Source organism: Pelophylax lessonae (genome assembly GCF_965119305.1).
Source record: "Pelophylax lessonae genome assembly, chromosome: 10".
NCBI lineage: Eukaryota > Metazoa > Chordata > Amphibia > Anura > Ranidae > Pelophylax > Pelophylax lessonae.
Genome location: NC_138777.1, coordinates 81,735,640 through 81,862,384, shown reverse-complemented (window position 1 = coordinate 81,862,384; position 126,745 = coordinate 81,735,640). Strand labels below are relative to the sequence as shown.

The following is a 126,745-nucleotide window of genomic DNA, read 5'->3' as shown; positions in this document are numbered from 1 at the left end:
AATATGTGCTATTGGGGGGCCACTGGTCCTATCACAACCAGTTGTTCAAAAAATTGGCCAGTGAGTTTGGCACTGGTGTGTATCAGGACTTCACTCAGCAAAAGAGGCAATATTGTTGCAGGACACAAAAAAACTTATGAAAGTATACTCAGAAAACACCCCACTTCAATATGTGGTATTGGGGGGCCACTGGTTTATCACACCAGTTGTTCAAAAAATTGGCCAGTGAGTTTGGCATTGTGTGTATCAGACTTCACTCAGCCAAAAGAGGCAATATTGTTGCAAGACACAAATACACTTATGAATGTATACTCAGAAAACACCCCACTTCAATATGTGGTATTGGGGGGCCACTGGTTTATCACACCAGTTGTTCAAAAAATTGGCCAGTGAGTTTGGCATTGTGTGTATCAGACTTCACTCAGCAAAAGAGGCAATATTGTTGCAAGACACAAATACACTTATGAAAGTATACTCAGAAAACACCCCACTTCAATATGTGGTATTGGGGGGCCACTGGTTTATCACACCAGTTGTTCAAAAAATTGGCCAGTGAGTTTGGCATTGTGTGTATCAGACTTCACTCAGCAAAAGAGGCAATATTGTTGCAAGACACAAATACACTTATGAAAGTATACTCAGAAAACACCCCACTTCAATATGTGGTATTGGGGGGCCACTGGTTTATCACACCAGTTGTTCAAAAAATTGGCCAGTGAGTTTGGCACTGTGTGTATCAGACTTCACTCAGCAAAAGAGGCAATATTGTTGCAGGACACAAATACACTTGTAAAAGTATACTCAGATAGGCTCCAAAAATTAGCTCACATGGTTTAAACTGACAGCAAAGAACGTAGTATATGATTGCTAGAGGTACAGTAGGCGTTCACTGTATACACAAGTTGGTGGCGGGCTGTTTAGGCCACAAACATGAGCTCACATGGGTTGAACTGATAGTAAAGAACATAGTATATGATGGCTAGAGGTACAGTAGGCGTTCACAGTATACACAAGTTGGTGGCGGGCTGTTTAGGCCGCAAACATGAGCTCACATGGGTTGACCTGACAGTAAAGAACGTAGTATATGATGGCTAGAGGTACAGTAGGCGTTCACAGTATACACAAGTTGGTGGCAGGCTGTTTAGGCCGCAAACATGAGCTCACATGGGTTGAACTGACAGCAAATAACGTAGTATATGATTGCTAGAGGTACAGTAGGCGTTCACTGTATACACAAGTTGGTGGTGGGCTGTTTAGGCCGCAAACATGAGCTCACATGGGTTGAACTGACAGTAAAGAACGTAGTATATGATGGCTAGAGGTACAGTAGGCGTTCACAGTATACACAAGTTGGTGGCGGGCTGTTTAGGCCGCAAACATGAGCTCATATGGGTTGAACTGACACCTTTTTTTACGCTCCAACATTTGAGCCACAGAAGCCTACCTTTTTCCAGAAAAATGTGACGACGGCATAATGGAAGGTGGAGTGTTGGACAACTGTGAGGAGACAGGAGAAGGAGAAGGGGGGGGGGGGAGAAGGAGAAGAGGTTGGTTGGTGAGAGCATGGAGTGTGGCTTTGTGGGTTCTGACAGTTTTGCTCCCACTGGGCTTGGTGATGGGATTTCAGGTGCCTTCTTAAGGCAGTTGTCCCTAGGTGAGTGTTGGGCTTACCGCGACTTATGCGTTGACTGCAAAGGCTGCAAAAGGCAACACTGGTGTCAGCAACGGACACATTAATAAAAGCCCACACTGAGGAGCCATGTGCCGGCGTCCTGGGAGTGCCAGATGTGACTGTACATGGTTGATGGCTCGCTCCTGATACATTTGCAGTCTGCTTTCTACCTCTTCTGCAATGCAAGTTCTGCATGCCTCCTCCCTATCTGCCGGTCCGTCAGTCCACCAGTTCTACAAATAATTTGCCAGTAACTGTTGTCACTGTGTGTAGCAGAGTGAACACAGCAAAAGAGGCCAAATGTTTGCAGGACTAAAATACAATCTTAGAAAAGTATACTGTTAAATAACACCTCAATTCAATATGTGGCATTGGGGGGGGGGGGGGCACAGGTTTATTACACCAGTTCTATAAATAATTGGCTAGTAACTGTTGTCACTGTGTGTAGCACTGTTTACATAGCGAGAGGCCACATTTTTGCAGGACTAAAATACACTCTTAGAAGTGTATACTGTTAAATAACACCCCACTTTATTATGTGGCATTGGGGGGGGAGCATTGATGTAGCACACCAGTTCAAAAAATTGGCCAGTGAGTTAGGCGCTGTGTGTACCAGACTTCACTCAGCAAACTAGGCAATATTGTTGCATGACACAAATACACTTGAAAAAGCTTACTCGGAGAACACCCCACTTCAATATGTGGCATTGGGGGGAGCATTGGTCTATCACACCAGTTCAAAAAATTGGCCAGTGAGTTTGGGGCTGTGTGTACCAGACTTCACTCAGCAAACTAGGCAATATTCTTGCATGACACAAATACACTTGAAAAAGTTTACTCAGATAACACACCCCACTTCAATATGTGGCATTGGGGGGGGGGGGGGCAATTGGTCTATCACACCAGTTATAATACATTATAAGTGCTTTTGTCACTGTGTGTAGTGTTGCTGCAGAAACGCTCGGACTCACCACCACACCTGTCACAATGCTGCACAGTGCACAATAATAGTACTAATCCACTATAATATGCTTTATACAAAGTATATTATACTGTGGATTACCCCCCCCCCCCCTTTTTAGTGCACTGCACAGCTATACCAAAAAATTTGCAGCCCTTTACATGACTTTTGTGAACATTAACAGAGCAATTTGTGTGTGACTGCAGCCGATCGATAACTGCCCCTACAGCAACCACAGGATACCTGCCCCTATAGTAAAGAGACTGTATTAGACCCTAAAACGACATTGGATCATTTTAAATGACTTTTGTGGACATTGACAAAGCGATTTGTGTGTGACTGCAGCCGATATCTAACTGTCCCTACAGCAACCACAGGAAACCTGGCCCCTATAGTAAAGAGACTTTAATAGACCCTAAAACGACATTGGAGAATTTTAAATGACTTTTGTGGACATTGACGAAGCGATTTGTGTGTGACTGCAGCTGATCTCTAACTGCCCCTACAGCAACCACAGGATACCTCTCCCCTATAGTAAAGAGACTGTAATAGACCCTAAAACGACATTGGAGCATTTTAAATGACTTTTGTGGACATTGAAAAAGCGATTTGTGTGTGACTGCAGCTGATCTCTAACTGCCCCTACAGAAACCACAGGATACCTGGCCCCTATAGTAAAGAGACTGTAATAGACCCTAAAACGACATTGGAGCATTTTAAATGATTTTTGTGGACATTGACAAAGCGTTTTGTGTGTGACTGCAGCCGATCTCTAACTGCCCCTACAGCAACCACAGGATACCTGCCCCTAAGCTCTAAAAATACTAGACCTATACCAAAATACCAGCCCTCAAAAGGACTTTTGTGGACATTGACAGAGCGATTTGTGACTGCAGCCGATCTCTAACTGCCCCTAAAGCAACCACTGGATACCTGTCCCTAACCTGAAAAGAGACTGTAGAAGGCCTATACCGAAATACCAGCCCTGAAAAGGGCTTTTGTGGATCTTCACAGGACTATATGTGTCTAGCAAACTCTCCCTAATGAGCACAGCAGACCTCTCCCTACACTGGCAGAAAGCGGAATGTGAAATGGCAGCCAGATCGGGTCTATTTATAGGGTAGGGGGACTGTCCATGTGCTGGAATGTTTCAATTGGCTGTCCGATTCCACCTGACAGCTGTGTCATGGGTCAAAGTTCTTCCTTATGAAAAAGAAAATGGCGGCGTGGACATATTCGCGAACATTGGCAAAAGTACGACTTTTTGAGAATTTGCAAACAAGCAAAATTCGCTGCGAACCGCAAGGCCATCTCTACTCAAAAGTTTGGGTCTCCATTGACTTCAATGGGGTTCGGGATCGGGACAAAGTTCGGGTTAAGTCTGGGTCATGAACCCCGACTTTTTTTTCAAGCTCGGTCGAACCTGCTGAACCCGAACATCCAGGTGTTCGCTCAACTCTAATTAACAGTATATTTTTATACTAAGTATGGACACCAGATTTGGGCACTCAGAGCACAGATTTGGTCACCAAAATTCACAAATGCAGTATTGAACTGCTATACTGTATATTGGAAATAATTATTTAAACGCCGGATGCACAGCTGTTTTTCGGCCTAAAACGCAGCTTTTTTTAATAAAACCCCAAAATGCAGTTTTTTACTTCTGTAAATTTAAATTAGATATTTATACAGTGTATGTAAAACTGCTTTGTAAAGCGTGAATATTGCTTTTTTCCAACAAAAACGATTAATGCAATATTTCTCAGCTGTAATGTGAAATCGGTATTTAAGCGGTGTATTTCAAGATGCTCTGTGGATCAGGATTACCCCTTTTGGTCAAAAAACATACACTTATGCTGTATTTCACAGCAGCAATGTAAAATAGGTGGTTGGAATGGGTATTTCAGACTGTTTGGTGGACCTTGAATAAAGTTTTTTTTTCTATAAAAAACAAAGAAGCACTATTTCCCTGCAGAAAATATGTCCTTGGACGGTGTATGCAGAACTGTTTTGTGGACAAGAAATACGGTTTTTCCCCCAAAATGACACAGATTCTCTATTTCACTGCAGAAATGTCAAATATATATTTTGGCGGTGTAAAATAGGCTTGGTGGATCAGGATGACCACTTTTTTTTAACTAAAATACACTGATGCACTCTTTGATAGCTGAAATGGAATATACGGTTTAGTGCATTGTATACACAAGTGCTCTGTGGCACCACAGATCCCAGGCTAGACAAATGGACTATGTCACCCCTTAAACATACAAAAGGCAATATAGGGGACTTGAGTAGCCAGAAAAAAAAAAATGTTTTCCACTGAGCTACAAAATAGGATTAGGCTGATGTCCCTGGCTGGCTGGCACACATGCAGTACACTGCAGTGGCTAATATGGCCACCGAGCACCACATCAGCAACATCCTCTCCCTAAGTTCAAATCAGTGATGTCCGGCAATACGTGACTCCAGCTTATAAAGAGGCAGGGTCACATGCTGCACTCAGCCAATCACAGCCATGCCATTAGTAGACCTGGCTGTGATGGCCTCTTAGGGCAAAAAGTATAACGCTTGCTGATTGGCTGCTGTGCAGCCCTTCAGAAAGCGGAAAGAAATTGCCGAACAACGGACCCGAACCCAAATGTTTTTGAAAATGTTCGGGTTCATGTCTGTGTCCCTAACACCCCAAAATTCAGTACAAACCCAAACTATACAGTTCCGGCTCGCTCAACTCTAGTCACCACCAACTACTCTGGCTCTTAAGACCCCTAATAGGGTGTCACCTGAAATTGCAGTGACTAGGGTAGCTAACACGAATACCTCTAACCATACGAGGAGGGATATCACCCCTGTTCGTATGATGAACCGCCCAAATCCCAGCCCTTATGCACAGCCCCGTGTGGATGAATGGACGGGTCTGCCCTTTAGGGGCTTTCATAGGGGTCAATGGAGACCTCAGGGAGGAAGTAGAGGTGCAACATGGGGGATGAGACCGAACCCCCCCAGGGGTACCTACACGAGACTATTACCAACCATTGGAAGATAGAGGAGACGAAGAGGAGTATTACTATCATCAAACACCCTGGAATCAGTCATTTTTAGGGAGGGGTCATCATCGACCGTATGCCCACACACAACAAGGGAACCGGGTGCCACCCAGAGAAGATCAAAGACCCGAAGGGGAGTCAGGGCTGGAAGACGCATCCAATACAAAAAAACGAAGGAGAGAATACTCAATGAGGAGATCTTCAACATTAGCAAAGTTCAACTAACCAAAAATGAATTGCATGTTCTTAACCAAGCCCTGAAATGTGCTTCGGAATGGGTCATGAACAAGTTCAATGTTTACATTGACACACATAAATTCATCAGGAAGTTGAACTTGAAGAAGTACTTCCTTAATAATCCCATCACTTCTATTAGTAATATTGGTGGAAGTGGTATGATCAACAGTGGTGGACTTCGCAATAAGTCTATTTTTAATCCACTGATTAGTAATATTCATTATGTGGAAGTCTTTAAGAATTTGGTGTTTATTGATCTACAATCGCTGAAACCTGATCATACTATCATGAACAGAAACAAACATATTCAGGAATGCTTGGAATCCTTGGAACAATGGAAGGAAATTATTATAAGGCCTGCAGATAAAGGTGGAGGTGTTGTGATCATGGATAGGGAATTATATCATAATCAACTGAAAGCCATGTTGGAGGATGATGCAACTTAGTGAAATTACCATGTGACCCTACAAACAATTTTGAAAAAGATCTGAAGACATTGATCAATTATGGGTATAAGAAACACGTTCTAATAAAGAGGGAGAAGAAGTACCTCATTCCTAGTGCTTGCCGGATACCCATTATATACACACTCCCTAAAGTGCATAAAAATTCCACTTGTCCTCCGGCCCGACCAACTGTCAATGGCATTGGCTCTGTCAGTGCCAGGTTAGGCAAATATTTGGATACTTTTTTTACAGCCAAGTGTTGTATGTACCAAGGCCTTTTGAAGGACACTAAGGACCTATTGTGTTCTTTGGATGATGTGTTGTTGGGAGACCACTCGTCTACCTTCCTAGTGACGGCGGACGTGTCGTCTCTCTATACCATCATCCAACATGATGATGCTCTATTGGCCCTAAATTGGGCATTGAGCAAAATAAAGGAGGTACCCTTCGATCAAAAGGTCTTTTTTCAAAAGGCCCTTGATTTCTGTCTAGTCCACAATTATTTTTGGTACCAGAACACCTTTATTTATTATTTATTACGAAAGTCTATTTCAAGCCCACAGACAGAAATAGTTACTTGTCTATTCAAAGTAGGCACCACCCCACATGGTAAAAAAACATTCCTCGTGGGCAGTTAATGCGAATAAGGCGTAACTGTACTCTTGAATTTGTGAATAAAGGATACAGAGAGGAAGTGTTGGATCAGGAAATCCAGAGAGTATTGGAGATTCCAAGGTCAAGATGCCTGGAGAACAACAGAAGAATTTATACCAATTCCTCAGGAAATACAAAGCAGTAGGGCTTTCTATCCGACTATTCAGAAGATTACAGAAGAATAGAAGCCATGTTTAAAAAGCATTGGCACATTCTGGGAATGGACAGGTCACTGGGCGCTGTACTACCCAGTGTACCGTCCTTCATTTATCGACAGGCCCCAAGTTTCGGGGATAGGGTAGTCAAAAAGATCCTCGACCCTTCTAATACATCATTCTTTCCAGGAAGGAGAGGATTTCACATGTGTGGAAGGTGCAGGGCTTGTGATGTTGCAAGGACAAATCTGAGAAAACGAGAACAGTTTGAGGTGCCCGCAATTAAGAACACATTTAAGATTAAACATCTTATAACATGTGATACGACCCATGTAGTTTATGCCCTGATGTGTCCCTGCAACCAGTTAAACACTGGATGGACTAAATGTACGTTAAAACAGAGGGTGAGGGAACACATCAGTAATATACTAAAGGGCAAAAAAGAACATAGTGTATCTGAACATTTCAAACGACATCACCAACTGGACCCTAGGGGTCTACACTTCTGGGGAATTGAGAGAGTGCCCCCTTCATGGAGAGGAGAAAATTAGATCAGGGAGCTATCTAAATGCGAGACAAAATGGATATTTTTTACTCAAGCTCTCGATCCAATGGGCCTCAATATCGAACTTGATCTAAACTGCTTCATTAGTGACTCATAGGAAGAGGCGAATGTATAATGGGGAGAGTAGCAGTTTTGATTATTGTCGTGCTGGTATTGATATGATTTGGGGGTTATGACTGTTAGGCTCTTTGAAAGATGGGTGGACTATCATGCCCACTTATATATATATATATTTTTTAGAAGTATTTTATTTCAATTTATTTTAATGTAATTTTATTACCATATATAATATTTTATTTTGGTATTACGCAGTTATGTATTTGAGATAATATGTGGGGAGGTATTACCTCCGTGTGTATATTAGTACTGTTATGGTTTATGGGGTATTACTATTGCCACATACATAGACCATAGTCAATGCATTAAGAGGCTATATGCATATGTTGCAGCGTGATTTTATAAACTTATGTTTGACATAGTTTGTTTTATATTCAATATTGGTACAATGGTGATATGGCATCACATATAAATATGAGGGATGTTATATAGACCCCCAGTTTAAGTCATTATGCCTGTGCAGTCATTTATAATCCTATGCCATGTGCAATATACACTCATGCTTGGGGGGGTTATTTGTATTGGCGTTGTAAAGAGTAACACCTCCAGTTCATCTGCCCTTATTGGGTTAATTGTCACAGGGCTATGGGATAGTTTCCCATTGTCAATCCATTACTGGCGGGTGTGTACTTGCTAGCTAATACAGTGAGGCAGTGGCTAAATGCTTTATAGTGTCAGCGGATTACGTTTTTGTGTTGGTGGCCCTTATGGGGTTAATGGTATAGTTGGAGAGCCGCACGGACAGGGAGACAGCTCTGTAATGCTGGCCGAATGAGTCTGATGCTGCAGTGTGCACTGCCTCCACTCGTGTGTGTAGGGCAGAGGGTGGTGTACTATATAATGAACTGCCGTGCTGTGTGGTAATGCCCCCAATGAAGAAGTCGGACATGACGAAACCGGTCGGGGTCGGCATTCACATTTTACTGCAATACAGAGTGGTGGGAGTCCCCGGAGGGAGTTTGGTTGTAGCATGAAGCTGACTGATTACTGAAGGGGGTCACTTCTGCTGTTTCTTATTACTACTGTGGCTATATTGTAATAAGAACCAAGTGAGTGCAATGTGTACTGTTTAATATAAAAAAATAGAGTTGAAACATTATCATGCTAGTGGAAGCTTTTTTTCCTTGTCTTCACATGCATGGTCAAGAGTGTACTTTGCTGAATAACATACTGGACGGGATAGAGTGGTTATGATATGCTGATGGTGCCTTATCCATGAGAGTGGGTAGACATATGGTTCTGGTGAGTCTTCATTTCATCCGTATTATCCCTGGCACACTGGTGGTGGAGAGTGATGTTGCATCCTCTATACTCACTATCTTTGCCCTCTTGGATGAGCGTATAAATTATTAAGAGCCAAGTTTTGATCTTATGGACTGTTTATGGACTATTGCAAATAGTGCTAACAAAAGTGGGCAGGCACTTTGTAGCCATACTGCATGCATCATAAGATTATTATTGCTTTTGGGAGCATTATAATAGCTGGTGGGGTTTACCACCATTCCTGCGCTACTGAATTTGTTTTGTTTATTCTGTAATTGTGGTTCAGAGTGTAACAATTATATTTTCATTACTGATCATACATATATATATATATATATATATATATATATATATATATATATATATATATATATATATATACATACACAGTTAAACTGCAGGCAAGGGCACTGGGGGGCAAACTAAGGTCAATTTATTTTATTTAGTAATGTAATCCAATAGGATTACAATATATCAGTATGTTTTACTTTTTGAATTTGCCGCCAGTTCAACCCCCTTGCGACGCGACGCTCGCAGGAAACGGAAGCAGGGGGAACACAGCATCAGGCGGAAGATCCGGCCGCCGTACACTGCCGGAATACATTGCGGGATCCTGGGGACAAGTTAAGTAACTCTTCCAGGATCCAACGACTTCTCCCTGGCGGTACCCCGAGTGTGGCTCGGGGTTACCACTAATGGCACTCAAATTCCACCCCGAGCCACACTCGGAAATACCGCAGGGAGGTTAAGAGAGGTATATTCTCCAGAGAGAAAGATATAGTTTTGTCTGTACAAATCATTAGTAATACCTCATCTGGAATATGCAGTTCAGTTTTGGGAGGAACTGCATTAATTTTCTCTTGAGAAGAGGAGATTAAAGTGATTCTAAAGTCTTGTTTTTTTTGTTTTTAATAACAAACATGTTAGAGCCGGTTCACATACAGGCGACCCGACTTGCCAGGGCGACCTGTGAAGTTGCGGTGCACAGCGCGCACCGTGACCTCGGAGAGACATGCACGGACTTCATATCATTGAAGTCAATGCAGGTCGCCCCAAAGTAGTACAGGACCATTTTTCTAAGTCGGAGCGACTTGTGTCGCTCCTATTAGAACGGGTCCTGTGCTAATCTATGGCAGGCGACCCACGGCGACTTGTCAGGTGACCAAGTCGCCCCAGTGTGAACCGGCTCTTATATTTACCTCCTCGGTGCAGTGATTTTGCATAGAGCAGCCCTGATCCTCTTCTTCTCGGGTCCCTTTTCACTGCTCCTGGTTCCTCCCTTCTTTCGAGTGCCCTCACAGCAAGCAATTTTCTATGGGGGAACCCGAGCTGAGCTACAACTCTGCGTGTCCATTCAGACATGGAGCTACCGTTTCGCATCCCCCTCTCTCTCCTGATTGGCTAGCTGACTTTGGCAGCAGTGGGAGCCAACCAGGAGGGAGAGTCCCAGAGGGATGAGGGCTTTAAGCACAGGATAGAGATGGGGCTCAGGAAAGTATTAGGGAGTGCTGGGGCGGCTGCTACACACAGAAGGCTTTTTATCTTAATGTGTAGAATGCATTAAGATAAAAAAAATAAAAAAAATAAACTTCTGCCTTTTCAGCTCCTTTAAGGGGGGATATGATCAACATTTTAAATACATAGGTGGTCCGTATCATGAACTTGGTCATGAGTTATTCACTTTAAGGTCATCACAGAGGTCAAGGGGGCACTCTTTACGTCTAGAGGAAAAGAGATTTGATCTCCAAATAGGAATGGTTTCTTCACAGTAAGAGCTGTGGAAATGTGGAATGGACTTCCTCAAGAGCTGGTTCTGGCCAGCTCAGTAGATTTCTTTAAAAAAAGGACTAGATTCTTTCCTAAATGTACATAATATAACTGGATACTAACATTTATTGGTAAAGTTGATCCAGGGAATATCCGGCTGCCTCTTGGGGGATCAGGATGGATTTTTTTTCCCCTGCTGAAGCAAATTGGATCATGCTTTGCTGGGTTTTTTTTTTTTGCCTTCCTCTGGATCAACTGTGGGTATAGGATTGTGTATATGAAATTGTATTTTTTTTATTCTTTTTCCCTTTTACAGGTTGAATTAGATGGTCTTTTTAGCAACCTGACTAACTCTGTAACTATGTAACCTCCATTTGCCCTTGTGGTGCCTTAATCTTTTTTGGTTGGTGGCCCTGCCTGGCTCGAAGGAGTTGGACAGGTGGCCCTGCCTGGCTCGAAGGAGTTGGACAGGGAATGGTAGTTTTTCTTTGCTACCAATACAGGTACAACTGCCCCCCATGTGGTCTGGGGGTCCTTTGAACTACACGCCCGTGCACACTAGACCAACCTTGACTTGAGTTCGCCTGTTGTTATTACTCTACAGACACCTGTTGGGAGTTGTTATAACTGACCATTAGCTAATTACTGTAGTGTTTTTTAAATTTTACTGTGACCTGCATTCTTCCACTGTCACATGTTCTGCTACAAAGATTATGAACGTTTTACAACATATTGAGTTCCCACGTCTATCAGTGGAAAAGGCACATCTCCTGGATGTAGCACCCACTACTGTTGAGAAAGCTGCTGATGCTGCTATAGCACAGTTTGTACATGCAAAGGCCCCAGCCACCATGCATCAACAGCCTGCCACTCAAATTTTACACACATTATAGAGAAGTAATGACTCCTGACTAAGATCTTTTCAACTGTATATATAACTCCACAGTATTACCCAACTCTGTGCGCAAAGCTCTAATCCTGCTCATTTTGAAGCCTGGCAAAAACCTGGTATTACCAGAGTCATATGGGTCAATCTCCCTATTACAGACGGATATTCAAAACCTAGCTAAAATTTTGGTAATAAGCCTCAATGAGGTTATCTAATCTTTAATTTATCCCATTCAAAAAGGCATTATGTAAAAACACTGTGTTCAATACTATTGTTGGGTGAGCAGTTCGGACCGAGGATAAGTTTGGCCCGAACATCACCCGTTTGCCGAACACCTAAATTTGCGGGGCGCTCATGGAGATGCTTGTCCGCCCAGTGCCCCACAATGCACTTTTTACTGCACAGTTCATTCTAAGCCCAGATTGGGGAAAGTTTTGCCTAATCAGGGCACAATGAATAGCTGGTTGTTAAGGAAGCTGGCCACTGCATCCTTAACAATGGATGAGTCTTCAGCTGTCAACGGGCTTTTCCGCTGACAGCTAAATGAAAAAAAAAAAAAAACCAATGCAGGTACGGCAATGCAGGTACGGGTGTTGTGATTGACAATGATTCTAAATCCGGGGACATTATTTTTTATTTTTAATAAAGGAATGGCCAAAAACTGTGTATGTGTTATTATTTCTTTTTGACAATTTTTTTGGTGAATGGGTATGTAGCCTAGTATGGTTCAGTAGCCCCCCCCCCCCTTTCCAGGCCTGCTAGGCTGCATGCTCGGATAAGTGTCTGGTATAACATTCTGGGGGGGCGAGCCCCATGCCGTTTTTTTTTAATTTTGGTGTGGGAACCCCTTAAAAATCCATATCAGACACAAAAGGCCTAATAAAAATTGGGGTGGGACCCAATTTTTTTTTTTTACATTTTCTGTCAGTTTCTTTATATATTTCAGCTTTGCTGCAACAGGTTTTATATACTGTACAGATGCGCCACTTCACAGGCAGACTTCCTAGGGCTAGGCACTATATTTAAAAAATGTTTTCATTTTTATTGTTTTACTTTAAGCATAATTTTAATCACTGCTCCTTTAAAAATAATCTTTTTTTTTTTTTTTTCCAAAGCTCCAACACAACATTCTACTCCGGGATATGGTGATTGCTTGGAGCGAGTCTAGGAAACGTTTAAAACTCCCCCTTTCCATATCTAAGTATCTGCCTATAAAGGACAATCCCGCCTTTATTCCTGGACTGCACTCGGACTATTTTAATACATGGCAACGGATGGGCCTGACAAATTTTTCGGACCTATGTGATCCTGTCACGGGCAAGCCATGAACGATACAGGATATCCTGGACACCTATAGTCTGCCAGCTATGCATACTTTCCCAATCTTGCAATGCCAAAGTTTTCTCCGCACATCCTGTGCCGCCTCCACTAACGGATTTCTTGACCCCTTATTGGACCCTTTACTGAACTCAGGGACATACAGCATCTCCACCATTTACAAACCTTTTCAAAGACTCTCCTCATCACATCATGCTAGTTCCTTGGCTGCCAACTGGGCCAGAGACTTTCCTCTTGAGGACATTGTCACAAAGTTGTTTCAGGGGTATAACCGGTCACTTCGCTTGACTCCCAATGAGACTTGAAGGGAAACGCGACTGAAAATTCTTCATAGGGCCTATATCCCCTTCAACTCCAACAAGGACGACCCATCTACGATCCTTTGCCCCCACTGTAAAACTTACAGGCCGAACCTTCATCATAGGTTTTGGTCTTGCTCCTTCATCTCTACATTCTGGGACCAAGTGCTATTACTCATTGAACGGATCACGCTCTTACAACTACCAAAAGATCCCCTCTTACTTATCTTTGGATACTGGGACAAACAGCTACAGTTATGGACTAGCCGCCCCCCACCGCACCCACGCAATTGGATCCTCACTTGCCTACTGATAGCTCACAGAGTTATACTTGCTAACTGGATTTCGACAATGGGCCCATCCGTATTACAAGTTCATCGTGATCTCTTAAGCCTCATGACCAAGGACTGGCTCAACACGGACTTCCACCTTCAATCCTCCGTGGACTGTTTCTCACGCACATGGCAGGATTTTATGGACTCGCTACCTAAGGATGTGAACTCTACCCTGTCAGCAAAAACTTTCCTACACTCTGCCCCTGGGTAGGGCTAAGTTGTTGTAGGTTTGGCATCGTCACCCACTTTTATCCCCGCCCCCTTCCCTTCCTTTTATCCTTGTTTTACACCCATTTTTCTCTCTTTTTAATCCCCCTTTGGCTATAGAGCCATCACGTGACAAAGATCCATCCAACTTGGGTTCTAGTATGTTTGAATGTCTGATCTTATGTAATGTACCATGCTGCTATAGCCACCCGGTCAGTCACGAGCCTTTATTCTTGCTCGGCATCTGACCCCGTAAAATGTAAAATGTGTTGTTCATCTGTACACCTGCATTTTCTATGTACCTTACATTTGTTTCAATAAAGTTTCTTTAAAAAAAAAAAAAAATCTTTTTTTTAAAAAAAGGTTTTGCATTGATCACGTCCCCCAGGGCAGTACCCGGGCTCCCATACCCTTTTTATGGCCAAAAAATTGCATACAAGCCTTCAAAATAGAGACTTTTGATTTTTCAAGTTCCAGTCTCAGAGGCTTTAATAGGGTTTGTGACTCGGTCTGAACTTTTTCCATGTTTGGTACTTCTGGTGCGAAACGAACCAGGGGGGGGGGGGGGGGGTATTTTGGTCCTTCAATATTTAATACTAGATGTTTATTTATTAATTTACAGGCCTCCCATGATCACATTGGTACAAGGGTAGTTGTGACTTTAGATGCAGCCAAAGCTTTAAATTCAGTGGAGTGGTGCTATCTATGCAGTACTTGGAATGTTTTATTTTTTGTCCTAAATACATAAAATGGCTCCAAATACTGTATCAAGCCTCAGTGGCCTAAGTTTTGGTGAATAGCTAGATCACTAAGTCTTTTCTTCTTTTTAAAGGAACGCATGAGAGCTCTCCCTTATCACCCCTTCTCTATGCCTTAGCTTCAGAGCTCCTTGCAATCTCCATTAGATCCAATTTCAGTACATGGGGGTTGCGTGTAGGACCATTTGTAAAGACTATTAGCCTGTATTCAGATATGTTTATTAATTTGGAAGATTCTTGACCCTCTCTTATCTGCTCCACATACTATCAAGTAATTTGGAAAATACTGAGTTTCCACCTACCTCTTATGAGAGTTCTTGAACATGCATGTCACCAGATCCCCTTTCAGACTACATATCATTAAACATTGAACCCCTATTCACCTTACTAAAAGCCAAAATTCAAACATGGGCCAGAACTCATTTAGGAGTGATGGGTAGAATCTATTTGATTAAAGTGACTGTCCAGTTTTTTTTTCCTATAAAAATAACAAACATGCTATACTTACCTGCTCTGTTGCAGTCAATTTGCACAGAGCAGCTCAGATTCTCCTCTTCTGTGATCCTGGCCCCTCCCTCATAGTAGTTGAGGTTGAATAAAGACAATAGCCCTTCCAGTACAACCTGTGTAGGTGTGGGTGGATATATTCATTTCCCATACCCCTGAATGTTTTTATCTTTGGGATGTACGTCCAAGTGTCTTTTAAACGTAGCCATACTCCCCGCAGTTACCACCATTTGTGGTAGAGAGTTCCACAATCTTATAGCCCTTACTGTAAAAAAACCCCTGCATAGCCTTAGGTTAAATAGCTTCTCCTCTAATCGCATTGTATGGCCTTGTGTCCTCTTACATTCCTTGCGACTGAATAGTTTTTTTTCTATGCTGTGATCACCGTTGAGGTATTTGTAAATCGTTATCATGTCCCCTCTCAGGCGTTTCTTTTCCAGGGAGAATAAATCAAGCGCTTGTAAGTGCTCTTCATAATTAAGGTCTTCCAATCCCCTAATTAATTTAGTTGCCCTTCTCTGGACTCTCTCCAGCTCCAACACATCCCTTCTGAGGACTGGGGACCAGAACTGGACAGAGTACTCCAGATGTGGTTGGACCAGAGTTTTATAAACTGGTAGGATTATAGATTTATCTCTGGAATATATCCCCTTCCTTATGCATGCTAATATTCTGCCAGATTTGGCAGCTGCAGCTTGAAATTGCATGCTATTGCTTAGTTTATCTTCTACTAAGACTCCCAGATCTTTCTCAATTTTTGATTCCCCCAGAGGTTTCCCCCCTAAAGCATATTTTGCGTTTATGTTTTTAGTCCCCAAGTGCAATACCTTACACTTCTCCACATTAAACCTCATTTGGCATGTAGTTGCCCACCATTATTGTTATTGCCCACTGTTATTTTGTTCAGGTCATTCTGTAAGATTTCTACATCATGATGTGAAGTTATTGCCCTGCCTAATTTTGTGTCATCTGCAAAAACTGACATTGAGCTAATGATCCTATCCTCCATGCTATTTATGAATAAATTTAACAAAATTGGTCCCAGGACTGAGCCTTTGGGGACCCCACTTACCACCCCAGACCAGTCTGAGTATGCATTATTTATTACCACCCTTTGGACACTCCCCTTTAACCAGTTTTCTATCCAAAAGCAAACATTGTGGTCTATGCCTGCAGACCTTATTTTGTAAATTAAGCGTTTGAGGGGAACTGTATCAAATGCCTTAGCAAAATCCAGATACACCACATCCACAGGTCTCCCCCTTTCTAGCTCACCTCCTTGTAGAATGTTAACAGTTTGGTTTGACAAGAACACCCTTTTGTAAACCCATGCTGATTACTGCTGATGATGTTGTTGTCTTTAGCAAATTCTTCTGTTCAGTGCTTCCACAGCAAGCAGCTTTCTATGGGGGCACCTGAGCAGAGTCACAGCTCCCTGTGTGCATTCCGACATGGAGCCTGCCTCGGCCCTGCCCTCTCTCTTCCCTGATTGGCTAGCTGACTTTGATTGACAGCAGCGGGAGCCAATGGTGCTGCTGCTGTGACTCAGCCATTTAGGAAGGAGAATCTTAGACGACTGAGACACTCGTGGACATCGCTGGACAGAGAGGGTTCTCAGGTAATTGTTTAGGAGCTGAGGGGGGCTGCTGCACACAGAAGGCTTTTTATCCTAATGCATAGAATGCATTAGGATAAAAAAAACCTCTGAATTTACAACCCCTTAAAGATAATCTAATTACCCATGATTCTGTATATTCTCTGGCATTCTCCAATATATACAGTATACCCCTTAAATTCTTTAAGACTGTGAACACCATACTTTATTCCTTTGTCTGGGGCAATAGCAGACATAAACTACCCTGGTGCACACTTTAGAAATCTTGACAACTTTAAAACATGCTGCACTTTACCCTATATTATCTTGCAGCTCAATTGTCCCATTTCTATCATGTAGATAAATCCAATCATCTCTGTTATCTATTGGTGATCTGTAGATTATCTATGTCTACCACACCACACCCTCTATGTGAGATGCTAAGAGGGGTATGGGGATCCTTCACAGCTTATAACCGAACTAGTCTTCTTTATCACCACAAACAGGTGTGGTTATGATGAAATTGAAAATACTCCATAGTCCACAATTTCCTCCCTTCTGGGAAACTAAACATTAACCTGAACTTTTACCAATACTGGATTCAGATTTGTAGGCTTCTAAGGGCATATGCTATGTCCACCATGTGACTGACACCAGAGATATTAAGACATTTGAGGTAAAGGAAGCATTTACACTTAAGAATTGAATGCTATTTTGCTACCTAAGTTGTACGGTCCCAATACTTACACCCATTCCCATAATAGACGTTACAAGTGGCAGTGACCCCAAAAAACTGAATTCAACGTTTTACTTCTTGTTATTTAGCCCCTTAGCCTCCATATTTGCCTACTTACCCAAAATCTCCTAGGAAATACACATAGATGGTCTAGATGATGAGTAATGGGGAAAAATTCTGGATAAATGCAAACTGGTGTCCACTAAGGTCGCACACCAACTCACACAAGTATATCTGCACGGGGCATAATTAACGCCAATACGTATGTCAAATGTTTTCCCCTTTGCACGGCCCTCTATGCCTGATGCGCTTAGTTGACCTAGGTACATTTAATAACCTTTTGTAGGCTTGTCCTAAGAATCAAGGGTTTTGGACGCAAAAGAAAAAACAATATTTGAGTCTGATTTCAGCAGCAGTCAGTTTTATTACATGTTGAAAAAGCAACATTGAAATCTATGCATATTTTTCACAATCCCAATAAATGATTTGTCTATGATTTAAATGCAATCTAATGTATTTATCATTCTGTTTTATCACATTAAATGTATAACTTTTAAAGTTACAGCTTCTCCAAAGCTCTATATGTAACATAAAATTGACACGATACATCTGGAATATCAAAGGATGGTTTAGAAACATTAAAATGTGGCTGAAACTAAAAGTTCATTGCATACGTGTATGCACCTTTAAACATTTTACATACATTTAAAAATCTTCCACCACATGCCTGCCACTAGTGACAGCGAACAGATTGCCTAAAGGCCCGTACACATGATACCAAAATCGGAAGTAAAATTTTGTCTGACGAACGATCTGCCGATTTTCAGATTGTTAGTATGGTGCTTTTGACAGCCAATTACGAATTTTCGGACGACAAAAACTGGATGCGCACGCTATAAAATTTTTATCATACGTCAACACTATGTCCGATTTTCTTTAATTAGTACAGTTTTCGTCCAAATAAAAAATCGTAGGAGCAAGACTAGGCATGCTCAGAAAGGAAAGAACACATACAAAACAATTCAACACATGACATCACTTCTGAAGTTGAATTCTGTTGTACGGGAATTTTCGTATGAAAGTAACCTCTTCACTTTCGACATGACACTGACATGCAACAAAAAACAGACAACAGATCGTTCGATAATCTGATCTTGTGTATGAGGATCAAGGATTTTAAAAGGGCAGTTGAAAAATGGGATCCTGAAAAAAGCAGTTACATATCTATGTTTCCTATCTAGGTTTCCAGAACATCGGCTGTTGCTTGTGTTCATGCTTTTTTTTACCTAAAATTGCAAGCTTGTTGTAAATGTAGCTTAATTTCAAAAGAAATTGGGCACAACCATAGCACAAATGACTATAACTACTAACTATAACTATCTAGTCTACATATAGACTTAAGGCTGATAAGAAATCAAATCTGAATGAGTATTAAATCGTTTGGGGAACATGGTTTCATGTTCTGTGCTAGCACAATTTTACATGTTTATTTACTGTAGTTTGTTTTGATTTAGTCAAAAATCTGAAACTATTTATATTTTACTATGTATGTAATCAAAATGCACAACATTTTAATGCTCACCTATTCACAGATCACTAACTATACCAATTTATGGAAGTGAGGCAATGGTAAGAATCACAATAATTTCAGGATCACATGGAGATAATGTTACATAAAAAGTAGTCAAACAGCTTTGGAGAAAGGAGTATCTGCAACCATGTGAAGGAGTTTGCTGAAGTATGCATTACAATGAAGGCACACATCGTAGACTATGTTTGAATAATGCAGTATAGAAAAACAGCCCAAACTTTAAAATCAACCTAAGACCTTTCAAGAAGGTAGTTTACAGAATAGAAATTTATAAAAAGCAACAAACAGCATGAGTTTTGTATTTATTTACATTTCCAGTGTGCATTTTTTTCTTTAGTAAACATCTCAAAACTACTGGCACTGCAGAGAGTTGCAGCCACATTGTTCAATGTATTCATATTGGTAGTTAACTGTTTTTCCAGAAGGACACTTTAGCATCACATATCTCATATATGACTTCTGTACACCACAACACACACACGTCTTGAATTTGCTTGACTCGGGTACCATGGTAACTCTGCAAAGAAAGAAGTTTCTCAATAAAAATATAGTTTCAGATACATGGCAACCACCAAAAAAAAAAAAAAAGGTCAATGATACTTAAGATTACATTAAGTTTGCACTATTGCATGTCGGGAACATCTGAAAAATTGCGTGTTTTCCTAACACCCACAGAAGCATGCTACAGTGTTAATAGCACCTCCACACATCTGCTAATGTGTACAACAAAATGCATGGTGCCACAGCGCCATGTGTTTCAGTGCAGTGCAATTTTGGAAAAGTCAGGGGTTTCTTTTCCACATTTCTCATGCATAGGGCAACTCATTGAAATTATTAGACTGTCCTCCCAAGTGTGAACCAAACCTTGTAAGGACAGGATGTTTGTATAACACCTACTAAATAAAGACTGCACTTAACTACAATTTCTGACAGCCCATTTCTTAACCACTTGCCGTCCGCCCTATAGCAGTTTTGCAGCTACAGGGTGGCAGTGTTGCGCAGGATTAGGTATTTATTTGTGATCCTGCACTTCGGGGTATCGGAAGCGAGTGCGTGATGCCAGCGGCTCGCTTCCGTTGTGATTCTACACAGTGGGAGCTGAGTAGCGGGTCTCGCGGACCCGATGTCCCCCCGGGCACCTGCTGATCGTTTGGTATACTGGCAGAAGAGCGATTGTAAACAAGGCAGATTGCCGTTCTGTCAGTGGGGAAGGCATTGATCTTGTGTTCCTGCAAAGCATGAGCATGGATCAATGCCTTCCCCCAGTAAAAGCACCCCCCACACTGTTAGAAAACACTGGCTAGGCACACAGTAAACCCTATGATCGCCCCTGGTGTTTAACCCCTTCTCAGCCAGTATCATTCGTACAGTGAGAGTGCAAGTTTTTAGCACCGATCACTGTATTAGTGTCACTGGTTTCCAAAAAGTGTCAAAAAGTTCAGTTAGTGTCCTAACTGTCCACCACAATATCGCAGGCCCACGATAAGTCACTGATCGCCGCCAATACTGGTAAAAAATATCCCATAGTTTGTAGGCGCTATCATTTTTGCGCTAACCAATCAATATACTCTTATTGGGCTATTTTTTTTTTTTTTACCAAAAATATGTAGCAGAATATAGCATATAGGTTTATAGCAGAAAGTAAAATAATATTGATTTTTTTTTTTTTTTTCAAAAATGTCTGTCTTTTTTTGTTTATAGCACAAAAAATAAAAACCGCAGTGGTGATCAAATACCACCAAAAGAATGCACTATTTGTGGGGAAAAAAAGGACATTGATTTTTTTGGATATAGCATCACATAACTGTGCCAATTGTCAGTTAAAGTAACACAGTGCTGTATCACAAAAAATGGCCTTGTCATGAAGAGAGCAAATCTTCCGGAGGGCAAGTGGTTAAATACCACTACTTCACTGCTCTTTTGACTGCTGCAATCATTTACACACTCCCGGTGTATGCGTACCTGCTCACCTCTCCACTCACTATGGTTTCTCCTAACGGCTCATATATTATTACAGAATGTAGAAGCTATGGGGGAGCAGGTAGTCAATCTATCCAATTGGTTGCATACTTGCAGAAGATGGAGAACAGTGAAGCAGCGGCTTTTCAAGAAACAGGCAGCAGAAAAGATAAATATATGCAGTCTTCTTCTAGCAGTTATGTTGTGCATATAAATCAACCTGTGCTATCAGGGTCACTTTTAGACCAACTCCAGGCTCCACCTCCCTCTAGAGTTACCCCCTTTACCTTTGGTGGCCCCACCGCAGTGTTTTATGGTTTATTATTTTTATACTCCCCTTTTTGTGGAGTTTTCAAGCAGGTCAAGTGACTCTCAAGGTACTCTTCCAATCTTCTTCATCAGTGGGCAGTCCTCTATGATAGCCCACCCTCTGCATCATGACACTAGAAGTCTGTACTCTGTAGTGGTGTATTAAAGCCCCCTGAGGAGGAGGGTGCATAAGACCCTGCACTCACAACATGTCCTCCCATCCAAGTTGAATGACACTGGAAATTATTAAACTTGGAAGATTGAGGGCACACTGTAACAGTGAAAATGAATTGTGGACTAGAGAGGAAGTGAGTATTGCATGCAGAGCTGTTTTTTTTTTTTTTTTAGCACTAGATGGTGTACCCTTTCTGGCCAGTGCTGGGCTATAAACTTGAAATCCAGGCAAACAGTTAAATACACAGATAAAATACACATTGTTATTTTGTTCAGTCAGTATGTGATTCATACACCTTCACCAATTAGCACAACCAGGATAATGAAACCACTTTCTCTTATTACAGTTAAGGAATACATTGGTGTCACCCGGTGGAGTTCCTAGCATATCTGACACCTGGGACAGATCACGTTTTACCAACCCCCATGCATAAATATAACCATTAGCAATAATTATGAAAGTAAGCATCATGTATGCTAAGGGTGGGAGTTGGCCAGTGGAGGGAGGACAGAAGCAGAAACTTCATGCAGAGAGAGTGAACTTAACATATGAACAAAAACTGCAATTGCCCAGAGGACTTTAAATGAGGCTACTTGTAAATGACATAGTACAATTGTATACCACATAGTTTAAATATTTTATTGAACAAACATATAAATGGTAGACATATTCAGTGAAAGCATATTGGACTGATCAACAATATCAAATACATATAAAAAATAAATATATAGATAGCAGCATGGGCAAACATTATAAGCACATGCAAGCATGTACAAGAAACATGATAAAATATAGCACCCTTTGTACTCTACGCCTTTTGCAAAATATGAATCGCTTCCTCAGGAGTAGGTTTGTATTATGTATCTATAAGGTAAAATAGTATTGTAAATGGTATGTGTATACATATGTGGGGTATACAAACTGAATAAAGGACAGAGCAATCGTCAGAGCTCCATACTTACTGATTCAGTCTCAACATGAAAGCACTGGAAAGGGTTGTCTGCTGGAAAGTCTGACCCAGGAGCCGTGGGGGGGGGGGGGGGCACCAGTGGACACAGGGGTCACATAGATAGCAGGACTGATGGTGACAGGATGTGTTCCATACACTTAAGGCCCGTACACTTGATACAAAAATCGGAAGGTAAATTTCATCTGACGAACGATCTACCGATTTTCGGATTGTTATTATAGTGCTTTCCACAGCCGATTACGAATTTTCGGATGACAAAAACTGGATGTGCAGGCTATAAAATGTTATCATACATCAACACAACGTCCGATTTTCGTTTAATTAGTACAGTTTTCGTCCGAAAAAAATCGTAAGAGCAAGACTACGCATGTTCAGAAACAAAAAAAAACATGCAAAACAATTCAACACATGACATCACTTCTGAAGTTGAATTCTATCATATGGGAATTTTCGTATGAAAGTAACCTCTTCACTTTCGAAATAAGACTAGCATGCAACAAAAAATGGACGACAGATCGTTCGATAATCTGATCGTGTGTACGAAGCTTAAGATTGAGGTTGAAAAAACCCAAAATGCCAGTAAATGTATTTTTCATGTTGAGATGATTACTCCGTCGTTTTTTTCAGTTTGGATACACCATGTGTGTATACACATACCATTTACAATACTTTTTTAGCTTATAGACACATAATACAAACCTACTCCTGAAGAAAGCGATTCATATATTGCGAAACGCGTCGAGTACAAAGGATGCTATATTTTATCATGTTTCTTGTACATGCTTGTATGTGCTTATAATGCGTGCCCATGCTGCTACTTATATATATATATACTATACTTAAATATATATATATATATATTTTTTATATGTATTTGATATCATTGATCAGTCCAATATGCTTTCACTGAATATGTATACCATTCATATGTTTGTTCAATAAAATATTTGAACTATGTACAATTGTACTATGTAATTTACGAGTGTGTAGCCTCATTTAAAGTCCCCTGAGCAATTGCAGTTTTTGTTTGTATGAATTTTGGGATGGAGGCACACTACTCTGATGGGAGATCCAGATCACACTCTCTTTTTATATATGAACTTAACATATAAATCTGCTTGATGAGAACCAGTTCAGTTACAAACATTTAAAAATAGTTGGTAGAGCTACACCTTGATCGAACTGAGAAGAAAAATGCAGCGCCAACCGCTGGGCATGGCTTATAAAGTGAGTGACACTTCCCAACATACGACTTGTAGTGTGCCAATTTTTTCACTTTGCTAAGGAACCTTACAGTATACTAAAAAGAAAGTGGTAAAAAAAATAAGCCCCAACATTGGTTTCAGTGACCAGAATAATAATCCCCAGTATTGGTGTACGTGAGAGGGGAAGAGTGGAGAAGTGCATGGTACCGGGAAGGGGGAATTTTTTCTCCTGGACGTGGTGCCAGAATTAGAAACATGTACAGTGATACTCATCCACTGCCTTCATTATTATGGAGCCATTCCATTGTGTCATCCACCATGCAGAAGTCCAAATTAAAATGTATTCTTATTATTTCACTTTTAAGGTCAAATATTACTTGAAATACACCATCACTATTTATTTCAGCTCTCCTAAACTATGGAAAATTCTCTATTCATCTTACTTTCTGAATTTGTCTTTTACAAAAACCATAGCATTTGCACCAAGCTTCTCTATATATTGACTAGACTACATTTCTCAGTTGTACAGTATATGTATAACTGAAAAACATTATTTTCTTCCTTAAAATGATTGTAAAGTATATATATATATATATATATATATATATATATATATATATATATATATATATACACACATACATATACACAGTATCTCACTAAAGTGAGTACACCCCCTCACATTTTTGTAAATATTTTATTATAACTTTTCATGTGACAACACTGAAGAAATTACCCTTTGCTACAATGTAATGTAGTGAGTGTACAGCTTGTATAATAGTGTAAATTTGCTGTCTCCTCAAAATAACTCAACACACAGCCATTTATGTCTAAACCGATGGCAACATAAGTGAGTACACCCCTAAGTAAAAATGTCCAAATTGGGCCCAGAGTGTCAATATTTTGTGTGGCCACCATTATTTTCCAGCACTGCCTTAACCCTCTTGGGCATGGAGTTCAACAGAGCTTCACAGGTTGCCACTAGAGTCCCCTTCCACTCCTCCATGATGACATCACGGAGCTGGTGGATGTTAGAGACCTTGCGCTCCTTCAACTTTAGTTTGAGGATGCCCCACAGAGGCTCAATAGGGTTTAGGTCTGGAGACATGCTTGGCCAGTCCATCACTTTTACCCTCAGCTTCTTTAGCAAGGCAATGGTTGTCTTAGAGGTGTGTTTGGGGTCGTTCTCATGTTGGAATACTGTCCTGCAGCCCAGTCTTCGAAGAGAGGGAATCATACTCTGCTTCAGTATGTCACAGTACATGTTGGCATTCATGGTTCCCTCAATGAACTGTAGCCCCACACCATGACACTCCCACCACCATGCTTGACTGTAGGCAAGACACACTTGTCTTTTTACTCCTCACTCGGTTTCCGTCACACACACTTGACACCATCTGAGCCAAATAACTTTATCTTGGTCTCATCAGACCACAGGGCACTGTTCCAGTAATCCATGTCCTTACTCTGCTTGTCTTTAGCAAACTGTTTGCAGGCTTTCTTGTGCATCATCTTTAGAAGAGGCTTCCTTCTGCCATGACAGCCATGCAGACCAATTTGATGCAGTGCGCGGTGTATAGTCTGAGCACTGACCGGCCTTCCCCCCCACCCCTTCAACCTCTGCAGCAATGCTGGCAGCACTCATACGTCTATTTCCCAAAGACAACCTCTGGATATGATGCTGAGCATGTGCACTCAACTTATTTGGTCGACCATATCGAGGTCTGTTTTGAGTGAAACCTGTCCTGTTAAACCGCTGTATGGTCTTGGCCACCGTGCTGCAGCTAAGGTTTATGGTCTTGGCAATCTTTTTATAGCCTATGCAATCTTTATGTAGAGAAACAATTATTTTTTTTCAGATCCTCAGAGAGTTCTTTGCCATGAGGTGCCATGTTGAACGTCCAGTGACCAGTATGAGAGAGTGAGAGTGATAACACCAAATTTAACACACCTGCTCCCCATTCACACCTGAGACCTTGTAACACTAATGAGCCACATTACACCGGGGATGGAAAATAGCTAATTGGGCCCAATTTGGATATTTTCACTTAGGGGTGAACTCACTTTTGTTGCCAGCGGTTTAGACATTAATGTCTGTTTGTTGAGTTATTTTGAGGGGACAGCAAATTTACACTGTTATACAAGCTGTACATTCACTACTTTACATTGTAGCAAAGTGTTATGTCTTTATTGTTGTCACATGAAAAGATATAATAAAACCTTTACAAAAATGTTAGGGGTGTACTCACTTTTTGTGAGATACTGTGTGTGTATATATATATATATATATATATATATATATATATATATATATATATACCGTACATATGTATATATTTTTTTTAAAATAACAAACATGGTTTACTTATTTGCTTTGTGCAATGCAATTGCAATGAGTGGTCCCTCGCTGGCACTACACGCTCCTCCTCTTCTCGGTGTGCCACCATTGGAAGCTTCTTCATCACAGGATTTGACTGACAGCAGTAATTGGCTCCCGCTGCCTTAGCGATGCCTGTGAGAGCAGCGAGCACCACTACAGTTAGGCACAGCTGTGCATTGAGTGAGGGCTCAGGTAAGTATTAGCAGCGTGTGGGGCAATACTTCCGGTGCTTAGGTGATAATAATACTTAAAGCAATCGGTGACACCACTGGCACATGCGCAATGCGCTCTGAATTGACAGCAGCAATAAGTGTGCTGTCATTTCAGAGCACTTTGCTGCGATCAGAGAGCGCAAACCTGGAAGGAATACTGGGTAAAGATAGAAGTGTCGGTAACGGTGACAGCATACCGCTGGCCTACTTCATTTTAAGGGAAGTCTGTCATAATTTGCTAGCATGCACAGCTCTGGGGGTCCAGATGTTTTTTTTTTTTTTTTTAATCTATTACAGGATTTTACTACTGCTTTAATGCAGGCACTGCATTAAGGTAAAAAATATTTAGGCTTTAGAACCACTTGAAAGAAATGCATGATCTTAGAAGATGCCAATTATTTGGATATCAAACATCTCTTTTTCTGGTAGTGACAGAATGTGTCTAAGATTTGACAAATTTTGTAGCAGATTTATACCTTTTTTCTGCTGTAAAGCAATAGCACTTTTCTCCATAAATCATAACTAGTGGGTTATATTGCTTCCTCCAGGACTAGGCAGAACAAAAAACACATGGCAACGCCCATGGGCCATCTTTAGCTGGTATACAACCCCCCTCTCTGCTCTACGTAATCAGTTTTAATTTGTCTAGTCATGAGTAAGGACCTAGGCTCCTGGCTGGGATCTCTGGCCCAAGGAATTTTCTCCTTCCTTACATCTGTTTTGTTTTTTTCTCTCGGGAGATCTACAATCAACTGCCGGTCTGGGCAACGGGCTGGATAATCTAGATCCAGTGGTTCCCCCCAGCCAGCAAGCATGTGCTTACCATAGCTAAGCACTAGGTCGGCCACGACGTAGCCTCACGGACAGAGGCAGGCCCACGAGTTAAATGCTCCGCAGGGTCGCATACGACCGGGCTTGGGTCTGAGTCGCAGCGGTCCTTGGCCGACAGGTCCCCTACTTTGGTGGCAAGGAGTCCTGTCTGGAGTGTTACCCACACCATAGAAGGTCCCCCCCTCCCTTTTGGTGGTTTTCATTGAGGTGGACGTGGGTAACCTCCAGGGACGGTTGGACCTGTCTGCAGGTTCCCTCCTCCCATCCTTAAATCCCTCACTGAACTGAGCTTCCCCCACTCCCATTCCCCCCTGTCTGGACCTAGAGTCTGATGGGGATCCAAGGGCAGAGAATGCAGCAGAGACCCCTGGGGTCTCCCCAGCTATCCCCACTCTGTAAGGGTCCTAGGATAGTGTGCATCCCGCCCTGGTAGTCTGGAGGGGTCCCAGTGTAGGAGACCCCTAGGTGCATGCCCCGCTGTTTGCAGTGTGGGTATAGTGCAGGGGGGGTCACAGTGCAGAGACCGGTGTAGAGTGCACAGCAGAGTTTCCACTAATCGTGTGTCCTACCTTCGGGGGGGGGGCTCCTTGCAGAGGGTGCAGCTTAGCAGAGGGTGCGGGAAAGATCCTGGCAGCATGCTTCAGTGTTTGTAGCTGATGGGGGCCATTTTCCTAAGTCTGGCTGGTCTCTGGTTGGCGGCCATGTTTGTGTAGCCGGATGATGTAACGGGGGGCCATTTTTCCTTAGTCTGTGAGATGCTGGAGACAACTGAAGCCTCGTGGGGATGCCAAAGCTCCTCCTCTTCCTCCTAAGTTTCCTCTTACTTTGCCTGGGACATTTGAACAGGGATAGCATCTATGATGATGCTGGGTTCGATTTCTCTGCGCTCCTCCAGTCGGTAGAGTGAGTCTTTGGGGGTCCCTGTTATCTCTCTCTCTGCTGATAGGTACCCTGAGCCTTGAGGGGATCATTTAGTGGTGTCAAAAGATTGTTTTAGTACTGCAAGGTCTTCCTTTCCTTAAGGAGCTTTAGGGTCACATTTCTCCCACTGACCCCCTCATGGAGGTGGCAGGTCTCTTGGAACCCCAGCTTCCCATGGTTGCACTGACGGCGGTCCTGCAGTCCATAGTGTCCCAGGTGGAAGTGGCGTGTGGGCAAAGGCCCAGAGGGAAGCATCCCCCGCCTTCGCCTGCTCAGGCTGTCTCATCTGATTCTGAGACTGATGCCGCCATGGACGCGGCCCATCCAGGGGGACCTAATATCACACCCCCTGATCCATCAGATAGTGAGGATGATTCCTCCATGGTTGCAGCAGCTAATGAAAACAGCTGTTAGATGCACTAATTAGCGCAGTGTGTGAGACTTTAAAGATGGAGGATGCGGCTGATGTAGCAATGAACATGGCTATGTCGTTTGGTGCGCTTGGGGGGTGAGCAAGCCTCCACTGCTTATGTTGATTTAGTGGACCAGTTGGTCCATGGACTGCAGTTTATTTGTGATGCAGCTTTGGATACAGCTCCCGTGCTGTTAAACTTTCTGTTTTGGTGGTGGTGATTAGGCGTGTGCTGTGGCTTAAGAATTGGTCCGCAGACCAAGCCTCTAAGAAAGCTCTCATTGATTTTTGATCTGCCCTTTCAAGGTGATCACTTGTTTGGGGCAACCCTGGATGACATTAAGGGTATCACAGGGGGGGAAGAGTACCTTCCTGCCACAGTCAAGGAAAGGGAAGGAGCCTTGTTGCAGACGGGGGGCCCTCCTTCTCAGCCCATAGAAAATGATTTTGTGCTTCTGAGACAGAGAATACGGGAAATAGATATTTTAAATTTTCCCCAGGAGGTTCCAAGCAACCTTGATCTGGTAAGCCTAGAGCTAGCTTCCCCAGACCAGCAGACAAGACTCCTACTGCGTGAAGGTCTGCCCTCACCCATTATTGGGATGGGGGGAACTTCTTCGCTGGTTTCTGGCCCTGTGGACTCCTATAGTGAGCGTCAAGGAGATCCGCAAAATGTTTCTTTTGGGGGTACCCAGAAAGGAGGACAAAACTTGTCCTTTTCATGTTTTTTTAGGTCCCCAGTCTCCTTGTGCGGATTTAATTCCTGCAAAGGTTCAGGTGATGTCTGAACTATCTAAGGTCCCCCTATCCTTGTCCAGGGAATTGATTTACCTAGGTCTAAATCTATTTCTGACCAGGGTGGTCCTTCCTCTGCACAAACTTCAGGGACCACAGGCTGTGATTCACTGGCTGCTGTCACACAGATAGTTCTCTCTCCCATTTTGCATACAGGTTCTGAGTCTGGTGGTATCCACCTTCAAGACAGTTCTGTTTGCACAGTCTTACATGCAGCTCCTTTAGCAGGTTCAGCTCTGATACTGAAGTTCATAACGAGGTCACGGGGTCCTCTGACAGACGCCGCAGGCGTCCAAGGGCCACGGTAAGGCCAGTATCATCCTCGACTAAGGCTTCTTCCACAGTTCCTGCAAGGGATCAAGAGGATCTTCCAATCATCCTGGTGGCTGTAAACGTCCCTTGGGGGCTTCCTCTCAGAGGAGACCATTTGTCCCAAGGGCTGATCTACCATCCTGCTTTACAGTCGCTGGTTTTTGGCTTAGCTATTGGGAGCCAGGTACTGAGGGATAGAGGTCTGTCTGGATCAGTGGTCCTAACTATGGTGAAGGCGAGGAAGTCGTCTTCCAGCAAGATATACCATTGTACGTGGAAAACGTACATTTCTTGGTGTGAGTCGATTGGCGCTCATCCTCGATCCTTTTCTGTGGCTCGGATCTTAACCTTTTATCAACAGTGCATTGATCAGGAGTTGGTCTTAAGTACCATCAAGGGCCAGGTGTCTTCCCTGGCAATCTTCTTTTAGCAACCCCTAGCCATGCACTCTTTAGTTTGTACCTTCTTTCAGGGGGTTCAACATGTGGCTCTACCTGTACAGTCTCTTTTGCCACCATGGGATTTCAGTTTAGAACTTTCGGTTCTCCAGAAACATCCATTTGAGAATGTTCGGTAAATTCCCTTGCCTACGTTTTCCCAGAAGGTGACATTCTTGGTGGCTATTACCTCAGCCCAAAGGGTATTGGAATTGGTGGCATTATCCTGTCGCAGTCCCTATTTAGTGGTCCATGGGGATAAAGTGGTTCTTTGTCCCTGTCCATCATTCCCGCCCAAAATTGTCTCTGGCATCCCAATCCCCCTGGCATTCTTCCATAAGTTGGACAAAGTGATTTTGGCCTTTGTCTGGTCAGGCTCAGTCCCGCAAATTGCCAAAACCACTCTCCAACTACCCTTGTCACAGGGAGGACTGGCATTGCCATCGTTCTGGCAGTACTACTGGGTGGCGGCTTGGTGACGGTGAGATGGTGGTTTGCACAGCTTTGTTCCAATCCCGCAGTCAACCTGGAGGCGGTTATAGTCGGCTCCTACTCGGCGTTGTGTAATTTGGTATTTAGAGGACCAAAAGCACATCCCAATATGACGACCCCAATGCGCACGACTGTTATGGTCTGGAGACAGGTGTCGGAAGTGGTCTCTGATCGCGGAGACATCTCTCCCCACACCCCACTATGGGGTAATCCCTGCCTACCACACTTTCATTCTATACCTGATCCTGCTATCTGGACCAGATATGGAATCAAGAAGATAGAACATATCATGGCGGAGGGTCGTTTATGTTCCTTTGACGACCTTAGACCTACGTTCGACCTACAATCCTCTATGTTTTTTCACTTCCAAAAGCTTCGCCATGCGACATTGAAGCAATTCCCTGTCCCAGTCCAGGTAGCCACACACACTGTGGAGCGCTTTCTTATTTCCAAAAACGCAGATAGGTCGCTCTCTTCTCTTTATCTCAGGATCTTTACCTCCAACCCAGTTGGTCTGACCCGACTCCTCAGCGCTTGGCAGGAGGATATACCTTCTCTGATGTTGGAGGAATGGGATGGGGGCCTGCAGAATTACATACCACTGGTTATATCGGCTAGAGACCGCTATACCCAACTCCGGTTCCTCCACAGAGTTTACTACACCCCGCAAAAACTTACACGAATATACCCTACTAGGTCCGACAGGTATTCACGGTGCCAGGCTGCCCTAGGCTCCTTCATGCATGTAGTGTGGTTGTGCCCTCTGATCCGGGACTTCTGGAGAGCAGTTACAGGTGAGCTATCCTCTATAACAAACCTAGATGTCCCGCTAGATCCTAAGGTCCTTCTTCTGGGTATTGATGAGGCTATCCCTGCAGGTAGACATACTAAACTGTTTATTTTCTACTCTGCCTTCTATGCCAGGAAGTCCATCCTCACCTAATGGAAGCCTGATCCGCCTAGTTTGTCCCAATGGAAAAAGCTGATTGACTCTGTCCTGCCCCTCTACAAACTCAGGTACATGTCCAGGAAATGCCCCCAAAAAAATGATAAGATCTGGGAGCCCTGGGTGGCTCATTGACCCCATTAACTGTAACTTATACTGTACTTTTACTGAGATCCTTTATCTGACTTTTACTCCCCTTGTGGTGTTTGGGTCTCTACCCTTCAACCCCCCCCCCTCCCCCCTCTGTAATATAGCCTATGTTACCACAATGTTGTTTCTGCTATTTTCATGCTGTTCACATAAGAATCCTTGAAGAATGTAGATTTGTACCTTGTCTGTTCTGATGACCCCACAGTTTGTTTTGTTTTTCTTTGGATGTACTATGTTTTGTATGTCCCTTTTTTAAATAAATAAAAATGTTTCTGTTAAAAAAAAAAATTGTCTCTGGCTTCCATTTGAATGAGGACATTGTGTTGTCTTCCTTGTGCCCCAAGCTGGCTCATCCCAAGGAATTTGCTTTTCATACCTCTGATTTGGTTCATGTTACAGTATTCTGGTGTATCTGGCAGCCAGTGAGTCTTTTCGGAGGTCTGACTCGCTTTTTGTGGTTACGGACGGACCAAGAAAAGGGCTTCTTCGGCTACCATCTCCAGATGGATCAGACAGACACGGGACTCAGGCCTATTCCATTAAAGGTCAGTTTCCACCTTTCCCAGTCATGGCGCATTCTTGGTCCTTCCCTCATCAGTTTGCAAGGCGGCCACTTGGTCGCCCATGTATACCTTCACAAAATTCTATAAGTTAGATACCTTGGCATCTGCAGACGCTACTTCAAAGTTTTGCAGGCTGCTGTTTAAGAGGGGCTGTTCCCTCTTGAGGGGTGTTTTTTCTTGAAACCTTTATTTTTCAGATGGGGTTTCTGTGCCCCGGTAAATGCTCCTGTGTCCTGGTTAAGAGCTCTTATGTTTAGCCTTGGTTTTTTTCCCCACCCCTCATTTTCCATTTGGCACTGCTTTTTGACGTTCCATTTGTTATGATTTATGAAGTGCTGCGTCCATTGATGAACGAAAAACAAAATTGGATTCTTTACCGTAAAATCCATTTCTCAAATTCATCGACGGACAGAGCACCCACCCCTCTATGGAGTTCTGAAACTTCTAATACTGCTTGCTACTAAACTGATTACCTAGAGCAGAGAGGGGGGGGGGGTTATATACCAGCGGAGGACAGCCTATTGGCATAGCCAGGTGTTTTTTGTTCTGCCTAGTCCTACTCCTGTAGGAGGCAATATAACCCACAAGTTATGATTTATGGAGTGCTGTGTCCATCAATTAACTCAGAGAAATGGATTTTACGGAAAGTACAAAAATCCAATTTTTTTAACAGACTGATTGCATACTTATTCTGAAGTGAATAACTGACCTTTCTTCCACTCCGCTACATATATATTGCCTTTTTTGTTATTGTTTACCTTTTTTTTTTTTTTCTAGAAAAAAGGGTTTGGAACGCTTCCTTTACACATCATTAATCTAGGAAAATGACATGTACTTTACTGTGCCTCTTTGGATATGTACGTCACATCCCAGAAGACCTTACTGTGTAATTTACAGAGAAGGAGGAGGAGAGGAGCCTAGTAGCCTTTCATCAGGAGGCCGACCCACTAAACCCGGAAGAGCCGGTATATCATTCTTCAGGTATAACATGGGGGCGCAGGACTGAGCAGTGGCATGGCCTGAGAGGATCTCAGTAGGATAATGCAGGATCTGAAATATGCAGCATTCATCTCCCAGTAAGCAGAAGTTAAAAAGAAAAAAAAATGGGGAATGGATGGGTGGAGATCTGCTTTAAAGTGTTACTAAACCCAGAACCCTGCATTTACTATATCTGGTCTCCCACAGTACACAGGAAATGGAAATGCAATGAATTTAGTAAATATAAACTGCTAAATACATTTCTCATCAGCAGAATATAGCAGTCTTCTTACTTCTATGAGTGTCTGGTTAAAGCTTGTAGACAAAGTTTTCATTTTGCACTGACTGTCCCATCAGGATGCAGGACCCCTGATCCTCTATCTGGACAGTGCTAATTTGCCCTGTGCTGATCACATTCACCCTCCCAAGAAAAAAACTCTCTAGCAATACACACTACACTGAGCATGTGCAGCCTGTCCCCTGACTCTCTGACCTGTACTATCAGAAAATATATTGGGGACAGTGGAAGGAGGAGAGGATCAGAGGAGACAGGTTCAAATAGCCTTTTTAAACAATGCAGAGGATTACCCCTTAGGTTCCACAGTGAGCATAACAAGCATGCTTTACTGCATATACAGACTGAGTTTACTTTTGTGGGTTTAGTAACACTTTAATGATGAAAGCTGCAGTGTCTCCATCCTTTAACACGTGAATTACCCTTGGGGAGTTTTTCACCAAAACTTACATTTCTATTACAGGGGGGTGCTTAAAATCTGACTTGTATCTTAAGAAAATGAAAGCACCAATTACACAAGGAGGGACTTATATTTTTGGAGGCTTAGTGTAGACCATCTGTGTACAGAACGCTTATGGCTTTCGCTTATGGCCAGGTTGCCATATGGCTTTGAATTTTAAAGAACATTACAGTGCTGCAAATTAAAAAGGAAAGGTAATTTTTAATAACATTGAAATACTACATCACCCCCAATGTGCTTCAGGGGTTGTGGCCTAGAGGGCACGATGTTCCATACCTGGTGGACCTGCCCAAAAGTGATGGGATTCTGAATCCGCTTACATAACTTTATTTACACACTTACCCAGGTAAACCTCATCAAATCACCACTACAGGCACTGTTGGGAAGTCCGGTGGAGGGGACCACAGGACATAAAAGAAGGCTTATAACATTTATTTTTTTGGCAGCTAGAATTGCTATAGCAAGATCATGGAGATCTCGCATGGTCCAGTTTGGTTTAGTAAAGTCCAAGCTATCATGGATCATGGTCAATGAACACCTTTCGGCAGTTTTGAAAGACAAAATTGCTTATTTTCATAAAATATGGGATCCATGGATTACGTACCTCTCAGATGCTTCATAGGATGCTAGCAGTAAAACATTTCTGGAAAAGATAGAGTGCACTTCTCTTTGTCTTCTATTCTCTCTTTCTCTTTTTTGCATTACTTTACCCGCTCCTCGTTTCTCTTTCAGGAACATGAACCTATTATAGTGATGTTGTGTTTCTTAAAAGCCATTCTTTAATCTTTCTTCATGTTAAATAAATGGTTCTAGTGGCAAATATATTGAACCGTCCTGCTCAGTATTTTTGTAGCCTAACTGACACATTTTTTGAGTAATATTTGATGTCAATGTACCTGTTTATTTTTGTTCTTACTGCTCTTTGTTAAAAATCTCAATAAAAACTATTGGAAAAGAAATACAACATCGCTTGTGTAGCAATTGTATTTGCTATATCATTTTTTTTATTTACTACTTTTTTTCCATGAAAGTGGAATAATCCTTTAAAATATTAAACTCATGTAGTCAAATTAAAGATGAACTCCAGACACTTTCATTTAGTTATATACCTCAGTAGTCACAAAGGATATTAATCCACATTGGTGCACCAATGTAAGCAGACAATGTAAATTCACACTGTGGCTAGTATGTAGTCATTTATAATACTTACGGCTTTGTAGTGCAAACACCATCACAATATGGAACATTCTCTTGAAGCTGGCAGCCATTTGAGTTCAGCATTGTGATGTTATTCACCGCTCTGCAGGGCTTGGGAGCTAAAACAAAACTCAATATTTTTAATATTCCACTCGTTTTGTTATCATATAATTATGGGGTGTATATACACTGTTCAAAAAAATTAAAGGAACACTTTGAAAACACATCAGAAATTTAATTGCAGCAACTCAAAATGGTACTCAGTAGTTTGTATGGCCCCCCACGTGCTTGTATGCATGTCTGACAATGTCAGGTCATGTTCCTAATGAGATGACATATGGTGTCCTGGGGTATTTCCCCCCAGATCTGGACCAGAAAATCACTGAGCTCCTAAACAAGCAGAGGTGCAACCTGGCGGCATCGGATGGACAGAAACAGAATGTCCCAAAGGTATTCTATTGGATTTAGCTCAGGGGAGTGGTGGGGCAATTCAGTGATATCAATTCCTTCATCCTCCAGGAACTGGCTACATACTCTCGCTACATGAGGCCAGGCATTGTCGTGCACCAGGAGGAACCCTGCACCAGCGTAGGGTCTAACAATGGGTCCAAGGATTTCATCCTGATATCTAATGGCAGTCAGAGCACCCTTGTCTAGCCTGTAGAGGTATGTGCGTCCCTCCATGGATATGCCTCCCCAAACCATCACTGACCCCTCACCAAACCGGTCATGCTGAACAATGTTATAGGCAGCATAACATTCTCCACGGCTTCTCCAGACCCTTTACCATCTGTCAAATGTGCACAGTGAACCTGCTCTCATCTGTGAAAAGCACAGGGCGCCAGTGGCGGACATGCCAATTCTGGTGTTCAATGACAAATGCCAATCCAGCTCCACGGTGCTGGGCAGTGAGCACAGGGACCACAAGAGGACGTTGGGCCCTCAGGCCACCCTCATGAAGTCTGTTTCTGATTGTTTGGTCAGAGACATTCACACCAGTGGCCTGCTGGGGGTCATTTTGTAGGGCTCTGGCAGTGCTCATCCTGTGCCTCCTTGCACAAAGGAGCAGATAATGGTCCTGCTGATGGGTTAAGGACCTTTTACGGCCCTGTCCAGCTCTCTTAGAGTTATTGCCTGTCTTCTGTAATCCCCTTCATGCTCTTGAGACTATGCTGGGAGACACAGCAAACCTTCTGGCAATGGCACGTATTGGTGATCCTGGAGGAGTTTGACTTCCTGTGCAACCTCTATAGGGTCCACATGCCACCAGTAGTGACACTGACCCTAGCCAAATGCAAAACTAGTGAAAAACAGTCAGAAAAGATGAGTAGGGAAATAAAATGTTGGTGGCCCTCACCTGTAAAACCATTCCTGTTTTGGTGGTCATCTCATTGTTGCCCATCTAACACACCTGAGAGCTTTGGCTGTACATCTTTAACTGACCAGATTAATATCCCCAGGAGTTTGACTTGAGCAGTGTATACGGTATAACAGTATATCCAACACTCATCAAACATTCAGTGCATCTTCTAGGTCCATATGTTTAAGTGGCAGTGGCTGATTTACCACTAGTTAATGTTTGATGAAAATCACATTTGCTGCTTTATAAATGGACCCCTAAAGGGTCTATTTTAAATGTTTTCATGCAAGATTTTCATATCTTTCACCTAAGAGTCACACATTTTTCTAATTGGGTTGCATCGGTTACCAATTCTTTTGTAATTCTTTGTTAGTCTTGTAACTTACGCTTCTTTGCCACCTTGCAGAGCCAGAAAGATACTTCCTGATTTCATTTACAAGTTACATTGGGAACCTCATTCCCCCTGTTCAAAAGTCTGAGATGATGATGATGATGATGATGATGATGATGATGATGATGATAGCAATTCATTTTCTATTGAGCAGGTAGGGGGTAGGGGGCAGAGGGTTGACACAGGAAGTTGCATTGTTGAACCAGAAAATATAGGAGGCACCTGGCTGGCTAAGCAAGGAGGCAGAGGCATGTGAATCAAAAGACTGGCTGAATAGAATGACAAATTCTTTGCAAGATTAACAGTAAGCCCCCGGTCCCACTTGAGCTTTTTTCTGCTTGTTTCCCTATACCTTATTATGCTCTACATGTAGAATCCAATCCTTTCTAATTGCCTGTGTTCACACTTGTACAACCAGTCACTCTGCATCCTACACACTACATTCAAAAAAGTATATAAGCTTTTTTGAGTGTATACTGCCATTTTTACCCCATGGACTTCATTGAGAGTGTCTGCTAACAAGAAACACACCTTTTTTGTGTGTTTTTACACCTGAAATATTCTTCTCCTATAGAACTGCTGTCCAGCCCAGGAACCAAACACCTGAAGCTTGGTACACATGCAAAGAAATATGCAAAGCATCTGAAAAAACTTTTCAAATCACTAAAATATATGCTCTGCTCAGGTGCGAATGTAGGCTAAGTGTTTATGTATCTAATTTGTAAATTTTTCTCTTTTCTTTAAAGGCATCCTGACTAGGGATGATCGAACTTTTCAAAAGTTTGGTTCGGCCAGAACATCCGAAGTTCCCGAAAGTTCGGCCCAGATTTCAGAACCCCATTGAAATCAATGGGACCCGAACTTCGGTAATCAAAAAAGACCATTTTGAAGCCCTAAAACCCAATAAATGCCCCTAAAAAGTGCCTAGGGTTCTGGGTCATACCCCAGGGACTATTAATCACACAAAAAAAGTTCTTAAAAAGTGTCATTTTTGATAGAGAGACAATTATTGGAAAAATTAAAAAAAAAAAAATTCTTTGGATTTAGTATCTGGGGTGTCTAAAATGTGTACCTGTGAAGTTTCACAGGTACACATTTTGTATTTTGTCACTTATAGAACAGGTTAGTGGCTTCTCGCTTTTCACACCTTGCCGGTTTAATAGCAGGCATTTTTTGGGTTCTTTGGAGGCAGGAAAAACATCTGAACTTGTGTATACGGGTATATATACCACTATACACATGTTCAGATGTTTTGCCTGCCTCTAAAGAACTCAAAAAAATGCCCAAAAAACGCCTGCTACTAAACCGGCAAGGTGTGAAAAGAGTGAAGCCATATTACAGTTCTATCATTGCACTAATACAAATGATCTTTTTTTTTATGGTTCTGGACATGCTACAGAGCTGAAACTTCACAGGTACACCCTTTAGACCCCCCAGACACAAAATCACACAAAAAAAGTTCTTAAAAAGTGTCATTTTTGATAGAGAGACAATTATTGAAAAAAAAAAAAAAAAAAAAAATTCTTTGGATTTAGTTTTTGGGGGGTCTAAAAAGTGTACCTATAAAGTTTCAGCTCTGTAGCATGTCCAGAACCATAAAAAAAAAGATCGTTTGTATTAGAACACTTATAGAACAGGTTAGTAGCTTCTCGCTTTTCACACCTTGCCGGTTTAGTAGCAAGCGTTTTTTTGGGCATTTTTTGGGTTCTTTGGAGTCAGGAAAAACATCTGAACTTGTGTATAGTGGTACGATGGTCAGATGGTTTGCCTGCCTCCAAAGAACCCAAAAAAATGCCCATAAAAACGCTAGCGTCAAAAAAAAAAATGCCCAGGTGTGTTGTTGCAGGCATTTTTTTGGGGTTTATGGAGGCAGGCAAAACATCTGAACTTGTGTACACACACACATACTTATATGTATTTTACACTTAGACATACAGTATATAGGTGTTATAGGAGCGTAACCATATTAGTGTAAATGATTTCATTAGTGCAAGCATATATTTCTGCTACTATTACACCTATATATGTCTAGGTGTAAATATACATATGAGTATGTGTGTATATATACCCATATACACAAGTTCAGATGTTTTGCCTGCCTCCAAAAACCCCCAAAAAATGCCTGCAACAACACACCTGGGCGTTTTTTTTTTTTTTTTTTGGCGCTAGCGTTTTTTTGGGCATTTTTTTGGGTTCTTTGGAGGCAGGCAAAACATCTGAACTTGTGTATAGTGGTATATATACTACTATACACAAGTTCAGATGTTTTGGGCATTTTTTTGGGTTCTTTGGAGGCAGGCAAAACATCTGAACTTGTGTATACGGGTATATATACACACATACTTATATGTATATATACACCTAGACATATATAGTTGTGATAGTAGCAGAAATATATGCTTGAGCTAATGAAATCATTTACACTAATATGGTTACACTCCTATAACACCTATATATGTCTAAGTGTAAAATACATATAAGTATGTGTGTGTACACAAGTTCAGATGTTTTGCCTGCCTCCAAAAACCCCAAAAAAATGCCTGCAACAACACCCCTTGGCGTTTTTTTTTTTTTGACGCTAGCGTTTTTTTGGGCATTTTTTTGGGTTCTTTGGAGGCAGGCAAAACATCTGAACTTGTGTATACGAGTGTATATACACACATACTTATATGTATATACACACCTAGACATATATATGTGTGATAGGAGCGTAACTATATTGGTGTTAATTATTTCATTAGCGCAAGTAGTTTTTTCTGCTCCTTTCACACCTATATATGTGCCGGTGTATATATACATACATGGGTGTGTATATATACCCCCTATACACATGTCCAGATGTCATGCCTGACTCCAAACATGTGCTCAAAACATCACTATAGACACCTACAGCCAAAAAGCAAGCTGACAGGGGCGAAGCCATATTACTGCAGCGAAAGTGACTTCAGAGAAACTAGCTTTTCTCTATAGCGGTCACCCTGATATGGAAAGGTTTGGTCACCCTACCATAGCAGTCACTGTCAGTTCACCCTACACTACATTACGGTCACCCTGATATGAAAGGGTTTGGTCACCCTGCCATAGCAGTCAGTTAACCCTACACTACATTACGGTCACCCTGATACTTCACACTTTCCCTACAGAAACAAAATTTTTGAAACTAACTAAAGTGTAAAAGAGCACTCTAACTACACTAGATATCCCTTTCCTCACACTAATAAATGCTAAATGACACTTTTAAAGTAAAATTAACAGAACTGCTTCCACTCTCTTCCATGTCCTGTATAACAATGCTAGGAATTTGGCGGGGGCTATCTTATATACTGGGGGGCGTATTCACTAATGATTGGACTATGGACCCCCTAGTCACTCCAATCACATTCCTAGCATTCTCCTGCCCCCTCAATTGGCTTTTGTTTATGGTTCTGGTCCAATCACGGGCTTTTAAAGCCCATTTCCTGAACCATTGCATTTTGATCGGTTCTGGTTGCCGAATTCCGAACTTTTTGGGCAAAAAGTTCTAAATTCGGCTGAACCTCGAACACCCAATGTTCGAGCCGAACCGATGGTCGACCCGAACCGTTCGATCATCCCTAATCCTGACACCATATTAAAGTTTTGGAAATTAGGGTTTCCTGTAAAACAGGGGTAAGCAACCTACAGCTCGAGGGCCACCACTAAATGTCCAGCTTGTCAGTGCACGTGATGAATTCACATGCACCCGCCTATGGACATTTTAACCACCTCGCGCCTGCGCTATAGCTGAAAGACGGCTACAGCACAGGTCTTTAATTGCCGGGAGAGCGTCCATGTCCCATCTATCACAGATCGTGGTAAATGACCAATCACAGCATTTACCACACTTAAACATATGAGACAATTTCTCATTGACGGCTCTCCTTTCTCACACAGAGACCTCGTGTGAGGAGGGAGAGAGATATAAGAGCAGAGTGAGTGTTTTGTCCTTGACAAAACAGTGGCCATCAGTGACCACAGTGCCATCAGTGCCCACAGTGTCATCAGTATCCACAGTGCCCACAGTGTCCACAGTGTCATCAGTGACCACAGTGCCATCAGTATCCACAGTGTCATCAGTATCCACAGTGTCATCAGTGCCATCAGTGTCCACAGTGTTATCAGTACCATCAGTGTCCACTGTGCCATCAGTGCCCACAGCACCATCAGTTCCCACAGTGTCATCAGTGCCCACAGTGCCATCAGTGCCCACAGGGTAATCAGTGTCATAAGTGCCACAGTGTCATAAGTGCCATCAGTGTCACCGTGTCATCAGTGCCCACTGTGTCATAAGTGCCATCAGTGTCACCATATTACTGTTATAATTACTGTTCTGTTATTAATATTTAAAAGTACATGGCATTCAAAGTTTCTTGTTTTTTGTTATCATACTGCGGGATAGGGATCAGGGCACTGCTATAAAGTGAAAACCATCTTAAAGCGGAGTTCCACCCAAAAGTGGAACTTCCGCGGATCTGCTTTTTATTAATATCGCAAAAAATAAAAAGCGCAGAGGTGATCAAATGCCACCAAAAGAAAGCTCTGTTTGTGGGAAAAAAGGACGTAAATTTAGTTTGGGTACGGGCGTTGCATGACCGCGCAATTGTCAGTTAAAGTCGCACAGTGCCGAATCGCAAAAAGTGGCCTGGACGTAAGACAGCAAAATCCTCCGGTGGTAAAGTGGTTAAAAGTCAGCAGCTACAGTATTTGTACTGTACAAGTATTTATGTTCTCCTTTCCAAGTAGACTTTCTCTTGGAAACTTGAAAGGGGTGCTGTGTAGAGAACCCTGAAGAATAGGGACAAAGGGTGTACCAGGAAGGGCCCTGAAGAGTGTTCTACATTACAGTACAGCTTATCTAAATACTTCTTCACTGCTTAGTAAAGGTGAAGCAGCGGCCTTGCCGCATTCAGTTATCCAGCAGTCCCAGCTAATTGTCTATAGTTAATTCAAGTTGGAGTATCCCACTCATCCCTTCTCCTATCCAAGTTCTCAATAAAACCACAAAAACCAAAACCCCTAGACTGTTTCTTGACTGAGCCAAGCACTTTGAAAATGCTAAACTGTGGTGTTGTTGCTATGGGTAACCCAGGGGAATCCGTAACCAGGAGCTCCCAAGGGAGTAGTGCTATATAGCGATAAGAAGGATGGGGTGGTGGGCGGTTGAGGAGAAGTTTATGTTCTTATAAATCAATCAGCAATGAAGTAGGCAGGGCTGACACCAGCTGCTTTTCTTGCCATATCAAAGAGGAAGGTAGCAGTAAACGATATTTCTGGCACAAGAACAGTTACTTTCCTGTACTTTTCTGTATTAAGAAATGAAACATGAGGAAATTTGTCATTTCCAAAAACCTTTTTTTTTTTTTTTTTACATATGCTTTAACTATTGTGAATAATGTTTGATACATTTACAAAATGTTTGCCTTGACATTGTATAAACTAGATAATAGGAACTCACTAACAGAAATTCAACAATAAACTTACGTATGCATTTTTTGCAACAGCCATCTGCACTTAGTTCAAAGGTGCCCTGTTAACAGAAAAAAATATATAAACTTTATATTTGAGTATATGGCTTGCAAATAACCTTCAGTACACTAAAATAATATAAGCAGAGCACAAGGAAACAGAATTTGAAGCTATGAGCAAACGAAGGAAGATGCAGGACATGTACAGTAAACCTCGTTACAGTAAGAGCAACATGGACATTCTGATAATGAAAGTTCACTCTTAAAGGCATAGTTCACCTTTACCAAAAACTGCCTAGGAAAAAACCAAATGTGCAGCTTTGACCAAAGTTGTATAATGCCCTTGCTATAGGTGTAGGTCATTTACTGTATGTACCTGATGAAACCTGACTGAAAAACTCCCAGAGACTGCATCTACCTGTCCTGCCTTATTGCTAGGCAGTTACTAAGACATGCCCAGCTGATGTTAAACAACTCTAATTGCCATATACCTACCATTTTTGATTCAACTGGGAAAAAGCAAGACTGCACTAGCGTTGGGAGTCACTTTTCTGTCTCACAATCAAGAAGTAGCAGCAGAACAGGAAACCAGCTCAACTAGCAACTTGTGGCTTTTGTCATAAAATTGGAGATGCACTCTCTCCATGAGGGTGAAACAGATTTCAAGTAAGACATCATTTAAGGGCTGTTTTTAACCACTTGCCGACCACCCGCCGCATATATACTGCGGCAGGCTGGCTCGGCTGCGCGAATCGCTGTAACTGTACGACGATCCGCGCCCCCATTCGCCAGCGGGGAAGCTGATTCATGGGGCTGGCGGCCGGGATGGCTCCCAGTGGAGAGAGAACAGTGGTTGTAAACACAGCAGACCGTTGTTCTCTCAGGAACATAGGCGTGTGTACAGGGTGTGCCAGGTATGCCTGGGCACACCCTAATCACTCTGGGTGGCGCAGATTCCCCCTGATATTTTACCAAAGTCCCCTAATAGGCCTCATAAAAAATGTGTAAAAATTATTTAAAAAAAAAAGTGTAAAAAAAGAATAAAATAATACAAAAAAAAAATACACCAATCTCTGCCCTACTGACACTGTTCACTGCTCTACTGACACCGTCAGTATATATATATATATATATATATATACACACATATGCACACACATATGTGTGTGAGCTTTGAGGTGCACACCCTCATGCAATAGGCTGTGCACACCTATGCTCAGGAATCAATGCCTTCCATTTAGGAACACAGGTCTCTGTGTTGATTCCACAAGCCCATCCCCCTCACAGTTAGATGACACCCCCAAGACATACATTTACCCTTTGATCGGCCCTGGGTTAACCCCTTCCCTGCCAGTGTCATTAGTACAGTAACCGTGCATATTTTTTAGCACTGATTACTGTAGTAATGTCACTGGTCCCCCCAAAAATGTCAGTTAGGTGTCCGATCAGTCCGCCGCAATGTCGCAGCCCCGCTAAAAATCACTGATCGCTGCCATTACAAGTCAAAAATAAAAAAATAAAAAGGACATAAATCTTTACCCTAGTTTGTAGACACGATAACTTTTGCGCAAACCAATCAAAATACGCGGCAGAAAATTAAAAATATTGTGGTTTTTTTTTCAGAATTGTCGCTATTTTTTTGTTTATAGCACAAAAAATAAAAACCGTAGAGGTGATCAAATACCACCAAAAGAAAGCTCTATTGGTGGGAAAAAAGGACATCAATTTTATTTGGGTACAACATTGCACGATCGTGCAATATTCCGTTAAAGTAACGCAGTGCCAAATCGCAAAAAATGGCCTGGTCATTCCGGTCCAGAACTGGTTAAAGTGTAAATAAAGCCAATTTTTTTTTTTGGGGAGGATAGAGTACTGATTGGTTAAAACCCCTGTAAGGTTATTTGTTTGCTGTCTGTGTACCTTTATGGAATTTTCCCATCACTTCCTGTCCCAGAGACACAACAGGAAGTTAGTAGAAATCTCCCAAAATAAGGGGAATTCTCTCCGAACAGCTATCTCTGGGACAAATGTTCTCCAGTGGACTTTCACACGACATCCAATTTGTTTTTTTTTTTAAGTTTAGCCTAGAGATACACTTTAGGGACCCTGGCACATGGAGCGTCTCTTCTGGCATTTTAGTGCACCCAAGAGGGGCAGGTGCAGCATTTAGCCCCACTGCCTGCAGTCTGTTAAAGTGCATGTCAGGCTGCTGACTGAACAGGCTGGCAGGGCTTCTGCATTCCAGGCACTCATCCCTGAATGAGGATCCTATATGATGATAAAACAACTATGTACAGCATTCAGCCTCGTACAGCCATAGCCTGCCATAGATTTTGACAGGCTGCAGCCAGCGGGCTGGATGCTGCAGCTGGCCCTTCTGGATGCACTAAAACACCAGGACGGAAATACGAAAAGCTAGACGCCCTCATGTGTGAGGGGCCTAATGGTTGTTACAAACACTATGTTTTTTCAATTGACTGGCCCATAGGTTCACTTTAATTGGCTTATAGAAAAGAAGCTCAATCTTCTTCAATGTCTTTTGTTTCTATGAAAACATACGTTTTATTTGTTCTTACTTTGTTCGTTTTCATTTTGTTTGTTTTGTGACTGACATAGCATATTTTTGGCAAACGATTTGCCACTTCAAAAAATGCAGTTAACCATTCTCTGAGGAGCAGGAATCAGTCCCTTTAATATCCTCTTCTCAGAATTATTATATTGCTTTTTTTCCAGAAGCAAATCTGTTTGTTATTAAATAGGCTGCAGCTACAAAAAAAATATAACCTATAGACCACATAATCAAATTCTAATATGGTCCTTCTCCTTTATGCTGTGTAATACCATGTATTCCAATTGCTAATGATCACAATATGTATAGTTCCACGTGACTTACGCTTCCACATTCCAGTGGTGTCAAAGGCTCACATGTCTTGTTCATAAACGTAGAATAAATCTGTCCATTTGACTTGATACAGCCATAGGATATACAAGCATCACTTTTTGAAGGCCAGGTTTCCCCTACCTTTAAGAAAATAAATTTAGGATTAAAGGCTACACAATCATAGAACGATGGACTATATAATAAACATAGCTTCTCTTTAGTATTATATTATTTTATATTGATATCAAAACCTTTTAGAAGCATGTTTTGCATGGCATCATTTGTGTACTGTATACTGACATTTGCATTAAGCTTAACCACTTCACATTTGGGTAAATTTTGACATTTTGCACATATATGTAAAAATCAGCATTATTTGCATCATTATTTGCAGCAACATTATATATTTTCTGAAAGCAGAGGCCATAGAGAATAAAATGGTGGTTGTTGCAATTTTGCATGTTGTATATTTTTGTGAGGCATTCATAAAATGCTCTTTTTCGGAAAAAAAATACACTTACCTGCATTTTAATGAACACAAACACAATATAACACCAATTTTGTTTGGAAAAATATAAAAATTGTGTTGTGTCAAGTAAATTTATACCAAACATGTTAAGATTTAAAACTTTGCAGACCTGTGAAATGGAAACAAACTACAGAATCTCAAAATCTTCATAGGCGACAATTTAATTACTTTACCTCTGCCTGCAGTAATATTACTGCGGCAGAGTGGCTCGTTATCGTCTGACGACGTAGTACTACGTCGTCAGACACTCCCCTTTCTCGGTGGCGCGCGCGCGCCACCAGAGGCTCGCTCCCACTGTTTTCAGTCACAGCGGGAGTCGGGCCAGGGGAGGAGCAGCGGCGATCGCCGCCGCTCTTCCCCGATCGTCGGGGATCTAGTGTGGAGATCCGCCTGCTTGTGTAAACACAAGCGGGCGGATCTCCTAAGTGACAGGCAGGGTCAGATCGCAGGGTTCAGCATAGCTGAACATGCATCTGTCCTTGTGTCACACAGTCCCCTCCCCCCACACACGTTAGTAAGCACCAGGCATACATTAACCCCTCCCTCTCCAATAAAATTAACCCCTTCCCTGCCAGTGTCATTTTTACAGTAACAGTGCATATATATAGCACTGATTACTGCAGTAATGTCACCGGTACCCCCAAAAGTGTCAAAAATGTCAGTCAAGGGTCCGATCTGTCCGCCGCAATGTCGCAGTCCCGCAAAAAGAATCGCAGATCGCCGCCATTACGTGTTAAAAAAAACCACCAAAAATGACATATATCTTTCCCTTAGTTAGTAAACGCAATAACTTTTGCGCAAACCAATCAAAATAGGCTTATTGTGATTTTTTTTACCAAACATGGGTAGCAGAAAACAAATTGGCCAAAAATGTAAAAAAAAAATGTTTTTTACATCTTTTTTGGGGGGAATTTCATATAAAAAAATTTAAAAAATATTGTTATTTTTTCAAAATAAACGCTCTTTTTTTGTTTATAGCGCAAAAAGTAAAAATCGCACAGGTGATCAAATACCTCCAAATGAAAGCTCTGTTTGTGGGAAAAAAAGGACGTAAATTTAATTGTCAGTTAAATTGGCACAGTGCCGAATCGCAAAAAGTGGCCCAGACGTAAGACAGCAAAATGCTCTAGTGGTAAAGTGGTTAAAATCCTTTATGGGTTACCAGATGAGAGTTAAATTTGAGTTCTGGTTCTAGAATAATGCTCACAGCAAAATCTCATGTGTGGTGCAATCATTGTTTACATATATGTACAGGACATATGTGCGTGTATGCATTTGCATGTGAGCTTGAGAGGTGGAGGTGCTTTCATTTTTATTTTTATTTTTTATTTGAATTACATGTACTTTATTACACTTTTAATTTTTTTTTCATCATTTTTTATTGCAAGGGAGGAACAGCATCCCTTGTGACAGCCTGGGCAGTGGCTGGTCCTCTTTATAGATAGATCAGGGATCTTTAAATCTATAAAACTCTTGATCCCTTCTCTGCCCTCCAAGACAGCTGATGAAACCTAGATGGGATTGGACAGCTAAGAGTAAATGACCTGATCCTTTGTAAAGTTTCAAGTCTAGAAGAACTGATGTAAAAAAAACAGGACAAGTTTTCAAATTGTAGTGTCACTACCAGGTCTCCTTTGCTTTCCATCCTCCCCATCTGTGAATAGTTGTCTTGCTTTCAGAGCTTTTTGGTCATTAGGCCAGCACAATCCAAACATTAACCCTGTATGCTAGCAGTCTTTCTGTGGCTGTAAAAACGTTTCTATTTTAAAAGCTGACGAGATGGCTAAAGCTTTAAGCTCTACAAAAATCTACAATTTAAAAGAGAAGTTCAGGATTAGAAAAAACAAACATGCATACTCCCCTATGTTGGTCTAATGCTCCATCTGTCCTCCGCCACCTCTAGATCCAGGACTGAGAGATCAAAGACAACTGATCACTCAGTTCTCAGCCTTCAGTGAGTAGAGAACCGGTGACAATCAGTCATCGGCTCTCTGCTCTGCTCCTCTGGTGCTCATTGGAGTGCCAGACTGTGGAGAGGATGGCGGAGGCTGGCTCAGGCTCTCAGCAGCGCTCTGAGAGGTTGAACCGGCTGCCAGTCCAGGTATCTGAGTGGATCTCGACATTAAAGTTGGGATCTCTCCAGAGCTGAGTGACATCAGCCAACAGTGGGCTTTAGCTGAATACATCACTTGCCTGATGAAAGGGCCCTGCGTGGCTCCAAAATGTTGCTCTAGACAGTATCTCACAAAAGTGAGTACACCCCTCACATTTTTGTAAATATTTTATTATATCTTTTCATGTGTAAATTTGCTGTCCCCCTCAAAACAACTCAACACACAGCCATTGATGTCTAAACTGCTGGCAACAAAAGTATGTACACCCCTAAGTGAAATATGTCCAAATTGGGCCCAAAGTATCAATATTTTGTGTGGCAACCATTGTTTTTCAGCACTGCATCAACTCTCTTGGACATGGAGTTCACCAGAGCTTCACAGGCTGCCACAGGAGTCCTCCTCCACTCCTCCATGACTACATCATAGAGCTGGTGGATGTTAGAGACCTTGCACTCCTCCACCTTCCATTTGAGGATGGCCCTCAGATGCTCAATAGGGTTTAGGTCTTGAGACATGCTTGACCAGTCAAACACCTTTACCCTCAGCTTCTTTAGCAAAAGCATTGGTCATTTTGAAGGTGTGTTGGGGCCGTTATCATATTGGAATACTGCCCTGCACCCCAGTGTCCGAAGTGAATGGATTATGCTCTGCTTCAGTATGTCACAGTACATGATGGCATTCATGGTTGCCTCAATTAACTGTAGCTCCCCAGTGCTGGCAGCACTCATGCTGCTGCAGATCATGACACTCCCACCACCATGCTTGACTGTAGGCAAGACACACTTGTCTTTGTACTCCTCACCTGGTTGCCGCCACACACGTGACCAGTATTAGAGAGTGAGAGCGATAACACCAAATTTAACACACCTGAGACCTTGTAACACTAATGAGTCACATGACACCGGGAGGAACAATGGCTAATTGGGACCAATTTGGGCATTTTCACTTACGGGTGTATTCACTTTTGTTGCCAGTGGTTTAGACATTATTGGCTGTGTGTTGAGTTATTTTTAGGGCACAGCAAATTTACACTGTTATACAAGCTGTACACTCACTACTTTACATTGTAGCAAAGTGTCATTTCTTCAGTGTTGTCACATGAAAAGATATAATAAAATATTTACATAAATGTGAAGGGTCTGCTCACTTTTGTGAAATACTGTATTTATTATGTGACCATGGAGTAAAGCTTTGGACACTTTCAAGGAATCCTTGGTGTGCTGATGACATTTCTTCACTTTTAGCTGAATACGGGTCACAGGAGTGCAGAACTAAGTGCACTCCTGTTACCTACAGGATAAATAGGGCCAAAACAGCTTTCACCCTACTTTTCCTTTAACCACTTACCGCAAACTGACGTTAATTAACGTCAGCAGACTTTGCAGGGTTATACCGGGGTGATGCCTCTAGCTAGAGGCATCACCCCGGTACCGTGGTTTGAAGCCGACGGTCGGCTTTCCGTCGGTAACGACCGATGCGGCTCGGGAGCCGCTCGATCGTTACCCAGGGGGGCTGGAGGGGACGTCCCCCCCCTCCCGCCGCCTTCCGTGGCTTTGCTCGGGGCTCCTGTCCCACCGGGAGCCCCGAGCACCCAGTCGGCGCTCCTGCTGGCTGGATGGAGTCCCGATGAATGCCGGAAACGGCATCGATCGGGTCTCCGATGACGTAACCCGGAGGCGGCGTCCATGACGTCACTTCCGGGTTACTGTGCTGCAAAAGCGTCAGTTTTGAAAAATGGCTGTATGCAAAAATGCAGTTTTCGGCGTTTTGCATACAGGGAAGTGTAGTGGAGGGGTCTAGGGTCTTTTAGACCCTCGATCCCTCCATAAAGTGTACCTGTCACTACATATTGGTGTCACAAGGGATGTTTACATTGCTTGTGACAGCAATAAAAGTGATCAGATTTTTATTTTTTTTTAAAACTGTAATAAAGTTTAAAAAAAATAAAAAATAAATAGGAAAAAAAAAAAAAAATAGCCGCCCTCGTCACCGTTAGCTCGCGCACGAAAAAAAACGTATGCGCAAGTCGAGCCGCGAATGAAATCGCTGTTCAAACCCCACATGTGAGGTATCGCCGCGATCGCCAGAGCGTGGGCAATAATTAAAAAAAAAAGAGCTACACTCTAACTCTAAACTGGTAACCGTTAAATAAATTTAAAGCGTCGCAGATTGAGATCTCTATTGACCGTAGTTTGTCGCCATCCCACGGGGGGGGGGGGCGCAATTTTAAACCGTAACATGTTGGGTATCTATTTACTCGGCGTGACATCATCTTTCACAATATACAAAAAAATATACAAAAAAAATGGGCTAACTTTACTGTTTAGTATTTTTTAAAAAATGGCGTTTTAAAGACCGCTGCGCAAATACCGCGTGACAAAAAATTTTGCAATGACCGACATTTTATTCTCCAGAGTCTTTGCTAAAAAAATATATATAATGTTTGGGGTTCTAAGTAATTTTCTAGGAAAAAATACTAGTTTTAACTTGTAAACAAAAAGTGTCCGAAAAAGGGGTGGGGCTTAAGTGGTTAAAAGAGAAGTATGGCTGAAAAAAAATAAAAATAAAAATAAATAAGGAATCATACTCTCCTAGATTGCTGCAGCACTGTTCCCAGCTGAAGCTGTCCCCTGTGACCTCTAAGACCGAGAACTGAGCAATCAAAGACCACTGATCCCTAAATTCTCATCTGGGTGAATCCCAACTGTAAGGTCTGGATCTTTCCTGAGCCTGGACCGGCTGGGTGAAGAAAACCGACTGCACTCCTGTGATCCATAGAAGAAGCATAGCCAAAATTGACAACACCTCTCCTTTGAAGAAGTTTGTACGGGGGTATAAAAGTGCATTAGAAGCACTAACAGTTACAAATTAATATAAAATATCATTATGGTTGTTAATATTATTATAGTTAATCATTCTACAGCACAGGTCCTTAGCAGGAGAGCTGTGAGCACAGCCAATACACTACTGTCTTTTTTTCACACCTACATAATGCTAATATGAATTGCACTACTGTATTGTCTTAGTTGATACTGTCAGATACCACAGATAGAGATCATGTGAGAATCCTTTGAAATATTGCTATGGGCACTCCCCTGTTCTGCATGTATTTAAAGTCAAATAAACTACTTGGATTATATGAGCGAATTTTATATGAGTGAATTACTCAAACATAGAAAGTTGTAGAAAAAAAAAAAGGAAAAAAGGATAATTAGGAGACATAAAGCCTCCTATTCGTTTGTATAGGACTTTATATGATGTAAAGTGTCAGAGAGGCCACTACAGAATCAAGAAAGTAAATCACACAAGCAAGTTCTATCAGTTTTGCTTCTGGTTGTTATTGGTTCAAAATCCTTTAACTGGACCCTCTGTGTCTGGTTCTAGATCTACAGTATAATAAAAATCACCCCTACTCCATGCTAATTTTCCAAGAGGAAAATATCCAAAAAACATAGAAACAAAATGTTTATGTGTTAGAAAATACAAAATCAATGTATATGACACTGCTGCATTCAAAAACCCCAAAAATAATATTAAAATTGAATTCATACAAAGTCTAAATTCATATGCAGCACTGTACAAATAAACCTAATGTGCTAGGAAGCAAATACAGTATTAAAAATCTATAAAAATTAAAAACAAATTATTAAATATATTCAAAAAGAAGGAGTGGCAATGAGCGTTAAATTGCACTCCCAGTATTGCCAACATTTTCATGTCTGAGTGGAAAGACATCAAAGGAGATCTGAATTCCTGTTTTACAAGTGGTTTATAGATGACCTCTTCTTCATATAGGAGGGCACTGAGGAAACTCTCCATACGTTTATGAATAGGTTGAATAACTTCATTACCATTAGATTGGTGTATAAATTAGATTTAAAGGATTTAAAGCTTCAGATATCCCTATATCCAGGGATGCTGAGTGACTGTATGCTAAAGTTTTTTTAGTGTAGCACCCTCCTAGGTAGGTGCTAGCTAACCTATAGGGGAGACCTTGTCTGCTTATCAGCAACGTCCAATTGTTCAGCTAGGCTGTCGTGTGTTCTCAGGTGTGACTGTTGAGTTGGGGAGTCTCCCCACTGTATCCAATGAGGGCTCTCATTGGACAGTGGAGGAAACATGACCAATAGCACACCAGGGCTTATATCCATCCCAGAGGGCAGATTCTGTGTCAATGCATCCTGAGAGGGGGTATAAGTCTTTGGGGAGCATATGACAGGATGTCTTTGGCGGGAAGCAGAGTCCCAGAAGGGGGGTGACGTCTGTCTCTCCTCCTGTCAGCAGGAGGAAAGGTGTGCTTGGCGGTCAGCCTAGAGGACGGAAGGTTGAGCTGAGCTGCAGAGAGGGATCCGTGTGGAGCATTTGGGGTTGGAGCTTCCAGGAAAGCAGAGTCGTGAGTCCTGTGAACTGCCCCGGGGTCTGCCTAGGATAGAAGATCACTCCAGGAGGTCAGAGGGATCCAGGAGCCAGCTAACCAGGAGGAAGCTTAGAAAAGAGTTGCAGCAGTGTTACAAGTAGCTACCTCAACCAGAAGGGCTAAAGGGAGCTGTGCAAAGGACTTTGTGTCACCGGGAAGTGTCAAAGTCAGTTCAGTATAAGCAAGACAGCAAGTCAATGTTAACAAGCGCCAACCAGCGTTGACCGGCATTCAGCCGGCGTTAAGTCAGCGTCAAGAGGCATTTATCTCAGTTACACAAGTAAACAAATATAAATAGTTTTCTGCTTATTAATAGTCCCCTCTGGCTAAAAAATATCTAGGTCAGATGATGAGAGTGTGGAGAAAGCGTACCAGTGATGATGATTTCCTTGAGCAATTAAAGATATTAAAACAGAGGTTTGTAGATAAGAGTTGTTAACAGGTTCCCGACCGGCCGCCGCCTTTTTACTGTGGCAATGTGGCTCTGCTGCGCGAATCGATGTAGTTCACGAGCAGGCAGCCAGGGGGCGAGCGCACGCCGCGGCCAGCGCACTCCCGCCCCCACTCGGCAGCGGGGAAGCCGATGCACGGGTCAGGCGGCTCTGATTGCTCCCCAACACCCACGATCGCTCACCGCTGAGAGGGAAGAACGGTCAGCTGTTGTAAACACAGCAGACCGTTCTTCTCCCTGGAATGATCACAGACCCCCTGTGTTGCTTCTATATAGGATCACAGGTCTCTATGATCATTTCAGAAGCCACGCCCCCCACAGTTAGAATCACTCCCCTACGCTCATATTTATCACCCACAATGTTAACCCCTTCCCTGCCAGTGTCATTATTACAGTAACAGTGCATATTTTTTAGCACTGATTACTGTAGTAATGTCACTGGTCCCCCCAAAAGTGTCAAAATGTCAGTTAGAGGTCCGATCTGTCCGCCGCAACGTCGCAGTCCCGCTAAAAATTACCCATTACTAGTAAAAAAAAAAAATAAACAATAAAAACTACATAAATCTTTCCTGTAGTTAGTAGACACGATAACTTTTGCGAAACCAATCATAAACGCTTATTGCGATTTTTTTTTACCAACAATATGTAGAAGGAATCAAATTGGCCTAAAATGTTAAAAAAATTAGATTTTTTATTTATTTTTTTGAGAATGTTATATAGCAGAATGTGAAAAATATTGTTTTTTTTTTTTTTTGTTTTTTTTTTTTTCAGAATTGTTGCTCTTTTTTTTGTTTATAGCACAAAAAATAAAAATTTGCACAGGTGATCAAATACCACCAAAAGAAAGCTCTATTTGTGGGGGGGAAAAAGCATCAATTTTATTTAAGTACAGCGTCGCACGACCGTTCAATTGTCCGTTAAAGTAATAAAACCATACAGGATGTATTGATGATCCCAAGAGAACAGTGGAAATTTAATACTGCTTCCAGATCTAGCACTTTAATACTGAACATTTATCACATAATTGTCATTGTTTCCGATTAGTTAAATATGAATTAATAACATACATTCAAAATTTTGTTCACTCCACCAGCATCTATAATCAGGCATTTTGTCTGGACACACTGGCCACAGCACTGACCAGCGACCTTCTTAAATTCTTCATACTGGAGAAAAAAAAAAAAATGTTCAAAAGCCAGTTTATGGTGACATTAGCACTAAACATAATAATAGAACTGGATCATATTACTGAAATAAAACAATTATTTTTTTTTTTCCTTTTTCTGTAACTGCGGAGATGGAGATGGAAATATGATCAATCACTTGGATCATTTCTTGACATTTGACATTTTTGTTCAATGAAAGCAGAAGAACGCTAACCTGCACTGATAACACTGCACAGAAAGTGGATGGTTCATATTGAATGCTGCTTTTGGGTCAGCATGGTTTAGCCCACTACAGTAAAACCATGAATAAACCCCTTTTCACTATTTCATTGACGGACGCAGTTCCTGATGCATATCAGTAGGGTTATACTTCCCCCTACAGGAGTAGGACACTAGACAGAAAAACTTCTGGCTACGCCTATGGGTAGTCCCAGAGGGTACACCCTCTCTCTTTCTGCATAGGATGTCAGTTTTAATTTGTCTAGTCAGGAGTAAGGATCTAGTTCCCTGCTGGGATCTCTGGTCCTGGCAACGTTTTTTTGAGTTAATTTTGTTTTAGTTAGCTTTTCTCCGGATTTTTTCCTGTGAGATCTACAAGCAACTATGCCGGTTCTGGGCGACAGGCTGGATTTATAGATCCAGTGGTCACCCCAGCCGGCCAATGAGCGCGCACCGACCTTTGCTCTGCGCTGGTTCGGCCGTGACATAGTCCCACTGGACAGGGACTGGCCCCGCGAGTTAAACGTCTCACCAGGTCGCACATGACCGAGTCTAGGCCCAAGTCGCAGCGCTCCTATTTGGCCGACAACCCCCCCCACTTCGGCGGAGAGGGGTTCTGTCAGGAGATGGAGCCCACCTGTTTCTGTATGGTGAGAAAATATTCCCCCCTCTTCCCCTGGAGGATTTTGGGGTGGACGCGGGCCCTTCCCTGGGACGGTTGGACCCTCACAATCCCTGGTTCCCCTCTGTCCTGTCACACACCCCCCCCTCCTACCTGCCCCCCTCCCCCTTACTGCTGGGGGCTATTGGGCCTACTCCAGAGGGCTGGGACAACGAGGCAGGCCGCATGTTGGGGTGGGGGGGCGTCACTGGCAATGAACGAACGATCGTGCGGGGGGTGTCTAACTGTCACTTTAGGGCCCACCTTCCAATGGATCCTGTTCTGCAGTCTGGGGGTCCCCACAAAGGTCCTCAGCTTCTCTGCAGGCTGCATGGGGCCACTATTTTCTTGTAGCCTCATGTACTGAGGAGATTGCCGGCCATCTTGGTACACCCAGCACGACCATTTTGTGGTGGCTTTTTTGAATAGGAATCAGGATGGGAGTTACTGGAGACATTTTTTTGTGGAGCCCCTCCGGAGCCCCTCCCTATACCCTGGGCTGCTCTTCAGATCTTCTCCTTTTGGATTGCGATTGCTGCTGACACGTGCTTTGCAGCCGTTCTGGGCCTCCTGGTGCATCTTTGGTACAGTGAGTCTGGGGTTCTCTCTCTCTCGCTCTCTGCTGGGGGCCTCCAGTGTGCTTTGTTTGACCTCTGGGGGGCACTGTGGCGCAGTGGGACACCTTTTAAAAAAAAATAATTTTGTGTCACTTTTTTCAACTTTGGCTGACGGGTTCCCCTGGTGCAACATGGACCCTACTGATCATGTTTCACTGTCTGACCCCCTCAAGGAGGCTGCAGAGCCTTCCGAACCTCAGCTGTCTACAGATGCCATTTCAGGGGTCCTGGAATCGTTGCTGTCCCGGGTGGAGGTGCTAAGAAATGGCCTCCGCCTATTCCTGCCTCACCTGAAGTCTCAGATTTTGAGTCAGACACAGGTCTCCCTGCTGGGTCTGCTACCTCCTGCCCTGTCTCCTCTGACAGTGAGAAAGACATTTTTACCTCCACTGCCGCGCAAGATAAAAATTGGAGGACGCAGCTGCGGCTGCAACTGGGGCACGGGTTACCTTTGGCACTCACAAGCCATCCATAGAGGCAAATGTTTCTCCCTTTCCCACATATTTTGACAACATGCTCAAAAAAGAATGAGACCGTCCAAAGCGTTCCCTGGGGTGCCAAAGCGTATTGCTAGACGCTACCCTTTTGAGGAGTCCCTGATAAAGAAGCGGACTGTGCCACCTATGATGGACCCTCTGGTCTCAAGATTATTTAAGGCTACCGTTATCCCAGTGGAGGATTTCCCATCCTTTAAGGATCCGGAGAATAGGAAGGCAGAGGCTGTGGCCAGCAATATGTACTCCCTGGCAGGGTCTGCTCTGAGACCGGTGTTTACGGCTGCCCTTGTCACGCAAACATTGACTGAATGGGCCAGGTTACTACGCTATGACCTGGAGGAGAAACAAGTTCTCTCTGCATTTGAGGAGCTGTTGGACCAGCTGGTGAGGGGCTGCAATTGTTTGCAATGCCGTGCTGGACACTGCTCCCATATTGAGCTGACTGTCGGTTTCGGCAGTGGTCCTCCAGCATATACTTTGGCTGAAGTGTTGGTCTGCAGATCAGACTTCAAACAAGGCCTTGACTGATCTGCCTTTTCAAGGAGATTGCCTGTTTGGAGCTACCCTGGATAACATCATTAGGGTCTCACAGGGGGTAGAGTACCTTTCTTCCACAGACTCTTAAGCACCCTCGTCGCAGCAGGGGTCCCTCCTTTTCAGCACACAAAAAGTGTTTTCGTCCCTCAGGGTCGGTCGATAAGGCAAAGCCCTTCATGACTCCCTTGGACCCTGGTCTGGCAAACAAAAGTCTGGTTTCTCGAGACCTGCGAACAAGTCCTTCTCGGCCTGAAGGTGTACCCTCACCTGTATCTGGGGTGGGGGGATGTCATTATCGGTTCCAGGACCTGTGCCTATCCCGGATACCCGACAAATGGGTTCAAGAGATCAGTCCGGTTACAAGATTGAGTTTTGATCCGTCCCTCCAGTAAGGTTTTTCCTCTCCAATGTGCGACTGTCCCTGGATCGCTTGCTGGCGCTCTCTGGGGCAGTTCAGGACCTGGTTCAACAGGAGGTAATAGTTCAGTGTGCGGCACATTTTCAGGGATTTTATTCAAACCTGTTCACAGTTCCCAGGAAGGAAGGCAAGGTGCGTCCAATGCTGAACCTGAAAGCACTATATTGTTTCGTGCGAGTTCAAAAATTCAAGATGGAAACGGTTCACACGGTGGTGGCCTCCCTACATCAGGGGGATTTCCTGGACTCCATAGACATCAAAGATGCCTACCTTCACATCCCAATCTGTGCAGGACACCAACGGTTTCTCTGTTTTGCCGTGGGAGAGGATCACTATCAGTTTGTGGCGTTGCCCTTTGGTTTCACCTCTGCTCCTTGAGTCTTCACAAAAGTGTTGGCTCTGATCCTGGCACTGTTGCGACAGCGGGGGATATCGGTCCTGGTTTACCTGGTCAATCTGCTTCTCCATGTGGAGTTTCCTACGATGCTGGAAACAAATTTGGAAATCACCATGAGAACCCTGGAGGAGTTTGGGTGGATTCTGAACCTTCAGATGTCGTCCTTGGTCCCTTCCATGAGACTGGACTACCTGGGCCTAACTTTGGACTCATCCTCAGCCAGAGTGTTTTTTCCTCCAGACTGTGGTTCAGCTGTTGCTGTCCAGCAAATGGTCATCCCTTCGAACCTGTATTAGAGTTCTGGGACTGATGGTGTCATCCTTTGTGGCGGTTCCCTTCGTTCAACTCCACACGAGAATCCTCCAGAAGGAAATCCTTCTCAAATGGCACAAGAATCCAAATTCCCTGGACATTCAGATCCAGCTGAGCTGGGTGACCAGGGAGTCCCTGCTCTGGTGGCTTTGGTCCCCGATACTCAAGCAAGGAAAATCCTTCCTCCCTATATATTGGACAATTGTCACCACAGGTGCAAGTCTGTCCGGGTGGGGAGGGAGTTCTCAGCAGGCTCTCTGCTCAGGGAGTCTGGTCCCTGGAGGAATCCAGGTTACCAATCAATGTTCTGGAGCGTAGAGCAATCCGGCTTTACCTAGTCCACTGGACCAGGTTCCTGCAGGGTTGCCTAGTGCGCATTCAATCGGACAATGCCACAACTGTGGCTTATGTCAATCACTAAGGGGGCACCAAAAGTGTCCTTGAAGCCTTGGAAGTGGCAGGCATCCTTCATTGGGTGGAATGCTTTTGTTCCAGCTCTCTCTGCTGTTCACTTTCTAGGTGTGGATATTTGGCAGGCGGATTACCTCAGTCGACAGGCCTTGGATGCAGGGGAATGGTCCCTCCATCCGGAGGTGTTCCAGCAGTTGTTCCTTCATTGGGGCACTCCAGATGTGGATCTGTTGGCATCTCGGGTCAACAGAAAAGTACACAGGTTTGTGGCCTGCTCCCGGGACTCTCTGGCAGACGCCGCAGATGCGCTGATGGCCCGTGGGGTCAGTATCAGCTGATGTATGCCTTTCCTCCTCTCAAGTTGCTGCCAAGACTTCTTTGCAGAATCGAGGTGGCAGGGATTCTGGTCATTCTTGTGGTCCCAGACTGGTCTCGCCAAGCTTGGTACGCTGACCTGGTCAAGCTAGTCACAGACGCTCCTTGGAGACTTCCTCTCAGGGAGGATTTACTGTCTTAAGGGCCAATCTTCCATCCTGCTTTACGATCGCTAGCTTTGACGGCTTGGCTGTTGAAAGCCAGGTGCTGAAGGACAGGGGGTTGTGCACTTCAGTGATTCCCACTCTGCCTAAAGCGAGGAAAGCGACTTCTAGGAAGATTTATCATTGTACGTGGAAGTCGTCTATTGCGTAGTGAGTCTCTTGGGGCACCCCTCGCTCTTACATGGTGGCTCAGATATTGGCTTTCCTTCAATGGGGAGTTGATCAAAAGTTGGCCTTGAGTACTATCAAGGGTCAAGTTTCGGCCTTGGAAATATTTTTCCAAAGGCCATGGGCCACCCATTCCCTGGTGCGTAACCTCATCCAGGGGTTCCGACACTTGCGACGTCCGTTGCCATCTTGGGACCTTAATTTGGTGTTGTCGGTTCTTCAGAAACCTCCTTTTGTAAGTATTCAGGAGATTCTCCTGCGTACCTTATCTTAGAAGGTGGCCTTCTTGGTGGCTATTGCTTCTGCGCGCAGGGTGTCAGGACTGGCGGCGTTGTCCTGTCGTTCTCTCTATCTGGTGGTTCACAGGGATAAAGTGGTACTTTGTCCGGATTCCTTCTTCGTTCCGAAGGTGGTTTCCAGTTTTCACTTAAATGAGGACATTGTGTTACTTCTTTGTGTCCTAAGCCAAAACATCTTAAGGAATTTGCACTGCTTACTTTGGATGTGGTTCGGGCAATCAGGGTGTACTTGGCGACTACTGAGTCTTTTTGAAAGTCAGATGTGCTCTTTGTACTCACTGATGGTCCAAAGGGAAAGGTTGCCTACGTCTGCTGCAACTATTTCCAGATGGATCAGACAGACATTTGTGCAGGCTTATTCAATTAAGGGCCAGGTTCCACCTTTCCCTGTTAAGGCGCATTCTACTTGGGCGCCTTGTGCTTCCTGGGCTTTTCTCCATCAGCAGTTCAGATTTGCAAGGCGGCTACCTGGTCGTCTGTTCACACCTTTACTTAATTTTATAAGGTGGATGTGCTGGAATCTGCTGATGCCTTTTTTGGCCGCAAAGTTTTGCAGGCTGCTGTTTAGGGGGCTTTTTGGCCTTACTTGAGGGTGTTTACTGTTTGTTTCAGGTGGGCCTCATCTTGTTTTTCTGATGAGTCCTATGTTGCCTGGTTGGCTATGTTTAGCCTTGGGGACTTATTTTTTTCTGCTGTTCCCACCCCTCATTTTATGGCACTGCTTTGGGACATCCCTACTGATATGCATCAGGAACTGCGTCCGTCAATGAACGATACAGAAAACTGGATTTTTGACTTACCGTAAAATCCTTTTCTCTTAGGTTCATTGATGGACGCAGTACCCGCCCCTCTATTTTGAGTTGGGTTGGTATTACTTCTCTGACACTGCTTTAATACAAAACTGACATCCTATGCAGGAAGAGAGAGGGTGTACCCTCAGGGTTGCCCATAGGCGTAGCCAGACCTTTTTTTCTGTCTAGTGTCCTACTCCTGTAAGGGGCAGTATAACCCTACTGATATGCATCAGGAACTGCGTCCGTCAATGAACTTAAGAGAAAAGGATTTTACGGTAAGTCAAAAATCCAGTTATTTTTCAGATTTGTTATGGACATAGGACATGTAGATTTGTTCTGTTTAACCACTTCCCGCCCAGCCTATTGTCAAATGATGGCTTGGTGGGACCTTTGTCGTTTCGGCTAGATGTCATATGACTGACATCTTCCCAGAATGGGCGGCACTGCGGCGTGATCTGTCACCGACCATGTCCAAAAACGAATCAGTTTACCGGCCCACTGCTGGTACCAGGTAAAAATTCTAAAATTCAAAAATTTCCGTTTTTTTTCTTAGCAAAAAATAAAATTCCACCAAAAAAAAGCTCTATTTGTGTGAAAAAAATAATAAAAATTGTTACAGCTTTGCATGACCACTAAATTGTGAAAGCTGAAAATTGGCCTGGGCAGGAAGGGGATGAAAGTTTCCTATATTAAATTGTTTACAAAACCCATGCTGTGATTCAATAAAAAGCTCTATATTGTCAGACTGTATCTGTGCTGTAATACAGTATTATATGATCACACAGTGGCGGCTAGTGCTCCAAATTTTTTTGGGGGGGGCACAATTAGAAAAATGTAATAGGCATTGCTTTGCAGCAAAAACGCGGCAAAAAATTGCGTGACTTTTAGGTACAGGTATTGCCCCATTCTATATATTCATATATTCCCTATTATGCTGGAATTGCCCCATGCAATATATTCAGATATTCCCCATTTCTAATGGGGAATATCTGAATATATTGCATTGGGCAATTCTTGTACTAATGGGGGATACCTGAGAATATATTGCATGGGGCAATTCCTGTACTAATAGGTAATATATGAATATTTAGCATGGGGCAATTCCTGTACAATGTGTCATTAGTACAGGAATTGCCCCATGCTATTTATTCATACATTACCTTTTAGTACAGGAATTGTCCCATGCAATATATTCAGACATTCCCCATTAGTACAGGAATTGCCCCATGCTATATATTCATTTATTACCTATTAGTACAGGAATTGTCCCATGCAATATAGTCAGACATTCCCCATTATGACAGGAATTGCCCCATGCAATATATTCAGATATTCTGAATATCTGAATATATTGCATGGGGCAATTCCTGTACTAATGGGGAATATCTGAATATATTGCACGGGGCAATTCCTGTACTAATGGGGAATATCTGAATATATTGCACGGGGCAATTCCTGTACTAATGGGGAATATCTGAATATATTGCATGGGGCAATTACTGTACTAATAGGTAATATATGAATATATTGCATGGGGCAATTCCTGTAGTAATAGGTTACATATGAATATATAGCATGGGGAAATTCCTGTAATAATGGGCCATTAGTACAGGAATTGCCCCATGCTATATATTCATAAACTACCTATTAGTACAGGAATTGCCCCATGCAATATATTCTCAGATATTCCCTATTAGTACAAGAATTGCCCAATGCAAGCACACCAGATAAACTAGGGTGGATGGATGGATGGACTTCAGCCTAGTTCTTCTTACTTAGATGTGCCCCCCCCCCCAAAAAAAAAAAAAAAGTCACCTGCTTATTTAGCCCCTTTCAGCCTGCCCATTACATGATCCTGTGATGGGGGGGTTGCTTCCACTCACCTTTTCTGTTTCAGCAGCAACAGAGTCCAACAAGTCTGGGACTGACTGGGGCCTGGGCTGATGGGCTGAGGGCTCCCTCCCACTATCAAAGCTGTCCTCTTGTAGGCCTATCGCTGTCTGTAGCCGTAGAGTTTCCAAAAAGTAAAGTAGCACAGTGCACTGCAGAGAGCCAGTAGACCTATGTCCGCATGCGGTGAGGCTCAGGCAGGCTCTACGTTCTGGTTCCACCGCGGGAAGAAGACAGTGATGCCCAAAGCACCACCCTGCTACGTCTGATGTCCTGGACCAATCACAGGAAGCCAATGGTACAGTGGGAGTGTTCAGGGCGCAACTCCAAAGGGGGCCAATAAGCTTCCCCAGACCCAATCACGTGCTGGCAAACCCCTTCCCTTTCCATAGACAGCAGTGTGTCCGGCGCCCCGCACTTAAGGGAACACATTTTTTTTTTTTAATAGTGATAACTAGCCTTGGGGGGGGGGTGCCCCTGCGCCCCCCTATTGAAAGCCCGCCACTGGATCCACAGATGGCCCTGTATCAATCAAATTGCAGATAGATAGATAGATAGATAGATAGATAGATAGATAGATAGATAGATAGATAGATAGATAGATAGATAGATAGATAGATAGATAGATAGATAGATAGATAGATAGATAGATAGATAGATAGATAGATAGATAGATAGATAGATAGATAGATAGATAGATAGATAGATAGATAGATAGATAATTTCACTTTAACTTACAGCTTTGCAGTCTTGAGCACTCATGTGCTCACATGTCTTCTTTACTACGAACGTTAAAAATTGCCCATTTGTCTTCTTACAGTTATAGACTGTACAACTGTCACTAGGTTCAGGTAAGTTTTGTCCATCCTTTCAAAGCAAAAGCAGTAGTTAAACAGAGTTTTGCACAATGCATTGTAACCATATATACATTTGTATTTATAGAAATAGTTTATTTCATGTTGATTTCTAGTGTGAAACCTCACCTGAAAGGTTTCACTGCATTATCAGTTATAGTTATTGTCTCCTGTGAGACCAGAAAGTAAGAGGAGCAGTGCTGCAGCCGAGACATCACTGAAGCAGTGATAGGAGTCATGTAAATGTTTAGGGAATAACCCTGCAAAAACTGTTTTAAGGATGCAGAGTCATGAGTTAGCAGAGTTAAAGTGCACTTATACATGTGAGTGGATATACAGCATCTCACAAAAGTGAGTACACCCCTCACATTTTTGTAAATATTTTATTATATCTTTTCATGTGACAACATTGAAGAAATTACACTTTGCTACAATGTAAAGTAGTGAGTGTACAGCTTGTACAACAGTGTACATTTGCTGTCCCTTCAAAATAACTCAACACACAGCCATTAATGTCTAAACCGCTGGCAACAAAAGTGAGTACACCCCTAAGTGAAAATGTCCAAATTGAGCCCAAAGTGTCAATATTTTGCGTGGCCACCATTATTTTCCAGCACTGCCTTAACCCTCTTGAGCATGGAGCTCACCAGAGCTTCACAGGTTGCCACTGCAGTCCTCTTCTACTCCTCCATGAAATCACGGGGCTGGTGGATGTTAGAGACCTTGCGCTCCTCCACCTTCCATTTGAGGATGCCCTACAGATGCTCAATATGGTTTAGGTCTGGAAACATGCTTGGCCAGTCCATCACCTTTACCCTCAGCTTCTTTAGCAAGGCAGTGGTCGTCTTGGAGGTGTGTTTGGGGTCGTTATGTTGAAATACTGCCTTGGGGCCCAGTCTCTGAAGAGAGGGGATCATGCTCTGCTTCAGTATGTCACAGTACATGTTGACATTCATGGTTCCCTCAATTAACTGTAGCTCCCCAGTGCTGGGAGCACTCACGCAACCCCAGACCATGACACTCCCACTACTATGCTTGACTGTAGGCAAGACACACTTGTCTTTGTACTCCTCACCTGGCTGCCACCCCACACGCTTGACACCATCTGAACCAAATAAGTTTATCTTGTTCTCATCAGACCACAGGACATGATTCCAGTAATCCATGTCCTTAGTCTGCTTGTCTTCAGCAAACTGTTTATGGGCTTTCTTGTACATTAACTTTAGAAGAGGCTTCCTTCTGGGTTGACAGCCATGCAGACCAATTTGATGCAGTGTGCGGTGTATGGTCTGAGCAATGACAGGCTGATGATCTGAGCACTGACAGGCTGAGCCCCCTTCAACCTCTGCAGCAATGCTGGCAGCACTCATACGTCTATTTCCCAAAGACAACCTCTTGATACAACACTGAGCAGGTGCACTCAACTTCTGTGGTTGACCATGGCGAGCTGTTAAACCGCTCTATGGTCTTGGCCACCGTGCTGAAGCTCAGTTTCAGGGTCTTAGCACACTTCTTATAGCCTAGGCCATCATTATATAGAGCAACAATTCTTTTTTTCAGATCCTCAGAAAGTTCTTTGCCATGAGGTGCCATGTTGAACTTCTAGGGACAAGTATGAGAGAGTGAAAGCGATAACACCAAATTTAACACACCTGCTCCCCATTCACACCTTGTAACACTAACGAGTCACATGACACAGGGGAGGGAAATTGGGGCCCAATTTGGACATTTTCACTTAGGGGTGTGCTCACATTTGTTGCCAGTGGTTTAGACATTATTGTGTTGAGTAAATTTGAGGGGACAACAAATTTACACTGTTATACAAGCTGTACACTTACTACTTTACATTGTAGCAAAGTGTCATTTCTTCAGTGTCACATAAAAAGATATAATAAAATATTTACGAAAATGTGAGGGGTGTACTCACTTATGTGAGATACTGTATGTGTGAAACTGGTTATAATAAATGTTTTTAAAGCAATAAAGCACTAGGAGTTGTGGTTGTTCACATACGTATATAGACATATACTGGCGTCAGAGTGACACCAAGTGATTGCAGCAACTTCGTAGTTATATACACTGCTCAAAAAAATTAAAGGAACACTTTTTAATTAGAGAATAGCATCAAGTTAATTAAACTCCTGGGATATTGATCTGATCAGTTAAGTAGCAGAGGGGGTTGTTAATCAGTTTCAGCTGCTTCTGTGTTAATAAAATTAACAACAGGTGCACTAAATGGGCAACAATGACTGCTGACCCTGCTGATACTTCCTGTACGAATTATATCCCACTTTTAAATTCCATTAGGCAAGACCTACAATGCTGGAATCACCTGGCTACCTCCTGGCTAGGTAGAGAGAATGTTGTCAAAACGAATGTGCTGCCTAAGGTGCTGTTCTTGTTCCAAATGATACCGTTCAATGTTCCTAAAAATGTTGTGGCGATCTTATCATCTCTCATAACGAAATACATCTGGCACCGCTCCAAACCCCCGACTACCTAGATCCATTCTGTCACGTATTAAATCAAAAGGGGGGCTGGCTGTGCTTTTTTGTGAAATATTTGTCTGCTGCTGTTTTCTCCAGGATCTTGGACTGGCAACACCACTCTCAGTCAAAATTGTGGCTCCAGCTAGAACACTCCTTGGCCAAGGCATCCCTATATGCTCATAAATCTCACTGCTCACACATCCCCCTTGTCAAACTCAGCTTTCCAAACTTGGGACTCCTTCCATAAAATGTATTGGTTACTCTACAACTCTCCACTAATGCCGATTGTGGGTCATAAATATTTCCTCCAAGGCCTACAAGATACCTCGCTTCAGCTCTGGCTCCCTCAATCCTCCACCACCCTCTTACACCATGTGTCCACCGATCAAGGGATTTTGCCATCCTCCAACCTGATCCACTCTACAAACCCGTCTTTCCTGGACCTTTGGAAGTATACCCAACTGAAACTGTTTATTAAAGCCCTCCCCCAGCCCCTTCAATCTCTGAACTCTCTGAACCCTATTGAGCAAGTTTTCTCTCCTGAAACGCCCACCAAGGGCTCTCTGTCATTGCTTGACAAGGCTTTAATGAACATGAAAACTTCCCGAACACCCTACTTTCTAAAACAATGGGAGGTGGATCTACAACTACCTCTTACAGATGAACTTGAAAGGAAAATATCTTTCACTCACACATCGGCAATCTCATCCAAATCTGCTGAGGTGAACTATAAACTCCTGACCTGTTGGCACCTGTCGCCAGCTAAGCTTCACCGTATGTTTCAGTCTGCCTCTAACCTCTGCTGGAGGGGCTGTGGAGCAGTGACCACGCACGCTCACATTTGGTGGCATTGCCCGGTCATTCACCCCTTCTGGTCCTCAGTACTCAGTTTCATCATGTCCATCCAGGGCTCACCTGTTGCAAATGATCCTTGGACAGTTTTGTTTCATGGCACGGGGGAACCAGCGGGCCGAAATCACAGATCAATCACACCTCATCTTCTTAATGTTACTATGGCACTAATACCCACATTTTGGAAACATTAAACAGTGGCTCCAAGCAGTTGACCAAATTTACCATCTAGAAGATATGACACTTGACTACAGGGGCCTCGTCCCCCAAACTTGCAAGATATGGGCCTGCTGGTTGTCCTTCACCCATTCTAAGGTGTATGCTGACTATGTCCCATGAATCTTGATGCATTACAGTTTTTTAAGTAACAAAGCATGATCGGTTTGGTGGTGGGTCAGTGATGGTCTGGGGAGGCATATCAATGGAGGGATGCACAGACCTCTACAGGCTAGACAATGGCACCCTGACTGCCATTAGGTATTGGAATGAAATCCTTGGACCCATTGTTAGACCCTACACTGGTGTAGTGGGTCCTGGGTTCCTCCTGGTGCAAGACAATGCCCAGCTTCATGTTGCAAGAGTATGCAGCCAGTTCCTGGAGGATGAAGGAATTGATACCCTTGAATGGCTCCCATGCTCGCCTGACCTAAATCAAATAGAACATCTCTGGGATGTTTCAGTCCATCTGACGCCGCAAGGTTGTGCCTCAGTGTGTTCAGGAGCTTAGTGATGCCCAGATGGTCCAGATCTGGGAGGAAACAGCCAGGGGCACCATCCATCGTTTCATTAGGAGCAAGCCCTGACATCAAGCATGCATACAAGCACGTGGGAGATATACAAACTACTGAGTACCATTTTGAATTGCTGCAATAAAATTTCAGTACAATTGACTAGCATGCTGCATCATTTTTTCACTTAGATTTTTTGGGTGTCTTTGAATTCAGCCCTCAGGTTGATAATTAGACATGTGCATGCCGAAAAAATGTGTTTTGTTTAGATTCGTTTATCTAGTTATTTTGTTTAGTTAGATTTGGTTGATTCGTTCAATTCCTATTCGGGATTCGTATTTGGAATTCGTATTCGGAATTCATTTTTAATTTTGAAATGGTACTCTGATACACACAGTCTTTATTTCAGAAATCAAAGATTTCTAACACAGTTCGAATTTGACTGGAATTTCGATTCGAATTTCAGTTTGAATTTCTGAAATTCGGACAAATCTTGTGTTGTTTTTCGAGGCATTCAGTAAACTTGGTTTATACTGTATTTCAGGTATTCCAATATCCTAATAACAATAAATATGTCCGAAAAATTAGTCGGAGTGAAACGAGCCGCACATGTCTGTTGATAATTTTCATTTCCATAAAACAATGTGGCATCCTTTCATTCCTAACACATTACCCAGTTTTTATCATTATAGATATCCAGCATGATATTTTTCCCCATTAAGATCTGATGTGTTTTCAAGGTATTATTTTAATTTATTTGAGCAGTGTATATATATATATATATATATATATATATATATATATATATATATATATATATATATATATATATATATATTAGTGTGTAGCTGTGTGGGAGTAAAAAGAGTTTGTTCATTTACTTGACTGCTTATAGAGTGATGCACATCACCCCACAAGAAGGCTGCCTTGACACTAATATAATGCATCCCTTTACAGTATTTTTATGTTTATTGGTAACTGGAGGCGGAGACAACTATCAGGGCAATCATATTCCCTGTAAAGATGTTTATTATAACTGTTTTTGGCCTGTTTGCCAAAAACGGTTTATGTATCCAGTCACTGTTTTACACAACCTACTTAATGTAACTTTACACTTTTGAGTGACCATAGCCTTTGGTTTTCAACTTTTGCTATGTTTAGTGTATATAAAGCACCAAATACAAAATATTATTGAATTAAAACAATGTATAATTTTTATTTAGGAGTAAACTAAAAATACCTGTAGGGTTGTAAGTACTCCATTAGCTGTAGTGAACACGCATTCCGTCTGAACACAATTTCCACAGCACTGATTGGGAACAGTCTGGTATGTATAACCCTGGTGATACATAACCATAAATATGAACTTCACATTGTTGAATACCAATATATATAATAAAAAGACAACATATTAGGTGTCCACTAGAATTTCAAATAACAACATTAAAATCATTTGGTAGTAAAAAGGCAATAAAAAGTTATTCACACTGGGATGTAATGCCCCTCAAAGTGTGCATTTTTGTCGCTCAATGAACAGCTAGCTGATAAGTGACTGATTCTTTAACCAGAAAGGCTGTCAATATTCTAAAATTTCCTCATGATTTACCCCTGAAAGGAGACAATTAAATTGGGGCACATTTTTAAACCTTTCATTTTCTTAGAAAATTGCTTTAAAGTGGAACTAAAGGCAAACAGTTAAAGTGTCACTGCACCCAAAAAGGGAATCTGCTTGTTCCGCCCCCCCGCCACTACCTTTGTTTTTTTTTTTTGGGGGGGGGATGTGGGTACCTGGTTTGCCGGGTACCTGCTCCCACTTCCGCTCAGATCGCCATGGCGGAGTTCTCCTTCCCCCTCCCTGCCTGTAGCCTTCTGGGACACGTTACGTATCCCAAAAGGCTACGGGACAATTCACAAAATGCAGCATGGCTCGCGCATGCACAGTGGGTAGCCGGCTGTGATGCTGCAAGGAGTCACAGTCTGCTGCCCACAGTAACAAACGAGCACCAGGGACCAAAGACTAGGGAAGAATTGGCTCAGGTGAGGATGGCGCTGGACCTTTGGACAGGTAAGTGTCCTTTTTTGAAAAGTCAGCAGCTATAGTATTTGTACAGTGCAGTATTTCTACAGTATTTGTTGTTCCTGACTTTTTGTTTTTTGTTCCTAGGGTGAAGAACTGCTTTAACTGCACAGATGAAAAATATGGAATACACATGGGAGCTGTTTCACATACCAAAGATTCTGTATTTCTGTCCATCCAGTACTGAGATGGTAGTGGCTGACAGGGGATGGGGGGCCTGATTGTTCTCTGCTGAAGTTCAGTAACACTTACACGTCCCCTCCCTTTTCCCACCACGTGACTGGATGAAAAGAAGAAGCAGTAGCTTAACTCCATCACTCTGCTTCCACCAGTATGTTCCTCTCTGTTGATAAGCCTTTGTGCTGCCTTTTTCTCTCCCCCACACTAGGATTTACTGCACAGTAGGATGACCAGAGGTTCCTGGTTAATCAGGAATCAGTTCGCGCATTCAGGTAGCTGTCCTTGGATAAAAGGTGTCCCCTGGAACTGCAATTTGTCTAAGTTAGAGATAAGTTACAGCCAGGCTGAGCTGTGGACAGACTCTTGCAAAGTATTACCAGTCCCAAGCCCACGATGGATGACAGGTGGTAACACTCATGGCCTGCTCACACAGATTCATGACCCTGGATGCCCAGAAAGCACTAAAGTACTAAACTACCCTCGTCACTTTGCCTCTTCGCTTTGTACAAATTATTGGTCACTCCCATTTATATTACATACCAAAAATCAGAAATATGCCAAATAAAGAACAAATACTGTATAAAAAAATATTATTAACTAATTTCTCTACCTCGGGCCACTTTAATCATAATAATGGTGAAGTCCTTAATATGGAATATATGTGACATATCTAGATGAGATGATCCCTTACCTTTATTATTTTCATCAGTTTTTATATATTTATAGAATACCAACATACCCTTTCCCATGATGAAGTATAATTCCAGGCAAAAAGTATACATTAAACTGTGCTGTGTAACACATAGTTAACTATTATGAGTGTATGCAACCTCACTGCTTATGTATTATTTACAGTTTAACTGATGCCAAAAGGTAACTTTGTCACTATACTTCAGGCGCTGTGACCATGATAGCTGCGGCACTCATCACACAAAAGCCGTACTGTCATTTATTCACCCCTGCTGACCCCATCCTGTGACTGGATGTATATATATATAGTACAATATATGTTTTTAGATAAATATTAACTTTTTTTTGCAATGGAAGAGAACTTTAAATAATCTCTATCTGACATTTTTATGAACTACAAATCTGTTCCCATCCCTAGCACACCATCCGGATGGACAACACAGCTTAAAAAAGGCAGTTATAATCTTCATGGCACAATGGAATCCAAAGTGGAAGGAGCTTAGAGCCCAGTAGATGTCCAGGGCATCAAGCTACAACTGTATTAAAGCTCCTGTATGTAACCAGGGAGGGGGACACAAATTGGACTGTCTGTCTGCCACTTCACAGGTGAGGGGGGACTTGTAGGCAGTTGGTGCCTGATTGAGAACATGCAGTACAGCTATTGCATGGCCAAGTAAAAATCGTAGGGTCTGGGGACCATAGAGCCAAAAGAGACTTGCAATGAAAATGTCAGCGATTACTCAGTTGGACTGCACTGGCAGGTAGGCAGTCTGGAACCTTTTTTTTATACACATTAATGTATTACTGACAGTAAGCACCCCTGCTACTCTAAACCTGACCTACACAATACTCACTGTACCTATAAAACAAACGGAATTTGCTCTGTGACAATATAAACCCAATCAATGGAGCTGGAGATTCTTTTAACTGTGTTTGTGGATGCTCCTTTGAACCTTCTTTCAGGCATTTGCCCATTTGCTCTGTATTGCTTTTGGTATAAGTAAACAGAGAGCTTTAATTTTCACAAAACTGTAACAAACTGTCTGAATTTCTTTGCAACTTACAAGTCCACAGTCCTTTGCACTGGTGTAAATGCACGTCTTTGTCTCTGAAGATGTAACAAGTTGTCCACTTATTTTTTGACAAGTGACAGTGGTGCAACTGTCAGTAGATTTAAAAACTTCATCTTTCTAAAAAGAAGAAAAAGAGAAAAAAGGGATCAATATGAAAGTCTTAGCTAGTTTGGCTTTATAAATTAAGTCAAAGTACACCTGTCAGTTGTGCTATGAGGGCTGCCATTTTGTGACCTAAACAGATTCCAAATGTTTCCTAACATATATATAATTAAACATTACATTGTCATCTTGTCTCCCAGCTGTGGTTTCAACTGACTTGCCAGGTTAAAATACAAAATAACAAAGAACCCCAAATAATCTCTAGTGGACCCACAGAAAGAAGAATAAATTGTTTTTGGTATTATGGTTGGGCAGCAATGGATCTCTGGGAAATATTCCTTCTGTTTGTTAATACATCCTATCAAAAAGTGTATGTAAGTTTTTTCCAGACTGTAGACCTTCCAGGTGGAGCGTAAAAGCGTAAACCTGTGCAGGAGGAGGTATTTATCAACTATATATATATATATATATATATATATATATATATATATATATATATATATGGTAAATGCTTCCCAACAAGATATTTTAATTACCAGCAGATGAAGTTGATTCTAAAGCTGGCCATAGATGTATAAAATTAAATATGCGACCAGTTTTTTCTGCTGGAAAAATCTGAACACTGTTCACAAAATCCCCATATTTTTCCATTTTTAATTTGTTCTTTCAGTCAGTGTTCATTTTGTGAATATATATATATATATATATATATATATATATATATATATACTGCAATTAGAGTAAATCTAAATGTACATATCCTAATTACTACAGCCACACTCTAAAAGCATAAAAAATACAAATGCATAACTCATAAAAAAAAAAAAAAAAAAAACAGTTGCGCTGTGTTTGTCTAATCAATCCAACAAATAATAATAAAGTGAATCAAACACAATTATAAATGGCACATCTCTAAGAATCACCAAATAATTAGGTGAAATCTATTTTACAGTAAGTTACATATGAATATATTAAGTGTCCAGATAGTGTCTCTTAATCTAAAAAAGGTGTCCGTGATATTCACAGGAATATTCAACAATCAAGTGACAAATGAACCCACCACCGTCAAGAGGCTGCCTGTTTGGCAGTGGTGGGTTTACTCATCACTTGGTTGTTGAATATCCCTTCAGAATTCACTGACATGTATTTAGAAGTTGAGAGACACTTTTTGGACACTTAATATATTTATATAGAACTTTTAAAGAGGAAGTAAACTCTTCCTTTTTTATTTTCTTCACTGCAAAGTAAAAGCATATTGACACTTACCTCCAAACAAAGCCCTCATCGTCCCCACTGGTGGCCGCATCCATCTCCAGCTATCTTCCTTCCTGGTCTGTGGACTCCGGCTATGCTACTGGCCGGGAGCCAAGTGACGTCACTCCCACACATGCGTGCGGGAGCCGCCGGCCATGGCACAGGGCTCTGAAGAAACAGCACGGGTGGCCGTTTCCTCAGAGCACATGCGCCAATGATGTCATTGGCTGCATGAAATGTAAATATCTCCTAAACGGTGCAAGTTTAGGAGATATTTACAGTACCTATAGGTAAGCCTTATTAAAGGCTTATTAAGTGAGTTGAAAACACAATGCTCCAAACTGTACAAATAAAAATAATGATAATAACAAATTATTGGACTGCTGCTGCTCAAGCCCCTAGGGGTTAAAAACCATGGATTTGCACAGTTTACACATATTTATATTGCATTTGCACAATTTCATATATTTGGACTGAATTTGCATATTTCTATATATTTATTAATTGCACTACTAATTCATGTACTTAAGAATTTTTATTGCACTTGAGCACTTAATTACTGTTATGATTTTTCAATTATATTTTTTCAGTACTGGGATTTATATGGTATATATTATTTGAGGAGTTTGCACTGCTAATTGCAATTTGCAATTTATTTATCCATTATTAAAGGCTTACCTATAGGTAAAAGTTATCAGAGTCGGTTTACAACCACTTTAATAGGTTCCACCTAATTATTAGGTGATTCTTAGAGACACACCATTTATAATTTTGTTTGATTCACTTTATTGTTTTTTGTTGGATTGATTAGACAAACACTGCGTTCTGCTTTTCCCCCTCCTCTACTGCTTTTGGACAGTTTTTATTTCTTTTATTTGGGGGGGGGGGGGGGCTGGTACTTGGTTTTGACCAGTGAAGGACTGGCTTGGGTGAGGACAGGGCTGAATCCTTGGACAGGTGAGTGTCCTTTGTTTAAAAGTCAGCAGCTACAGTATTTGTAGCTGCAGTCTTTTAATTTGTTCCTAAGGTGACCGCTTTAATTGTGGTGGTCAACCAAACTCTGCATTACTGTAAAAAAAAAAAAAAAAAACCCTCTGTATGCAGCTGCCCCCTTGCAAAGTGAGCAGCCTTTTTGCATTTATTAAATCAACCCCACTGTGTTACCGTACATTTAGGAGTTTGGTCTTTCCATCTGGAGTTATGTATACACAAGATGTTTGCACGCATTTTCCACAGCACTGACCAGAGAGCATTCCATACTGATAACCCTGGAAGGCAAACAGGGTTTTGTTAATTACATAAACATAAAACAGATCTGTAAAGCTGCTACCTGGTCTTCAGTTCATACGTTCACAAAGGTCTACCAAATGGATGTTAGAGCCCGCAAAAGGGCTCAATTTGTTAGTAGCGTGTTGCAAGCAGCTGTATAGTCCTACGTTTTATCTTTGCCCAGGGGCAAGTTTGGGACTCTGTGTCCCCTCCCCTCAAGGGCATTGCTTTAGGACATCCCAAATAGTTATTATTACCAGCTCTGTGTCCCATGATGTACTATAAATAAAATAGGATTTTTCCTACAGCTTTCCTGTAAAATCCTTTTCTTGAGTACATCACGGGAGACAGAGCTCCCTCCCCTCTTTTTCTGGGATATTCATTGCTTGCTTCAAAAACTGATGTTCTTCCTGTATGGGAGGAGTTATATAGGAGGAACTTCCTGTCTATTCCTGTCCTATAGGTGGCGTATAACCCAAATAGTTATTATTACCAGCTCTGTGTCCTGTGAAGTACTCCAAGAAAAGGATTTTACAGGTAAGCTGTAGGGAAAATCCTATTATCCTCTGTGACCATCAGAAGATATAAAGTAACAACAGTAGAAAGTAGAAGATTAGTCCAGTCCCATGTGTGAAAAAAAGATCCCATGACCAGTGGCACAACGTGAACAGTGCTGAATAAAAAACTCCTCCAGGTGCTCACTAATCCACCCAGGAGTTAGTAAGATAATGGTGGCTTACCAAAAAGGCTGCGGACAGGCAGCGTGATGTTAAATCCACCTCTTAAGGCTCATGATGAAGCTCCAATGTGTATCAAGGATCCAGCACAAAAGTATATAAGCAGGGCAACAGGTATACTCGATAGAGGGTAAGGTCGTATGCAAAGGAAAAAGGAGCTGATAGAAGAGAAACTCAATTAATCTTTGATCAAAAAAGATATAGGCCCTTGGGCCTGAATGTAGAATGGGATAAAAAAGCCCACATTAATAACAGCTAGATCTACACATGGGATTACAGTCAAAGATATGATTCCTCCAGTTAAAACATTTTTCATGTATTTTATCCTATTTATATCTTGCTCTATTTTCTTATTGTGGTATAATAGTAATGGTCTATTGATAACAGTGGGTATGTTAGCTGAGATTGTTCTGCTTTTTGTCATATGAGATTAGATAGAGAACAATAGATAGTTAAGAAAACCTTTGGCAGGGGGTTGCACAGGCTGGGATTGCATTGGCAACTATTATCTTGGATAAAGTATTAATATTGGATTAAGTATTACACTTCTGCTCAGCACTTCAGCGAATGCACAAAGCATACAACTGCTAGCCAACAGACAGACTACAGGTGAGCTGAGACTCTATACTGCTTTTCCATCTCACATTCAGTTTACATCTCAATCTCACCACCCTGTATTATGCAATCCCTAATTCTCCTTCTCATGTTTGCATCCTCTCTCCTAAAACTTTCTCTCCTTCACCCCTCATCTCCGCCCCACAGCTTGTATATATCACCCTCACTCCTATCTTCACCTTTATACTGCACTCATCAACTCCTGCTGATTCTGAACCCACACACCAATAATATCTACAGGACACTGAGATGTGTCCCCCCTCATAAATCATACTCCCATATCACCTCCCTCACCCTTTTGCTTCTCCTAACCTCTGGAGATATTTCCCCAAATCCTGGACCCCCATCATTTACCTTTGGCAGACATACCCATCACCCCCTATCCTCTGACACCAGCCGAAATCCACACAATCTGGTTTCTATTCCTCTTCTACCTCAAGCCAACCTCCCCTTCTCCTGCGCCCTCTGGAATGCCCGCTCTGTTTGCAACAAACTCACCTCTGTCCATGACCTATTTATCACAAACTCCTTCAACCTGCTTGCAATTACTGAGACCTGGCTTCAAGACTCTGACTCTCCTTCTCCTGCTGCCCTCTCCCATGGTGGCCTCCTGTGGACTCACTCTCCCAGGCCTAGTGGACGGAAAGGAGGTGGGGTTGGAATTCTGCTTTCCCCTCAAAGCACTTTTCAGGTTCTTCATCCACCGCCTTCTCTGTCTCTCTCCTCATTTGAAGCTCACTGTATTCGTCTATTTTCTCCAGTTTCGTTGAGAATTGCTGTGATCTATCGGCCTCCTGGACCGGTATCAGGCTTCCTTGATGACTTCTCTGCCTGGCTACCCTACTTTCTCTCTTCTGAAATTCCCACAATCATTCTTGGAGACTTCAACATCCCTGTTAATCTTAACACTCCTGCTACTTCTAAACTTTTAAGCTTAACCTCCTCTTTTGACCTAAAACAATGGACACATGCTTCTACTCACTCTAATGGCAACAGCCTTGACCTCATGTTCTCCTACCTATGCACCCCTCACAACCTCTCCAACATTCCATTCCCTCTCTCTGATCACCACCTCATTAGTTTCAGTCTCTCCTTGTCCTCCTCCTTACCTTCCAACTACCGAACAATTACCCGTAGAAACCTTCGCCATCTGAACCCTTCACTTCTTTTTTCTGCTACAGATGGTCTCTTCAACACAATCTCATCCCTCTCCTGCCCCAACATGGCCACTTCTGTCTACAACAGTTCACTGTCATCTACCCTGGATGCTTTGGCCCCCCTCACTACACACAGAATCAGGCCCCGACCGCTTCAACCCTGGCAGACAGACAATACCAGAAGCCTCAAAAAACGTAGTCGTGCTCTTGAGCGTCTGTGGCGTAAGACTAAGTCACAGCAAGATTTCAGTCAATATAAATCTGCCCTCCAAAAATACAGTTCCTGCCTCCACACTGCCAAACAGACCTACTTTATCACTCTCATTAACACCCTCTCACACAGTCCCCGTCAACTCTTTTCTACCTTCAACGCTCTACTTCGTCCTCCATTGCCTCCACCCACTAACTTACTCACTGCCCAAGAGATTGCCAATCACTTCAAAAATAAGATCGATACAATTCGTGAAGAGATTTTTACACTAAAGATATCTCCCTCACCTTACACACCTTGTCCTCCTGCACAATCAATACTTCCCTTGTTTAACCCAACTACTGTAGAGGAAGTTACTAAAATTTTTTCTAATGCCAACCTAACTTCCTGCCCCCTGGACCCTGTTCCTTCTCAAATACTACGGTCACCCTCTGACTCTATCCTACACTCTTTAACTCATATCTTCAACCTCTCCCTCTCCACTGGGATCTTCCCCAGCTCTCTAAAACATGCGCTAGTAACTCCCATACCAAAGAAAGCCTCGCTAGACCCCTCCAATCTTAATAACTTAAGACCCATCTCCTTACTCCCTTTTGCTTCCAAGCTCCTTGAACGTTTAGTCTACAACCGCCTGAGCAAGCACCTCATTGAGAATAACCTCCTTGATCCCCTTCAGTCTGGATTTCGCCGGCAACACTCCACAGAAACTTCTCTCCTAAAACTTACAAATGACTTACTAACAGCAAAAACCAATGGTCACTACTCGATACTCTTACTCTTGGACCTCTCGGCTGCCTTTGATACTGTTGACCACCCCCTCCTTCTCAAAAAACTCAGTTTGCTCGGTCTCCGTGACTGTGCTCTCCACTGGTTCGAATCTTACCTATCTCACCGCACCTTCAGTGTCACTTACAATTCCACTTACTCCTCTGCAACTCCTCTTACTGTTGGGGTCCCCCAAGGTTCTGTCCTTGGACCACTACTATTCTCAATCTATACCTCCTCCCTGGGTCAGCTAATAGCCTCCCATGGCTTCCACTACCATTTCTATGCTGATGACACCCAAATCTACCTCTCTACCCCTCAGCTCACCCCATCAGTCTCCTCCCGCATCACTGATCTACTTACAGACATATCAGCCTGGATGTCTCACCACTTCCTCAAACTGAATCTATCTAAAACCGAGCTCATAATATTTCCTCCTCTACGTGCCCCTTCCCCAGAATTCTCTGTCAAGATCAATGGAATAACTATTAGTCCTTCCACACATGCCAGGGTGCTAGGGGTAACCCTGGACTCTGCACTGTCCTTTCAGGCTCACATCCAATCCCTGTCCAAATCATGCCGCCTTAACCTCCGCAACATCGCTAGAATACGGCCCTTTTTAACCAATGACACCACCAAGCTCTTAATTCACGCCCTGGTTATCTCTCGCCTCGACTATTGCAACTCCCTCCTCATTGGATTACCCTTACATAGATTATCCCCCCTTCAATCCATAATGAATGCAGCTGCAAGACTTATCCACCTTACCAACCGCTCAGTGTCCTCCAACCCTCTCTGCCAATCCCTTCATTGGCTTCCACTCACCCAACGAATAAAATTCAAAGTGCTAACAACAGTTTACAAAGCCATCCACAACTCTGCCCCCAGCTACATCACTAACCTGATCTCAAAATATCAACCTAGCCGCTCTCTTCGGTCCTCCCAAGACCTCCTGCTCTCTAGCTCCCTTGTCACCTCTTCCCATGCTCGCCTCCAGGATTTCTCCAGAGCTTCTCCCATTCTTTGGAACTCTCTACCCCAATCTGTCCGACTGTCCCCTAATCTATCCATCTTTAGACGATCCCTGAAAACCCTTCTCTTTAAAGAAGCCTACCCGGCTACTAACTAATAACGCTGTTTCTCTTGCTCCATCAGCGCATCCCCCACAGCTATTGCCTTTTGTATCAATTGACCCTCCCTTTTAGATTGTAAGCTCTAACGAGCAGGGCCCTCTGATTCCTTTTGTTCCAAATTGTAGTGTAACTGTAATGTCTGCCCTCATTTTGTTAAGCGCTGCGCAAACTGTTGGCGCTATATAAATCCTGTATAATAATAATAATAATAATAATTAGAATTTTTATTTAGAACTTTTATATTCATATGACGTAAAAAATATATTTTTTGGAATTAAAATGGTCTTTGAGGAATATGCTTTGTGAAATAAATTTCTCTGTACAGAACCTATTTGTTAGAATGTAAGGAACCATTTCATTACTTTTTAGGATATTTGACTTTTTAGAAAGGGTTTACTATATTTTTAAGGTGGGATTTCTTTTCTCCTTTTGTTTTGTCACAATTTGTTACATATGGAGAAATCCCTCATATATTTCCTATATAAATATAGAATTTTTTTTGCCCTTTTAAGCAAGTATTGTGACATACATTATGTTACGAGCATTCTGAGGACCTTTTTGAATCATGGCTGCAAGGTCCAAGCATTCAGTGACACAATATTGGGTGTAATTGACTTAAGAGAATCTAATCATCTGGGTGGAAATAGTCTCTTTCTGGCCCTCGGGGCCTCTTTGCATTGTACCAGAATTTCTCCCCTCACCTGTTTAAGAGCAATGTCAGTGACGGCGCGCGCTACACTCCATTCCCAGTTGACACCTGTAAGAACGGTAAACACGTTGGATGGAGGAGCCGAGCTCGTCACTTTCACAAGGTCCGCACTGCAGGTGGCCGTGTATGTCGTTTTTCATGAATGTCCCATAACACTCTGATGTATGTAAGTGCAATATTTTAATAATAACATTTTTTGTTTAAAGTTAATGCACTATCAGCTCCTTTTTCCTTTGCATACGACCTTACCATCTATCGAGTGTACCTGTTGCCCTGCTTATATACTTTTGTGCTGGATCCTTGATACACATTGGAGCTTCATCATGAGCCTTAAGAGGTGGATTTCATATATTGCAGCTTACCAATCATTAGTTGTGGTGGCTGCATTAGTTTTTTTTTCCCTTTGTTTTCACCTTGTGATCTGCCCAGAAACAAACTTTCTGTATTAGGCCCCCCTTTCACACGGGGCGGACTCCAGCTGCTATTCACTTGCTCAGCAGGGGATCTGTCTGCTGATCCCCTACTGAGCAGGTGGATGACAGGTTTGTGTGTTCGCTCTACCTATGCAGAGTGGACACAGACACAGCTCATTCTCCTCTATTAGCGGTCAGATGTAAACAGACTGCCTGTCCGTTTACACCCAACTGCCATCCAATCCACTGGATGGAAGGGGAATGGATCTCTATCAGCTTTAATGTAGACGGGTGTAAATGGATAAATGTCCGTTTACACTCACCGCTCCATAGAGGAGAATGGAGGTTCTGATTAGGTCCGTCTGAGAAGCGGGCAGGAGTACTCAATCAGAACGTTCATGTTTAGGGGGCCTTGGAAAGCCCCCACTCTGGAGAAATGAGCACAGGGGGCACAGCTGAAAGTAGCATTGTCAGTTTCGGGGGGAAGGGGAGGGTTAGGTGTACTAGCAGATTTAGATACACTAACAAATTGAAGCCAAACTCCAGCTCACATTTTATAATCAGTTACAGCAATTATTTGTTTTCATTTTGGGATAAAGGTTATAGATGAATAAATAAAAGTTTATCATTGTAAGCAAATTTTCAGTGTTAATGGTTTGTCTCATGCCTGTAAACTGATACACCTGGAAAAGAGCTTGTTTGAAAAACAACAAATCTACTGGATGGATCACCAGATGAAAAAAGAAATAAAGCCTTAAAATGAAAACGAATCCAGCCATTACATCTAAGAATTGGTAAGCTGCAATATAATAAATGTTTGCTTTTGGGTTTATTACTGCTTTAACCTTTCCTTTTTTCATTTTTCAATTTTAGGTGTAGAGGTAATAATTAAATTGGAAGAAAGATTAGGATTTAAAGATGCACTGGAAATTCTTAACCACTTCCCATGATTTGACATAGCCCTAGGTCGGCTCAGAGAAGTGGTTGTACCGGTGTATTGCCTGCAGCTAGAGGCATCATCCCAGTACCATTTTTTAGAGTCGGCAGTCGGCCTTCAGTTGATAATGGCCGATGCCGCTCAGGAGCCGCTCGGCCGCTATCCCAGCGAGCAGGATGGGATGCCCCCCCCCCCCCCCCGCTTTCCGTGGCTCTGTCCAGATCTCCTGTCCCACCGGGAGACCTGAGCAACCAGCTGGCACGTCCACCGGCTGGTTGGAGTCCCGATCAAAGTCAAATCCAATGTAGTAACCCGGAAGTGGCATGATGATGTCAAGTGTCAGTATTCAAAAATGCCAATTTCTGCATTTTGAATACTTTGAAGTGCAGTGGAGGGGTCTAGGGTCTTTTAGACCCCAAATCCCTCCATAAAGAGTACCTGTCACTGCCTATTGCTGTCACAAGGGATGTTTGCATTGCTTGTGACAGCAATAAAAGTGATAACCGTAACATGTTAGGTATCTATTTACTCGGCGTGATATATTTCACAATATACAAAAACATGGGCTAACTTTACTGTTTAAAATGGCGTTTGAAAGGCTGCTGCGCAAATACCGTGTGACAAAAAATATTGCAACGACCTCCATTTTATTTTCCAGAGTCTTTGCTAAAAAAAAATACTGTTTGGGGGTTCTAAGTAATTTTCTAGCTAAAAATACAGATTTTAACTTTTAAACAACATGTGTCAGAAATGGGCTCAGTCCGGAAGTGGTTAAAGACTTTAGCCTGTGACACAGATGGGCTGTTTTTATTTGTTTATATACTTTTGTAATTTTTTTAATGTACTATATGGACACATTTAACATTATATTTCTTGATAAAAGGCTTTAACCTTTAGGTAGCACTTGGTATGTTAGCGGGTTTCTGAATAGTTAACTGTGGGTGCAAAATTGCTCAAGCCCCAACCCTGGATAGGACAACAACTCATTGCTATAGCTAAACATCCAACATTCTAGTCTCAAATTCTTTCCTCTAATACTCCCCTCTGTACTATTCTACTGGTTTGTGTGGGTGTATTGTCCATAGACAGAGATGTATAGTAACGAAGTAGAACTACTTAAGTACTGTACTTAAGTACCGAAATGCGGTATCTGTACTTTCCTAGAGTAGAATTTTTTTCTCCTACTTCTACTTTTACTTCACTACATTTTTTCGATGATTTCGATACTTCTACTCAAGTATTTTTTTTTTGTGCTGCATAGTTACTCGTTACTTTAAAAAAAATTACCACTGCCAGAACAGTAGATGGCAGGTTGCATAAAGCTCAAAAAAATGTGTATAATGTCATTTGTAAATCAGCGCATACGAAAATAAAGGCTGTGTATAATCAAAGCTGCTATACCAAATCTTTCCAATAAAAAGAAAATATGAAACAAACAAATAAATGATGCTACAGCGCTTAAAGTGCATCAAGAAACTACTAACAAACACCGGTTAATCATTTGAATAAATCATTTGAAATAATAAAAACAATATGATGTTCATACTTTTGACTTCTTTCTTTAATAACTACATAACACAGTACTTGTACTTCTACTTTCAGTACTTGAGTAGAAATTTTTTTTCAAAACTACTGGTACTTTTTACTTTTAGTACTTAAGTAGCAAATTTTTTGAAAAAACTACTTGCAATACTTAAGTAAAAAAAATGTTGAATACTTTAGTACTTCTACTTAAGTAACTTTTTCTGCGAGCACTTCCACTTCTACTCAAGTAATTTTTTGATCGAGCACTTGTACTTTTACTCAAGTAGAAATTTCGAGTACTTTATACAAGTCTGTCCATAGATGCATGACATATATGCTCAAAGCAATAGGATGCCCCATGCAAGCATGTTCCTACAGCTATATGATGTCGCATATCTGTGACATCATCTGGCTCTAGATTTCAATTTGGCTCAGTTGTAGGCCATCTGGATCATCAGTGCCATGCCAAGTTCAGAGATTGTTGGGACTTGCAATCCTCCCTGAAGATACAATTTATGGATTCTGCCAAGAATGGACTCTTTCCTATGCAAGTATGCTGGGGCAATCACAAGCCTGAAGTTAGGGACTAGGTATGTTAGGAAAAGACTGCACTTTATGTTGAACTGTTGTGTTAACATATTTTTCAGCAAAGATTTGAAATGTTGCCTTAGCCTGGTCTGAAGTTACTAAAGGGTGTAATGTAACGGACACACGTAGACTCCAAGGGTTAGGCTGGATTCATCTCTCTTTTTCATGGATAGTGTAGGACCCACTGATAATGGGGTACTTTGACGCAGTAGTGGGCTTGAGCACGATATGGCCATATGGTGGGACCAAACCCCCATTTTTATTTATGGATTGTCTTCAGATTTGGTAGTTATTTCTTTTGCATTTGCGCGCTATTCTTTTTTAATATACATGTCTTTTGGTTCATAGCTGCAGCAGCTTTGGAAATACATGGGTATGCTCCCCCAATTTTTTGCCTGTTTAACACGTAGTCTACAACTGAGGTCACTAAACACATTGGGGTATGAAGACATCAGTGTGAGAGGTAACACAGTGTGAAGTACAAGCAAGAGGTTAGCAAGGGTAACAAAGGTTTCTCTAGCAGCCTGTCATAAATGTGTACATGTGGAAGGTGGGATAGCTTCTAGCGGAAGGAGTTGTTAGCACCTTCTTCGTGAGCAGGTCCATCTAATGAGAACAGATCAGCACCGCAGAGATCCCCAAACTGTATGGAAGAGTTAAGTGAAGTGCATGCATGGAGTCAACACAGGGCTCAATACAGTTACTGGGAGTGAGGTAGCGGTGATATGCTGGACAGGTAGGGAGGGCATAGACTCAGGGTGTCCCTCCTAAATGCATCACTGACCATTGTGGTTTATAATTACAATAAGAGAGTTTAATAAAGACCCATAGTAAAGGTAACCCGTGCATAGGAAAGTGACCTGTATTCAGTGTCTAACGTAGCCCAGAAGAACCCACCCTGGGGTAGGCCTCTAATGTGACCCTTGCTTGGTGCTTAATGAGGAGGGGAACAAAGAGGATGTGGTGACTACTCCATCACTCGGCCCTCCTGCACAGTACTCATAGTGTGCCTGGACAAAGTTTTCTTTGTTAACTTTGGTGATTTAGGTATTATGACTCTGCTTGTCTGATAATCAAGCAAAAGACATGTATTGCAAAAAAACAGCAGAAAGTACCTGGTATCAAAATAGCTAAGGCAAGACAATTAAATAAATAGCATGTGTGCATTAAAAGTACCCAAGGTCGTCAGAACTGATGGTTTGACAATCCAGTATTTACAGTAATTACTAAAAGTAAAGTTTTATAATGACTTGTTAACTACAATCTCAAATCCAGGAAAAATACAGTACAAACCATAAAAACTTACAATTTCACAGTCAGACTGAGATTGACGCTCACAGCTTTTAATTTCTTTTACAGTGTTAAGCTGCCCCATTGAGGTCATGCAGGTGTAGTATACACATTTGTCATCAGGTGAGGGAATTTTCTCTCCTTCCTTGAAGTCAAAATCAATGAACATGTTAGAGATAATAAAAGACAGTTTGTGTAGTAAAGTACAATTTACTTTATTGCCACACATGAATGAGAGCATATATATATTAGAGAGCCAACAATGTTATTTTGATTAAAACACATTACAAAGAAATAACCCCAAAAAAGATGCAACTACCTTAATAAATAAATTATGAAATATAATTGTTATATAAATATTATGAAATATAATTGTTATTACTCCAAACATTATCTTTAGTTCTCAACACTCTTTTTAGGCGCCCTGAAGGTGAAAAAAAACAGATATTGCTGCAAAATTCATCATCACTCCAGTGCTCTCACTCACCAGTATCTCTTCTAAAAGGAAGTACAATGGATAAGCTGAGACTGGGTTCCCCGGCATCCAGTTCACATGACAGGAGACTGTGACCGCCTCTCAATGTTCATACATCTCCAGGGCGGCTGCAAAGCAAAATTCACAGGGGTCCTGTTCATCTTTGGCTCCATTTCAGGTCCGAATTCAGGCAAACATTTGGGCCTAATTCATCCCAGAAATGGAGAACAGGAAAGCACCCGACCCTGCTGTGGACCACATTCAAATCAAATGTGAACCCAGCCTGATTAAACACTTTGGGGTTGATTTACTAAAGGCAAATAGACTTTGCACTTTGTAGATTGCAGTTACATTCTGCAATAGCAGTTGCTCCAGAGCTTAGTAAATGTGCAGAAGCTCTGCTAACTTCCATCATCCAATCATGTGCAAGCAAAAATGCTGTTTTTTTTTTTTTAATTTCTCTTGCACATGATTGGGTATTCTTTGCAAAGTGAAGCTTTACCTCATTTACTAAGCTCTGAAGCAGCTGCACTTCGAAAAGTGTACAGTCTATTTCCCTTTAGTAAATCAACCCCTTTGTTTCCAAGAGAGTTTTAAACTCAGATTTTGTTCTGCATTTATTTCTTTATTTGGTGATTGTTTGTAACAACTTGTGATGTTTGCTATTGCAGCAATCTTTGAAGTTCTAATTGATTATTTATGTCCCTGTTTGACATTCAGTTGCCATGTCGAGACTGAATTCAAATGATGGGGGAGAATGTCTCCTGTTGACTCTTCTCTCTATAAAATGAATACAAGGAATTGTATATTGTGGTGTTTTTCAGCAAAGGATAGTAATTGAATGATTAATTCAAATAAATAATTAGGAGATTGATTCCAGGCTTTTGAATGAGTATATAAATGTATTTAATTATTTGTATTATGGCATGTTTTCTTATCTGAGGAAGGGCGCTAACAACCTAGCCCGAAACTGCAATGGAACACACTATGCATTGTTCGTAACTTTTTCAAATTTCTAAATACATTTTAAGTGCAGGAATTGTTTGTATGTCCTCTTTTTTTATACCTTTTATTTTTATTGCTTTTCAGGAGAGAGAAACAAAAACAAGATGTATACTCAGTATACAAAGAAACATTGGTACAATATACAATGAATGCGAATACTGAACAATAAACAACGGATGTTCAAAATCCAGATTGGGATTGGGAATGAGGGGTATGGAGATAGAATGGTTTTCACCTTAAGGGAGTCATAGTTTGAGATGGAGGAGGTTGTCTATGTGACTGGCTATAGTGGGAAAGCCTGGAAACAGCAAGACCTATATATGCCAGTGTTGTTGGGGATTCATTAAAAGCCTGGGGAGGGGGGGGGGGGAGTATAAATAGATCCTTCGGCAAATATGTTGTTATGATGGTGTGCGGGGGTCAAGGGGTGTTGAGGAGAGTGAGGAAAAATTGAGCCCCATGTGGATTAGTTAGAAGAGGTATGGAGTTAGCAAATGTTGTAAGGAGGACATAAAAATGCTGGAGAGTGAAAAAGAAGAAACATATAGGATCCAGCAGTCTAGTAGTGGTGCAATTAAGTGGTAGCAGAGCTTCTGCAGTCCTTAATCCACAGTTCCCAGTTGTTCAAAAAGGTGGGTAGTCTAAGATTTACTTTGGCAAATGCTAGTTCCATTAAGAAGTGGTTGTTGAGGGTACAGATAACTTCATCTAGTGGGGGAGAAATGTTTTGCTTCCAAATGCAAGGACTAGTCTGGCTGCAATCAAGATGTGGGAAATAAGATACCTGAGATGCAAGGGGAGATCTTGGATGCCTACTCCCAGAAGAGCCAATTGTGGGGTAAGTGATAAGGTATATGATGAAACAGAACAAATAAAGTTTGAAATTTCAACTCAATAGACAGAGATCTTTGGGCACTCCCACCAAATATGGTAGAGAGAGCCAGGTCGATCGCATAGTCCCCAGCAATTGGGGGAGTGATCTGCGAAGATAGAAGCGAGCTTGGTCGGGGTATAATACCACTGATGGAAAATCTTTTGAAACGTTTCCCAATGTGAAAAAAAATCTGGAGATTTTTAGTGGGAGATGAAGAGAAATATGCCATTGACGGAGAGGGATGGAGAGGTGAAGAGTTTGTTCCCAGTATAGCATGGACGAAGACTTGGTTTTTACTGAGTGTGTTGAGAGCAGGTAATGGTAAAGTACGAGATTCATTTTTGCATGGCAGAAGGGGAGTTGTAAAAGGTTAATGTGTCCTGCATGTTCCTAAAGTTATGGTATTGATCTGATGCAAAGATATTTGAAAAAGTCATTACAGTGGATATGGAACTGTTGTTGGAGCTCTTGAAAAGAGAAGATGTGAGATTTGTTAGAGGTCTCCAATTCTCTTAATGCCATGCTGAACCCAAGCACTGACATCAAGGTCTGGGGACAAAAGATTTGTTATCTCCAGTGGGAGTAGTCTGAGGATGTGGAATGGTAATCCTGTTGTCGATTGTGTTAATAAAGGGACCATATACGCATGGTGGCTACAGTCGAGCTAAGTTTGAAATGAGGCTGATTGTATTTGAGAAGGGTTGTTGAGAGCGTAGCTCTGGTTGAGGAGCAGAGAGCTGAGCTCTCAATCTGCATCCAGGATGGAGTTGCAATGCTTTGATGCGAGGACGTTTTTTGTTCCAAATGAAGTTATTCATAATAGAGTGTAGTTTCATCAGGTGTTGAGGTAGTGACGGAAGAGGTAGGATCCTAAAGAAATAGAGTACATGGGAAAGAAGGAACATTTTTGCCAAGGCTACCTGGCCAGCCCAAGAAACCTTACCTTTAATTTTTTGACCACTCTATTAGAGTTAGTGGTGACAATGTTACTATGAGGGTGCCGTCAGCTGTATCCCTAAGTATGAGAGGGTATTGTTTGTTGCCCAGGAGAAAGGGGTCAGGTTGGTAATTTGGTTTTTAAGGGTAGCGTCAAGGAAAATATCTAACATACTGGACTTGGAGTAGTTTGTTTTATATAAAGAGACAGAGCCAAATGTCTCTAGGGTGTTTTGTACCACGGGGAGGAATATTAAGGGGTTGGAGAGGGAAAGGAGGATGTCATCCAAGTATAGGCCTATTTTAAGCTCTAAAATGTTGGGATTGGATCTTACTGACATTGCCAAGGGTTCCATAATTTGAGCAAAAATGATAGGAGAGAGTGGGCACCTCTATTGGGTGCCATTGGTGATGTCAATGGGGTTAGTGACCAGTCCAGAGGTCCACACTCTTGCGCTGTGAAGAAAGTATAAACCTAAGATTGCAGAGAGAATGGGGCCTCCAAAGCCAAATTTCAAAAGGACCTTCCTCAAACAAGTCTAGTGTACCCTGTTGAAAGCCTTCTTCACATCAAGAGACAAGAGCAGAGAAGGCCTTTGGTAGGACTCTGCCCACTGAATCAGGTCTATGAAGTGGCTAGTCCTATCAGAGGCTTGCCTGCCTTCTACAAACCCTACCTTATCCTTGTGGACAAGTAATGGGACATATTGGGAAATCCTGGAGGGTAGTAGTTTAGTAAAGATCTTTATTTCTACGTTTAGTAGTGATGCAAACAGTGGTATCAGCAGGGAGCATTGATAGTTTCAAGAAACTATTAGATGGGCACCTTAAAGACCACAACATAAAGGGGTATACAATGTACGGTTAACAGCAAACACACACACACATCATAGGTTGAACTGGATGGACTGATGTATTTTTTCAACCTCACTAACTATGTAACTATATGGGACTGTAATTTGCTGGATTGTCTGTAGGTTTGCCTGCTTTGGGAATTGTCACTATAAGGGCTTCCAACGACACTTTGGGGATTTTGCCAGAGCTTGCAAAAGAGGAAAACGCATTTTGGAGATGTAGAGAAAGAAGATCTTTAAAGGCCTTGTAATATTCGTTGCTAAACCAATCAGGGCCAGGAGCTTTGTGAAGAGGGAGTTTAGAGATTACTTCAGAAATTCATCAGTTGTGAAGGGTTTAGAGAGGTCTTTTAATTGGTCAGGGTGTGGTCTAAGACTGTGGTAAAGTCCCCACTGGTGATTATTTGGCTCTTAGGGTATGGGAGTTTTTTTGTCAAAGAGTGGAAAAATTGTTTGTGGCGTTCGTTAGGGGCATAGATATTGACTAGGACCAAGGTGTGGTTGTTAAAAATGGCTGATAGGACAATAAATGCCCATCAGGGTGGGATTCAACCGAACGCAATGGAAAGGAGATTGAGGCGCAAATTGCAATCACCCCCCCCCCTCCCCCTCTTCTTGACCTCTATGGAGGCAAAGAACAATGGGGGATGGATTTATGATGGCAAAGGGGGGGCCTTTCCAGAGGCAAAGTGTGTCTCTTGTACATAAATTATGTCTGCTTTATGGGTTAAGGCTTCTTTCCATATAAGTCTGTATTTGAATGGGCTGTTCAACCCCTTAACATTGTGCGTAACAATTTTAGGTGACATGTGAGATAGAGAATAGATGCTGCATACATCTCAGGTTGAGATCACAGCCTAATCTGCCAACTAAAGTCCCTGTGGGAAAGGGAAGCATAAAACAGGTGACATTATAAAAAACAGCATAACAACTACATGTATACCCAACAAAGCATAAAAGAGTAAGTAAAACAACAAAATACATTGTAGTATGCATAGCACACTTTTACCTAGGGAGTGGAGAAACAAATGGTGGCTATCCGTTCAGGAAAGTGGGTAGCTAACAGCAAGACAGGAGGATGCCTTGAAATGAGATGTTTTTTAGTAGTTAGGTGTCTCCAACTGTGGACCAGGAGTTTGAGATTTTGGGAGGGATTGGACCTGCAAAGTGTTGTTGTTGTTGTTGAGGAGGCGCTATGGGGATGCCCCAAGTGTGAGGGAGTTTGTATCCTTCTTTTGGTGTGTGCATTGGCACAATTTGATTTGTGTATGTAACTAGAAGCTTTGTGGGGTACCCCCATTGGTAGATCAGTTTACGGTTTCTGAGAGCATTAGTGATTGGTGAGAATTCTTTCCACATTTGTGCAGTCATGGCAGAGATGTCTGTGAAGAGAGTGATTTTTGCATAAGGATCAGGGAGGGTGCATGCTGATCTGGCAAGCCTCATAATTTGATCCTTTATGTGGAAAAAATGGATGCGGGCTAACACATCTCTTGGGATGGACGCAGGCAGGTGTTTAGGCTTATAGATCCTGTGTGCACAATTGATTAGAAGATCAGATGGGTATAGAGATGGACTGAGTTTGAGGAATAGTTGCTGGATAAGTGGAACCAGATCAGAATTTTTAACTGTTTCAGGAATCCCCCTGAATTTAATGTTTTTCCGCCTTAATAGGTCCTCTAGGTTGGCAACTTTAGATTTTAGAAATTGTATCTATTCAGTATGGTCTGCATGGAAATCAACAAATTAGTTGTAAGCCTGAGTGACTTCCTCCATCTGAGTTTCAATTTGATCTGTACACTCTTCCACATGATCAATTCTGGTGTAGACATGTGATACTGATGAGTGGAATTCTGCCTGTATGTTTTTATGGAGGGTTAAAATCATTGATTTTAGAAAGTTCTCAGAGACTGGGTTGCTTGGGATGGAAGCTAGAGAGTGTGGATCTTCCCCTTCCTAATTAGTGACAGAGTCATCTTCCCCCATGTGCTTTTTACTTACAGGAGCCTTTAGTGGAGAGTGAGCTGGGGAGTCTGCAACTCTTTTCTGTCTGTCAGAGATGAGAGGAGATGAGCAGAGCTGCTCCCTGAGTGATGTTTCCTCCATAGGGTCTTGAGGAGAGGAGTCAGGCAGGGGGGGAGGTAGCGGCGAGCATGCAGAGTCTCTAAGGATGGCGCCATCTTGGGCTTCCATTGCTGCTCTGTGGAAGAACTCGGTCAGTTTGCAGGGTACTGGAGGCTTTAGCTTTTTCTTGGACATATCCCTGAGGGTCTGCAGCAGTCCCCGATGCAGGCGGGTGTAGCGGGTAGAATTTTTGTCAGTCTCCTATGCTTAGAAGTTGCTTGTTTTCTCCCATTGGGACAGGGCAGTGCGGTTATGCAGCCCTTCTGCTCTGCAGCCAGACCACGCCCCTGTACTGTTTTATGTGCTGTGTATTACATAGTAGCAAGGAGGCTAGAATCATTTTTCTTTCTTCACAAGGAAAGAAGTGCCTGAGTAGCTAATTCATGTTTCCCTATGTGCTTTTTCTTCTCTATTTACATATTTCCCTTTTCCTCTTCCTATCCTCCCTCCCCCTTTCCCTTCTTACCCCCCCCCCCCTATTCATCTTTCCTCTTCTTTCTTATTTGACCAAATATAGATAAAATTTATATATTACTCACTTTCCTGGAAGCTGTGTTTTAAGGGAAAGGGGGTCATTAGTATCTTCAATTTAAAATTTCTATTAAATTTTATATATTTAATGGAAAAAACATGTACAGTTGTCAAAGTGGTTTAAACTTTGTAATGCTGTGTGAAGTAGAGTATAGGACAAGTATGTTTCCCTTTAATGGGTGTCATTGAAGTATTGGTTTGATTTATATACTGCCTTGTCTAACTATACTAGGCCATCCATCTCTGGGACCAAGCCTCGTGAAAGGGGCGAAAAACATCAGAGGGGGCAATCTTTATGGTGGGACTGTTGTATTTTATATATATGCTCAGCTTTTAACAAAGTTTTTTTTTGCAACTGTTTCCTTGTCATGGAATGGTGACAATCTAGCATTACTTCTTATACTTTCATTGCAAAGGTATAACAAAAAAAAAAAAAAATCAAATTTTTGCAATAGTAAACATTTTATTTTGTGATACTTAAGAGCTCTTGGCAAATGTAAATCCTCCAGATTCCTTATTTGTCTCAACAATTTCTCTTCAGGATTAATAAAGTATTCTGATTCTGATTGTCCCTATGTTGCAAACTGTACCAGTTTGTATCTGTAACTGTAAAACACGTAACCCTTCCCTTGTCTAAACACTTAACACAAAACCCAATCAATAAAATAGTGTCTTAACTCTCACTTACTCAGTGCTTTAATATTTAACTTGACCCAACACTGAATCTTTCCCCTATTATAAATTAGTTAATGCCCCCTTAACTCACCTTAACTTGACCTCTGAAGATGTCGTTATGACGAAAAGTGCGTAAGGTGTAAGGCACGCCATATACGTCACAGGAGCCGGGTGGAACGCAGTACAGTAATCATCACCGCTATCCACCCACGGGCTCCATTCTGCTGGCGTTTACTGTGTTTTTCTTTGTTTTTAACATTGTGGACAACAATAAAATCCTTTTTAAGTGCCGGGTCACACTTGTGCGATGCGGGAAGGCTGCGAATTTGCAGCCTGTTCCTGCATCGCAAACGCACATCTGGCAGTTCACACTGTCATATGCGATACGCTGGGGGTGTCAGTGAAATGTTAACGACACCCCCAGTTTGATCGCATATCGCAGTGTGATCTGACAGTTCGCACAGGATCGGATCGCACAAGTGTGAACCACTGTGTGATCCGATCCTGATGCGGCTGAAATGCCTCATGTGCGACTTTTGTGCGGGTGCAGTGCGAATTTAGCCATACAAAGTGTATGGCTGAATTCGCACTGCACATCCGATCGCATGTAATGAAGGATCAGTGCGCTCCGATATTACATGCGATCGCCGCACACACGGAAGTGTGAACCGGCACTTAACGATAATACACCATCTGGAGCCCCTTTTTTTATTCCATAAACCGCCCGGACACATGGATGAGTAGGATTAGGAGCTGCCATCTCTGAGGATCGAGGCACAACATCCCTTGGTGGGATCTCCCCTGGCCCAGGTGGTCAACAAGCCTTGCTGGTCTTAATACTATATGGTATTTAAGACCCATTTTGTCTGGTGAGTGAGTCTTCTCATTATTACCCACGGTGGAAAGAGTACCATCACGAGACTGTTTGGAATTGAGCACAGAGCACCCGCACTTTATTGCACTCAGAAATTACCTAAAAGATTCGCACTACAAGTCACCTATGAACTTTCTGTTTAATTTTTCTATGAATTTTTTTGAGCACATATGGAACAATATTAATCATTAGTGCACTAAAATTTGTATTACTCGTATTGTATTTATCTGCTGTTTTATGTTATATTATTACCTTGATTTATTAAGTATCCATTTTCAAATATTTGCACTTTAGGTGTGTCCATAAAATTTGCATATATTTATTGTTTTGTTGCACTGTCAGCACCTTAAAATCATCTAGCACTATAGATGCACTCATACCACTTTATACCATTTTCTTTACAGTATTACTGTATATATAATTTGATGCACTGACAGCACTTTAACTATATCTATATTGCACATCCCCAGCAAGCGCTATAGGTAGCCCCTTCCCCTTGGGGCTATTTTACACAATGCCCCCTTAAACCTACTCGTAACCCTCATACCTATTCTTAACCTTTACAGAACTAGCACCAGAAATACAATCCCAATTGCATCATAATATAGGAAAACAACTTAAATAGCACACAAAAAAAGAACTATAAACATCCCTTACTGGATTCATCAGTAATTTATAAAATTTATTTTTTAACCAACAGGTGCTTTTTTAGTCGTTTGTGGTTTTTAATTGACTGTGATAATAATATGTAAAATAATTGGCATCTGCAGATTGCTAAATATACTGTAGTCAAGATTATTAGGTTAAAGTATCTACAGTACTTAAAGCTCATTTTTGCCTTTGAATTTTGGATATAGTATCTCTTTATCTTTTCAGCACTAGGATACACATAGACATGATCTCTTTGGGTGACTGCCAAAAAAAATATATATATATACAGTATATATATATATATATATATATATATATATATATATATATTCACTGGTGACTTACCATCAAGAGAATGACAGTTCCATTTGCAGAAATAATCGCACATTGACTTTGTATGCATCTTCCGCAACACTGACCTGGATTTTTCACATATTTCTGACCCTGTTAGCAAGACAATACATTGGTCATCTTCATATGATCTTTAGAAATTTTAGAAACTAGCAGCATGACAGATGAAATTTAAAGTGTATCTAAATCCAAGTTTACCAGTCCTTAGATGCCATGGCTGCATCAGTTTTCTTTTTTCAGACTTTTCTTCTCTTATTTTCCCCTGGTGAGCCATCCAGTAAGGCCTCGTTTACATGGGTGTAAAAATCCAAACACCTATACAAAGGGTGATCTTCAGCCATATGGAATGCACAGCTGTTCCATGCATCAGAAGGTGTGTGGAGTGTGGAGGTCCATGCAGATCTGTGCAGACGGCTGCCCATCATCAATTTCAACAGGCTGGCTGCACACAGGGCTGCTGATAAGGCAGTAAAGCCAGCACTCCTGTACTGGGCCTATGCCCCATCAGGGGGGCCCAGGCACCTGCTGAGCAGGAGGGCTGGCTGTACTTGCAGACACCAATTCTCTTCTGCTCCTGGTTATAGCACATGCGCCCCTTCAATTTGCTGTCCAGGCCCCCCTGTGTACCCCTTTCCCCCCACAGCGCTTCCGGCTTTCCTTCTCTCATCTCCTGCCGGAAGCTGCAGGATGAGGAGCGAGGGAAGGGGCTGGTAAATATATAATTTATTGGTCCCTTCCTTTCCTGAATAAACACAGTGAGTGATTGGTACCAATCATTCGTGTCCATTCATCACTGAAACACAGTAAACTGTGTTTACTATGCTTCAGTTTCTGAATGAACAGGAGCCTGAAAATGCTTCCAGTTCATTAATCTGTGCAGTTGAGGCTAAATCTATATCCTTAGTCACTAGGGAGACTCTATCAGGTAGGCTGTATGGGGCCCCATGATTTTTAACAGCAGCCCTGCCTGTACACCCTTGTACAGAACACTTGTGCATCCTGGGCAACTGAAGATGGCCCCACCCATGGGCATTGCAGATTGGTACGCTCATCTATATGAGGCCTAACATAATTCTTATCCTACAATTCTTACGAATATATTGATGAAGAGCAGCGGTGTCACCCTAGGACAAAAGTGTGATAGGACTACAGAACAATTTCCTCTTTCCTCAGCCTCCATAGCACAGAAGAGGGATGTGAAGTGTACAGAAGATACTGTAGCTAGGAAGGCTGATAACATTGTTTGCGATTTCAGTTTAATGCACTGAAATTTGCAAGCACTCTGGGATTACATCAGGATCAACAGGAATTTTTGCTATACTAGAGGAAAATGTACTTAGCCTGGAAAAAAGCAAACATTTGCAGCCACCACCTCTAAGGACTAGAAAGCTGCAATATATCAAAAGTTTGTTCTTGAGTTTGGATAAACTTTAATTCCTTTAGTAATTTAACATAACATTTATTTAGGACTACTACACAGATATTAATGTTAGAGGTTTCGTCCTAGATGTTTGCAGTCATGTGCAATTTTCAGACATTTAGGCTAGGTTCACTCTAAAATACTGTGTGGGAAACCCACTATCTTCACGCAAGTTCAAAACGCACTGTAGCTGCGATCTGCAGCAGGTGTCAATGTTAACGACACCCCAAACACAGGTCCCTGAACAAGATCACATGGTATAAATGTGCCATGCGATTCATTTGCTTTTTGTGTGATGTAGTGTGATTTGAGCCCATTAAAAATCAATGGGCATAAATCGCACCGCACTGAATAACATGATCAATACAGGAACATGCTGCACATTCCTGTGCGAATTCAAAGTGTGAACCAAGCCTTAGATACCACTTGTCATTGAACCCAAAATGTCACATACCAAACCCCACACAGCTGACACATTTAAAAGAGGCATACAAAGGTGCCTGTGCATACCTTTATGTGTCTTTCAGAGTGCCCAGATATCACCTAAATCTAGGACAAAGCTCCACCATTCCTCAGTTCAATGCTTTAAAGCTCTATAACCAATAAAGAAGCTTATACAGTTGTGCTCATAGGTTTACATACCCTAGCAGAATTTATGATTTCTTGGCCATTTTTTAGAGAATATGAATGATAACACAAAAACTTTTCTTTCACTCATGGTTAGTGTTTGACTGAAGCCATTTATTATCAATCAACTGTGTTTACTCTTTTTAAATCATAATGACAACAGAAACTACCCAAATGACCCTGATCAAAAGTTTACACACCCCAGATCTTAATACCGTGTATGGCCCCCTTTAACATCAATGACAGCTTGAAGTCTTTTGTGGTATTTGTGGATTAGGCTCTTTATCTTCAGATGGTAAAGCTGCCCATTCTTACTGGAAAAAAGCCTCCAGTTCCTGTAAATTATTGGGCTGTCTTGTATGAACTGCACGTTTGAGATCTTCCCAGAGTGGCTCAATGATATTGAGGTCAGGAGACTGGAAGGCCACTCCAGAACCTTCACTTTATTCTGCTGTAGCCAATGACAGGTCGACTTGGTCTTGTGTTTAGGATCATTGTCATGTTGGAATGTCCAAGTATGTCCCATGCGCAGCTTCCGGGCTGATGAATGCAAATTTTCCTCCAGGATTTTTCGATAACATACTGCATTTATCTTGCCATCAATTCTGACCAACTTTCCTGTACCTTTGTAGCTCACACATCCCCAAAACATCAGCAATCCACCTCCGTGTTTCACAGTAGAAAGGCTGTACCTTTCATCATAGGCCTTGTTGACTCCTCTCCAAGTGTAGTGTAGCACCCTCCTAGGTAGGTGCTAGGCAAAGTAAAAATGTGACCCTGTTCTGCTTATCAGGAGGGTCTGATCTGTTAGTTAGCCTGTCACATGCTTCCAGGAGTGACCTGTTGAATCTGGGGAGTCTCCCCACTGTATCCAATGAGGGAACTTGGACAGTGGAGGAAACCTAGACAATAGCACACCAGGGTTCAAGACAGTCCCAGTGGGTGGGCATTGCTGCAATGCATCCTGGGATTGGGAATAAATCCGGGGGGAGCATGTGACAGGGTGTCTTTGGATGGGAAGCCAGGTCCCAGGAGGAGGGTTATGGCTGTCTCTCCTCCTGTTGCTGAGAAAGGTGGTCCAGGCAGTCGGCCTATGGAACGGGGGTTGAGCTGTGCTACAGAAGGGTCCAGTTTGCTTACCAAGTGGAGCTGCTGGGCAGAATACTTCTGGAAAAACAAACAGTATAGTGAGTGCTCAAGCATCTGCCCAGGGGTCTGCCTAAGAGAGGGGACCACTCCAGAGGGGTCAAGGGGATCCAGAAGTCAGCTAATCCAGAGTGATACAGTAAAAAGGGGTGCCAAGTTGTTAAACCCTGAAGATTAGAGGGTAAAGGGGGTGCCAGGAAGGGCCCTGAAGTTGCTCAGCAGTGCATTCTACTATAAAGGACAACTACCTCAGGAAAGGAGTGCCTTAGGAAGCTAAAAGGACTCTTTCACAGTCAAAGGCAAAGTAAAGTAAATGGCCTAGCCGTGATTAGCTCAAACAGCGTTAACTAACATCGGTCAGCATTAACCAGCATCAAGCAGCATTTTCTTTATTGTTCCTGCATATTATGCATGGTTCAGTTTAATTGAGTATCCCACTCATCCCTTCTCCTATCCAAGTTCCTAATAAAACATAAAAACCAAAGAAACTGGACTGGTCCTTGTCTGAGGTAAAAACACTTGGAAACATGTCAGAATGGTCTACTGTTGCTCATGGTAACCCAGGGGAACCCACACACACAGCAGCTCCCATGGGAGTAGTGCTACAGTAGTGTTTATGGTTTTGGCCAAAAAGCTCAATTTTGGTCTCATCACTCCAAATGACTTTGTGCCAGAAGGTTTGAGGCTTGTGTCTGTGCTGTTTGGTGTATTGTAAGTGGGATACTTTGTGGCATTTGTGTAGTAATGGCTTTCTTCTGGCGTCTCGACCATGCAGCCCATCTTTCTTCACGTTGTAACAGCAACACCACATCTTTTCAGAGTGTCCTGTTTTTCACCTGAAGTTATTTGTGGGTTTTTCTTTGCATCCCGAACAATTTGCCTGGCAGTTGTGGCTGAAATCTTAGTTGGTCTACCTGACCGTGGTTTGGTTTCAACAGAACCCCCCCATTTTCCACTTCTTGATTAGAGTTTGAACACGGCTGATTGGCATTCTCAATTCCTTTTTTATATCCTTTTTCTCTTTTATACAGTTCAACTACCTTTTCCTGCAGATCCTTTGACAATTATTTTGCTTTCCCCATGACTCAGAATCCAGAAATGTCAGTGCAGCACTGGATGAAAGATGCAAGGGTCTGTCAGGAGTCCAGAAACTCATTGACTTTTTATACATACACACTAATTACAAGCAAACAGATCACAGATGAGGATGGTTACCTTTAATAGCCATTCAAACCCCTTTGTGTCAACTTTTGATCAGGGTCATTTGAGTAGTTTCTGTTGTCATAATGATTTAAACAGAGTAAACACAGTTAACTGATAATAAATGGCTTCAGCCAAACAATAACCATGAGTGAAAGAAATGTTTTTGTGTTATCATTCATATTCTTGAAAAGTGGCCAAGAAATCATAAATTCTGCCAATGTATGTAAACTTATGAACACAACTGTTTCGCAAGGTGCAAGAGACAGATTAAGGACAAGAACCTCTGACCCAAAAGATGGCCAAGTGTCAATCCCCAAACCCACACACATCTTTCCCGCCACTTGAGCTGTATTAGTTTGCACCCAGGGTTCAGAAATGACAGAAGCTACATGCCAGTGTTACAATTGCTATATTTAGGTCCGTTGAAAACAGAGCAGGATGGGTATATTGCAACCCAGGTAAAACAGTGAAATTTAGGGTCCTTTCACACGAGCGATCCGATCAGATCTGCCTGTCAGGTTTTTAGGCGGATCTGATCGGATCCCCCATGCATGGGGCAGCGGATGTCATCGGAGACATGTCCACTGACACCCGCTGCCATCCGCATCCGATCCTGTCCGTGAAATCCGGACGGATGGAAACCCTATTTTCCATCCGTCCAGGGGATCGGATTGGATGGGATCGGATGAGAGCGGTCAGGCGGTCTGCTCTCATCCGATTCCGCAATAAAGATGCATGGGGCTCTGACACCTCCCTCTCCGCACACAGAGCGGAGCGGGAGATGTCATCTGCCTGCTCAATGGGGATCAGTGTGTCGATCCCCTGCTGAGCAGCACGGATCCGCCTACGGAGGCGGACCATGTGAAAGAAGCCTTAGTCTTGATTACCATAATGAAAACGAGATAGGTTTTCACTGATATTACAATAGGCAAAACGGAAAACTAAGATACCCATATCTCGGGAAGTCTGCATTTTTATTCTGTGATGTGTCCCTTTTAAAAATGCTCTATATTTAAATTTCTGGCACAAAGCATAGGATATTTACAATGAAATAGAGGCTTTCTGAAAATTTGGTTTTGCCTAAAATTGATAAAATGTGCATATATTTAATACAAATAGGAAAAAAAAGCAGAGCTTAGGTGAAAAGTTATTAAGAACTAATTAGGGTTAACTAAAGCCGGCGATAGACAAATCAAATCTCGGCCAGTTCAGAGGGAACCAGCCAAGTTTCGAACGATGTATTAGACAGGCTGAATGTACCCAAGTTGATTGATTGATCAACTTATGTACAACCAGCCTGCCCAATTTTACATGGGATTATTGCAAGCGGATGTTATAGCAATAGGCATGCGCACAGGCTGTGCCAGGTGTGCCTGGGCACACCCTAAACACCCAATGCGGGGCAGATTCCCCCTGCTGCCTTTTATTCCACCATGCATTCAGATCTGCTGAAGCATTGTACTAAAGACATCTATGGGTTAACATTCAGGGTCATCAGTCTCAGAAGCTAGGTAAATGCAGCATGCCTTTAGAAAACTGGCTTGCATTTGAGATGCATTTCTTTTTTTTTTTTTATTCCAAAAAAATGCATTTCTGTTGCTTTAATTTGCATATCCACTGACTGCACAGAGAAAAACTGTTGAAATGCAGCAGTTTTACATTGCACAGAGCAGGTAAGTATAGAGATGTTTGTTTGTTTTTCTTTTTATTTCCTTTATAATCACTTTAAGTAAAGATACAATCTTGTATTTGCTTGCTTTTGTTGGTTTTGAACTGATTTGCATAGAGAAACAAATATATTTAAAACAATACAGAACAATACATGGTTTACAAAAATGCAATATATGAAAAAAGAAAATATAACATCGCTCCCTACAATCCAATTTATACATTTAACCACTTACCGCATAGTAACGTACCGCCGGCTGGATGGAGTCCCGATGAATGCCGGAAACGGCATCGATCAGGTCTCCGATGACGTAACCCGGAGGCGGCGTCCATGATGTCACTTCCGGGTTACTGTGCTGCAAAAGGCGGCAGTTTTGAAAAACGGCTGTATGCAAAAATGCAGTTTTCAGCATTTTGCATACAGGGAAGTGTAGTTGAGGGGTCTAGGGTCTTTTATACCCTCGATCCCTCCATAAAGTGTACCTGTCACTACATATTGGTGTCACAAGGGATGTTTACATTGCTTGTGACAGCAATAAAAGTGATCAGATTTTTTTTTTTAAAAAAAAACTGCAATAAAGTTTAAAAAAAATAAAAAATAAATAGGAACAAAAAAAAAAAAAAAATTTAGCCGCCCCCATCACCATTAGCTCGCGCACAAAAAAAACGTATACGCAAGTCGAGCCGCGAATGAAATCGCTGTTCAAACCCCACATGTGAGGTATCGCCGCGATCGCCAGAGCGTGGGCAATAATTTAAAAAAAAGAGTTACACTCTAACTCTAAACTGGTAACCGTTAAATAAATTTAAATCGTCGCAGATTGAGATCTCTATTGACCGTAGTTTGTCGCCATCCCACGGGGGGGCGCAATTTTAAACCATAACATGTTGGGTATCTATTTACTCGGCGTGACATCATCTTTCACAATATACAAAAAAAATGGGCTAACTTTACTGTTTAGTATTTTTTAAATGCAGTGAAATGTGATTTTAAAATTTTTTTCCAAAAAAATGGCGTTTTAAAGACCGCTGCGCAAATACCGCGTGACAAAAAAATTTGCAATGATGGACATTTTATTCTCCAGAGTCTTTGCTAAAAATATATATATAATGTTTGGGGGTTCTAAGTAGTTTTCTGGGAAAAAATACTGGTTTTAACTTGTAAACAAAAAGTGTCCGAAATAGGGCTGGGGCTTAAGTGGTTAAAAGCACTGCATTCTATATCCCTCAAAGATGTGTAGAAATGCATAGCAAACAAAATATATAAATGCCTGCAACAAGTCACCATAACTAATGTCCATGTGAGCAAGCCCTCACACCTTATTTCATTGCCATTCTTTATATAAGTAGGCAAGAGAAGGATCAGGCTCCCAGGTAATCAATGGTCATAAAACACTGAAAAGGGAGTCTTGGAAAACTGCTGCTGGTTGACTGCAGGTGATCCCACAAAAAGTTTAGTAAGAATATATCAGCGCAAACATTATACCCCCCTCGGTGAAAAATATCATCTTTTCATTTCAAGTGCTAGTGCATCACAATATATCTCAAATCTCTTCAAAAACTCATATCCAAAACCAGTGCAAAAAGATAAACTTTCTGCAGGAAATATTATTGCAGATTATAGAAAATTCCAAAAATATATAAATTCCAAAAAGCTCAATGTGTAAGTGCAGTGCGATAGAATAAAATATATATGTGTGTGAATATTACCTAATCAATTCATCAATAAATTCATACAACACATATAATACATGTGCAATTACATAAGAAAATAAATATAAATAATGCTGGTTTATAATTCAGCTACCATATCTGATGAGTCAGTTTGGGGGATACGGTGGAAAGATCACGTTGGGTGTTTTGCACGGTTTTTCTCACTAAATAAATTGTATTATATGACAGACACATTTTTTGCACTTTTCTTACTTGGGCTTTCAGGAAGATAGTTTTTTAAAGATTTACTTTTTCATTTTATTTTAATAATTTTATTTTTAGTTATATTTATTTTTTATGAAACTGCACATGTTTTATATGTATTGTATGAATTTATTGATTCATTGATTAGGTAATATTCACACACATATACATTTTTTATTCTATTGCACTGCCATTATATATATATATATATATATATATATATATATATATATATATATATATATATATATATATATATATATTTGGAATTTTCTACACTAATATTTCCTGCAGAAAGTTTATCTTTTTGCACTGGTTTTGGATATGAGTTTGTGAAGAGATTTATGATATATTTTGATGCACTAGGACTTTACATGAAAAGATAATATTATTCACTCACTGAGGAGGGTATAAACTTTGCACTATTCTTTATTTAAGCACACACTTTATGTTGTTTGGTGCTAAAAATATATCCATTGATAACTTTATACAACATTCATGTCTTCCTTAAAGTGATTGTAAACGTTTTTTTTTTTTTTAAATAACAAACATGTTATACTTACAAATCCCTTGCACAGAGCAGCCCCGATCCTTCTGCGGTGCCCCAGCGTCACTTCTGGCCCCTCCTCTTCATCGGGTGCCCCTATGGAGAGCTGTTTTCCATGAGGGCACCCGTGTGGGTGTGCTCCTGAGTCCTGCTGCTGCGTGCATTGACACAGAAAGCAGGACTCCCCCACTCTCGTGTCACTGGATTTGATTGACAACAGCGGGAGCCAATTGCTCCTGCTGCTATCAATCTATCCAATGAGGACCCGAGACAACGACTGGAGCTGCTGGGCTCGCGCTCGTCACTGGAACATTCAGGTTCAGGTAAGAATAACGGGAGATCTGGGGGGGGGGGGCAGCTGCAACCAAGAAGGTGTATTAAGGTGAAAACCATGAGACTTTACAACTCCTTTAAGTAGCCTATATTACTTTACAAACTGATATTGACTAAATATAAATAATATGATGGACAAAATGTAACCAAGCAAAGTTCAAATTCAACGGCTGCAATTGCTCGATTTTTTCTCCCTGGAGAAGAGACGTCTGAGGGGGGACATGATAGCAATTTATAAATATCTTAATGGGGATCTCAGCTTAGAAAAAAAACTGTTCATTCGAAGGAATTGCATGAGGACTCGAGGACATACAATGCGATTAGAGGAGAAGCGTTTTAACCTCAGGCAACGAAGAGGGTTCTTTACTGTTAGGGCTACAAGATTGTGGAATTCTCTACCACAAGAGGTGGTTTCTGCGGGTAGTATGGTGGCTTTCAAAAGACTCTTAGACTTACATCTCAAGGATCAGGACATTAAGGGCTATGTGAGATGATTACAGCCACGCACACCTACACAGGTTGAACTGGATGGACTGTTGTCTTTATTCAACCTCACCTACTATGTAACTATGTAACTTTTTTAACTCACAGGTCCACAGTCTGCAATGCTGTTATATTCACAGATGCCTCGTTTAATAATGGTGACGTAGAAACCATTTACTTGAGAACAAAGATAGTATGTACAGTAGTCATCAGAAACACCAGTTCCATCCTAAAAAAAAAAAAAAGAAAAGAACAATGCATTTATTTTATCCTATATTTTGATGATTTCGGTCATATGATTGCTTAACAATAAAAAGATAGTCATCTAAAGGTCATATACAACTGCAATCAAAAGTTATATTGTGCAGACCAACAAGTTCACATACATGTAGTTGGAAATGTTAACAATAAAATGGTTTATTGGTATTGTAAATGGTTATTTAGCACAGATATTTGCAATTCCAGCTTGTGTGCCAATCATGACTTTCTCAATAGATGTAAAGGGGGAGTAAGCATTGCCAGCTTAGGACAGAGAGCAAACTATTTGTAAAAATAATGAAAAAAAAAAACAACACAGCCATACATTAGTAGAATTTCAAATGAACATTCATATGAAAAATCTTGCCAGTATATGTGATAATGCCAACAAAGACTTGATGAATGTCATTCAAAATGACTTTAACCAGTTCTCCACTAGAGTATTGTTTTTTCATTTTTTGCACACATGTAATCATTTGCATTTTTGGATATTACTTAATTAAAACCCCCAGCGCTCTCACACTTTGAATGACAATTGCGCGGTCATGCACTGTACCCATATGAAATTTTTATCATTTTTTTTCACACAAATAGAACTTTCTTTTGGTGGTATTTAATCATCTCTGGGTTTTTTATTTTTTACAAAAAAAAAAGAAAAAAGACAGAAAATTTTGAAAAAAAAAAGTTTTTCTTATTTTCTGCGAGTAAATTTTGAAAATAAATACATTTTTCTCCTTCACTGATGTGCGCTGATGAGGTGGCACTGATGGGCACTGATAGGCTGCACTGATGGGCACTGATAAGGTGGCACTTATGGGCACTGATGAGGTGGCACTTATGGGTACTGATGAGGTGGCACTGATGAGGAGGTACTAATATGCCGCACTGATGAGCACTGATAGACGGCACTGATAGGCGGCACTGATGAGCACTGATAGGCGGCACTGATGAGCACTGATAGGTGGCACTGCTGGGTACTGAGAGGTGGCACTGCTGGGCACTGAGAGGCGGCACTGACGGGCGGCACTGATGGGCAATGATAGGCGGCACTGATGGGCACTTGCGGATGGCACTGATGGACACTGACGGGTGGCACTGATGAGCACTGATGGGCGGCACTGATGAGCACTGATGGGCAGCACCATCAGTGCCCACACTCAGTGCCCATAGTGCTGCCAGTCAGTGCTCATCAGTGCCTAGATGAGCAGGCACTGATGGGCACTGACTGGCAGCACTATGGGCACTGATTGTGGGCACTGATGGGGGGCACTGATGGCGGGCACTGTGGGCACTGATGGTGGGCACTTTGTGTATTTTATGTACCTTGTGTAATCAGGGCACTGGTGATCAGTGCCCTGATTACATTTTTCTGTGTCCCCGACGGCTGATCGGCTCTGCTCCTTCCTCACACTGCAGTCTCTGTGTGAGTAAGGAGCGCTGGCGATGAGAGATGATCTCATATGTTTACATATGAGATCATCTCTCATTGCATGGGCCGATCACGTGGTAAATGGCCGCTGTGATTGGCCATTTACCACGATCTGTGATTGGCTGTGTCCAAGGGACACGGCCGACACAGATTTTCCCCGCTGCGCGCTCGCGGGAGCGCGCAGGGAGCCTGTCTCTGGGAGGCCGTATAAAGACGGCCTCCCAGAAATTAGAGTCCGCGCTGTAGCCGTACTTCGGCTATAGCGCGGATCTGAAGAAGTTAAAAGCCTTTATAGCTTATCAGTTTAAAGCTACCTGTGAATTATGGCCCTAGAATTATTGCTCTCATTTCAATGTTTGCTGCCATTCCTCCAATATTTTTTTATACACTTGTGCACCTTGTGTGTGCGTTTGCATTTGCTGGTGTGGGAAGGGCAATGGGAGTTGCGTTTAATTATTTGTTTTTTAATATATTTTAATTTAAATTGTATATATTTTTTTCCATTTAATTTTATTGCTGTCCCAAGGGAGTTAACAAGCCTCCATGTGATAGCAGGTGACAGCTACATATGATAGATGATAGGTACTCTTTATTAAAACACTGGAGGACTAGCCTCTATAGACCTTCATTGTCTCCTCTGCTAATCACTGCAGCTAATCAAGTACAGGTCACACTTGATAAGTTGCTTCCCTGGCTGTATCAGCCATAGCGGGACTGAAATCAGAAATACTCAGAGCTGAGTGCTACCTGCTTTATTAACTGAAGTGGAGATCAAAGATCAAAGAACCTCTCTTGGACACTATCCTGAAACCCTTTATTTTGGTCCTGGAATCCCAAGAAGAGTGGGAGAGGGTTGCAGCAGGATGGTGAAGGGGGGAATGGGGGGACCACATCACCTACAGTGTAAAAGTAATTGGGTAGCGTTTACTTTACAGCCAGCGGCAGGCTGAATAAAACAAGCACAGACTCATGGCTGCTACTGTAAGAAGTACATCCATAGAGCTGAAGTAATCAAAATGTTGTTTGGTTTTATCATTTGATTTTGGGAATTTAGCAAATGAAAATCATATACACTATTATAAATTTGTTTGTTAGAGAAAATTGTTCTTTCCTATTCATCAAATTTACTCATCACTAAGGTAGAAAACAATCGTCTGTTTGTGCACACTAAGAATTAGAAAATTAAGCGAACACTCTGAAAGCAAAATTTTGTAACAAAACTCTACTAGTAAATAACAAGCATTTTGACGTCATGTCATTTATTCACTGCACCTGAGCAGTGCATTGTGGGGCGGCTTGTGATGTCAGGCCCCTATAAAAGAGCTGTAAAAAGCAAAACAGCTCAGAGCACGGGAAGCGTCCGTAGAAGCAGGAGCTTCTTTTTCTATTTTTCTGGCGGGTGGGCGACTGATCATCGGGGGACACTATTTTTTTTATTTTTTAATACAGGACTTTTCCAAAACTGCTTTTGTCTTTATTTATTTTTTCATACTCTTTTTTGGTGAATGGGTAGGGGTACGATGTACCCGATATCTATTCACATGGGGGGGATCTGGGGGCCCACTTGTTAAAGGGGGCTTCCAGATTCTGATAAGCCTCCCTCGTAGACCCCCCACAACCACAGCCCACAGTTGTTGGGAAGAGACCCCTGTCCCCATAAACATGGGAGCAAGGTACTTTGGGGTGGGGGGTACAAAGCCCCCCCTGCCCCAAAGCACCCACCCCCCCATGTTGAGGGCATGTGGCCTGGTATGGTTCGGGGGGGAGGCTGTTTGCTCGTATAAGGGTCTGGTATGGGTTTTAGGGGGAACCCCACGCAATTTTTTTATTTTGGTGCGGGGTTCCCCTTAAAACCCATACCAGACCTGATTTTAAGGGGGGAACTCACGCCGTTTTTTTTTTTTTTCATTTTTTTAATCTGTATTGCCTGAAGCCGACAAAACATTACAGCTGCAAGCAAGTTTAAATTACAGTTTTTCTTTTAGAAATGTCAGAGTAGGCTACAAACATCGCACAAATGCGCCACTTTACAGGCACATTAAGGGGGCCCCCCAGGCATGATATTTAAATTTTGAATTTTTATTGTTTCACTTTAAGCATTATTAAAATTATTAAAATTACTGCTCCTGTAAAAATGATCGTTTAAAAAAAAAAAATTGCATTGATTCATGTCCCCCGGGGCAGTACCCAGGTCCCCATACACTTTTTTGGGCCAATAACTTGCATTTAAGCCTTTAAAATTAGGACTTTTGATTTTTCATGTTTGCGTCCCATAGACTTTAATGGAGTTCACATGTTCTCTAGAACATTTCCCCTGTTCGAGATGTTCTGGTGCGAACCGAACAGGGTGGTGTTCGGCTCATCGCTAGTGTAGATTCATAAAGGGATAGTGATGCACTGAGGCAGATTTACTAAGAGAGTTACGAATGTGCACAAAGAAAAGAGTGGCGATTCATTCAATCATCAAGTCCTGTAAAAGGAAAATTTTGTTTATTTCATAAGCACATGACTAGGTCACAGCCCAACAGAAAAAAAAAATCTTATTTCATGGCACTTGGCTTTTTAAACCTGCTCTTGGATTTTTTTGGGGGTGCAGATTCGGAAAATTGCACTGGCTAGACTGCATCAGCTTTACAGGAGTTTCCTAGATATAGTTACATTTATATCATTTTTTTAGTCCGTTTTTTAAAAGGCTTGTTCCTTTGTTACCTAGTTTGTGTTATTCTATATAAGTTATCTGATATATTGAAGAGTGTCTACGTACTTCTAACTGTAATTTTACACTGGAAACATTGGATTCTAAAGTGTGAGTTATTAACTGTATTATGGTTATAGGGGTGTCTACAGTATATTGCCACATTGTTTTGTTTTTTGCTGATCAAGCACTGTAGAGGTTATGACTACTTCATGATAGTGCTGATTTTTGACGTGTGACCAGAGTGAAGATTGGTAGATGGTCTTTATGCTGTGTCCCAAAATCTAGAGCTGATAGGGAAAAATTGGTGCCATTTGTGGAATCAGTGGGTCTGATATACCCAGGAACACATCTAACATTCGGGGCACCGAAATGCGTGTTGGCCTGTTGTGATTTAAATCTTAATTTTTTTTTTTTTGTGTGAACAATTTCAGATTTTCTTAGTAAATTAGCCTCATTACATAAAGATATCGGTCACTTTGGAAAAAGGAATAAAAGAACAACAAAATATCTTTAGCTGCACCTTAATGACAAATGTGTAAGGGATCTTTTCTTGGTTTTACCACTTCTCTCCCACCAAATATGGGTAAAAGTAATCTTATCTTTGATTGGTGCTTGTTTAATGCAGCAATCTGTCCCCGATAATTCTAGGCCAAGGTGTAAAGAAAAGCTGATCTATACTCCTAAGGAAAGGAAGAAGAAAGGAACATGGTCCAAGAAGTAAGATATGTATTGGGCACGAGAGAAGCTCATTAGTACTGGGGAAAATGCCTTGTATTAGTGAAAGGATTTGTGACATGTGCACTACATTATTTTAACACAACATTGAAAGAAAACTTATCTTATATCTATGAATAGTTGCGTGGTGTCTTACAACTTCAAACGGATAACAATCATTGTAAAAAAAATGATAAACAACCTCTAAGTGCACACTGGTAAGCATTGGGTATTTTTTTTTTAAACCAGAACCAAAAGAGTATGTGAAAACCATTTCAGAGGTCAATTGGTTAAAGCTTTCACCCAAGATGCACACAACTTTCAACCAAAATTCCCTCATTTTTCTAACTGATCCTTTGTGAAAAACAAGTGAATCGAGGGTGAAAGTGGGTGAATCTTGTGTGAAAACATATAACTTTATTGAACTTTTAAATTAATATTTCATTCAACTTTCGCTCCGCAAAATGTTGCATGTTGCAATTAAGGTATTGTGTGACGCAACAACCCGAACCTGAGTTGGGGTAAAAAAAAAAAAAAAAAAGTAATGCATGTCCTTCTTAGGCCCCTTTCACACTGGTGTTGTCTGCCAGCAGATCTGCCCTCTCAGCAGGCGGATTACAGGTCCCTGTCTACTCCGCTGATGATCTCTGATGAACTGCCTGTTTGTTTCCATCCGACTGTCATTCGATCCGATCTGCCAGACAGATGGGGAACAGAATTCCATATGTCTGTTTTTGGCGGACAGGATTGGATCGGAACGGATGTTGGCAGGTGTCAGCCGCTCCATAAAGAGCAATGGATGGTCCGATCTGGTCCGCCGGAAAAACTGACTGGCAGACCTAATCGGCCCATCAGTGTAAAAGGGGCCTTATTCTTAACAAACACCACTGTAACACAGTGGTGTAAACTGAATATATGGGCAAACTTCCTCGTCTAAACAGTAGGCTGCATTGGGCAAGGTTGTACAGTGCAGTGCAGCACATTATGGAGTGAACAAACCCAAAGACATTTGAGCTCACCTTTTCAATAAATTGTTAATGGCATAATACATACAAAAGATTTCTCGTATACTATACAAGTTCAGATTGTGTTTAGGTATTCTAGTATAGACATGTGCAGAATGAAAAAAAAAAAGTGTTTTTTTTAGTTTCAATTCAATTCATAGTTGTTATTCAAATAATTTTGCCTAGTTAAATTGTTGAATTTGTTTAAAGTGGTTGTTAAGCCACTATGTGATCTTTCCATCACCCCCTCTGTTAGATTACAAACTGTATCCTAGCGCCTGTGCTTTATTAAAAAAAAAGCAGATTTCTACCTGTTTTCACAGCTCCTATTGGCGATCATGTGACTCCTGGCTCTCTGCTCTCCCCGTCTGACATCCCCAGGGGGTGGGGCCAAGAACTTCCTCTGACGTCAGCTGGGAGGCGGGGAGGAAAGGAGGAAAGAGCCGGGAGTCACGTGACAGCCGAGCAGTGCTTTGAAAACAGGTAGAAAATAGCTTTTTTAAAAATAAAGCATAGGCACTAGGCTACAGCATTTCATCTAACAGAGGGGATGATGTAAAGATCACAGTTTTGTAGCAGCTGGGAGGGGAGCAGAGAGGCGCTAGTGAGAATTGAGTGAGTGAGTACTGAGTGAGTATTTTAGGTGATACGGGAGGCCAAATTTCACAGCACGAGCACTGTGCTGTATATCATGATTTAAGGGAAAAGGATTTGTTTTTTATTTTTGTTTTTTTTTTGTTTTAGGGTAACAAACGCTTTTAGCCCCCGTTCACACTGGGGCGACCTGTGAGGCGACCTGGTTGCCTCACAGGTCGCCGTAGGTCGCCTGCCATACAGAAGCTATGGACCCGTTCTAATAGGAGCGACACAAGTCGCTCCGACTTAGAAAAAGGGTCCGGAGCTTCTTTGAGACGACCCGGAGCGACCTGCATAGACTTCAATGTCGCGGGGCAAGCAGCGCGTCGGTCGCGGGGCAAGCAGCGCGCCGCGACCTGTGAGGTCGCCCGGCAAAGTCGGGTCGCTGCAATGTGAACGGGGCCTAATTCGTTTTGTTTTTTTGTTTTTGATTTCAATTCATATTCTCAGAATTCGGTCGTATTGAATTCAATTTGATCAAATTGGGAACATTTGAATTGGCATTTGAATGTATTCTATTTGAAATTTGAATTTTGGAAGATGGTTATATTCTTTCCATTTTATTCTATTCTATTTTTTTTTCTATTCTTTACTATTCTATTCTATTTAAAATTCGAATTTTAGAAAATGGTTATATTCGTTCTATTTTTTTTTCTATTCTATTGAATTATTTTCTACTGATTTTCCTATTCTATTCTAATCTAGTCTAATACATTTGAATTTATCCTATTTGAAATTTGAATTTCGGAAGACTGTTATATTCTGTTTTTTTCTGTTCTATTCTATTGTTTTTTCTATTCTATTCTATTCTTGTCTATTCTATTCTAATCTATTCTATTTGCAATTCAAATTTCGGGAGACAGTTATATTCTTTCTACATTCTTTTATTCTATTCTAATATATTGTTTTTTTTTTTTCTTTCTTTTCTTTTCTATTGCAATCTATTCTAAATTCCAATTTCAGAGGATAGTTATATTCTTTTTATTTATTTTTTTATTCTATTCGATTCTATTAAATTATTTTCTATTGTTTTTTTCTATTCTATTCTATTCTAATCTATTGGAATTTGAATTTATCCTTTTCGAAGTTTGAATTTCAGAAGACAGTTATATTCTTTCTGTTTTATTCTCTTCTATACTATTGTTTTTTTTTCTATTCTATTCTTTTATTTTCTATTCTAATCTATTCTATTTTTTTATTATATTCCTTTATTTCTATTCTGTTTTATTATATTCATTTTCTATTCTATTTTATTCTATTCTTTTCTATTCTATTCTATTTTATGATTTTCTTTTCAATTCTATTATTTTATTATCTATTCTATTCTATTATTGTCTATTATTTTCTATTCTATTTGTGTCTATTCTTTTCTATTCTATTCCTTTATTTTCTATTTTATTTTATTCCATTCTTGTTTTAAAAAAACGATTTTAAATTAGATTCAAATTTGAATTTCAGACAAATTTTGTTTTATTATTTCAAATTAGTTTAAATTCAGTACTATTGTAATTTTGGAAATTCTGATGCATCTGAACTTCTGATTAACAAAAATACATCCGAATTTCGATTCGGAAGGAAGCAAACCACACATGTCTAGTCTATTATTTGATTTCATTTTTGCATGGTCCCTTAATAGGGATTGGACTATGTTTTTAAATGAGAGGTTGGCCCTAAAATGCATAAACAGAGATATTAGGTTGACATACTAAAGAAGTATAGTTCACCTATTTTTCAAAGTGTATATTTAATAGATAGGGGAAAATTTGTGTTCACAATGAATACTCTGATATCTTCACTCATCTTGATTGGCTGTCCTGGAATGATGTAACTCCCTCGTATACACAGAAGTATACACAAATTGCACATGCGAAGCGCAGTGTGCAAGCTATAGAAACTTGCTTGCAGACAAGTACGAAAAATGTATTGCAGAAGAGACCCACTGAATCTCTTCTGCAACAAAAGCCTCCCTGCTTGCTTTTTTCCTAATCGTAATAATCCTATTTCATTTCCTTTTCTTTAAATTTTGCAGTGTTCCCCCAAACCATGGCTTGATTTAGGAAGGTATACATACTTGTCTTTTACTTGCAACCTATGTGAACGTGGATATTACTTACCGATAAAACCACCTTCTCTCCTGAGGACAAAATAACCACACAGCCATTTTGAACGCATTCTCCACAGCACTTTCCTGGAATAACCTGATACTTTGTACCCTGGTGGGAAAAAGCATTTTTAATCAGGAAAAAAAACACACTTTTGCCAAAGTGACATGAATAAACTTTGTATTGTACTTAAAGTGTTCAGTATGTATTGCTAAACATTTTTCTTTTAGATAGAGAAGGGAAGAGTTACCTTCACTTCCTGTCCTGCTAGCAATGTTTTACCAGACAGAAAGTAAAGAGAACCCTCAAACAGAAACATAGACAGAAATCTTTAGCAGAGTAGGGGAAGAATAGAACCCCAGTCAGATTTGTATTACTGTCTATGTTACCTTACTTTTGTGAAACCGTTATTAGCAGGACATGTAGTAGGGGTTAATTTCTTTAACAGAGCTTTGGATAGCAGTACGAACCAAACAGAAGTTATAATCCTTCTCCACTGTACCCAAAACTAGAAAAAAAAATGGCTTGACATATAGTTTAAAATGCAGTTTAGATAAAAGTAACTTTTTGTATAGGCAGGAAACCTGTTATATCTTCTAAGACTCAAAAGAAAGAAGAAGACTTTGGTCCGATTTCAGACCATTGATGTCATATCAAAGTCGGATCACCACCTTAACTATCCGACTTGGGACATCCGACATGGATTACAGCAGCAGGAAAAATAATTCATGTCACACCAGGATTTTTTTGATTGGTCAAAGGACAAATTGACTTTGGATGGAAGTCGCAGGGCAAAGTCGGATTGACAGTCATATGACTGTCGCGTCGCACCAGTGTGAACTGAGCCTAAGGGAGTCACACTTTATCTTGAGTTAGGGATCACACTTTACATAGATGCTTTGAAGTGTGGTCTGCATGTATTTGCAATTGTATGCAACAAAAATAGTATTTTAGTACTCACTGTAAAATCATATCTTTGGGGTCCACAGAAGGTCATTAAACCAGTTTTAACCTCAAAAACAAACATTTACTATATTGCAGCTTACCAATTCTGAGATGTAGAGGCTGCATAAGGCTTCACGTACACATAGCCTACTTTGACCGTTGGTCGGGGCCAAGGTTGAACCTCACCTAACCGCAGCAGCTTCTAAATTCTAGTAGAAGCCTATGTGTACATTGACACATACCTTTTATGGAGTTGAGTTAGGAGCTTTGGCAAAAAAAATGCCAAAAGCTCCTAAACTCAAGTTTAGGAGCTGTAGTATACATGAAGCCTAAGTTTTTTTTCTCTTTCTTTTTTTTATATTCACCAAGTAATCTGGCCAGCAAGTCAATTGTTTTTTTGTAGGAGAAGAGCATTATTAATTTGTGGCATTACCCTTTGGTCTCGCTTCCGCCCCCAGGGTCTTCACCAAAGTGTTGGCTCCGGTGTTGGCATTACTGCAACTACCGGAGATTACGGTACTGGGGTACTTGGATGATCTCCTATTAAGAGTAGACTCATGCCCCATACACACCTGCAGATTATCTGCAGACTTTTGTCTGCAGACTTACCTTTTCTATGTAGTGCAAGGGCCTGCCGGATTGCATACAAATTGAAAGTGTTTAGGTTTGACCTCATATTATATGGTTTTGGTAAGTCTGCAGACAAAAGTCTGCAGATAATCTGCACGTGTGTATGGGGCATCACATTCAGCCATGTTGGGCAACTTGACAATCACTGTACGGACTCTGCAAGAGTTCGGTTGGAACATCAATTTTAAAAAATCTGCCCTGATACCATCCTTAAAACTGGATTATCTGGGCCTGACTCTGGACTCCACTTCGGCGAACGTTTTTCTTCCCACAGACAAGCTGCGAAAGTTGCAGGGGGTGATTTGTTTGCAGTTAGCCAGCAATCTGTCCTCTCTGTGGACTTGCATGTGGGCCTTTGGCCTGATGGTGTCAACCTTCAAGGCGGTTCCATTTGCTCAGTTCCACACGAGACCCTTACAAAGGGAGATTCTTGTCAAATGGAACAAAGATCCAAAGTCCTTGGACACTATAATTCGGTTGAGTCACAACACAAGGACTGCCCTATTATGGTGGCTTCACTCGTTAGCACTACGCCAGGGCAAGTCCTTTCTTCCACTGTATTGGGAAAAAATGTCAGGCTGATTAGTTCGTCAGATGTTGGATCAGGGGGACACCTAATGTCGACCTGTTTGCTTCTTGACTCAACAAGAAGGTTCAGAGGTTTGTAGCCGGGTCGAGGGATCCTCTGGCCGAAGCCACAGACGCACTAGTAGCTCCTTGGGGGTCAATATCGGCTGATCTATGCATTCCCTCTGCTGAAACTCCTGCCGAGGCTTCTGCGTAGAATAGAGGTGGAAGGGATTCCGGTCATTCTGGTGGCCCCAGACTGGCCTCGCCGGTCTTGGCATTCAGATCTGGTAAGGCTGGTCGCGATGCTCCTTGGAAACGTCCTCTCAGGGAAGATCTTCCATCCTGCTTTATAGTCGCTGACTTTAACGGCATGGCTGTTGAAAGCCAGGTATTGAAGGATATAGCTCTTTCTGATTCTGTGATTCCTACACAGTTGAAGGCCAGGAAGTCTACTTCTAGGAAGATCCATCATCGTACGTGGAAATCATACATCTCATGGTGTGAATCGCTGAAGGTGCATCCTCGCCTGTTTTCGGTGGCTAGGATTTTGACCTTTCTTCAAAAAGGGGTTAAACAGCGTTTGGCTTTGGGCACTATCAAAGGTCAAGTTTCAGCTTTGGCAGTATTTTTCCAAAGCCCTTTAGCTACGCATGCTTTGATTTACACTTTTATTCAAGGGGTTTGCCATATGGCTCCTCAGAGGCGATCCTCGCTACCTTTGTGGGATCTTAATTCAGTATTATCTGTTTTTTAAAAACTCCTTTTGAGAACATTAGGGAGATTTCTCTGCTTACTCTGTCACAGAAGGTTGCCTTTTTTGTGGCTATTACTTCTGCCCGCAGAGTATCTGAATTGGCGGTGCTGTCCTGCCATTAACCTTATCTGGTGGTCCACAGAGATAAAGTGGTACTTCGACCTAATCAGTCGTTCCTTCCTAAGGTGGTTTCTGGTTTTCATCTGAATGAAGACATTGTGCTGCCTTCACTTTGTCCTAAGCCCAAGCATCCCAAGGAAATTGCTATGCATTCTTTGGATGTGGATCAGGCAATTGGAGTTTACCTGGCAGCTACTGATTCTTTCTGGAAATCAGACTCTCTCTTTGTCCTTGCCGAAGGACCTCAAAACAAATTGATGCGTCTTCTGCAACCATATCCAGATGGATCAGGCAGACGGTGGTTCAGGCTTATTTACGGAATGGTCAAGTTCCTCCTTTCCCTGTGAAGGTGCATTCTACTAGGACGCTGAGTGCCTCTTGGACTTTTCGCCATCAGGCGTCAGTGATACAAGTTTGCAAGCCCGCAACTTGGTCATCGGTGCACACGTTCACAAAATTCTACAAGATAGATGTGTTGGCAACCTCGAATGCTTCTTTTGGCCGCAAGGTTTTTCAGGCTGCTGTTTAAAAGAGACACTATTCTCTTTGAGGGTGTATTTGGTTTTAGGTGAGCTCCAGTTGTTTCTGATTGAGCTCCATGTTACCTGGTTGGCTAAGTTTAGCCTTTGGGGAATTACGTTCTTTCATTGCGTTGTTTTTCCCACCCCTCATGCAAATACTGCTGTGGGACATCCCAATGGTCAAGAAGATATGGAGCTGCGTCTGTCAGTGAACAATAGAGAAAAATGGATTTTTGACTTACAGTAAAATCCTTTTCTCTGAATTTCATTGACAGATGCAGCCCCCGCCCCTCTAATTATGGCATGGGGTTTTTTCTTCTAAACACTGCTTGCAACAAAACTGAGGGCTATAGCAGATTGTGTGGGTGTATGCCTGCAGGGACTGCCCCATAAGTGTGGTAAAGTTTTTTTCTGCCTAGTATCCTACTCCTGTAGGGGGGCAGCCTATGGGCAACCCAATGGGCAAGAAGATATGGAGCTGCGTCTGTCAATGAACTTCAGAGAAAAGGATATTACGGTAAGTCAAAAATCCAGGTTTTCCAATCTTCAGCAGTAATCATGTGGCTTAGTTCTTTTTCCCAATCTGTGGTGTAATAAGGGTAATGGGAGAAAGCATGGCATAGAAGTATGCCATGCATTGTAGAGATAGTGCGAGAGAACTCACTCAGAATGCCTAAGACAGATAGACTCAAAATGAGTTAAGTCCCTATGTAGTGAGACAATTTTAGAAAGGTGCATATAGAACTGCCAAAGCTGGAAGTTATGAAGCCAAATATGGCTTCTAATGAGCAGATATAATCTACAGGAACTAAAACATTAAGTTGTTTCAAACCCTTAGCAGCAATGCTTGTTTTATCCAGCTGAGAATAAACCTGGAGAAAATTTTGGGTTTCCCATGATCACAGTGAGTGGACCCTGTAGTGAGGAAATACTTAACTTTCGAAGAGTCAAATCCAAAACACTAAAAAAAGATTGTATCAGGGGTGAGAATGATTGTCTAAATGGGTAAAAAAGAGGCGAAATCCATGGTAGAGAGGTCAAAGGGACAGGAGTTATTTGCAGTTCAAGAGACACCCACTGTTTTGATTGACCATGAAAGAACAAGTCCAATATTCTGGTCAATATGGGTGTTATATGAAAAAAATCCATATGCGGTAGGCCCGCTCCCACCCCTGTCTTCTGCATTACTAAAATATCATACCGGAGCCTAGCCAAATAATTCAGCCAAAGATAATAAAGTAGGCTAGATTGTAAGGAGTAGGGATGATCGAACTTTTCAAAAGTTTTTGTGAAGCCCTAAAACCCAATAAATGCCCCTAAAAAGTGCCTAGGGTTCTGGGTCATACCCCAAGGACTATTAATCACACAAAAAAAAATCTTAAAAATTGTCATTTTTGATAGAGAGCCAATTATTGAAAAAATTAAAAAAAAAAAATAAAAAAAAAAAATATATATATTTGGATTTAGTATCTGGGGGGTCTAAAAAGTGTACCTGTGAAGTTTCAGCTCTGTAGCATGTCCAGAACCATAAAAAAAAAAAAAGATAGTTTGTATTAGGTCACTTATAGAACAGGTTAGTGGCTCGCTTTTCACACCTTGCCGGTTTAGTAGCAAGCGTTTTTTTTGGGCATTTTTTGGGTTCTTTGGAGGCAGGAAAAACATCTGAACTTGTGTATAGTGGTATATATACCACTATACACAAGTTCAGATGTTTTGCCTGCCTCCAAAGAACCCAAAAAAATGCCCAAAAAAACGCTAGCGTAAAAAAAAAAAAAAAAACGCCCAGGTGTGTTGTTGTAGGCATTTTTTTGGGGTTTTTGGAGGCAGGCAAAACATCTGAACTTGTGTATAGTGGTTTATATACACACACATACTTATTTGTATTTTACAATTAGACATATATAGGTGTTATAGGAGCGTAACCATATTAGTGTAAATGATTTCATTAGCGCAAGCATATATTTCTGCTACTATCACACCTATATATGTCTAGGTGTGTATATACATATAGGTATGTGTGTATATATACCCATATACACAAGTTCAGATGTTTTGCCTGCCTCCAAAAACCCCCCAAAAAATGCCTGCAACAACACACCTGGGCCTTTTTTTTTTTTTGGAGCTAGTGTTTTTTTGGGCATTTTTTTGGGTTCTTTGGAGGCAGGCAAAACATCTGAACTTGTGTATACGGGTATATATACACACATACTTATATGTATATATACACCTAGACATATATAGGTGTGATAGTAGCAGAAATATATGCTTGCGCTAATGAAATCATTTACACTAATATGGTTACGCTCCTATAACACCTATATATGTCTAAGTGTAAAATACATATAAGTATGAGTGTATATATACCACTATACACAAGTTCAGATGTTTTGCCTGCCTCCAAAAACCTCAAAAAAATGCCTGCAACAACACACCTGGGTGTTTTTTTTTTGACGCTAGCGTTTTTTTGGGCATTTTTTTGGGTTCTTTGGAGGCAGGCAAAACATCTGAACTTGTGTATAGTGGTATATATACACACATACTTATATGTATTTTACACATACACATATATAGGTGTGATAGGAGCGTAACTATATTGGTGTTAATTATTTCATTAGCGCAAGTCGTTTTTTCTGCTCCTTTCACACCTATATATGTGCAGGTGTATATATACATACATGGGTGTGTATATATACCCCCTAAACACATGTTCAGATGTCATGCCTGACTCCAAACATGTGCTCAAAAAATCACTATAGATGCCTGCAGCCAAAAAACAAGCTGACAGGGGCGAAGCCATGTTACTGCAGCGAAAGTGACTTCAGAGAAACAAGCTTTTCTCTATAGCGGTCACCCTGATATGGAAGGGTTTGGTCACCCTGCCATAGCAGTCACTGTCAGTTCACCCTACACTACATTACGGTCACCCTGATATGGAAGGGTTTGGTCACCCTGCCATAGCAGTCAGTTAACCCTACACTACATTACGGTCACCCTGACACTTCACACTTTCCCTACAGAAACTACATTTTTGAAGCTAACTAAAGTGTAAAAGAGCACTCTAACTACACTAGATATCCCTTTCCTCACACTAATAAATGCTAAATGACACTTTTAAAGTAAAATTAACAGAACTGCTTCCACTCTCTTCCATGTCCCTGTATAACAATGTTAGGAATTTGGCGGGGCTATCTTATATACTGGGGGGCGTATTCACTAATGATTGGACTATGGACCCCCTAGTCACTCCAATCACATTCCTAGCATTCTCCTGCCCCCTCAATTGGCTTTTGCTAATGGTTCTGGTCCAATCACGGGCTTTTAAAGCCCATTTCCTGAACCATTGCATTTTGGTCGGTTCTGGTTGCCGAATTCCGAACTTTTTGGGCAAAAAGTTCTAAATTCGGCAGAACCTCGAACACCCAATGTTCGGGTCGAACCGATGGTTTACCCGAACCGTTCGATCATCCCTAGTAAGGAGCAGAAAAAAGCCAGTGAAAAGGCTATAGAAAGCGTTTGATAGAAATACAAAAAATGGGGTAAAATATCCATCCTATACACTGCATTCTCCCTAACCATGAATCTTTTCCTGTGGCCCTAGACTGCAACCTACTAATCGTAAAGTTCAAAAAGGGCAAATAGTTCAATTAATAGACTTTATCCTCTGAAGGAGCAATATTCACTCCTAAATATTTAAGAGATTGTGATTCCCATTGAAATAGAAAAGTTACCTCCAACATTTCCTTTTCAGATAGCTGTAAAGTAATATTAAGACATAATTTTTTAGTGACAGACACTTTAAGGTTACTGTGTTACTGTGTTCCAATTCAAGTACCATGCTCGGAAAGGCCACTCTTGGGTTAGATACATACAGTTAATGAGTAAGTCATCAGCAAAAATACTCAGTTTATGTAAACTTTTACCCACCTGCAAACCCTGGATAGAAACATTAGACCGTAAAGCAACCGCTAGGTGTTCCATGGCCAAAATATAAAAGTATGGTGATAGCTGGCATGTCCCGTTAGAGATTTAACAGGCAAAGACAGTAAGCCATGAATCCTTATCCTAGGAGACAGGGTGGTGTATAAAGCCATTATTTTTTGTATAAATGCTCCTGGGAGACCTACTTGTTCCAAAGATGCTACCATGAACCTCCAATCCAGGCAATCAAAAGTCCTCTCTGCATCTAAGGGTAAAAGGCATAGCGGGCTTTTGAACCTCCGGACATGATGTATCAAGTGGCTCATCTTTATGATTTTATCACATGCTTCCCTGTTGGGAACAAATGCCACCTGGTCTAAACCTATTAATGAAGGAATCATGATTTGCAGGCATGAAGCCAGACGTTTAGCAAACATTTGGGGGGGGGGGGCACTTTTATACAGAGGAAAGCTTGTTTGATTATTTGGCAGACTTTGAGTTTCAGGGCTTGTGGGTGTATGGAGAAAACCAAGCTTGGAGGGTGTTGTCAATAAAGAGGTTGAGAGAGTGTAGCAATAAAAGGGACATTTATTTAACAAAGCTTTAGAAAAGCTCTGCTAACCAACTATCAGTTAGTTCTTTAAAAACAGGTGTGTTCTCCACAGGAATAGTAAGCACCTTGTTAAGGGGGGGGGGGGGGGGAGACACAGCATCATCCACAGAGGGAATGTACCACTTCCTCAAAAAATCCTCACAAAACCGATAAAAGACTAACATTTAGGGGGCACAACAAACACTTTATGAGGATGCTTCCAATCTCCAAACATTCTCCTAATGTAAATACACTATTTTGTCTAGAACAAGCTCTGCCCCCCACTGAGGAGTGAATCTGATGGGGAGCTCAATCAGCTGGATACACTTGACTACACAGGGGCTTGCCCCTTAGACCCCCCCCACTGTCCCTGGTGTCTCAGTTTGATATCATATCTGAAGTAAATTAAAGAGGGAACGTGAGACCGTAGAGTTCCGGTGAGGTGGTGCGCAGACGCGGAAGCGGCGTCCCATCCACCAGGAGAAGCCGAACGATTTGTTTCATTGTGGCGTTCTACTTACCGCTATATAGTAAGTGCATTACTTTTTAATTAAATCTGTTTACTGGCAATATTACACTATCGGAGTCTACTTATTTCCTACAACATGTTGTCCGGAGTCTCGGAGTTGCCTCTATACTTCTGGATTATCACTTACTGGATGTGAAGATAGCAACAGGAAAATTTTGGAGCTCTTGTGGAGATATATGCTGGGCATGACCCGCTATAACTAAGGGGTCAACTTCTTCTGGTAAGAAGTATTTTATCCGAGCACTGGGTGCATGGTGATTGGTGAAGGCACTTTATATCAAGTCCATTCTTTGCTGCTGGAACAAATAGTTTGCACCAAGCACTTTTCAAGGACTATGTTCATTGATATATTCACTTATTTATTGACTTGTATTGAATTATTCACTTATAATATATTGGTTCATAAGTTTATGTGATTTATGTGAGACATAACTTTGTTTATGCACTAGCACTTTAGTGTGAGTTCACAGCTGAGCGCAATAACCCCCATTCATTATCATAAATTAAATTAAAGCTAGCAAAAAAAAAATACTGTAGCTACCATAGTCCATATTGGATGTATATTGCCATATACAAATAAACAGCACGGTTATTAAACACTCCAATAAATTGCAGTTGTTGCTTTATAAAAATGCCTAAACAATGATACATTAAAAATCACAGCTTACAGTAAATAATAAAGGAAGAAAATAAGAAATAAAAACAAAATTAAAAATCTATACTTGATTCAAACTATAAACATTTTAACAGAACAATTCCGCTTACCAGGTCACATGTGGTATTGCAGATAATGGCTTCGCAATTAATTTCTTGCAGTAGTGTTGAACTGCTAACCATAGAAGTACAATTGCACTCATAGCAGCTATCTGGAGAAGTATAAATTGGAGAGCCAGGCTAAAAATAAAAGGTAAGAAGAACATTTAAAATAAAATGCAAAATAGATCTTTCACAGTTGACATTTAACACCCTATACTGGTAATTCCACCAGTGCTTCAATTATCAATTCATGTGCAAATAAAATAAGTAAACAGACATTTTCTTTTCACATAACTGGATAACTGAAGTGAATCTTTGTATGAATATTGTATGAATATTCTTAGAGCCTTAGGTAAATAAGCTTCATAGCCTAGACATTCCGGTTCTGTAGTTTTATAGTCTTATATCTGTAGTGTGCAATCAACTAAGATAATGCTGCCTCTGACTGCAGAGATTTGGAGTGAGATTGGATGATACCGCTACTGTACAGTTGTTCTCCTGAAGGCTTGCTGGCAAGGGCCTGTAGTGCATGCATCCTCCTACATCTGCTTTATTCATTTTGTACCAGTAGAAGAAATAGTGCCCCACTGTTGGTTTTAGCAGGAAGAACAGTATGTCATTGTTGGTGTCAGTGGAATTAATAGTGCCCCGTCAATGGTGTCAGAGGGAACAATTATGCCCCATTGTTGTTGTCAGTGGGACGCATGGTGCCCCATCTCTGGTATCAGTGGGAGGAATTATTCCCCATTGTTGGAGTCAGTGGGAGGAATACTGCCCCATCATTGGTGCCAGTAGGAGGAATGTTAATGGGAGGAATATTCCCTCATCACTGGTGTCAGTAGAAGGAATTATGCCCCATTGTTGGTGACAGAGGAAGAAAAATCGATTTTAAATGGTGTAGAGATCCAAAAATGTCACTGTCCATATCCCTATATGTAATATCAAAAAGGATACAGGTTTCTTTTGGGAGTTTGATGGGCAGTAACCATAACTTCTATGTAAAAAAGCTTTATTTCACAAATCAATAGCCTGGGTATTAAAATCATTGTGAGTACAGCATGTTGTACCATACAAGACATCAATCTGATATGCAATTGCAAACTTTCAATATTGTGGATGATTGTTTTCTAGACCCAGGATCTATCATATACCCCTAAATAAGAGTACAAAGGAACTACTTTGAAACATGTTGGGTGTCAATATATGCTCCTTTGAGGATAGTGGTATAATATATGCATTTTGTGATTATGTAATGCTCCCTAATGGAGATTGTTTGTGCGTATCTTTTAACATGTGGTGCTATATATACAAAAAAAAAAACACCAGCATTGATGGTTTTAAGTCCTTGTTTTATTGATTAGCTTTGTTACATTTTTTACATAGAAGTTATTGTTACTGCCCTTCAATGTTCCATGGGAAACATGTATCCTTTTTGCTTTAGAGGAAGGAAAAGTGCAACAAGGGCCAGATAAATTAAAGCAAAGGCCTGCATCTGGCCTTAGTTCTGGACCACTGGTCTAAGCTATGCATATAAACTCAAGTAGACAGCCATTACAAGATTATGTAACAAGATCAATAATCAATTGAATGATCAAACAGGTAGTAATTGGAACTTGCTGTTTAATAAACAGGTGCAACGTGAAGTCAGCAAGGTAAAACAGGGCCAGAAGGCAAAGAGCATGCATACATTGCAGAATAATACAAAACAGATCATTCAAACAAAAATGCACTATTCACAGCAATGTCTCTGGAGATCAGTCAGGGTACATCGCATAGTGTCTCTAAGACTCTGCAGCAAAACATCTCACTGAGAAACAATACTTAAGTAAAACTGTTCAGAACACAAACAGTTCCTTGCGCCTAATCTCAGAAAACAGTGTTCCTCTCTGTGAAATCCAAGGTAGTTTAGTGTTGTTGCCCGTGCTATCTAGCCACAGCATGCAGAGGAGGACAGGCTAACTGAGCCCTCCTCATCCTCATTCACCCAAGCAGAGAGTAGTGTTCAGTCCACTGTAGCTGCCAGAGTGGCTTATTCTGCCTTCTTGTCCACAACTACTCCGGTCATAGCCCCAGCATCAGGCATGGAGGAGTCAGCGGAGTTATTTGAACACAGCATCAGCCACTTGCTCCTTGATGATGCACAGCCATTAGTTGATTCAGATCTTGGTTCTGAGGTTGAGGAAGGTAGGAACATGAGCCTACAGAGAGGGGAGAACACAAAATTGGCAGACATGTTCCCCCAACCGCAGTGTATTGATACCTTTTCTCCAGTGATAATGAAGATGGAGGGGATTATAATGATGAGGTCACTGACACGACTTGGGTGCCGGATAGAGCAGAGGAGGAAAGTGAGGGTGAGCCACAACCCCAATAAGGCAGCCATCATGGAAGAATAGAGAGCAGCCACCCTATTCCACCAGATTGTGGAGCTGTTGTTTCCCGGCCCACTTTCCATAGCTCAGCTGTTTGAGCCATTTTTAGCAAATGTTCAGCCGATCACACTGTTGCATTTTGCAAACTTTGCCTCAAGCACATCAAGCGTGGCAAAAACACCAGCCATTTGGGTACTACATGCTTGACAAGGCATTTAACCTCCTCCTTTAACCACTCAGCCTGTTGGCAAGAGCACCTGAAATTCACAAAAAAGGGACATAATTCTGCTCCTCCTCACTCCTCACTTTTCTGGTCTACCCTGCTATACCTCATGACCTTTTAGCAGCCTCCACTGACAGGCATGATGGTATAGTGCAGGGTGTCCCAGGTCTTTGCAGCACGTCTGGCAGTAGCACACCACCAGCTGTAGACTATAGCAGCCAATTTTCTCTGCCCCATCTGCTGCAGCGGAAAAGAATACAGTCACTGCCATCCACACCACCAGCTGTAGACTATAGCAGCCAATTTTCTCTGCCCCATCTGCTGCAGCGGAAAAGAATACAGTCACTGCCATCCACACCACCAGCTGTAGACTATAGCAGCCAATTTTCTCTGCCCCATCTGCTGCAGCTGAAAAGAATACAGTCACTGCCATCCACATGCTCAGCATCTAAATTTAAGCTTGTCAAACCTGCTGGCTTTTCAACTCCTGCCTTTCCGTCTGCTGGATTCTGCACACTTCCATGATTTTGCAGAATGTGCTGTGCCACAATGACAGGTTCCTTGTCACAATTTCTTTTCACATAAGGCCATTTCAGCTCTCAACCATCAAAGACAATGGTGTGACATCATTCAGCTGCAAGGTCCATGTTACTGCTGATACGTGGTCCAGCAAGCATGGTCAGGGAGGATATATTTCATTAACAGCACACTGGGTAACTCTGCTTGCAACTCAGAACGATGCAGAACAGGGCTCAGTGCTGCAGCATAATGTGCTGCCACGTCTCCATGCAACTAGTAGCGATGATGCAAGATTTGTCAGCTCTACCCCCTCCTCGTCCATGCCCTCCTCTGCTGAACTGTCCTATGAACCACAAGCACCCCCTAAGCATTCAAGGGGCAATTCAATTAGTCAGGTTAAAATTTGCCATGCAGTGCTTCAGCTGGTCTGTCTTAAGGACAGGAGCCACACTGAAGCGGAGATTCATGCAGCTCTGCACGGGCAGGCCCAGAGGTGGTTCACACCATGCCAGTTGGAGTCAGGAATGGTGGTTTGTGATAAAGGCACAAACCTCCTGTATGCCCTTAGACAGGGAAAGTTGATATATGTGCCATGCCTGGTACATGCCCTCAATTTGGTAGTGCAGCATTTCTTAAATAGGTACCCAGGGTTGGAAGATCTGCTAAAGCAGGCCAGAAGAGTCTGTAGCCATTTCAGGCAGTCATACACAGCCAGTGCTTAGTTTGCTGAAATTCAGCGAGAATTCCACCTGCTTGTAAACCGCCTGATTTGTGACATGCCCACTAGGTTGAACTCAACATTGGCAATGCTTCAGTGGCTGCATATGCAGCAGTGGGCTGTCAATGAGTACCTCTGTGAATATGGCACGACAGGCTCAGGCTGGCTCAGCTTTTTTTCCACACACCAATGGCTGCTGATAAAGGATGCATGCAATGTACTGTCACCATTTGAGGAGGCCACAAGGGTGGTGAGCCATAACAAACATGTATCAGTGACACAATCCCTGTGTGTTCCTGCTGGAGCAGACTCTGCGTGGCATTATGGACAGGGCACTTGAGGCAGAGCAGTGGGAGGAAAAGGAGGACTTCCTTTCCTCTCGAGGCCCGTTTTATTCAGACATTATTCTTGCCACGCCACAGAACACACAAGGGGAGAGGGAGGAGGAGGATGTCTGCAGTTTTGGAGGCATTGAAGCAGAGCAAGACATACATTAACCCTTAACAGGTGGTTTTCCATCCCCAAAACCCTTGGGAGTAGTACGTGGCTGGGAGGAAGCAGTTCCAGATACTGTAATCCTTAGTGACCCCGAGGACTCTGCTTCTCATGCCTCCGCAAACTTGCGGTGCATGGGCTCCCTTATTTTTAAAGCCTGGGAAAGGCCCCGAGAATCTGTGGCATCAAGGAGAAGGATCTCTATTGGTTGGCAACCCTCCTTGACCACAGTTACAAGGGGAAAGTCTCGGAACTCATCCCATCCCTACAGAGGGAGCAGAAGGTGAAATATCTTGAGGACACCTTAAAGAGGAGTTTATGTAACGCCTTCCCTGACTCTGGTAAGTTCCAGTCTGGTGACAGTGCCAATAGGATGCTGAAAAGGCACAGGCTGCTTCTACTTCCGAGGATAATTCCCACTTACTTATGTCTGGGTGGAGAGGTTTGCAGTTCCATATGACAGAAGTTACTAGGACAGATCTGTACAAATCTAGACAGGAATTCTTTAAACAGGGTGACAAAAAGCTTTTGGCCATGCTCTCTTTAAAGGACAATCCCTTTACAGCTATCTCTGAGCTGCAATCGTCAGATGGTACTGTGCTCACTACTCAAGAAGATATATTACTTGAATTTTCTAAATATTATACTAAGTTTTATACATCCTCTCTATTTCCAGATTTCAGTTCCTCTGTAGTCACTGCCCTTTTGGACCCAATAGTGCTTGGGTGGCTCTCTAACTCAGACTTGGACTTTCTTATGTATCTTTTTTCTGCTGAGGAAGTGGAGTCGGCCATCAGATCATTCCCTAATGGAAAAGCCCCTGATCTGGATGGGATGCCTATGAAATTTTATAAAACTCATGCAGCTCTCCTGGCCCTTATTCTAGCTGCCACTTACTCCAACTGTTAGGATAGAAATATACTCCCACCCTTAGACTCATCTCTCTGCTCATTATACAGACCTTTCGCATTTCTAAACTGTGATCTTAAAATTATCACAAAACTTTTTAATACCAGGGTCAGTCATTTGCTACATAACATTACTGATATGGAGCAGACAGGATTTATCCCTCATATGTCTAAGGATATTAATATCGGTAAACTGCTTACAAATATTCATACTCAGCACATACCTGGTACTAGGGTTGTAGCTTCTTTGGACAAAGAGAAAGCATTCAGTACTGTTGAATGGCCCTATTTATAGTAGGTGCTGAAGAGAATGGGCTTCTGGCTGTGTTTTATGGCATGGTTTCAATTGCTGTATAATGGACCCACTTCGGCTGTGAGCTTAGGAGGGCAGTTGTCGGGCACCCCCTTCTCCATGCTTTTTTTTGCTATAGCTATGGAACCGATTTCTGATGCCTTGCGTGTCTACCAGGACATTCAAAGTGGAAGTACATCAACAGCACACCACAAAAATCTAGAATGGAGCCACGCAGAACTCCATCATGAGGCATGATGGTCATATGCCTGATGAAGAGGTCTTGCGTGGCTCCAAAATGTTGCTTAAGTTGATATAATGTGATTGCTTAATAAAGCTTTGGACCCGTTCTGGAGATCTGTGGTATGCTGGTGATATACTTTCACTTTGAATGTCTTTGGTTTCCAGCCAGTGGTCTCTGCAGCACCCATCTATGTATACAGCCATTCTACAGAAACATGTGTATTGGAAATAATGTGCTTGCATTCAAGGCCATTCAGGATCTCCGAGTTGGCTGGCTGAAGGAGAGGGTAGCCATCTATGTGGGTGACCTCTTGCTGTTTTTGAATGACACTAGGCCTTCCTTGCAAGATGCTCTGTATGTCTTACAGTGCTCCTCACGAGTCTCTGACCTGAGAGTCAATTGGCATAAATCACTGTTATTTCCTACTGGCTCTGGGGCTATTGATTTGGCAACCTGGGGCCTACAGCTGCAGTGAGTACAATTGTTTACTTACTTGGGGGTGACAGTATCCTGTAATGTTAAATTATATGTTGAATATAACTTAATTTCTGTACTGGTAAAAATAGGCTGAAGGTGTGGAGAAATTTAGTGCAGCACAATTTCAAAGTAAATAAATACATATAAACATATAAATTATGTATAAATTGTATATAAAATTTAAAGCTGATTGCAGGGACTGCCTGCACTGCTCGAGCCATCCGCTTTTCATGCTGACCTGTTTAAGGGATCATGTAAGTGCATATTATGTGGTTTTATTTGAAATAAAAGTTAT

General features: G+C 41.8%; 1 protein-coding gene across 1 annotated transcript; it reads right to left on the bottom strand.

Moving 5' to 3' along the window:
- Positions 1-7,062: 7,062 nt before the first annotated feature.
- On the bottom strand, positions 7,063-102,233 carry LOC309565954 (intestinal mucin-like protein; the record flags this gene model as incomplete). The annotated part of the gene is made up of 12 exons (XM_082270983.1): positions 102,133-102,233; positions 92,677-92,775; positions 83,349-83,477; positions 73,154-73,252; positions 70,620-70,745; positions 67,849-67,947; positions 62,424-62,552; positions 53,828-53,926; positions 45,262-45,390; positions 42,385-42,430; positions 35,148-35,253; positions 7,063-7,105 (listed from the first exon to the last, which is right to left on the bottom strand). Exons 2-12 carry the CDS (start codon positions 92,677-92,679, stop codon positions 7,063-7,065), a joined length of 1,008 nt encoding a protein of 335 aa, XP_082127109.1. The 5' UTR covers positions 92,680-92,775; positions 102,133-102,233.
- Positions 102,234-126,745: the final 24,512 nt, after the last annotated feature.